Source organism: Lampris incognitus, chromosome 2 (genome assembly GCF_029633865.1).
Source record: "Lampris incognitus isolate fLamInc1 chromosome 2, fLamInc1.hap2, whole genome shotgun sequence".
Classification (NCBI taxonomy): domain Eukaryota; kingdom Metazoa; phylum Chordata; class Actinopteri; order Lampriformes; family Lampridae; genus Lampris; species Lampris incognitus.
Genome location: NC_079212.1, coordinates 20,142,072 through 20,286,250, shown reverse-complemented (window position 1 = coordinate 20,286,250; position 144,179 = coordinate 20,142,072). Strand labels below are relative to the sequence as shown.

The window sequence follows — 144,179 nt, the reverse complement described above, 5'->3', positions numbered from 1 at the left end:
AGAAGGGCCAGGCTACAGTGAAACTGAGTGTGTCTGCGGTACCTGGTCATTCCTCCATGCCTCCCAGTGAAAGCAGTATTGGCATCTTGGCTGCAGCTGTCAAAAGGTGGGTGGAAGATCCACTGTGAGGGAAAAATATTGCACCTCAGTCTTTTGGAGGTTCCTTAGCGGTGTTCATTTTCCCTCTGCTTGGGTTTCATGACTTTTTTCTCTCAGTATTCATGTCTTCTAGTGTTGGGCGGTATAACGGCAATAATTTTAACCTGACATAAGATTCCTTTGCCACATCTATCTAACAAACTAAAGGCTAACTTTTCATCTATTTGGTATTTGATAATTGTTGGCGTCCGGGTAACGTAGCAGTCTATTCCGTTGCCTACCAACACAGGGATCGCCGGTTCGAATCCCCGTGTTGCCTCCGGCTTTATTGGGTGTCCCTACAGACACAATTGGCTGTGTCTGCAGTTGGGAAGCCGGATGTGGGTATGTATCCTGGTCACTGCACTAGAACTTCCTCTGGTCAGTTGGGGCGCCTGTCCCACGCGCTACGTCCCCCTGGTGAAACTCCTGTCAGCTGAAAAGAAGCGGCTGGCGACTCCACATGTATCGGAGGAGGCATGTGGTAGTCTGTAGCCCTCCCCGGCTCGGCAGAGGGGCTGGAGCAAAGAGTGGGACGACTTGGAAGAGTTTGGTAGTTGGCCGAGTACAATTGGGAAGAAAAAGGGGGGAAAATCCGAAAAGAAAAGAAATTATAATTGTTTCGTTTTCTATGAAAATTTCGGTCTGTTCATCTTAGAAAAGGAACAACAAGTCAAGATGGTAAGCGCTGGGTCACTGTGTAGCTGATTAGAACTGAAAAAAGATGCTACCGCTGCAGTTTGGCAGCATTTTGATTTTTCAACCAAATGAACAGGGAGAGGCAGCAAATTTGGATGAAGTGATCTGCAAGATTTGCTTCAAGAGCGTCACCACCGGAGGTGGAAACACTTCAAATGTTGTGTTCCTATCTAAAAAGTAACCACATCCACAAGTTGCTGCACGGATGAACCCGTCGTCGACCTTAAAGCTCCTCGCTGCCACCGGCTAACCCTTACGTCTTCCCCCCTCCATGAACTGCCACTCAGTCTGCCCTGTAAACCAGTAAAATCCAACATTTTGCCATCTCTTGGCATTTTCCCCAGATTAGAGGAGAGCCCCATGCCCAGACTTTTTGGTTATGGTCCTGAACGTGGAACCTTTGAGCATCTGGCTCACAAGGTAAGTCACTGTTAGCTTGCTACGAGTGTGTTATTTTTCAGCGGCAGTGTACCTGGTCAAACCACTCACTACGGTGTTTTGTCTGACTCAATAGTTCAGTCTTCCGCTGAAATTCATCATGTCCAACTTGTGGCTGTTTTCCCCACTCCTTGGCAGGTAATTTTGGTCCCTCAGTGAATTCTGCATGTTTCTCCTAGTGAACAGGGCAATAATATTATTTTGTGTCACAGAATAATGGAAAGACGACAAGTTACCAATCCTTTCGTAAGGACGACTACAGCTGTCACCATGTTCAATGCAGGAGTTAAGGTACAACTCACAGTTTTGCAAAGGAGGGATTATTTAGGCGGGGGATTATAATGTAACTGGCCATATTCACATCGTCTTTCTCCTCCCAGGTGAACATCATCCCCTCCCTTGCTGAAGCTTATGTAAATCTACGAATTCATTCAGCACAGTCATTGCAAGAGGTAGGTGTCAATGACTTCTGCCGTCTCTTCAGAAAACTGGGAAACCTTTCCTCCATGAAGATGATGAGTTGACCTGGATGTGGATTGTCTCATTGTGAAGGTTTTGGACCTGATCCAGTCTACTGTCGGAGACCAGCGAGTGAAGATAGAGCTAGTCGATGGATTTGACCCTCTGCCCATCAGTTCCTATGATGAAACCTCATTTGGGTTCCAGCTCATCAAGAAAACTGTGTTGGATATGTTCCCGCAAGTTACAGTTGCCCCAGGTAAGCAACTTAAACAGACTTGATCACGTACCATTTTGATTTTGCTTTGTTTGTAAATGAAAGTATGCCTGATGTGTTGTGTGATATGAACGTTTTAACATGCAGGTATTTGTATTGGGAATACAGACAGCCGTCACTTCAAAGAGCTGACCAATGATACCTATCGCTTTGCTCCCACCTGGTTTAAACCAGGTGATGCTCAGAGGTAAGAATCTCTACCAGCATGTCGTGACAATGAATTTGATCCTTGCCATTCTATTTCATGCTTCTTTTATATTTTCTACACTCTATATTTTATGAAGGTTTACATTTCTATTTTATTTTTGTATTCTGTCTGTTTTCTCCTTTTATTATTACCTTTATAATCTGTGCATTTTCACTTAATAGAAAATGCATCACATTGCATTTTAATGTATGAAATGTTCTACATAATGGGGTTTGATTGATTGATTAAAATTCAGTCACTACACGGGTCTGAAAAGGTATGGAAGTTACCAGAAAAAGGTGATTAGAGAGAAAAAAAAGGTTTTCCAAATTTGAACTTAAATCAGTTTTTTTTCCAATTATAAGCTTTATCAATATTTTCATAGTGTAAATGTCACTCCCTCCAGGAAATATACAACACCACGGTTCTTCTGTTACTGATGGATTTATTCATCTTACTTGTACTTCAACATCACCATCATCAAATCCACCGTCGAACTGTTAAAATACATGACGATGCACAGAACAAGCAACTTCATATCGCACACAAACTGCAGAAACCCAACTATAAATATGCGCTACAAAACTTAAAACACACAAATAAACATACCTCGCTGGCTGCACACAACCAAGAGGGAATGAGTCCACCTGAACAAAAACAAAATCTTCAGATGGGCAATGCAATGTCACTTTTGTGACTCAAACTTTTAGGCGGAGTGTAAAAACTTCTCCCGCTTCACGTTTCTTTTTGGAGGAAATTGCAACAACTAAATGTGTCCCCGTACAACATAGAATGTAAATGTACTTCCTGTGTAGTTTTAATAAAAAGCAAATCAATATTTATGAAAATAAACTACATAAACAATATATGCAAACAAAACATATCAAATGATGACATAAATAATATTTGTGGCAGTTAAAGTAAATATATATGAATAGTCGGCATACATGGCCATAGACATCAACTTTAATGCGCATTGGAGTTGGTGAAGTACAGCTTAAGTGCATTAAATTTACCTCAAAACTGAAGCAGTTTATTTGCTCATAAGACAAATTGTCTGAAAAGTTTCTTCATGTTTGGTGAGAGAAAAATGTACATGATCCTTAATATAGTTCTCTTATGTTTTCCCAGTCACAATAATAAACCAGTATTGACAAAAAGTATTGAACATTGTCGATACCGGCTTATTAGCGCACCTAAATCAGAGGGACCCATCTTTAATTTTTATGCTTGATTCTACGCTTATATCACTCTGTCCCAACATCAGTCCAGCAGTTATAGTTTTTCACCTTTGGATGGTCGAAAGCTCACAAAAGTTTGTTTAGTTGCTATCTAAGATTGAAGTTGGCCAAGGATCCCAACGCACTGGCAAACTAGATGTGAGGCAGCCTCCAACGTTTGTTAGATCACAAGGCGGTGGTGGGGTACAGGAGTCTTGTGACTAGTTGTGTGAGCCAGTTGACCCATTCCCAGTTTTGTTTCCTGCTCAGGGATATCCCTCATTTTAACAATGCTAATTTTCAACACCAGTAAGACGGTGGTAAAATATGGGAATGATATAATATCCATCCATCCATCCATTATCCAAGCCACTTATCCTAATAAGGGTTGCGGGATGCTGCAGCCTATCCCAGCAGTCATTGAGCAGCAGACAGGGAAACACCCTGGATAGGTCGCCAGTCCATCACGAGGCAGACATAATCACACCTAAGGATAATTTAGTATGGCCGATTCACCTGACCTACATGTCTTTGGACTGTGGGAGGAAACCGGAGCACCCAGAGGAAACCCACGCAGACACGGGGAGAACATGCAAACTCCACACAGAGGACAACCCAGGACGACCCCCAAGGTTGGACGACCCCGGGGTTTGAACCCAGGACCTTCTTGCTGCTAACCACTATGCCACCTATGTATATATATATATATAGCATCTCTAACATCTTAAACAGATAAAAAAATTAAAAAGCATAAACAATTTGCATATAATTGCAGCACACAATTCAAAATTAATTTCTAATTAGAAAAATACTAACATTTATTTTGTATTAATGGAGGAGTAAATGTAAATGGCAATTCAGTCCATTTAATTTTGTGTTTTAGTCAACCGTTGGAAAATGCTCAAAGAAAGCAACAACCCTCTATCAGAAAAAACAGCAGAGTACAGCAAATTTAAGCATTGCAACAAAATGTGCACAGAGTCAAAGAGGAACACAAGCCAGGTAGATAATAATAAAACTAGCTATAAAAAGCATGCAATAGTGCTATAGCACTAACCAATGGTTTGAGAACTGAACACATCACACAGTAGATAGACCTTAACACAGTAAGCCATCGTGTGCGTCCACAGGCGTACCTTTCTTGTGCTGCTCCTGTATCCACTGCACTTGTGAGGAGTCGGTCTTTCCGTCTGAGAAGAAGTCAGGCTGGTGATGGTAATGACTGAGAGGGATCTCCATGCTGCAAAATTCACTTTTGAAAACAGGCGGAGCACCTGCGTAGGCATAGGCGTAGTGCTGGCTGGGCGGCCAAGCCTGCTCCATACAAGATGGATAGTGAATGGCCTGGGGGTTGCAGTGTCCCAGGCCCGGCCTGTCAACCGGGTACATACAGTATTCCCCACCACCTGGCACCGTGTAACTTCCACAGTGAGGCATCTCGTATATGTCTGACATACAGTAGTTAATTATGATCTACTGCGGAGCACCAACATAAAAGTAATTCAGTCAGGTCAGCAGCAAAAATGGCAGTAATAGTAAATAGGCTAGAGATCGATTCTAACCTAATAATCAGGCAGTCAATAAATGGCATGACAAACAATTGACGTCTCGATACAAAAGTAAAAAAAAAAGAAAAGACATGTATATAATGATAATGATATAATATATAGGATATAATGTGTCGGTCCCTTTCTTTTTCTTAGGTTCCACGGCATCAATGAAAGGATTTCTAAAAAGAACTATGAAGAGCTCGTGTTGTTTTACTTCAACCTTTTTCAAAATTGTGACATTAAGCAGCTTCCCAGTCCTCACAGCTCTGTCCATGAGCTCTGAGGGAAACCTGGTTGTCGTGACTAACTGAATCCTGAACTAGCTGCCTGGTTTTCACCACAGGACTCGTCCTGACTCGCCCATCGGTCAGTTACCCTCGAAACGAAATGCTCGCAATTTTGCATGTTAAATGCAAGAGATAGTGTGTTTCTGATTTGATGTTATTTTAAGATAACCAACTCAGCTTTTCAGTCTTGCGTGATTCAGATATGATGTTTGCACTGCTGTGGAAAAAATTTGATGACAAAACTTCACTGGAACACTGGAACTATATTTTTTATGCCGATGATAAGAGATTAAACTAAAATTTTGTTTATGATGAATGTGATACTTGAAAATTATGATCGGCGAAAGTGAGAAAAAAATTGTATTTTTTGAACGCCAGATACTCTCCTGGAAGAAAGCTATGCACTGTGCCATTTCTCTTTTTAAGTACATTAATTTCAGAAATAACCCACTTGCAGATGTTTTTCATGAACTGAAGACTTTTACTATTTGTGGTTGTATAGTTTACATCCATAAATATTTTGGTTGTCAGAAGATAATGCGATTAAACTGCTTTGAGTGACAACTGCTATGATGGAAAAGTTAAGATGACTTGAATGACATAATGACTAAAATGGACCATATTTTTGGCTCGCTCTAGTAATACCAGTTTCACAAAGTAGTCCCACTTGATTTTAGTATGGTATGCATTACATTCTTCAACATTGTAAAAAAAAAATCAAAAAAAAATCACAATACCAAATGTGAAATGACTGCTTTCATTTTCTTCAGTGTAATAGGTGAAAAGGAAATTTAAAGATTTATATTTTCCTCCCAAAAGGTTTTTGCCTTCTTACTGTGAGATAATTCAAACAGCGGACTATAAGTATTTGTCGTGACAATCAGTAAAATGGTTTCTGTTTCGTGATGTGTCTCTTTCTTAAGCAAGAAAAATGCCTTAAGCACAAAGGAATTGTATGATGCACTGGATTTTATTCAAAGGTGATACATTACAAATAAGGCTAAATGGTAACACTTTCTAAAATGATAAGATTATTTTACACAGTGGTGATGTGAGGAAATGTGCAAGATCGTGGTTGCTGTTTTAGGCCCAGTCACAGCATTTACAACTATCTCGGAAGACTAAACCCGCTGGGCAGTTTTGGATGACGGTAATGTCCAAGGCACAGTTGTAAAAGGACGTCGGGGCATCAGACTTGGCATAAACGCCGCTAGCTTTCTCTGCACAGAAGTTCTCGTCAGGTGTCCCGGAAGTGGTCTCAGTTGTGGTTTTGCTATTCCTGGAATCTGTCACGGGCTTTTGACTAATCGTAGGTGGATTGGAAGGAAGATCTGGAGGAATGATCAATGTGAGTATTCCATACATTGGAAGGTGGATATTTATATGTAAGCATGATAATAAAAGAAGTGTTTTTTTTACCTAGCAATATCTATATGTAATATAAAATGTATAAAGAAATATAAAATAAAAAATATGTTATAATATAAAAAATGTAATAGACACTGCTATAATCTAGTATGATTTTTTTTTTTGGATTTTTTTTTTTTTGGATTTTGATATACTTTATTAATCCCCTTGGGGAAAGTACACTCTGCATTTAACCTATCCTAGCTGCGTAGCTAGGAGCAGTGAGCAGCCGCCGTGCAGCACCTGGGGACCAACTCCAGTTTGTCATGCCATGCCTCAGTCAGGGGCACAGACAGGAGGATAAACCCTAACATGCATGTCTTTTTGATGGTGGGGGAAACGGGACACCTGGAGAAAACCCACCGCAGAGACAGGGAGAACATGCAAACTCCCCACAGAGGATGACCTGGGATGATCACCAAGGTTGGCCAACCCCGGGGTTTGAACCCAGGACCTTCTTGCTGTGAGGCAACAGTGCTAACCACTAGGCTATCATACCGCCCATTTATTATTCTTTACCTGAATTTAGAAGAGATCGGAGGTGGTTGATGAGAGAGTAGTTTCCCTGTCCACAGAACTGTCCGGCAAAGTCATCCAGAGAAAAGAGAAGGGTTGAAATGTCACGTTTGTCAGCGCTTCTGTGAATCATGTAAAGCAGAATGCATTGGGAATTGTTTGTGCAAACCACGTGTTGCTGAAATTAATTTATGCTCAACAATTAAATGCTTAATTCAGTAGTCTGCATGTCTGTTATTGTCACCTCATAGTAGGACCAGAAGCCAGCCTCCAAGGTGAAGGGGCCTGCAGCAGCACCACCGCTCACGGTTTCTCCGATGCCACTGGATTCAGAGGAGAGGTGAAACGTTCGTCCATAGGTAGCCAAGCCCACATTGAGCTTTTCCACAGGGGCCCCCTGTGACTGCCAATACTTCATGACAAAGTCCTGAGATGGGGGTAAGAGATGGGGATGGGATGACAGGGTTTGGACAGGAGTTTGAGTGAGGCATATTTTTGCAACGACAGAAAGACATTCATGCAGGTTGGTGCTGAGCAATACACCAATATATTGCTGATAATGTGACATGAGACCAAATATTGGCTGGGATTTTGACTGTAATATCATGATATAACTTAAATGTTGTCATTCCCTACAACATTCTGAAGTTATTCGACCGTTTTAGCTGAGTGAAATAAAAAATGAATGTCTCTACCTACTTGCTCATCATATCCACATTACTAATGATCATTTATAACATTTTCTCATGTGTAAACGTCTTATGAAAGCACCAATAGTCAACCCCAAAATGTTATCACATAGTCGATATCATAGTATTCTGTCCAAAATATTGTGATATTTGATTTTGTCAGTATCACCCAGCCCTGCCATAAAAGTCATCACCTAAATACCATGTTATCGATATTGAGGTATTCAATTAAAAATACTGTTATATTTGATTTTGTCAATATTGCTGATCCTTTGAAAAAAGGGGACCGGAGGGTTCGCCCCAATTATCGGGACATCACACTGCTCAGCCTCCCTGGGAAAGTCTACTCTAGGATGCTGGAAAGGAGGCTCCGACCGACTGTCAAACCTTGGGTCCAGGAGGAACAATGCGGATTCCGTTCTGGCTGTGGAACAACGGACCAATTCTTTACCCTTGCGGAAGTGCTGAGGGGGGCATGGGAGTTTGACCAGCCTGTCGACATGTCTTTTGTGGACTTGGAGAAGGCTTACGACTGTGTACTCCGGGGCACTCTGTGGGGGGTACTGCGGGAGTATGGGGTACCGGGGCAGTTGCTATAAGCCATCTGGTCCTCGTATAACCAAAGTGAGAGCTGTGTCTGCATTCTCAGCACAAGGTCAAACACGTTTTCGGTGGGTGTCGGACTCCAGCAAGGTTGTCCCTTGTCTCCAATTCTGTTTGTGATATTCATGGAGGGTATCTCAAGGCTAGGGTTGGGCATCGTTTGGATTTTAACGATTCCAATTCCGATTCTGCTTTTCGATTCCGGTTCTTTGAGAGGCGGGGTCAAAACAGGTCACGTGCTTCGTTCACAAAAGAAAAATTATCTTAAAAAAACTATATACAAGCCATTCTGTTTTAAGAATGGAATGTGAATGTCTCATTCTTACATTCACATTTAGAACAACAGTCTTCATACATGAAGATAAAGAATTAAAGACACAGGCACACCCTGGTCTGGACTACCAGGTATTGAACTCCTTAAATTAGAAACAGTTCTTGTTTAGAAAAATGAGCATATCTGCCTTCTTGGGCTGTATACACAAGCATTCAGCACAGAAAAAAACATTTCAATATTTGCATACAGTTTACAGCAATTCACTCATGTATAAGTTGTTTGCTGTCTCACTTGCAAATAAGACAAACGTTATTAATTTTCACTCACCCAATTGTGACGAGGTGCTGCTTGCTGTTTGCTCAGAGTCGGCTGAAGGGGACGCCGAGGCTGGACATGGAGACCGGCGCAACGTGTCAAACACGGTACACTGGTTAATTTGTACACCTAGTAGGCGAAGGTGTTCGGCCATATTTGTTGTGCATCCTCCCTTGCACAAAATAATTTTGCCACAGGCATTGCACTGTGCCAACCCTTAATTTTTCAAGGCAAAATGAAGCCACACTTTCAACCGCCACTTGCTCTGGTCAATGATGGCGCACATTTAACTTGCGGAGGTGGAAACTATGGAAGCTGTATGCCGCCGCCACAGAAACTGAACTAACTTTAGCGCGAGTGAAATTTATCGAACTTTGAATTTCTTAACAATTCTTTTGGAATCGGAATTCTGGAGCCGATGTCCAATCCTACTCAAGGCGCAGCCAAGGTAAGGAGTGTGTCTGTTTTGGCAACCTCCGAATTGCATCTCTGCTCTTTGCAGATGATGTAGTTTTGTTGGCTTCATCAGAATGCGACCTCCAGTACGCACTGGGGTGGTTTGCAGCTGAGTGTGAAATGGCTGGAATGAGAGTCAGCATCTCCAAGTCAGCCATGGTTCTCTACTGGAAAAAGGTGGATTGCTCCCTCAAGTGTATTGGGGTCTTGTTTACAAGTGAGGGTAGGATGGAGCAGGCGATTGAAAGGTGGATTGGTGCAGCGTCAGCAGTAATGCAGATGTTGTACCGGACCGCTGTGGTGAAGAGGGAGCTAAGTCAGAAGGCAAAGCTCTCAATTTACCAGTCAATCTTTGTTCCAACCCTCAACTATGGTCATGAGCTTTGGGTAGTGACCGAAAGGGTGAGATCACGAATACAAGCGGCTAAAATGAGTTTCCTGCGTAGGGTGTCTGGGCTCAAGCTTAGAGATAGGGTGAGGAGCTCGGACATCCGGAGGGAGCTCGGAGTAGAGCCGCTGCTCCTTCGCGTCGAAAGGAGCCAGTTGAGGTGGTTCGGGCATCTGATAAGGGTGCCTCCTGGGCACCTTCCTTTGGAGGTTTTCCAGGCATGCCCAACCGGAAGGAGACCCCGGGGTAGACCCAGAACTCATTGGAAGGACTGCATGTCCAATCTGGCCTGGGAATGTCTTGGGATCCTCCAGGAGGAGCTGGAGGACGTTGCTGTGAAGAGGGACCTCTGGAGTGCCCTACTTAGCTTGCTGCCACCGCGACCCAACCCCGGAGAAGCGGCTGATGATGAGATGAGATGCCCATTCTTACACGGATAAAATGTGATTCCCAGTACTCGCAGTATTGAGGTAAGCCTGGTTTCCAGTCTCATGGGATCCCTTGAATAGAGGGCTGTGATGACCTGTGATCTTCTCCCAGGAGCCATGGAGGTCATAGATCATGACATTAATGAAATCCAGGTACCTGATAAAACAAAATAGACATTGAGTTCAACAACACTTAAGAGTTACTCAAGAGTTCAGAATGCCATGGAGAGTAAAATGTTTGCATACTTTGCAATTTCTGCTATTTCGTAGCCAGCATCGATAATTTCTTTTCCAGCAGCCACAGCGGCAGTGAGCATTAATCTGGGACGGGCGGTTGCTTTCCCTTCAGCCTCATAGGCCTCTAGGAGTTCCTGTAGAAGAACTGGGCTGTCTTAATGTTGTTCATTAACTATATACATAACATTAAAGGGCCATGCTGGTGTTTTTGTATATCTTAGGCCATTTACAACTAATTGCAAATGCACTGGCGTAAATATAGGTGGTGCAGCCGGTGCAGTGGCACCAGGACCCATCGCTAGGGGGGGCCCCGTCAATATTTCTGCATGCATTGTGCTAGTCCAATGTTACGTGTCTGTTTTGAGCATGTGATGATAGCTTGTTTAGCGCGCGCAATATCATTTACCTACCTAAGTAACGTTAGAAAAATAAAATCAAGCAAGCAAGCATGAGTTACACACATAGAAGTGGATGTAAAAAGAGTAAGGAGAGCAAGGAAAAAAAGGAAAGCTGCAATGTGTGCTGCGTGCGTGCCAAACCATGCAATCTACCAGGTTTTGAGTGTGATGTGTGCTCCCCTGTTACAGTGGAATGACAAGGCTATTGGCTATATTACAGCCTAGTTGCTTTGTTGACTTGTTTCATTGCCTTGTCGACTGATTTGATTTAGAGACCGTCTGTTTAGGTTTCCCAACTCTGTCCGTGGTGCGTCCGCTCTCCGTGGTTCTGAATTGTAGCCAATCTTTGACGTACCGACCTTTACAATAACTAATCTGTGTAAACTTCGTCTGTTATTTTGATATTTCTATTTTATTTGTTATATTTTATGCTGTGAAGCACTTTGTGATTGTATATCTGTGAAAGGTGCTATACAAATAAATTACTAAAATTACTTACTAAACCCACCTATGGTGGTGGTGGTGTGTGTATGTGAGCGAGTGAGAGACAGACGGGGGGTGGGGGGGTGGTCTACGAGGGTTGCTTGCACCAGGGCCCATAATAAATATGTTACGCCAGTGTGCAAATGCTTTACATTTTTGTCAACCATTTTCCAAAGTGTGCTATAATTTCTTGGATTTTTGAATGTTTCTGCCACTTTCCCAACAGCAATTGGTTTCCATTCATTTCAGTACGTCATGAGAATTCACTTGAGACTTGGTTGTGATAGCTGATCCATCAGAGAACATTCTGCTGCCGTTATTTGTTTAAGTTAAATTAGGTTTTGTCAAAGCTATGTTATTATGGGTTAATACAATTGGAAGTGTGGATTGATTTGAGAAGTTGCCACGTTTGCAGACACCCACACAACAGAATGTATGTCTCCGTCAGAAAATAGTCCCTGGAAAAAAGATTATTTTTGGAAAATAATATAGAAAAATAAAATAAAATGCAAATGTCAATGGCTTCTTCATGACAACAGAAATGTTAACTGGGGAAGCAGAGAATTTTAAGGCAGATTATTACCTACGTGAAAGAAAATAGGGAAATTGGGTTAATTCAAAAATCTAAAGAAACCATGATATGCTTTGGAAAATGTAGTGATGCAAAGTATACGCAATTTGTAGTAAACAGGGTAAAACATGCAAAAACACAAGTATGGCCCCGTATTGATTTTGATGGCAACCTTCCTGGGTCTGACCTTGCATAGCAGTGTGAATCTTTGTTTATCTTCGGGGGGGCTTCCTCGTGCGCCAGGATATTCCCAGTCCAGGTCTAAACCATCAAAACCATGAGTTCTCAGCAGAGTAATAGAAGACTGGATGAACTTCTTTCTATTTTCTGGCGATGACAGTTGCTGTAAATCTGGTGGAAATTCGGAACAAAAACATAATTTTCTCAAGTGTCAAAATGTGCATATGGATGTTTGACGTATGTTGCGTATAAAATATCTCACTTTTCTGTGCCGAAGGACCATCCACCCACTGCCAATAATGTTTTCAGATCAGGATTCCTATGGTAGCAAACAGTTACAGTAAGTATCTTCCATAACAAATCCCATGAAAAAAAAAATCTTCCAGAATAATGTTAGGAGGCAGGACTGGCCTATCTTTGAGTCCATTGAAGGATTTGTAGAGTGTCTCGTCATCCCATTCCAGGGTTATCAGCTCATTGGCATTATTAATGGAGGAAAAAGCGTAGAATAGGTGGGTGCACAGGTTAGGATCAATATTAGATGGCATAAATTTCCCACTTCCGGCTCTGTACTGGGACCAGTTAGTGTAGTAACACCCCAGCCTGAGGGAGGATACTTTGAATGTGTGGATGGGGGGGGACAAGAACATGTTAATATGCCAATAACTTAACTAGTTTACGTATGATAATTGCTGTTACAAGATAATGCAATTAAAAAAAAACCCTATTTACTTTAATTCAGTCAGGCTTTATTTTGTTGATCACAGTCATTTGTTGATTGTGAAATATTGATACAATTTGTGTACTTACCCAAGCTGCCCAGGGTAAAGCACAACCCTTCAAAAATCACATATTTCAACAGTAAGTTTAAATGCTTAAAAATTAAATTCAGAAAATGGAATACGCTAACTTGAGAGGTTCCTTACCTGCAATTAGAATTAGCTTGCTCATTTCAACAAGGAAGAGTTGATGAAATTTCAAACATAGAGAAAAAGAGGCATGTACTTTTCTCATGACAAAATACACAAACTAGGACAAATCATTAACCAGGAAAAAGTCACATGATTCAGAGTCTCTGTCATGAATTTTGATCCAAGTAACAGATAAATGTTTAAAGAGTAGTGAAATAACACACATCACAGTACAGTGGTACAATGTGGTTCAATGAACTTAACAGTTCAGGTTATTTACAAGCTGATAAATGCGATATTTCTAGAAGAGGGAGGAAAGTGCACAGGTGGACTATATCTTATGTAGAAGGTGTGATTTGAAAGGAATTGGAGACTGCAAAGTGGTGACAGGGGAGAACGTAGCTAGGCAGCATCTGATGGTGGTCTGTAGGATGACTTTTGAGACCAAGAAGAGGAAGTGAGTGAAGGCAGAGCCAAGGATCAAATGGAAGTTGAAGAAGGAAGTCTGTTGTGTGGAGTTCAGGGAGGAGTTAAGACAGGCACTGGGTGGTAGTGAAGAGTTATCAGATGGCTGGGCAACCACTGCAGAAATAGTGAGGGAGACAGCTAGGAAGGTACTTGGTGTGTCATCAGGACAGAGGAAGGAAGACAAGGAGACTTGGTGGTGGAATGAGGAAGTACAGCAAAGTATACAGAGGAGGAGGTTGGCAAAGAAGAACTGGGATAGTCAGAGAGATGAAGAAAATAGGCAGGGGTACAAGGAGACGCAGCATAAAGTGAAGAGAGGTGGCAAAGGCAAAGCAAAAGGCGTATGGTGAGTTGTATGAGAGGTTAGACACTAAGTAAGGAGAAAAGGACTTGTACCAATTGGCTAGACAGAGGGACCAAGCTGGCAAAGATGTGCAGTAAGTCAGGGCGATCAAGGATAGAGATGGAAATGTGCTGACAATCGAGGAGAGTGTGCTGAGAAGGTGGAAGGAGTACTTTGAGGGGCTTATGAATGAAGAAAATGAGAGAGAGAGAGAGAGAGAGAGAGAGAGAGAGAAGGTTGGGTGATGTAGGGATAGTGAATCAGGAAGTGTGATGGATTAGCAAGGAGGAAGTGAGGGCAGCTGTGAAGAGGATGAAGAGTGGAAAGGCAGTTGGTCCAGATGACATATCTGTGGAGGCATGGGGGTGTTTAGGAGAGATGGCAGTGGGGTTTTTAACTAGATTGTTTAACACAATCTTGGAAAGTGAGAGGATGCCTGAGAAGTGGAGAAGAAGCATACTGGTACCGATTTTCAAGAACAAGGGCGATGTGCAGAACTGTAACAACTACAGAGGTATAAAGTTGATGAACCACAGCATGAAGATTTGGGAAAGAGTAATAGAAGCTAGGTTAAGAGGAGAGGTGACGATCAGCGAGCAGCAGTATGGTTTCATGCCACGAAAGAACACTACAGATGCGATGTTTGCTTTGAGAATGTTGATGGAGAAGTATAGAGAAGGCCAGAAGGAGTTACATTATGTCTTTGTGGATTTGGAGAAAGCATATGACAGGGTGTCAAGAGAGGAGGTGTGGTATTGTATGAGGAAGTCAGGAGTTGCAGAGAAGTATGTAGGAGTGTTGTAGGATATGTATGAAGGCAGTGTGACAGTGGTGAGGTGTGCAGTTGAAATGACAGATGGGTTCAAGGTGGAGGTGGGATTACATCAAGGATTGGCTCTGAGCCCTTTCTTGTTTGCAATGGTGATGGAAGGTTGACGGACGAGACCAGGCAGGAGTCTCCATTGACTATGATGTTTGCGGATGACATTGTGATCTGTAGTGAGAGTAGGGTGCAGGTTGAGGAGAGCCTGGAGAGGTGGAGGTATGCACTGGAGAGAAGAGGAATGAAAGTCAATAGGCACAAGATGAAATACATATGCATGAATGAGAGGGATGACAGTGGAATGGTGAGGATGCAAGAAGTAGAGGTGATGAAGGCATATGAGTTTAAATACTTGGGGTCAACTGTCCAAAGTAACGGGGAGTGAGAAGAGAGGTGAAGAAGAGAGTGCAGGCAGGGTGGAGTGGGTGGAGAAGAGTGTCGGGTGCTTTGCGACAGAAGGGTACCAGCAAGAGTTAAAGGGAAGGTTTACAAGATGGTTGTGAGACCAGCTGTGTTATATGGTTTGGAGACAGTGGCATTGACGAAAAGACAGGAGGTGGAGCTGGAGGTGATTTCATTGGGAGTGACAAAGAAGGACAGGATTAGGAATGAGTATATTAGAGGGACAGCTCAGGTTGGACGGTTTGGAGACAAGGCATGAGAAGCAAGATTGAGATGGTTTGGACATGTGTGGAGTATATTGGGAGAAGGATGATGAATATGGAGCTGCCAGGGAAGAGGAAAAGAGGAAGGCCAAAGAGGAGGTTTATGGATGTGGTGAGAGAGGACATGCAGATGGCTGGTGTGACAGAGGAAGATGCAGAGGACAGGAAGAGATGGAATCGGATGATCCACTGTGGCGATCCCTAACGGGAGCAGCCGAAAGTAGTATTGGTAGTAGATAAAAGAGATATTTTACTCCTTTTTTTGTAGTTAGGTAATTTCCTATCTTCAATAGGATGTAAAGGACTCTGTTGTGACACAGTCTGTGAGTGGTGCTTATAATCATTTAGGACATGTGCCACAACACCTCACAATACTTCTTTATGTTAACTGGGATTATTTTTCTAATCCGCAGATCATCTTCTGTTGTCTTCTACCTGTTGATTTACACATTTTCTCCCGAACCACATTCAGGGTTTGTTTTTGTTTTTTTTGTGGTTTTTTTTGAGTAAACTAAAAAGAATCCAAATATTGTGTTGGTTGGACAAGTTGTAGGACACAGATATCCCGTTTTGAATCATTTCATCACTCGAGTGATGAAATGTAAATAATTGCGATGGAGGTTTACTTCGGTTTTGTCGGTTTTAATGAATCACCGTCTGATTGGTTGCCCAGTAGGCAGGAGATACACGAGGACAGATCCCAACCAGTCCTACCAGCCATCACAGCTGAAGCTACTGGGTTCAAATGAGATACTTTAATATATACTTTAAGATACTTTATGCTTTAAGATACGTTGATAAATACTTTAAGCAAAATCATCATCGTGTAGTACTAGTTGTACTAATCAAACACCGTCAGTGCAAAAGAATGAAAACACCACTGACGGTTTCTGGAAGAAAAAAAAGCGCTATATATATAGCGCTTTTTCCCCGAAACCATCAATGGTGTTATAAGTGCTCAACTAATGAGGAGCGGAATATCAACACAGATACAGGATGCAGGTACTTAATAAATAAATACACACACACTATATGGACAAAAGAATTGGGACACCTGGCCATTACACCTACAGGAGCTTTTATGACATCCCATTCTAAATCCATAGGCATTAATATGGAGTTGGTCGCCCCTTTGCAGCTATAACAGCTGCCACTCTTCTGGGAAGGCTTTCCGCAAGATTTTGGAGTGTGTCTGTGGGAATTTTTTGCCCACTCATCCAGAAGAGCATTTGTGAGGTCAGGCACTGATGTTGGATGAGAAGACCTGGCTCACAATCTCCATTCTTGTTCATCTCAAAGGTGTTCAATGGGGTTGAGGTCAGGGCTCTGTGCGGGCCAGTCAAGTTCTTCCACACCAAACTCACCTAACCATGTCGTAATGGGCATTGCTATTATTTTACCTGTCAGTTCAGGACATACGTGATTCCGTAGTTCCGTCCTCTTGTTTTTTTCTAGACTGCCATGCTGATTGTGTGTGTACATGTGTTTTTTTTTTTTTGGTAATTTTTACAGTCATACTGTGGAAAGATAATACCACTAATACTCTTCTTGAAAAACATTTCAAATTCCTTTATGTCCCTACTGGTACTTTCAGCCATTGAAAATCATGTATGCCTACCTCCAATGGAGAAAAATGTAGCATAACAACCAGTGTATGTAAAATAATCAAAAGAACTCAATTTTTCTTTTCCATTGTACTTTAAACATACCATATATGCTATAATACAAAGGCATCGTCATAGAACAGCTTCTTGCCCTTTTTCGCTTCTCAACTGTATTCAGCTCTGAAATAACTTAGACAGGCATAACAGTTAAGGGTTTAGCAAATGAGTTGAATATCATATCCTAATTATACAAGAAACCACGTAAAAACATTTTTTTTAAATGTTCCCCCCTGTTACGGCCACGGGTGTGTCCGTACAGTTTTGTGTTGCCTCTTGTATCACTCTGACTCTACATTCAGGTATCCGCCAGGTGCTCCTCATCACCTAATCAACCGGTCAACGAATCATCCAATTTTCATCAGCTGTGTAGTCTCCCATTTAAACCCCCACATGTCTTCAGTTCACCGGCCAGCTAGTGTAGTTTGTGTTTTGTAGCTACTTTGTGTTTGTAATGTCTGGCCCGCTTTTGGTTAAGTTTGCATTTTGACTATTTTGAGTTATGTTCAGTTGTTTAGCTCTTTTGGGCAAGGGGATCAAGGTAAGATGCCCATGGGCAAACACCCCATCACGTAGCTTACCTCTGTTAGACACACTAGGTTAGCAGCAGTTGCCACTTTTTGTCTTTAGCTTTGGTGCTTTTCAGCACTGTCAAGGGTGGGTTACTTTTGTTAATAGTATATTGTTTTGACAACCGTTCGATTCCCTTGTCCTGTCATTGTGTTAAATATATTTATTATATTTATACGTTTATGTCTCACTGTGTTGCACCCTCACCTCACTGTTACTCAGTACACTAATAGTTGCACCCCCTCCAGAGCGAGGGTCGTAACACCCCCCTTCTTCTCCCCAATTGTAGATGGCCAACTCAACCCCACTCCGAGCCATCCCGGTCGCTGCTCCACCCCCTCTGCCTATCCAGGGAGGGCTGCAGACTACCACATACCTCCTCCGATACATGTGGAGTTGCCAGCCGCTTCTTTTCACCTAACAGTGAGGAGTTTCACCAGGGGGACGTAGCGTGTGGGAGGATCACGCTGTCCCCCCTCCCCTCCGAACCGGTGCCCCGACCGACCAGAGGAGGTGCTAGTGCAGTGACCAGGACACATACCTACATCCGGCTTCCCACCTGCAGACACGGCCAATTGTGTCTGTAGGGACGCCCGACAAAGCCGGAGGTAACACGGGGATTCGAACCGGCGATCCCCGTGTTGGTAGGCAACGAAATAGACCAGGACGCCACCCGGACGCCCTGGCAAAAACAATTCACACATCACTTTCCACAAATAGTCATTACATTCTCCCACACTTGTCTGAATACTTTAAAATGGCATGTTTCTCGTTGGTTTGCTGTTAGAAGACTAGACTAATACTTTATGTCTATCTCTGCGCAGATGAAGTGGATTATTAAACCGTTATAAAGAATCGTACTGACTACCGAACTTCTGCTGGAGGGAAAAAATGCAGCCTTCGTTTATTCGGTCGTTTTGGGAGAAGAAGAAAATGAACAGCGTCTCTGACGTAATCAATCCGCGCATGCAAGCGCAACACCGCCCACTTGTGGACAAAGTCGTAAACAAAATAATAGTACACAGTAACACATAGTCATACAAATACACTGGTGTCTTATCTCAACACTCCCACTTATGAATCATGAGCTTACTGTATACCTTTTCATATTCATAGAACAAAATAAAAAAAAACACTTGGTATAACCCAGGTTATAATTGTAATGATCTGTGCCCTCTGGCTATGTTAACTTATAACATTAATAAAGCAAGGACGACTTCTCTCGTGCTGGGTGTTTATTCACCGACCGGATTCCGACTGACGTTACGTTCATCACCTGACTTTGTTGTGGCGCTACGGAAAGCCGTAAGGGACATTAGCAAATCAAATATTACTAGCAAATATTACATCTCCCTTTTTCTGAAAAGTGCTGCTTTCTCTGCAGAGATACAGAGCACGTTGAGCACGTTTATAAGCGAATACAATCTTAATAAGAAAGAATATGAAAGTGGAACTTATATAACTGGACTGCAACAAAGTAGTGTAAAACATTTCCTTCACTGTCTAAATGTGACACCGTAATAACATTTCATCTTTTTTTTCATTTCATTACTGGTAACTGCAAACAGCAGGTAGGTACACAAGGTAAGTGAACGCTGTAAATATTTCTTTTCAAAACATAGCAGGTATAGTACAGGTTGGTGTAAAATTCTCTTTTTTTAACATTCATAAGTCAAGGATTTGTCTTGGTTTGATCGTGCGACCTGACCTCGTGGTGTAACCAGGCTGTGTGTCTGGTTGTCGCTGATTGTTCGTGTCTGGAGGTTCAGCATGCTCTTGCTGATGGGCTTGTGTGTTGTTGTTAGCGCTGGTAACAGTCTGCTGTGAAGTGTGTGTGTGTGTAGTGTGAGTGTTCACTCTGCTTTGTCGCAGGTGTTGACGGTTGCGTCGGTAGATCTGACCTTCTTTGGTTTGGATGTGTTAGCTCCTGTCTGTGTTCGCTGGTCTTTCCACAGTTGCAGGTCTCCAGGATCCATCCTCCTGCCGGAAGCGGATTGGTGTGCCTGCGGGCAGGTGGGGCAGAGGTTTGGATGTTCGGTCGTAGTACGACTGCTGGCGCTGTTGACATACCTCTCTCCTTTTGTGAACATCCTCCTGACTGGCGATCTGTGGCTGCAGGTGTTTTGCTGTTGATGGGAGAATGGACCGCAGCCTCCGACTCATCAGTAGCTGTGCCGGTGATTTCAGGTTGTCCACTGGTGTGTTGCGATACTCCAGTAAGCTCATGTAGGGGTCTTTGTTCTCAGCTTTGGCTTTGTCCAGGATGCGTTTGGCCGTCTGGACAGTCTTCTCGGAGAGGCCGTTGCTCTGTGGGTAGTGGGGGCTTGTGGTGGTGTGTGAGAAACCCCATGTCTGTGAGAAGTTGCGGAACTCACCAGAGCTGTAGCACGGACCGTTGTCGCTGATGATAGTCTCGGGGATTCCGTGTCGAGCCATTGCTGCTTTCAGCTTCATGATGACGGCAGATGAGGTGCAGCTGTAAAGTCTCTCTAGCTCGAAGAATCTGGAGTAGTAGTCCACAGTGACTATGAAGTCCTGTGAGTTCCATGTGAATAGGTCTGTGCCTATCACTTGCCACGGCCGCTCGGGTATGGCGTGTGACATCATTGGTTCCTTTGTATTTGCGCTGCGCCGTTCTTGGCATATGCTGCAGTCTGCTACCGCATCCTCGATCTGTTTCCCCATGCCAGGCCAGAACAGTAAGTCTTTTGCTCGGCATTTGCTTTTTTCCACGCCAAGGTGGCTGGCATGGATGCGCTGTATCATGTCCTTGCGAAGCTTTTGGGGGACAATGATTCTCTCACCTTTGCACCAGGATACCGTCCATTTCTGAGATTTCTGCTCTGTGGTTCCAGTATTCCTGGATGCTGGGCGGGCACTTTTTCTTTGTGCCTGGCCAGCCAGTGAGTGTGGCTCGTCTGAGTGCGGTGGGCTGTGGATCTTGCGCTGTTTCCTGCTTGATTTCTGTGAGTCTTGTGTCGCTCACAGGGATGTTGCTGAGGACTGTGTGCACTTGGGCCTCCATCCCTTCCTGTAGGTCACTGTCGTGGTGTTCTATTGACTTGCGTGACAGTGTGTCGGCCACCGGTATGTCCTTACCGGGGCGGTGGATGATTTGGATGTCGTATTTTTGGAGCGCCAGGATCATCCGTTGCAGCCGGGGTGGTGCTGCTGCCAGTGGCTTTTTTAGTATTGCCTCCAGAGGCTTGTGGTCTGACTCCACAATCACTTTTCGTCCGTACATGTACTCGTGGAACCTCTTGCAGCCGAAGACCACAGCGTAGAGCTCCTTCTCTATCTGTGCGTAGTTTTCTTCAGTGCTGTTGAGTGACTTGGACGCATAGGCAATTGGTTTGCCATCTTGGAGCATGACAGCCCCAAGGCCACTTTTGGATGCATCCACTTGGAGTCGCAGCTCTTTCTGCGGGTCGAAATATGAGAGTACTGGACCTGGGTGCTGTGTAATGAGATTCTTCATCTCTTGGAACGCCTTGTCATGGACTGCATCCCACACAAACTCACTGTCCTGTTTCAGAAGCTGTCTGAGGGGTGAGTTTATCTGTGAGAGGTGTGGAGCGAATCTGGCGAGGTAGTTGATCATGCCGAGGACTGTCTCCAGCTCTGCTTTGTTCTGTGGGGGTTGCATGTCCTTGATCGCCTTCACCTTGTGTGGGTCTGGTTTGATGCCTTCGTGTGAGAGCGTGTGGCCGAAGTAGCGTACCTCGGACACGCATATGTGACACTTGTCGGGGTTGAGCCTCACCCCTCGCTCCCTTGTGCGCTTCAGCATCGCTCTGAGACGCTGGTCATGTTCCTCTTTAGTCTTGCCGAACACCAGTATGTCGTCCACTATGGCCGTCACACCGTCCAATCCTTCATATGTTTCATCCACGCGTCTCTGGAACTCGTCTTGAGCGGACACGATTCCGAATGGCAGTCTGAGGAAACGATACCTGCCAAACACTGTGTTAAATGTCGTCAACATTGAGGATTCAGTGCTCAGTTTGATGGCCCAATAGCCTGACCGCGCGTCTAACACGCTAAAGTACTCAGCTCCAGCGAGCTTTGTGGTGGCGTCCTCCAGCGTGGGGAGGGGGTAGTGAGGTCGTTGTATCACTTTGTTAAGAGCTCTGGGGTCTAAACACACTCTAAGTTTGCCTGTCTTTGGCTTCTCAACAATGACGAGTGCGTTCACCCATTCTGTGGGTTCTGTTACCTTACAGATTATGCCGCCTTTCTCCATGCTGTCAAGCTCGTCCCTCAGTTTGCTGCGTAGGGCGATGGGGATTCTGCGTGGCGGGCAGACGACCGGCGTTGCATCTGGTGTGACGCGGAAGGTGCACTCGCCTGGGAACTCTCCTATTCCCTGGAAAACATCTGCATACTCATCCATTATGCTCTGTGATGTGACATTGTTTTCCTCGCTCACAGCCATCACTATTTTTACCAAGTTTAGGTCACGGCATGTTTTCATTGCCATGACTGGTGGGGCGTTTGTGTCAATGACGTAAAAGTCCAGCATCATTGCATTGTCTCTGTACTTACATTTGAGTTTGCATGTGCCTTTCACGCTCAGCGCGCCTCCTCCATATTCAGTGAGTCTGTGTATTGCTGGTTTCAGTGTCACATTTTTGAACAGCGCCTGGAACAGGTTGGTGGGAATAGTATTGGCCTGTGCCCCAGTGTCTAGTTTAAACTTTACCTTCTGTGGAGGTGTGCCAATTCCAACCTCTACGTAAGCCTGCTCGTTGCTTTTTCCGTTGTTCTCTATTGAGATGCAGTCTATGTACAGCTCTGTCTGTTCTCCCACAGCGGTGCTCTCCACTGTAATGTTGTCGAAGTACAGTTCTTCCTGCTCTCTGTCAGTGGTGTACTCTTCTGGGTTCTCTCCGCGGTAGTACTTTGTCTGTCCCTGGGAGCTAGACTTGCATACTTTAGCAAAATGATTGAGCTTCTTGCATTTAATGCATTGTTTACCCTTAGCTGGGCAAGTGGCTTTAGCTCCGTGTAGCCCTCCACAATAGCTACACGCCCTAGCGGCGGTGCTAACGTTAGCCTCCCTTTGTCTGAAGTTAGCGTTAACTGCTTTGGGTGCGTTCGGTTTGTAAGTCTTTCTGCCTATTGCGTGCACCGTTTCATGTGTGCTGCCCTGGCCCATAAACTTTAGCTGTTGCTTTGCTAGCTCGTGTGAGCGGGCTACATCTATGGCTTTTTCTAGCGTTAGCTCAGCTCCCTGGCTAAGTAGTTTTTCTCTCACTCTGGGTGAGTTGGTGGCAAACACGATGCGGTCCCTGACCATCTCGTCGGCATTTGGGTAGCCACAGTCTTTGACTAGGAGCTTTAGCTCAGTTACAAATTGTTCGAAGGATTCACTCTCTCCCTGCATCTTTTCATGAAATTTATATCTGGCATAAATCGGGTTTGCTTTGGGGGTGATGTGCTCAGTGTACTTATCGTAGTACGTTTCTAGCTTCTTGGCTTGTTCTCCGCTGAGTGTCCAAGTGTTGTGCACATCGCGCCCTTTTTCCCCTATCCAGAGCAGGAGGTAGCTGCATTTCTCCTCTTCGTTCTTCCCGCGCAGGGGGGCCCTTGAACATTAGCTCCGTTGTTTGTCGAAATCGTCTCCATGCTTCAGGTAAGTTCGCCGATTCCCAGTTCATCCGTGGAGCTGGAACGCCGTACGAATCCATATTGGGTTTTTAAACTCCGCTACTCTGACACCATGTAATGATCTGTGCCCTCTGGCTATGTTAACTTATAACATTAATAAAGCAAGGACGACTTCTCTCGTGCTGGGTGTTTATTCACCGACCGGATTCCGACTGACGTTGTTACGTACATCATGTGACTTTGTTGTGGCGCTACGGAAAGCCGTAAGGGACATTAGCAAATCAAATATTACTAGCAAATATTACAATAATGATCGTTTTCCCTTCCTTTGACTCCTTGGAGTACACACAATGGCCTGATTGGTTTTGTGTAAAACCATCACCTGTCAAACACTCGTGTAACAGTAAGTTCCAATTGCAGCCAGACTGCTTGAGGCCGTAGATTGACTTCTCTAGTTTACACACTAGTTTTTCTCCCTTAATATAACCCTCAGGTTGTTCCATGTATATGTCATAGTCTATGGGGGCATGAAGATAAGCCGTCTTTACATCCAGCTGGTGTAAAATCAAGTCATATTGAGCCGCCTTCTGTAGAAGCACTCGAACACTTGTTAGGTTGGCTGTCGGCGAAAATATCTCCCCATAATCCACCCCAGCTCTCTGGCTATATCCCTTTGCTACAAATCTAGCCTTGTACTTGTCGTGTCCGTCTATATCTGTCTTTATCGCATACACCCACCTTCCTCCCACTGTTTTCTTGCCCTCTGGCAATTTCGTAAGGGTGAATGTTTTGTTGTCTCTTAGAGACTCCATTGCCCTGGACCACTTTTCTGATTCTGGCGATTCCATGGCCTCTTTAAAGGTCAGAGGGACACCGCACACTGCCCTGTATGCATAATCTATAGTAGTGATTGAGCTGTCATCACTGTCGCCCTGACTACAGTCAATCAGGTATCTCAGAGGGTTGCGTTCCCTTTGGGGGTACCTCCCACTGGCTGAGGCTTGTGACATCACCCTTGGGTGCTCCTCGTCATCATCCTCGGGTGCTGACTGTGTACCGTCAGTCTGTACATTTTTCTGTACTCTAGGCTGAGTTGCAGCTGTCTCAACAGACTTTCTCTCTCTTACCCAGTCTTCTGGGTGCAGACCTGGTGTCTGAGTCTAATTTTCACTAGTTGCCTTGTGTACAAACTTAACTAGTCTGTGTTTCTGTACTTTCTCTTGGTCAGGGTAGTAGACTAGGTAGGCCGGGCTGTTCTTGTCGTGTCCTACAAAACGCCCCCACTCACATCTAGAATCTAACTTTCCCTTGTCCTACTGGTAAGCATAGCATTCTGTCCCAAACGTTTGCATTCTAGCCATGTTGCACTTTTTTCCTGTCATTGCCGTGTATGGCGAAGTGCCTGTGTGCTTGTTGAAGCATCTGTTTCTGGTGTGGGCTGCCTCCTGTACAGCATAATGCCAGAGGCTCTTTGGTAGACCACTATCTATTAGCATACACCTTGTCATCTCGAATATTGTGCGTCCTTCTCTCTCTGCAACGCCATTTTGATGGGGAGAGTATGGGCAGGACGTCTCATGTCTTATTTTGTTCCGTCTCAACAGGGTTTGAAACTCCTTGCCTGTAAACTCAGTTCCATTATCCGACCTTATGCATTTCACTGTCCCATAGGGAGCTACATCTGCCAGAAATTTCTCGGTCGCTTGCACTGTGTCACTCTTTGTTTTTAAGAAATAAACACACACAGCCCCTGTGCACACATCTGTAAATGATTGCATGTACCTGAAACCATTAATGGACTCGTTTGCCACAGGACCAGCTAAATCAGTGTTTACCAACTCCAGTGGTGTCTTGGCTTTGTCTGTAGATTTCCGTTTCCTGTTTTGGGTAAACTTCCCTTCTATGCATACTGCACACTCTTTGTCAGGTTTACACACTTTACCCTTTATATGCATACCATCAAGTGATCTCCTGTAGCTTTATGATATCGTCATAGTTGCAGTGGCCCATTATCTCATGCCAAGTTTCTATATCATGGCTCACATGGCACTTTTCAACAACACATTCAGTTTGCAAATAGTACATTTTCCCCTGTACAAAAATGTCAAACCTGGTAACATCCGGTGACATCAGGGCATCTCTGCCCTCTTCGAAGAACACACTGGCTCCGTGTGCTGTTGCAGACTTCACAGAGAAGAGCTCTTGGGGGTACGATGGAATATATAGTGCGTTCCGCAGTGTCACTCTACACCGTCGCCCCTCACTGTCGAGCAGACATACCGTAGCATCTCCCCTGCCCTGCACCACACCAAAGGTGCGCTTACCGTCCGCCAGCTCCATGCAGTGTTTCTCTGGCTCGAACGAGCTGTCAAAGCTCTTGAACTTCTTCTTATCATTGACTATGTGGGAAGAAGCCCCACAGTCCACAATCAATCCTGGTTTGAACTGTTGCCGTCGTCCTGGTCTTGCTGAGCTGGTCTCTCCAGCCTGCACTTTGAAGATGTAGTTCTCTTCTTCAGCAATATTCCCCGGTCCCTGACCTCGACCTGCTACGTGACCAACACCGCCGCCGCCACCTTGCTCGCGTGCACACCTGGCTCCATCAGCGCGGTCCTTCTTCTTGCACACTTTGTCCGTGTGACCCTTGATCCGACAGAAGCTGCACCACACACTGCGTGAACAGTCCGATTTCCGATGGCCTTTGTCACCGCATCGCCAGCACACCGTTTGTTCATCATCTCCCTCACAGCGTTTCACTGGCTTTTTCTTAGGCGCTGCGTGGGCCTTCATCACCCTCTCGGACGTCTCGTCCGATGCTGTAGCATTAGCTACATCTTCAGCCGCCTCAAAGTTTCTCAATTTGGCCTTAAATTGTCCCAATGTCAATTCACTGTCGCCATGTGTCACCATTAGAGTGAATGGCTTATATCTCTCGGGTAACCCCCTCACCACCATGGCCATCATTAGTCCCTCACTCGGTGCTTATCCCGCCCCTTTGAGAGCCGTAATGATTTGTTCAGCTCGGATATTGTATTCGGTTATCGTCTGATTATCAGCTTTCTTTAGCCCAGTCAATGTTACATACAGAGTGACAATCCGGGGTCTGCCCTTACCAATGTCATGTTCCCGCAACACCCGTAGACTCTCTCTACCTTTGTTCTTCGTTTCTCTGAAGATCAGTCCCAAGCTTGTGTTGTCCAATAAAGGCGCCAATGCGCAGTAGGCGTCCGCGTTCCGCTCCTCGTCTAGGGCCTGCTCTTACGCTGTCAAAGGTCCCACGGGCTCGGTAAGAATGGTGGTTTTCAGCCCCACACCATGCATGCAACAGAGCATTCGCTCTTCCCACAGTTCATACTCATCGGCCTGTCCGTTGAATGTGGGCCACCTGCTCCTCTTCCGCTCCATCTCCCTAGGTAGCGTTAGTTTAGCTTAGCGTTCCGTTAGCTTCCCGATAGCCTCTCTCGATGCTAACTAGCTTCACACTTGCTAACTTGCTACTCCGTGCTAACCTGCGCGCATCCCGCCATCCGAGGTTATCACACTTCGTGTACTTCTTTTATCAAACTACTAAATAATCCAACGTTATCTGGGCCCATAACCTGTTAGAAGACTAAACTAATACTTTATGTCTATCTGCGCAGATGAAGTGGATTATTAAACCGTTATAAAGAATCGTTCTGACTACCGAACTTCTGCTGGAGGGAAAAAATGCAGCCTTCGTTTATTCGGTCGTTTTGGGAGGAGAAGAAAATGAACAGCGTCTCAGTGACGTAATCAATCCGCGCATGCAAGCGCAACACCGCCCACTTGTGGACAAACAAAGTCGTAAACAAAATAATAGTACACAGTAACACATAGTCATACAAAAACACTGGTGTCATATCTCAACATTTGCAAATGTGTGAATTTAGAAATAAAACACATTTCTATACAGGTAACTTCCCGGTATTTCATCAAGGCCAGTTGCAGCATTGGCATTGTTCACTAAAAACAAGTCCAGCAGGACATCTCTGGAGATGGGTGTTTCCCATGAAGCAATTATAAAAGGTGTTGGCATCATTTTCATTGACATAGAGGCCATTTGGTTTCCCCTCACAGAAGTTACTGCTGGGGATGGTGGTGGTGGTGGTGGTACTGCGGGTGGTGGCTGCGGCAGTGGTGGTAGTGGTTGGATTCGGGCCGCTGGTTATGTTCACTGGCAGATGGGTGGGTACGGGAGGGAGAGGTGGCAAATCTTGGAAAAGAAAATGTATTGAGGTGAATGGCATTGCAAGAGGATGCCTAGTCTATACATACATGGGTATTTTTGAAAAGTTTTTTTCCTCCTTCGTTATTGAAATAAATCTCGTCCACACAAGCACTGTTAAAAAAAACCGTCCAAATGAAAACGCAAAAACGCATGCTACTTAACACAATAAATGTGCTATCAAAGTCATGCCAAACCAACAGGCGGCGATATAACCTTAACCCTAAAGCCATGTTGACCAATCACAAGCCTGGAAAAAAAAGCCAACAAGCCAAAAACTGTTCTCCCCGTCCACACGTCAACACTGAAAACAGTTTCTGAAAATCTTCACACTGGAAGGGGTTTTCCAGGAGGTCCATTTTCAGTGATCTAATATGCAGTTTGCGTGTGGACGAAAGGCCAAAATGCAAAGAAAAAGCTACGTTTCCCAAAATACCCATGTACGTGTGGAATAGGCTTTAGTTTATCAATCAAATAATGTAGTGAATTGGGGGGAGAGGCAGTCCGGTAACCGCAGCAGCCGGACGCGAACCCGGGTCTCCCGCACCACGGGCGACTATGATAAACCAGTCGACTAAAGGGTCCGAGCCGTTAGCCAAGGGCTAGCCATGCCCAATCTTGACATTAGCTGTGTGAAATGTCTGTTTACAGCAGAACAGCTCAAGTTTAGAGTAGGTAGCTTTCAGCTAGCCACTAATTAAGAACCGGATTTTCAGAGAAAAACAGAAATGACCTTTTTTTTTGGACATCGCTGTAACGTCTTCACTATATGGACACACGTATCAAAATGTTCGCCGACTTCTTATGACACTCGAGGTGTAAAAATCCAAGCTGTGCGATGTATAGTTTTTGAGATATGGGCATTTGTTCAGAGCGTGTGTCTCCATAGAAAATGTATTGGCAGAGAAATTTTCAAAAATTAACTGTAAGACCATTTGAAATGTAACTCATGTTGCTATGGTGACACATGCGGGGGGTTCCTCATTGCTGAGTCATGCTGTAGTCCACACGTACACGGATATTTTTGAAAAGTTTTTTTCCTCCGTTGTAAATGTTTTTTTCAAAAAAATCTCCGTCCAAACAAAAACGCTAAAACATTCTACCCGGCACAATGAATGTGCTGTTGAGAGCATGCCAAACCAGCAGGCGGCGATATAACCCTAACCCCAAAGCCATGTTGGCCAATCAGAAGCCTGAAAAAAAACCCCAAAAGTTGGACCTTGTCTTCAAGTTACTTGATCACAAACAAACCTCGAGATGTTTGTTTCAAACTTCTCCATCGATGCTATCCAGCAAAACATTAGTTGCAAAAAATGAAAAATGACGTTGATGTTAATTGCGCTTTCTGTGGTCTTGTTAGTGAAATGACCATACACTTGTTTTGGAACTGTGCTGTGACTTTTTGGAAAGATTTTGCTCAGTATATTCGTTGCAACATTTCTGTCCAATTTTCATTACTCTACAAGGATGAGCTGTTTGTTCTCTATGATCTATGCAGTTCAGAACAAAAAAAATATTATTTTATAAATCGTTTCATTATTTTAGCAAAATTTCCCCATTCACAAAAATAAATTTTCTAACAGAAAAACTTTTTTTATAAATGAAGTGCAACAATACATATAAACTATTCAGCACTCTACAAACCCCAAAGCCTTAAAAACTCTTGATGTGTGTAAACTATACAGTTGTCTGAACTGATTAACCTCTCTTTATTTATTTATGTTTTGTTCTTTTTAATATCTTTTTCTTTTCTTTTATATTTTATTTACCTCATAACTACTGGCATATATGTCTGTATATATTGGTGTTGATTGATTGATGTTGATTAATCTTACAATTTATTAATAAAATTTGTTATATATATATATATATATATATATATATATATATATATATATATATATATATATATATATATATATAAAGCCAACAAGCAAAAAACTCTGTTTTCCCTGTCTAAACATCAACACTGAAAATGTAGTTTCAAAAGGTCAATTTTCAGTGAATTTTAGTGAACTAAAATGCAGTTTGCGTGTGGATGAAAAGGCCAAAATGCATAGAAAAAGCTACGTTTTCAAATATACCTGTGTACGTGTGGACTATTTTTGATAATCACTGGTATTTTTAGATACTCGCTGCAGTCTGATCCCTGTTCGCGGACTGTATCACTGGGTTTTCAGAATCAGAACCGGAATACTTTATGCAACCCCAGGGGGAAATTGGGTTTTGACTGGTTGTAGATGGATTGGGAAGAAAATCTGAGTACTCTAAATTGCGGTGAAAAGAGAATAGTTATGCATGAAAATAGACAAAAGACTGCTGTTTTACCTATCAATATCTATACAAAAGATACTGCTATAGTTCAGTATAATAACCTTTTTGTTTTTAATGTCTTCTGTTTTTTTACCTGAATTTAGAAGAGAGTGAAGGTGGCTGATAAGTGGGTAGTTTCCCTGTCCGCAAAATTGTCCAGCAAAGTCATCCAGGTCCAGAGCCCATATGAAGGCTCCTCCAAATTTGTTATCATTTAGATACCGTACCTATGGAAAAACAATATCACAATACACGTATGCTTGTTTCAGAAAAAAAAATACCATAGGCAGTTTCAAAAATATGGTTTCAAAGAAGACTAGAATAACGACCCTGCTGTCAGCGGGAAATACAAAAGCTCGTCGTGTTTTTTTTTCTATTGAGCTCACATCCACTTTAATAGTTTGCGTTGTTCTAATTACAAAATAGTTTATAGCCTCTATTTCCACTTCAGTTGTTTCATCCTTTTCCATTTTTGCTTACTCCAAGTTAAGTTGTAGTTAATTTGGTTAGGTTATTATGTTAGTCAATAAGAAAACTGGAGGGTCTTGAGGGAGGAAGGGAGTAAAAAGTCTTTTCATGCCATCTGATTTCTGTCTCAAGCTTCATCGGTATAATGTAAGGACTCAAAATATGACAGATAAATCCCTGTCTTTGTGAAAATAGATATTTTCACTCTATTTACTGAAATATCGATGCTGCGTGGTTTTATTTATCCCAGTAAGTGACAGTTTAAATCAGTACATTTTTTTGTGAATTCTCTCTTCTTCTTTTTTTTTTGTCAAAATTAGAGGTTATGGTGCATGATGCTGGTCCCTTAGTTACTGAATGTAAAGTCTGGCTTTTATAAAAAAAACTTTTTAGTCTCTTTTTACCTTGATTTCAAAGCTCTGCTTGTTGTCAAATCCAACCCATGCATTTCCTTTTGTGGCGTAGGGAACCATTTGGTCATCAATCCAGTTGAGACTGGCTCCTTGGAGGAAAGTGCAAATCTGTTGGCAGAACACGACACTTAAACACAGCCAACATGATGGTGAAGATGTATAAGTATCTTCTTTCTTCTCATTTTATTAAAAGGTTCAGTTCATGGTGACAGATGAATAAATTTGAATGAAGTTGAACTTTGACTGCTGTGGTTAGAACGGCATCGATGTTGCTCCATTTTTTATTTATTGTTTTTGGGAGGGGATGTTTGAATATGTGAAAAAAGTCTGTTTTGGCGGAGGTTTAGACCTCTCTGTCATAGCGGCTATAAGTAAAGTCCTCAAATGATAGTCCTTGTCTCTATATCTGTATCAAAGTCTCATCAGATGTCATGCACGGCTGAATGTAGTATGTGTAATTATGTCTAACTGTATGGGATTTTAAACGCTGATACAAAGGTCAATTACCAAAGAATTAAAATAAAGACATTCAATTTTTGTTGAATGCTTTGGACTGGAATTAAAAGGTCATGAAGCAAAAGTTAGCTGCTAAGCTAACTGAATATTCACTGGGCTTGCTACTGATTCAGTGTGTTACAACTTTGTGTCCAGCATATGAATTTAGTAGGTGATTAAATTTTAGCCAAACTACGTGTTTATTATACGTGTTTATTATAGAGTTTTAACACCCCCCTCCAGCCAATCAGAAACCAGTATTCTCAGTGACCATGGTTTAAATGTATACGTATAAAGGTGAAATTGTATTTTGATGTACATGATTTCCTGAAGTAGGACAGTCTGTCTGTCTGACTGACTGACTGACCGACTGAGTAACCTTCTGACTGATCACTGACCTCATAATGGGACCAAAACCCAGCTTCGCGGGTATAGGGGCCAGCGGAGGCACTTCCACTGGTGGGGGCTCCTACACCATTCACTGCTGAAGATATTTGAAATGTGCGCCCATAGGTGGCGAAACCAAGCATGAGTTTTTCAACAGGAGCGCCTTGATCTCTCCAGTACCTCATCGCAAAGTCCTGTGTGGAGAATAAGAGGTATTTATATGGATGAAACAGTTATACCACTGGAGAATGATTGATATTAAAGTATTTCACTCACCACATTATAGTAGATATTCTCTTCTGTGTCTGCAGAACCAATGTACAGGGGGCTGTTGTGGCCAGTAAACGGGTCCCACGCCCCATGGAAGTCATAGGTCATGATGTTCAAGAAGTCCAGGTACCTGTCATACAGATACATTAAGACACATACAGATTGATGGCCCAAGTGAGAGACAATAATGTTGTAATTTCTGGAATGACACCATCACACAAACTCACTTTGACACTTCAGCAATCTGATAGCCGTTTTCAATGTTTGCCTTCCCAGCAGCCACTGCGGCTGTGATGAGTAGCCTTGGTTTTCTGGTGTCAGCAGCTTCCTTTTCAAATGCGGCAATTATCCCCTACCATAAGAAGGAAGTAGTTTAAAGATGATAATATATGGATTATCAGAGTCAAAGAAAAATTGAGCTCAACGAGGATGCTGTGCGGGCACAATAACAGATTCCTTAGTAGCAGGGCTGGGCGATACTGACAAAATCAAATATCACAATATTTTGGACAAAAATTTGGACCAGATATTGATAATGTGATGACATTTTGGGGTTGAGTGTTGGTGCTTTCATAAGATATTTACACACAAGAAAATGTTGAGACATGATCTTTAGTAATGTGGATATGATGAACAAGCAGGTAGAGACATTCTTTGTTCATTTCACTCAGCTAAAACAGTTGAATAAACTCAGAAAATTATTTCACTTTGCTGTAATGCAACCTTTTATCACAATATTACCATAACCAAAATCCCAGATGTTATCGAGTCTCATATCACGATATCAATATACTATATCAATATAGTATTGCCCAGCTCTACTTTGTATAATACCGATTATAGTGAGAAGTTTGATTTCAATTTTTTAAATTATCTTGTTGTTTTATTATATGCTTCATATTTCGCTGTATTGCCCTGTCATTTATACTTTTGCACATTTCTACTGATTGTCTGATGATATCTGTTTTAGCTGTTGTTAGTTTATTGCAGTGCACATTGAATGGAGGGTCTATCTATATCACTTTCATACATGAAGGGTGCTATACAATCAAAGTCAAAAAGTGAAAAAGTGGTTTCCATCTGACCTTGCAGAGCAGAGTGAATCTCTCCTTGTCCTCTGGAGGACTTCCCCGTGCTCCTGGATACTCCCAGTCCAAGTCCAGCCCATCAAAACCATGTATCCTCAGGAAGCTGATAGCGGACTGGATGAATTTCTGGCGGTTGGCCGAGGATGAAACCATTATGGTGAATCTATAGAAGTATACAGGGGAAAAGCAACAAAAACCATGCTATACATATTTCTTTGATATTTACAAGATAGTTCATGTCATCAAAAAAATATATAAATATTTATATGGCTTGGTGTTGACGAGACTTTGTGAACTTACTGTGCAGATCCAAAATTCCACCCACCAACAGCCAACAGGGTTTTCAGTTCTGGGTTTCTGTAAAGGACACATACAAAAACACCGTCCTAAATAAACCATTTCTGACCCCGTTCACACTAGTGCTAACTGCAGTTCTCACACCACGTTTTCATGTTTAATGCGGCCAATTTGTTCACACACCAGTCTGGTTATTAACGGGAGTGATGACTGGCAGTAAAAAGTCCTGCTGGAAACAGGTCGCAGCAACTTAAGGGTGACTGCTGTTTCTATGCAAATGTGTTTGACTGTGTGTATATGGACAGGAACAGGAGTAGACAGCTGGGAGTTGATGTGCGATAATGAGCTGCACAATGTTCTCTGAACGTTTCTGTGAGTGAATTGTTTTTCTGTTGTCAGAGAAGTCATGAAAACAAATGCCTTCTCTGGCTTCTCGCAGCAGAAATGCACAAAACTTGAAGAGCCGCCTCCATATTTGTTGACACGAGATCACATTTACACCCGCACAATATTTGAAATTGTAAATTCATGTTCAGAGCAAATATTGTGGCATTAAAAACTTACTGACAGCTGTCGGTTTTCTAAATAATGTGTGTTATACAGACATGGAGCACGTGGGACTCCCGCTAATAATTTAAGTTGTAAAGTCCAAAGATGCAAATGTGAACGGGGCCAGTGTGATGTGACATCAATTGTAGCATAATAATTTACATGGCAACTAATTTCCATGTCTGATATGTGGGACTTTTACAGGTAATGTAAACCATGTGCAACTCACTTAGTCTTGAGTCCATTAAAAGCCTTGTAGAGAACATCATCATTCCATTCATAGGAGGTCAGTTCATTAGCATAGTTGATAATGGAGAAGGCATATATTAGGTGTGTACAGAGGAAGGGGTCCACGTTGGCAGGCAGGTATTTGCCAGGCCCGGGTCTGTACTGGGACCAGTTGGTGAAGTAGCACACCAGTTTGGTAGATGACACTTTTGGACAAAGGAGAAATGGTAAGCAACAAAAAGCATCTCTTCTGAAAAATGATGTGAAGGGTACATAAAATGACAATTGTGAAATACTTTTTGAATGAAAGTAGGAGAATATATACATACCCATTTGAAGACCTAGCACAATGCACAGTCCTGGAAACAGACATTCCCTTTAAATAGATGTATACATGATTTGAGCAAGACAGTTACTGGTGATAACAGCAGGGATGCAACCTACCAGCCAGGATGGTTGAACCAGACATGATGTTTGCGTGCTGATGGCGTGCTCCTTTAGTGGCCTGCAATAATGGCAAGCATGTCAGTCATATTCTTTTAAAGTTTGACAGCAGTAGGTAATAGACAAATTGATCCATCTGTGCAGCCATATAGGCCGTAATTACAGTATACTAAAACAACTAGTTATGCTATCATAAGTTATAAGTTCAACACCTTAATGTCTCCAATTTGAAAAAAAAAACAAAACTATCTTTGACTAGACACTGCTATAAGGTGTTCATTACTCGTTGTAAATGAGACTTACCTAAGTGAGGGAGTGAATCTGCCTTGTGTGATCTCAGCCATTTATATGCATAGATGTGATGACAGAGACAAAGGTTGTGTTCCAACAAAGTGCAATTAAACTGCAGGGCATGACATTGTTAGCTAACCTGCAATAAACTGTTGAGCGGAACTGGAACAGTGGCTGCTTTACCTTTATTGTTAGATGAGACTTGATTGGAGGCACATGAGGTTATCTACTATAAACGGCGCCTCTGTTTGGTGAGTTATCTAAAAAAAACAAAAACAAATAAGCATTGTCTTTCCAAACAGGTAACAGAGCTTTGAATGAGACATGAGCTAATCAAATGGGCCTTTACCATCTCTGGCTAGATAACAATAACATATTACCTGGGCAGCGGGGGCAGCATGGCTCAGGAGGTAGAGCGGGTCGTTTAACAATCGGAAAGTTGCTGGTTCGATTCCCGGCTCCTCCCGAGAGCGTGCTGAAGTGCCCTTGAGCTAAACACTGAACCCCTAACTGGTCTTGATGAACAGGTTGGTGCCTTGCGTGGCAGCCTTCACCATCAGTGTATGAATGTGTGTGTGAATGGGTGAACGTGAGGCATACACTGTAAAGTACTTTGAATGGTAGGCAGACTATTAAAACGCTGTATAAATGCAGTCCATTTACCTCCAAAGTTTTCTATCATGTTTGAGACCATCTCTCACTTTGTCATTGGCTCATCTTCTTACAAAACTTTGAATTGTTTAGTGCTGTGAGTTACGTCAGACTTAAAGATGTTAGCATCCCTTTGTTATCGAGTTAAAATTGTGAGGGCTCAATTATATAAGTCCAAGGCTAATGCATCGGAGGCTTGATAAAACATAACAGGTTTTGAGATAAGATATTCGTCTCCATTAAGCCATATGATCCCTGGATGTGATTAAAGTATTTTATTGAGACAAGCCCTTCTCAGCTATAGGTTAAACAGTATTTGCAAACTATTTTCAGCATTTGTTTTACTTTGCTTAGGGTCCCACAAGGCTGACGGGGGCTTGCCATGTAAAACAATATGATGAGTATGAGGAAGCGGGTAACATGGTTGAGAGTTGTTTTATTCTGCTTCACAGTAATTGACAGCTTACCTGACAGTGTCACCCCCCCTTTTCTCCCCTATTTTCCTTGGCCAATTACCCCACTCTTCCGAGGCATCCCGGTTGCTGCTCCACCCTCTCTGCTGATCCAGGGAGGGCTGCAGACTACCACATGCCTCCTCCAATACATGTGGAGTCACCAGCCGATTCTTTTCACCTGATTTATCAGCGGAGACTACCACATGCCTCCTCCGATACATGTGGAGGAGACTACCACATGCCTCCAACATGTATCGGAGGAGGCATGTGGTAGTCTCCTCCGATACATGTTGGAGGAGACTGATACGCCGCTTATTTTCTTTCACATACTTTCGTCGATCATTTAAGGACTTTTCTATGAAGTCTGGAGACTACCACATGCCTCCAACACGTATCGGAGGAGACTACCACATGCTTCCTCCGATACATGTGGAGTCACCAGCTGCTTCTTTTAACCTGACAGCGAGGAGTTTTGCCAGGGGGATGTAGCACGTGGGAGGATCACACTATTCCCCCCAGTTCCCCCTCCCCCCTGAACAGGCGCCCCGACCAACCAGAGGAGGCGCTAGTGCAGCGACCAGGACACATACCCACATCCGGCTTCCCACCCGCAGACACGGCCAATTATGTCTGTAGGGGCACCCGACCAAGCCGGAGGTAGCACGGGGATTCGAACCGGCTAGGCAACGGAATAGACCGCTATGCTACCTGGACGCCCGACCTAAAATTATTTTGTCGACTCTTCTCGTGGTATACACAGATTTATTTAGCCTATAAGCATCCCTTTGGCAGGTATGTATATATGTAAATATGCAACATGGAAACAGGAGCTGATATGCTTCAGTGTATAGTGAAGCGTGCACAAGACTGCTACGCCACCTGGACGCCTACCCGACAGTGTTTGATTTGACTGCACGCTGAACACTCCTAACGGATGGTACTCGACAGTTTAAAGCCAGCACCTTTTACATTTTTTTGCACATATGATTAGACTGGGGTTTGCTTAAACTGTAAGGCGAAGCCGCTTGCACATGTTGCATGGTAGGACATTTCACCAACATTACCAGAAAAGGCTTATTAATAAATGTATGGTCTTACATTAAATGTATGTTAAGCCAGATATTAAGGCGATGTGAAGTCTCGGAAAACGTTTTCAATAAAAGAATTAAACAGACTGCCAACACGCTGCAAATCAAAGCTCCTTTGAAAATCTCTTTATTAAGTTTAGGACACAACTGTGGTAATACAACGATAATGTTCTGAGTCCAGTCAACTAAAGACACAGAAAAGCTGTTACGCAAGTATTAATTATTTTAATGTAGCCTTGTTCTGTGTGAGTGGGAGAAACAATAAGGCCATTCATGAAGAAATAACAGCCTAATTTTATGGTTGGTTTATGGCCGCTTGCCCTTTGATGACGGGCTGGTTTGGCCTATTGACCTCAATCAAAAGCAAGGCTCCAAAATGCAAGCCAACAAAATATTCAACTTACAGCACAGGTGACTCATGAAGTCGCCTGGATGATTTATCATCCTTCAGCTATCAGCAAGAACATTTTGATACTCCCACATTGAACTTTAATCAGCGGTGGATAAAAATGAGAGTCAAGGAAAAAGTAATCAGGGTTAATTTATGAACTAAGGGACTCTCAGCATACCAAGTGATGGAACTGCATTCGATCATTCCACTGAATGATGGAAAGTCAGTGAACAATCTGTCTCGTATCCAATGATTTTCTCACTTTGAATTTGCTGGTACTGTATTTAGCATCGCAGTCTGGCTGAATATTAATTATTTCCCACGATCGATTCGCTTAAAGAAATTCCATCGAACTCAAAATGATGCTATGCAGTTCTTAAATAAAATGATTAAGATCGTACAAAAACCACATACACCTTGTTACTAAAATAATAAGAAAAAGAAGGAAAGACCAAAAGAGAGAAAGAAAGAAAAAGAAATCTAGAAGGTGATCTACTATGTAGTCAGGCTAGCCCTCCGTTACAGTTGCAATTGCATTTATCAACATGATAAACGTATCCACTTCTCTTTCTTTTGATGGGCAGTCACTTTCTCTCCATTAGTGGGATAATTGAAAATGTACACACTTGAATGTAACATATCCAAACATATTCACTCACACGCACGCACGCACGCACGCACACACACACACACACACACACACACACACAGTGCAACTACATGCAGGGAGGATCATTATAAAATGTGAAGCTTCTTTTTCTTTATGTGGGTAAGAGTCTTATCTCCTGTGGTATTGTCCCAACTGTCCCTATATACTCTGGTTAAAATGCTTGTGTGTTGCATTGTCAATGCAAGACGCAAGAAGATAAATGGTTGAGGCAACTTCTGGGTCCAGTGTTCTCTCTTGCAAGCACAGCAAAGCTAGACTACAACCACTGCCGTTCCTCCAGGTTCTCCATGAAAGGCAGGAGTTGAAGCAGAGTAAAGATGGAGGGGTGACTCCTAGTGGACCAGTTTTGTGCTCACACCGGTAGACAGTTAAGCCAGGGAGTAGATGGCATTCATGGGAGAATGGAGCTCCAGGGTCCCGCCGAAGTCCATCTCCTCCCTGAGGTCCCTCCTGCTCCCTGTGTACTGACCGATGAACGAGCCATCCTCGTTGAACGGGATCTCGCCTCCTTCGCCGTAGTCCACCAGACTGTCGTCGCTGTCCGTTCGCTTCATTATCGCCTCCACCGATGTCTGGCCTCTCTGTAGACCCCTCTCTTCCTCCCTACAAAAAAAAAAAAAAAAAAAAAACAGTAGGTGAAATTAGAAGCCGTGGTTCACTGCAGTTACCCAATGTTACAGATACAAGATGCAAGTTTACGACCTAACTATAACTATCAGATTTACCTGGTTTGTTCAAATTATTATTAATTTGTACTAGTTTAAATTTGCTGGCGGTACACTGGAAATAGACATACCGTCTGGGGTAGGGAAGTGTGGCGACACGTGCTATCCTGAAACATTGAGAGGGTTTTTTATTAAAAACAATAGTTTTCAAATAGTTTTGGTAATGGTTCACTTATCACACACTTACAACATATTAATACAATCGGTAGTGAATTGATCATGTCAGTTACATGCACTAAAATGAATGCATACTGTATGTATGTAGCAATGCACAATTACATGGTTTAAGCATTGTCAATTGTGTCAATATTGAGCTTTTTCATACCTTTCAAGAGACCTTGAGTGGCCCATTGTGAAAAAAGATAGGGGCGAAAGTTTGCAGGAGGAAAGTAGATTTAGACAGAAAAGGTAGGGTAGATAGAAAAAAAATTTTCAAAAGAAAATGGGATTATTTTCAATGAGTTATGAAAAGAGACATTATTGCTGGCAGCATTATAACTATTAAATTCCTCTGATATCTGTGCAGTACATTTGTGACAATTATCAGATTTTGAAACTATCAGTTTGCTGTACAAATGATAATGCACAGCTATAGAGCAACTTGATGTAAAAATATACCTTTTGTCATGATATTGTAGCGCTACAGCATTGTTAGAAATGTAATGACTTATTCAGTGTTGAGTGTTATTAACATATCATGCTACAAATACTGGTTTGGGACTTAAGAAACCCTCAAATCAGAAGTGATCAAACTATCTTTGCAAAATACAGACTGATGACCTTAGATGTGAATAAATCTAAAAAAAAAAAATTTGTTGCAGCAGTGATACCATGTGTCATAGTTTTCCCATTCTATGCTCATTTCCAATCATTTCCCTATTGTAAAGCATACCGATAGTCAAATGATCCCTCCTGGTCCTTGTCATCCACAGGCTCTAGGGAAATATCTTTTTTTTCCCGGACTGGAAAATGAAACAGGGCTTCGTTGTTAGCTACATGAACTTCCACAACATTAGATTAGGTATGTTTTTGTTTTTACACTAAAACGTTATCTGAGGAAAGAGTAATTAATCGCTGCGGTATCACCTGGGTATTTCCCCCCGCGGCTCCTCTTGATAAAGCAGACGATGAGCAGGATGAGTATGATGAGAGCCACAGCGCACATTATTCCAATGAACCAGCCCTGCGTGGAGATGTCCACCTGATCCCGAGCATAAGCTGTAGAAAGCAGTTAAAGATACACAGGTTTACACGAGTTTACACGAGTTTACACACACACACACACACACACACACACACACACACACACACACACACACACACACACACACACACACACACACACATTTGTTGATACTAGTTGTGAGGGCTCCCCATTGACTACATTCATTTCCTAGCGCCTAACCCAAAACTTAATGGAAAATCTCACTGATCGTTTTGTAATTGTGCAGTCATTACAGATGAGTAACGTGTTTGATTTGACTCAATAAAATCCTCGCTATGTATTATCTTCTTCTTTCAGCTTGTTCCCTGTTTCCCAGGGGTCGCCACAGCGGATTTGATAGTTTCCATCAGTACCCTGTGGATGGCGGCCTTATCAATCCACATAATGATTTGGCAAAATTAAAGTGTAGATTAGAAACCCTGCTAGGCAGTAGGTTTTCCATCCACCAACTGAAAGGCATGGTACATCACTCGGTGAACCAACACAAAAAAAAATCTGTTTCAATGCAGACCCAGAGTTTTATAGAAACAACGACAGGCAGAGGAAAATAGAGTCTGCATAAACTGCCAAAGTTCCCTTTAACCATCAGAACTACATCCTTAACCTGAACCCTTACCCACACTTTAACCTAATCCCAGTTCTAATCTTAAAATTTAACCCAAATTTTAATCAAAAAACAGACCCTTGAAGAACTGAGGACCGGCCAAAATGTCCTTTGCAAACAGCTACAGTCTAAAACTCAAAATTGGTTCTCAAAAAGATAGACGCACGCGTGCGCGCACACACACACGGACGCACGCACATTAAGATATGTCGGTACATGGACCAATGAGTAGACTACCTTCAGTGGTATAATGTGGGGACTCCTCGGTGTGCCATTCCCCTATCCCTACTCGAGTTCGTGCAGCCAGGGAGAATCTGTATCGAGTGTAGCGGTCGTATCGGCGGACGGAGAAACTGGTCACATTTGAAGGGAATTCCTCAGTTCGCATTTCCTCTCCTCTGGTGGCATTCACTGGGGTGGAAAAGAAAACATTGGTGAACTAGGAGAGCTCTCAACACCACTCAGCTGAACTGCAAGATTAAGTACCGTGCCCTAAGTGTTATGTTAGCCTTTTGAAAAAGCTGTCTGGACTTTTGAGTACATGTTCAGGTGAACTATTGCCATGCAATTGGGATGTGTGTGCACTTCAGTGTTCTTTGAGAAATACTGCCCAATGGATTTAAGGAGAATTAGTCTAACTTGGAATGGACACTTTTCTAATTATCCAATGAGGAAAAGTAGAGTTGTACATTTCACTTTCTTTAACTGTCTAATCCAATGGTTTTCATTCTAGTCCTCAGGTACCACCAGGACTGCTGGTTCTTAACTCTGCCAGGTGGTTTATTGCATTTACCTGTTCCAGTTATTCCAGCCAGAGGTGCTTTAACCTGAACAAAAGGTACAACAACCCAAAAACCACCACTAGGGGCACTTGAAGCGCAGCAAGTGTCAAATGAATGGGGATCAAAGAATACATTTCACAAACCATCGGAATTTTAAGGAATTATTTTTCTATTTTTGCTCATTTCTATAAAGACTGTGTCCATACTAGATAGAAACGTATCAAATAAAACTACAATATGACTTAGGTTTATAGAAAATTGGGCTTTATTCTCTTATTCTATGGGTGGTGTCATTACATCACTCACATATATGTGTTGAAACGTTGGTTTTGATAGCGTCTGGTTCAACTCACACTGCCAATCAGCGCTGTTAAACCTAACGGCAATGGTAGCTGGCCTCTAAAAAAAATGTACAAGGTTGAGACTGGAATGGCCTTATTGATTCATGGAGACATGTCTCAGCCCTAGGAAAGAAGTGATAACCATCTGTTTCAGCCACCAATCAGAGAGGCTTTGCACCTGTAACAACATGTGAATGTAATGAACGACATTAAAATCAGCAGAAAATCAGCAGTACAGGTAGTACCTGAGGACCTGATTGAGAACCACTGACTAATCTATCGGGGCAGAGAGGTCTATGGAGGTACCTTGTTGTGTTCCCCAAGACAAATTTGCTCACCTGTTTGGTACTTCAGAGAATAACCAGTAATAATTCCACTGGGTTCAGCTGGCAAATCCCAGTCAACATAAATGGTATCCAGATGTCGCTGTTGGATTCTGAAGGATCTCGGAGCAGATGGTACTATACACAGATTCACAGTGGGAGACAGCATCAAACATATGAGAATATAGGAATAAACATTTGTTGGCATGTTTCACTAGTCTTTTTAAATCTTTTTTTTTATTTGCTTGCAAACACTGATTAGGAAAAACTCTGATGGCCATTCTTACCTCCTTCAGGGGTCGAGAACTCTATGGTATTACTAGGCGGTCCTTCATATCGATTATTAGTGACCACTATGTACAGCTTATAGTTGCTATAAGGGAAGAGCTCACTGAGAACCCCTAAGGGCTCTGGTCCATTGATTTTGAAAGCTTTAGATTTCATTGCCCTGCTGACACCCATCCATCTCAGCTGGCTACTGTCCCTCCAGTAATACACCTGGGAGAGGGAGAGAGGCCACATCCAGGCAATAGGACACATTTATTTCCTTATGATAGCAATGTCATACCCAACAGCATTCAATTTTCACTTTGTGTTATTTTCTTTATGAGCAGACCTTTAGACAATAAATGACCTTTCGTTACAATATTTCATTTCAACCATTGTCAGACATTTGGGGTTGTAGTGATGATACATCTGCTTGGATAGGCTCCAGCATCCCCGTGACCCTGAGAGCAGGATAAGCGGCTTGGACAATGGATGGATGTCTGCTTTACTGACGTGGCAGTGTAAATCTACTTTGTATTTTGATTATTTTTATTCATCGCCTCTTGAGGCGCATTTACACTAAATGCACTCGACATGACTATAATATGATTACTATGTATCAAATGTACTACTACTGCTACTTCTTAAGGCTGTACTATGATATAATTACTGTGTACTACTAGTACTACTTCCTCATATAATGCTGCTATGATATGATCACTATGTAGTAAATGTATATCCACTTCTAATTCATCTAGTACTATTTTAAGATTACTATGTAACAAATGCACTGCTCCTACTATTCATAGTTAATATATAGTAAATGTACCACTACTACTTCATCTAGTACTACAATCCATCCATCCATCCATCCATTATCCAAACCACGTATCCTGCTCAGGATAACCTGCGGGGATGCTGGAGCCTATCCCAGCAGTCACTGGGCAGCAAGCGGGGAGACATCCTGGACAGGCCGCCAGGCCATCACAGTAGTACTACAATGATATGATTAATATGTTGTGCTCTATGATGCCAGTTGGTAACACTCAAATTTATCAGCTAATTGCTGACTCTCTTGTAAGTCGCTTTGGATACAAGCGCCTGCCAAATGAGTAAATGTAAATGTTAAAGTAAATGGAAACCTAAGTCCATAACCCTTCTTTAGAAATGAGTGGACTCACCTTATACTCTTTCAGTTCCCCCATGATGGAGCTACGAGACACTGGGTCCCAATGTAGAGTCACCTGAGTGCTTTCTATGTCAGACACTCTCAGGTTTAAGGGAGCAGTTAGAGGACCTGGAAGAATACAGAGATGACAACGTATTTTCTCTTTATTCTGTGTTATTACTGAATATCATGACCACGACGGGTGTGGAGTGGGACAAAGTGTCCCAAACAAGGGGGAAAATACCAGAAAATAATGATGAAGGGACCACTTTGTATGCAAATAAAAAATAATCCAAAAAAAACAACGAAACATTATTACTTGAAGCTAACAGTCATGAAACAATAAGAAAATATGTACAGTGGCTATGGCTAAAAATATGTGTGTAGACTACTATGTAAGATCGTGTATATGCCCTGTGTAGTTACAGACAGATTGACAGACAGGTATTGCAGTATTCATAGGGGGTAACATTTGATACGTACGATCTTCCCCAGAATACCCAATGACAACAGAAGACTCTGGGCCCATCCCGAAATCATTGACAGCCTGGACTTTGATTTCATACGGAGTGAAGGTGTCTGCGTCGTAGATGTAGTATCTCAGCCACTTTGTGGTGGCATTTTTCCACTCCTCCCTTGAGTCTCTCCTCCTCCACCACACCAGATATTTTAGATGAGGCCCGTTCCACTCTCTGTATGTAAGTGGCTGCCGGCAAGATCATATGGGATAGCAACACATGCCGATGAAAGCGATTTTGACATATGACGAATGTTCAAGTCTTGCCAATAAAGTGGGTTTAGTTAGATAAAATATTTATCACCTCCCAGCTGATCTCCATGTTATTCCTCCATGTGCCAACACCTTTTATGTTCTTTGGAATGGCATCTGGAGCTGTGCAGGAAAACAACTGCATCATCTTTTAAGTGTTAACATGACTATTAGTTTGTCAGAGAATACATCCATCCATCTGTTATTTATACGCACTTAATCAAATTCACGGCCACATGGAGCTGGAGTCTATCCCAGCATGCATTGAGCAGAGGACAGGGAGACACCCAGGAAAGGTCACCAATCCATCACGGGACCCACACACACACAGTCACACACATACCATTCACACCTAAGAACAATTTAGAGACTCCAATTGACCTAACATGCACGTGTTTGGACTGTGGTAGGGAAACCATGCAAACATAGGGAGAACATTCAAGCTCCACATAAATGAGCTGGAGTTGAACCCTGGACACTCCTTCCATGGGGTGTCACCACTGACCACAAGGTCACTGTGCTGCCTCAAAGAATACAATGTAATAATATAAAGCAAACAGGTGTCTTTTCATGAGCAGTAAACCTACGTGCGCCACTAGTCTGGAAGCGCATGGACGGGCGACTAGGACGACTCAGTCCAATGGCATTGACAGCGATGACACGGAACTCATAGTAGCTGAAGGGTGACAGCTGCAGAATAACAGAGTTGAGGTTCCCAGGGTAGGTGGACAGGTTCCTCCACTTGCCCGGCAACCAGTCATCTTCATCATACTGCACCAGGTACTCTGTAGGACAGGCACATGAGAGCAAATTACAGTATGGATTATCTATGACTCCCTACCATCTGCCTCTGAGGCTCGGGAGTATCCAGGTTTTCATCTCACCCAAGGAAATTAGTGATTAGTGATATCATCTTTTTTGGTTTTTAGTTTGCACACAAATTTGCACACTGTTGGGTATTAATGGCATAGAGTTGAGAATATCTGATTTATTCTGGGTTTATATTGGCCTCACATTGTTGTATGTGAGGGGATCTCTTGAGTGCACATAGAGATTTTCTGCATGTACATAAACTTAATTTAGAGAAGTGTATTGTCATGCAAATAATAATTAATTTTATGCAAACAAAAATGAATTTTGATCGATTTCCCTCATACATCCAGAAATGCAGCACAAATATAAACCCAGAATTTAAGAAAGCTTAACTGTCAAAAAAATTGTAGGAAAACTTTCTCTTCATAATACTATAATTACTTCTACCACAAATACTATAATTTATTATTACTATTACTACTATTACTGCTGCTACTATTAGAATACACTATTTGTACCACCATTACTACTACTACTATAATACTTTAGGGTTTATGGGTGTTTAGGTTTGATACCTGAGATGGGACTATGGTGACTGTCTCCAGGAACCCAGGTGAGTCTTACGCTGCGCTCGGATGGATCTGATAGCTCCAAGTCAGTGGGAGGGTTGGGGCGGTCTGCGTTGAAAAATGGGTGTCAAGTCAAAAACTGTGACAGATGTTCAGACACATATGGCTTTGGTTCAAACCGTTCCATACCCATCACCATGAGACGAGCGGAGGCAGACATCTGACCCATTTCAGTCTTGATGATGCAGGTGTAATTGCCCTCATCGCCTGTGTTTACAGTGGTGATGACCAGGTTGGATTCATCCAGCGAGGTTCTGAGGATGGCATTCAGAAGGAGGCTGAATTCAGGTCAGTAGCAAACCATGACTCTTAAACCTTGGCCCTCGGACCACCCTTCCCGCTTCAGGAAAAAAAAAGCAAACTACTAGCCTGGCTTACTGTGTCCTCTCCTATAGTACTGCAAACATTATCTATGACAATTCCAGCTCTGAAACAAAAGTTAAGATGCTAGTCCAGCCTAGGCAATGCAATGAGCAAACAGCATGGAGAGAGTGAGAGTTATCATTTAAAAAAAAAAAATTGCCTATTTCTAAACGAAATGCAAATCCTCCTTACAAATAATCACATCATCATACAAGCTGTGTGTGCACTTCAGCGGAATATGGTGACAACGGGCTGGGGTGCAAAACGCATGACAGCCACACCCTCCTACCACACAAAACCAACAAAATTTAATGTAAGCCTACACATCATGACAGTGCACACACAGTCAAGCAGCCATTAGTGACAGACACTTCAGAACCGTGGACAGTGAGCAGCGATGGGAACCCACTACCACAAACAAGCAATATTGTTAATAAATAATACTGCAGCTGCCCGAACCATCTGAACTGGCTCCTTTCGATGTGAAGGAGCAGCAGCTCTACTCCAAGCTCCCTCCAGATGTCCGAGCTCCTCACCCTATCTCTAAGGCTGAGCCCAGACACCCTATGGAGGAAACTCATTTCAGCTGCTTGTAACCGCGACCTTCTTCACCACAACGGTCCGGTACAATGTCCGCATTACAGCTGATGCTGCACCAATCCGCCTGTCAATCTCTCGCTCCATCCTACCCTCACTCGTGAACAAGACCCCGAGATACTTGAACTCCTTCACTTGAGGCAACAACTCATCCCCAATCCGGAGGGAGCAATCCACCATTTTCCGGTAGAGAACCATGGCCTCAGACTTGGAGGTGCTGACTCTCATCCCGGCCATTTCACACTCGGCTGCAAACTGCCCCAGTGTGTGCCGGAGGTCACGTTCTGATAAAGCCAATGAAACCACATCATCTGCGAAGAGCAGAGATGTAATTCTGAGGTTCCCAAAACAGACACACTCCTCACCTTGGCTGCGCCTTGAGATCCTGTCCATGAATATCATGAATATCACAAACAGAATCGGAGACAAGGGACAACCTTGGCGGAGTCCGACACCCACCGAAAACATGTTTGACTTTGTGCCAAGAATGCGGACACAGCTCTCACTTTGGTTGTACAAGGACCGGATGGCTTGTAGCAACTGCCCCGGTACCCCATACTCCCGCAGTACCCCCAACGGAGTGCCCCAGGGTACACGGTCGTAAGCCTTCTCCAAGTCCACAAAACACATGTAGACTGGCTGGTCAAACTCCCATGCCCGACTCAGCACTTCATTGGGCGGCAGGCGAGGAGACACCCTGGACAGGCCGCCAGGCCATCACAGGGCTGACTGTCAAAGGGGTTTGTAACAAATATGATTGTTATTCCTAGTTTGTGGTTCCAGGGAGCAATAGAGTGTGACACAGACCCCGAGCGACGCTGGCTAGAGATGAAAGTAACTGAACTGTATGACTTAAGGATTTCTGTTAATAAAGTGATAAGTAAGCAAGTAAAGCCGTCCATTCTGTAGGGTTAAGTAAAGAGTGGAACAGAATGAAACATGGTGGCAGCGGTGTCAACCGTTTTATTTGCCATTTGATGTGGACGAGGTTAGCAGTGCAGCGAGCTAGCTAATTAGCTTTGAGGAGTCAACTGGCTAACCACCCAAGGCAACAGGGGGAACGGGAAAAAAAACAGCTGATGTCGCGATAGAAGGACTGAAACCCCCAGCAATGCTCCAACAACTTAGCAAAGGCATGGAAGAGTTGGAAGGAGGAGTTTACTTTGTGCATGGACCCCGATGCAGAGGAAAGTACAAGAGTCAAGCTATTCTACTATCTCATTCATAGGAGAGAGCATGGAAGAGAGCTGTTGAACACTCTGGCAGGTGACAGGACGTCAGCGAGGAGAACAGTGAGCTCAATGGTGGCGCTGTTTGGCAGACACTGTAATCCAAAGGTAAACGAGGCTGTTGAGAGATACAGGTTTTTTTTTTTATGAGAAACCAAGGATTAACAGAAAACATTAACAAATACACCACAGACTTGAGAATGCTAGCCAGTAGTTGTAATTTTGGAGACATTAAAGACTCGCTAATAAGAACCCGGATTGTGTGTGGCGCAAATAGCTCTGCAATGAGGGAAATATTACGCAGGGAAGAGAATCTGACACTTGAAAAATGTCTGGAAATATGTAGAGCTACAGCGCTGTCAAGAGAGAACAGCAAAACACTACAAGGACAGATAGTAGAGGAAATGCATGCCCTGAAACAGACAGCCATGAAAAGCAAAGAAAACGAGATCTGCTGTAAGTTTTGTGGTAAAACACATGAGAGAAGCAAAAACAAATGCCCAGCTTTTGGAAAAAAGTGTAAGAAGTGTGGGAAAGAAAATCACTTTGCTTTACAAGGCAAATCAAGAGCAGAGAACAGCAAGAAATATAAGCCAGTGCATGTTGTCTCAGAGCACGACAGTGACATATATGAGGACACTATGACCATAACAGAGGAGACTTTAAACCAAGTAGAACGGAGTCACAACAAAGGTCAGCAACTCTATGCAGGAATGATGATAGGCAAGGAGCTAGTTAACTTCCAGATAGACTGTGGTGCTACCTGCAGTGTGATTCCAGTACATCTCCTAAACCCAGACACACAGCTGGAGCACACAGAGAAAGTGCTTGTGATTTATAATAAAAACAGGCTTAGTCCACTGGGTAAATGTAAGATCAAGGTCAGAAACCCCAGAAACAATAAACTGTACAGACTGGAGTTTCAAGTGGTGGACCAGAAAGGCAGAATTCCTTTACTGGGCAGGAAGGCCAGGGAAGCCATGAAGTTAATAAAGGTACAGTACGAAAATATCCTGGCCATTGACAGCATAGTGAAAAAAGAATCGAGTCATGTAACATGTGAGGAGAGATGTGACAGACATGACGATGGAGAAAATCAAAACAGAGTTCAAAGATGTGTTCACTGGGGATGGCTGTTTAGAGGGGGAATATCATTAGAGTCCCAAATATGGGTTTGGGACTCTTGCAAAGACTGAGAATAGTGTAAGGTTTGGTTGAAAAGAATAAAAAAGGAAAAAGAAAAGAAGGAAAAAGATGTGGAAGTGGAATGTTTATACAGTTTAAAATGTTTGGTTATGTCAACTGTCCAAAGTAACGAGGAGTGCAGGAGAGAGGTGAAGAAGAGAGTGCAGGCAGGATGGAGTGGCTGGAGAAGAGTGTCAGGAGAGATTTGTGACAGAAGGGTACCAGCAAGAGTTAAAGGGAAGGTTTACTAGATGGTTGTGAGACCAGCTATGTTATATGGTTTGGAGACAGTGGCACTGACGAAAAGACAGGAGGTGGAGCTGGAGGTGGCAGAATTGAAGATGCTAAGACTTTCATTGGGAGTGACGAAGAAGGACAGGATTAGGCACAAGTATATTAGAGGGACTGCTCAAGTTGGATGGCTTAGAGACAAAGCAAGAGAGGCAAGATTGAGATGGTTTGGACATGTGTGGAGGGGAGATGCTGAGTATATTGGGAGAAGGATGCTGAATATGGAGCTGCCAGGGAAGAGGAAAAGAGGAAGGCCAAAGAGGAGGTTTATAGATGTGGTGAGGGAGGACATGCAGATGGCTGGTGTGACAGAGGAAGATGCAGAAGACAGGAAGAGATGGAAACGGATGATCCGCTGTGGCGATCCCTAACGGGAGCAGCCGAAAGTAGTAGTGGTAGTAGGAAATGCTTGGTTATGGATATTTGAATAGATACTGTTGTTAATAATTATTATAAGAATACAGAGTATAATGTTAGAGTATAAATGTAGTTCTTTACGAGTGCTATGTTGATTTATTTATTCACTGATGTGTTGATAACATGATTTTTTTGTTTATTGATAATATGGACCACTTAGAGTAAATGATGTGTTGACTAAGGGACTTTACTTCAAAGAAAAAAAGAAAAGATGTAACAAGTGAAATTGTTATTCCTAGTTTGTGGTTCTGGGGAGCAATTACAGTGTGACACAGATCCCGAGTGATGCTGGCAAGAGATGAAAGTAACTGAACTGTATGACTTAAGGATTTCTGTAAATAAAGTGATAAGTTAGCAAGTAAAGCTTTACCGTCCATTCTATAAGGTTAAGTAAAGAACGGAACAGAATGAAACAGGGTTAACTAGTGGAATAGTTGTGATAAGGAATTAAGAATGTGTAGTTCACTTTGCAAATTAAAAAATGTTTAAACATAAAGTGGTAAACAATATAAAACTGAGATGACACGTTGGAATGTTTGTTCTTAGGGAAAGGGTTGCCTTTTAGAATATTTTATGTAAAACCTAGGTATAATAAGCTAAAAGCTTCAGTCTACACCTTGTCAGTCATTATTTTTTGTGTTCCCTGTAATATAGTGCTTTATTGCTATTTATTTCTATATGCATTCATTTTGGAAATTGTTGTTGAAAATGTTTGTTTTAACAAGGACCAAAATAAATTACTACTACTACTACTAAAGTTAGTGATAAAGCCCACCAATTTAGAGGGAAAATAAGATTGGTAAATTTTACTGTCATTTGAAATTATTCTCTCACAACTATTGCTCAGACTTCTGTAAAATCATAGTTGGACCACCAATCACAGAGCTGAAGCACAGCATTTTCTTCCTAGCAACTGTAGAAATAGCAAAATTTTGATAGGGGGACAAAGGGGCTTCTTTAATTTAACCCTTCACATTCAAACACAAACAGAATAGGCAGGTCTGAAGGGTTTATTTACTCAGAAACATTTTGTTTAGCTGTTGATTGTCAAATTATGAATTCATAAAATAAAATTAGAACTGATGACTTTTAAAAAATATATTAAGATAGATGTAGGGAAAAAAACTTTAATAAATTGCAGTACAAGCCTCTTTCATGCATCACGCAATCATCAGCTGCCAATGTGGTTAAAAAACAAAGAAAAAACACACAGCCAATAGATACTACATTGCCCCGCATCATGCCCCTAGTTACGGTGCACAGCAACCAATGAGAGGATAAAAAATATTTGAAAAATAACATCAGAAACATTACAACCAATGGGGTCTGTCGTTACGATGCACAGCAACCAATGGGAGGTTAGAGAGCATTTTAAAAATAACATACAAACATTTAAAAAGACATTTTAAAAATAACACACAAGTTTGACAGCCGATTATTGCTAATGGCATGAAACAGACTTGTACTGTCTCATAAAGAATTTACTTGACTCACTGGATTATTTTGCTCCTTATTTGTTGAGTGCTTTCCCTACCGTTGAATGTTTCTTTTACCAAAGTTTTATATATACTATATGATCAAGTGAGTCAAGTAAATTCTTTATGAGACAGTACAAGCCTGTTTCGTGCCATAAGCAATCATCAGCTGTCAATAAAGCTACTCGAGGAAAGGACATACCATTTACTGCCTCGTCATTCACATCACTTGCAACTTTGTTAAAAGAAACACTCAACGGTAGACAGCTTTGACTTTTTACTTCTTTTTTTTTGGTAGACAGCTTTGAAGGATTGACAGCTGATGATTGCTTATGGCATGAAACAGGCTTGTACTGTCTCATAAAGAATTAACTTGACTCACTGGATTATATATATATATATTAAGATAGATGTAGGAAAAAACTTTAATTCATAGCAGAACAAGCCTGTTTTGTGTACCACACACTCATCAGCTGCCGAGGGCCAAGAGGGCCCTGACGGTTCCCCTCGGATCTCGGATTCAGATTTCCTTCGGTTTTGTGTCAAATTTCAGAATGATCGAACTGCTGATGGGATGTAAGATGTAAGACCAATGCAGTGCCATTTGAAGATAATTTGAAAAATAAAAAGCAAAACGCTTACCTCCAATTAAACGAGACTGCTTTTTTGTTTTTCAACCAGGTAGTTGTGGCAGGTGTACTGACATCGGTTTTTGCACTACATTCAAAGCGAACATCGGTCCCGCGAATAACTTTCATGTTCTGTGGTCTTTTGGAAATCACAGTGGGCTCTGGGAAACACCACAGGATAATACAGTCAAACTGTGTTTTTTATGTCCAATTTTTCTCCTGTTGAATAAATTGCTTGAGGCGCATGAATAAAAGGTCTCACCTTTTACTTCTATTCGGACTTGACTCTCATCTCGTCCTGCGATGTTGCTGACGACACACAGGTAAGTTCCCTGGTCATCTACACGAATGCGCTTGATCTCCAGTGTCCCATTACTGTGAATCTTAAAACGACCCCCTTCCAGATTCCCTTGTCCATATTTAGACCTGTATGAACAGACACAGTCAGTCGTAGGCACACACACACACACACACACACACACACACACACACACACACACACACACACACACACAGAGATGACAATAACACACAGGCAAACAAACAGAAATCACCACTGCTGTGTAACAACATTGTCTAAAGGGAAGTAACAAATAACAACCATGTCCTCACCATCTCAAATCAGGCACTGGAGAACCAAAGTAGCGGCAGTCAATGAACGTAGGACTTCCCTCCACCACCTTCATCATCTCGTGTCTGGGCCCCAGTATGCGCGGAGTTGCATCTGCAAATACAGAAAAACAAGATTTCATTGTGCAAAGAGGGATGACATTGGAACTTACTGCATTCATGCATTGACTGCATGCACAGTAGTGTTATGCATTGACTGCATGGACGTGTTATACAATGATGATCGGCGGTTTACTTTGCAGTGTGGCTAAAGATGACAATGTGTTAACAAACTTACGTAACACGTTGACAAAAGCATTGGCTAATAGGTAGCCATACTGATTCGAGGCATTGCATTGGTAGACAGCAGTATTTTCGAGGTTCACGCCACGGAAGATCAGCGTGTCGCCCGACACCTGTCTGCTGGGGTGTGGGGTGGCCTCTGGAGGAGGGACATGCAAAATACTGCAGCAATTACTATAGAACCAGCTGGATAAATCAAGGATTTGACGCTCCATCTTGACGTTATTCATAATTATTTGCAAGTCTTGTTAAGATGCACAACAAAATGCGCAAATTTATCAAGATTTTTTTTTCTTGTTTTAAGTCTCATGATGCTTATTTCATGATATCGCTGGTAAACCTTTCTAAGCTCACTGGTAGATGAGATTTAATAGGGCTTGTTTCAAGATGCTTACTCTAAATAAGAAAGCTTATCTTAAACCAAGCATCTTCCTGTTAAGCAAAAAACAAATCTTTTCCTGTTTGGTGAAAAATCTTGCAATATCTTGAAAACAGCATTATGAGCCCTAAAACCAGATAAAATGCACGTATAAGCTTGTTGTTTCTTTGCAGTGTAGATCCTCACTTTCAATTGGCTCTCCATTGATGAACCAGCGGATAGTGGGCCGAGGGGCCCCATCAGACTGACAAACTAAGCGCCCATTTTCCTCAGGGGCCAAGACCAAATCGGTGGGCCTCTCCAACCAAAATGGGGCCGCTGGGAAATAACAAACCCAGGTCAATTGTGTCAACATAATTTTTTTTAAATTTTGTTTGTTTTTGGAAAGAAAAGAGAATGCGTATCTGGAAACGTGTCTCACCTTTGACTCCTACTGTAATTGTGTGCTCGATGTACCCGACCTTATTGGTAGCAGTGCAGACGTATTCCCCCGTGTCATCAAAAGAGGCTTTGGGGATTTGAATCATCTTGTTGAAATTCTTCACTTTCATGTATGACTTCACCGCCAGTTTCTCTCCATCTTTGGTCCAAGAAATGTGAGGAGTTGGCCTTCATCGTATTAACAAGGAAAGTTTTCATTAGCAGGGCATTCATAGAGATTTAAATGAAGGTCTTGTAACATTGCCCGTGATAATAGGTGCAGTCATACAATGATGGAAGAGGGACTTGACTCACACTCCTGCCGCGATGCATTCGATGAGCAGCTCCTCCCCCTGCAGGACCAGGATGGAGCTTGATGACCCGGTGGGAGACAGCCAGGTGGGAGCGGCCTCAGCCACTGTACGGGCTTTCAGAAAACACACCAGGAGACACAACTTAGACATGCTTTGTGGCGGTCAATAGGAATTCAATGATACCATTACTGCTATCAGGCTGATACTAGGCTAAGATGGAGTATCAGTATCAGAGATTTTATCCAAGAGTAAAGTCTGATACTAGCAGTCACAAGTAATGTCATAAACACAGCATAATGGCTTCATTTACTGCATTTTTTTTTTGCTCATGGAAATCTGTATTTCTGTGATATTGGAGAAAAAATTATTCTTTCTGAATTATTTTGCCTATTGACCCCAAACAAATGCTCCAAGTCCACACTGATTGGTAAAACAAATGGATTGGATCGGTACTCAGCATTGGCCAATACATAAAGATTTGTACTTGAATCGGTATCGGTAGTTAAACCAGCTTAATCCAACTATAAAATTTATATTGATGAATAAATAAGGGTGAGGGTTGACAAGCAGGGGAGAAAATCAAAAAAAAGAAAAAAAAGTAAATTTTTAAAGTATACTTAAGTATACAAAGTAAAGTAACTTGGAGGAACGAAAAATGTACTTTTAAGTATATCTTTATGTTCCTCATTGGGATTAAATTGGGATTTTAATTCATAAAAGTATGCTTGCAATGCTTGTATACATGTGGGACTGACTGTGTTGTTTTAGTTGACTTACACAAATACAAAAAAAAAGTACTCAAAAAAGTATTCAACAAGCCTAAAAGGACAAATAATGTTTGAGTTTGCAATTCTCAAGTGTACCTTTTGCAAGCACGACAAAATAAAATAAAAGTACACTGTACACCTCTGCAACTCAACTGATAAGGTTGGAGGGAAACGATGAAGATTAGATTGTGTCATTCTGAAATGACACCTAATCTTCAATAAAACATTAAAAAGCACAGAGTAACGGAATAAATGAGTGAAACAATTGTGTTACTATGCACCCTCATGTTCTGTTCACCAATTAGACATGATGCACTGATTGCTGGTCAGACTGACCCAGGCCACTATTGGATTTTACAGCAATACACTTGTAAAATGTACATAAATACATACATCTTATCTTCATCTCAGTCATTTATAATATTAACAATATTTGTGGTTAATAGTTTTCATTTAATAGGTAGTTTTGACCTGAACAGAAGGGTTAATTACTAAAAGGTCAGTGAGTATCGACTTGTAATAAGATGGCCATTTGTCACATATAATATACAAGTACTTTATTAGTATTGTGATAAATATTGCACATTGATATTGCAATATTGCATCAGGTGTGTGCAGTGTCAACGGTAAAAACGTGCATCTTAAGTGAACATGGTAATTCAGCAAAGATTATACTCACTTGTAAGCACCTTAACGACCACAGGCATCTTCTGCTGGATGATGTTCTTGTGTGGGAAGCGGGCGTTGCAGCAGTAGTCAGTGGCCGAGTCATTGATCAGGACATTAGAGAAGTACAGATCTCCATTCACTCCCATGGATACCCTGCGGTCCTGCCGCACGGGCTGCATGGTGGGAAAAGCAGTCTGAATGGGCCAGCTGAAAGGTCGCGCATATGAACCTGAAATCAAATATAGTTCATGTACAGTATCATGACACAAAAACCAGCTTTCTCTCAATTGTTGAAAACCAGCCAGGTCATGAAGGGACAGATGTTCAGATATAAAGCCAACCATTTAGGTTTATTGTATCATTTTAAGAAATTGGGCATGATCTGTATCATCCTGTATGTATGGTTTTCTTCAGTTGAATATCAGAATAGAAGAAGACAGAGGATACTTTTAATGTCATTGTACATACATACAGTGAAATTCATTCTCTGCATTTAAACCATCCCCAAGGCTCAGCGTTTTCGGTTTTTATTTTGCAAAGCCATCCAGCATGCCGAATTTCGCCAAAAGAGGACACTGTTACATAACCTCACACGAACAGGAACAAATTTTGGATCCGTGGAAACATAAAATCCGGGTGAAAATCAGTTTAACCCGATTTGCCCCTTTTAAAAAATCTGGCTATTTTTTGGTGAAAATCGATAAAAACCGAAAACACTAAACCTTGCCCATCCTCTATAGACACACTAGGAGCAGTGGCAGCCACCATGCAGCACCTGGGGACCAACTCCAGTTCCTCTTTCTATTGCCTTGCTTAGGGGCACAGACAGGAGTATTTGTATCAAAGTATGTCTTTGATGGTGGGAGGAAACCCATGCAGACATGGGGAGAACATGCATACTCCACACAGAAACGACCTGGGACTCGAACCCAGGACCTTCTTGCTGTGAGGCAACAGTGCTAACCACTGGGCCACTGTGCCGCCCTGTCAGAAAGACGTAAAAAGGAAATTATTGGATTGACTCTTACAGCTGGACATCCAGTAAGTTTCAGGTTTAGGGGGTCCAGGTGGGGGGTCACAGGACAGGACCAGGGGCTGGCCAGCACTTATTACAATAGGCTCCAGAATCTCTCTCGGCCATAGTGGAGCTCCTAATGGAAACACATGGGAGGGCGTTACTTTGTAAAACAGCAAATGTAATTTGTGTCATTAGTTCTACCTAAATCTATACGATGAAATACCTAATGTGTTTGACTAAAATGTATACGGTTGGCTTAAGGCCGGGTTATCATTACTGTACAGTGACCTCCTGACGTATCTGGACGGCTATCGATTGACTGATGGGTTATCCTCGTACTCTTCTTTATTAGTTTGTCTCCAAACAGACTCTGACATTAAAACGTATCATCAGTTATAACTCGAGAGTATCTTCCATTGCACTGGATGGAACTTCAACCTTCTTCCATTTCAAAGGATTATGGTTTAAAAGAGATCTACTGAGCCAAATGGAGTCCCAGCTGAACCCTCATACAAAACATTAAAATGGGAAAAGGCTGGGCAAAAAACTTGTTTCACATCACACCTGCTAATCTACTATAAACTATGCATTGCAGATTTTCAAGACCTAGCGCATTTAAGATTTGTGACTACAAGTGAAAAATCATTGATAAATACTGTCTGGTATAACACTACTACAGTCTAGTAGTTAGAATAATAACCATAATATTAGCAAATCCAGCTGGAAACACAAAATCGCTGTGTTTTTGCAGAGACACGGTGATAAACAGAGGAAAGCATCAATGTGTCACCGGCCATACGCTTATTGAAGTCACTGTGCATTTCCTGTCAGTGGTTGCTAGGTACTAATATCTAATTGTAAACCCCCCCGCCACTTTTTTTTCTTCCCAATTGTATCCTGCCAATTACCCCACTCTTCCGAGTCGTCCCGGTCACTGCTCCACCCCCTCTGCCGATCCGGTGCCTCCTCTGATACATATGGAGCCGCTGGCCGCTTCTTTTCACCTGACAGTGAGGAGTTTCACCAGGGGGAAGTAGCATGTGGGAGGATCATGCTATTGCCCCCAGCCCCCCCGAACAGGCACCCCAACCGACCAGAGGAGGCGCTATTGCAGCGACCAGGACACATACCCAAATCCAGCTTCCCACCTGCAGACATGGCCAATTGTGAATTGTGTCTGTAGGGACGCCCCACCAAGCTGGAGGTAACACTGGGATTCAAACCAGTAATCCCCATGTTGGCGGGCAATGGAATAGACCACAATGCTACCCGGACACCCTTAGTTGTAAATTTTGACAATCATCATAAAACGCTCACTGGATAGTCGCAGTCTGATCTTGTTGGAGTACGCAGAGCCATATTCATTGGAGGCGATGCACTGATACTCGGCCTCATATTGTTCTGGATTGTTCCAGGCATAGATGTCCAACGTCCCTGAGCGTCTGCGCATCGATGTCTGAGGGTCACGTGCCACATTGAAGTACTTCCCATTGCGTCTCCATGAGAAACTTGTTCATTGAGCAAAGTGTGATGCAAGACAGAAAATAATAATTAAAAAAAAACATTGAAAAAGTTTGTAAAGTATAAAGAACATTAACAAATCTGTTTTCTGGGTGATGTCAGCGCTTACATTGGATGAGGGTTTCCTTTGGCTTCACATTCTATGACCATAGTGTCTTTTGGGTCCATGATGTGATCCTTCACAGACTGCTTTATTATGGTAGGGGGCTGTCTGACTACAGAGGAGGAAATTATTCACCTTAGTACATCAGCAACCTAGTATGCACGGTAAGACAACATAATATTTGTTTGAATTACAAGCATGAAATCCTCACATGCAGGGGTTTCGACTCACTTTCTAGCGGTATGTCCAAAGTCCATGCACTCTGCCATAATAGTGCCAGTAGAGTTGCTTTGACTGGCATCCCCATTTTACAGAATGTAAAATCCGGCAATGGTTTTGCTGTCAGTACTCCTATTCACAAAAACTGTGGGAGTTAGAATAAAACAACAACCACAGCAACATGCAAGTCTATTGGACGTTCCTGTTTATGCAATCTCCATCCTAAAACATGAAAAATGTAATGTATTTGAAGCAATCATCATCCCTCCCGCTTGGATCACAGCATCATATTCTCTGAATGTGATGACTGTTTCTTTGTTGTTGTTTTTTTTACACTACAAAATGGAAAAAGAGCTGCATGAAGTCTATTTTCTAAGTAAGGAAAATAATTCTTATATGTGGCATGTCGTCAATAAATGGGACAGAACACAGAAAGGCATGTTCTTTACTCTCCTGGATTCCGCCAATAAAATTTAGTGTTCACTTTTGTCTCGACTGTCCACATTGGTTGTAAAAACAGAACAAAATGGAGTCAAGAGACAGAATAACTGCCGTTGGTGAGCAGTAAATCAACGAATCCATCAGTTTATTTCTGTCTAAAGTGATTCTAGTGCCACTTTTATTTCTGAATATAGCATCAAATTATCACAATAAATGATTGACAACCCATAATCTGAACAGTTCCTTGCACATGATGGACATCTCACAGTTCCCTGAGGTTCAGATCTTGGCACTAACCTACCTTTATGTCATGTGAGGTCAAATCAGGGATCCCTCCTCCCCATCGCCATGGCTTCCCAAATGCATTGATAATCCCGCCGAATTACTCCCGGAAATTATCCTTGCACGCTCTGTATACCTATTAATTCCCCGGTTCTTCAAATAACAGGGCAATGAGGAGCCCCAGAAGAGTGAATAGGCTTCAGTAATAGAGTTTCTGTCCGTCAGCAACCACTTACACCCTGCCCACCCGTCTCATGCATTATTAATGAGCACCATACACCACCTACAGATCGCCCACTACACTGTCTTTGTAGAGCTCCCATGAAATTCATCTCAACAAGCACAATCATAAAGTTTGTTGGCAGAGAGGTTTATATATATATATATATATATATATATATATAGTGGGTTTTTTTCCAGAAACCGTCAATGGTGTTGATGAAAGTGCTCAACAAATGAGGGGCAGAATATTATTATTATATATATTATATATAAGCAGAGATAACTTGTGATTTCTGAGAATGTAAAACGTGAGAACTGAAACACTTACATTAAATGCAATGAGACAGAATATTGGAAAATCTTGACAGACAAATGTTGGATGTTACCAATATAAATGCAGCCTGTTTAATTCTATAAGTTTATTTTTTTTCAAAGTTGAATAATGTATGCTGCAGCTTACGCCATGTGATTCCATGCGATTTCTCAGCATGCAAAAATACTTGCTGATTGGAAGCACAAAAGTCCATATTCTGCACAATTTGCATTCCTGTAGTTTATGATGACATCAAAATGTGGGCTTTATTGTTGGCTGGGGGAGAACAGGGCATGAAAGCAATATTTGTTTCTCTCATACGAATTGTACATCTGGTAAAAACCTCTGTCATAAGACTTCAGTGCAACAGCCATGACACAGCGATGGACTCTTATTAAAGAACAATCAGATGCTTTTTCAATTACGGTGTAATATTAAACTTGTTAACCCTCCTCCACACACATTCAGTTGTTCAAACCAAATGATACCTTATTGACATCTGTGCGAAACAGAGATTTGACTTCATTCAGACGCACATCCTCGAGGGAGGCAAGGTCATTGCCATTCAAATGAAAGGAGCCTGGGAAAAGAAAAGAAAAGGAAAACTTCTTTCCTAGAGGCGCAGGAGGAGCCGTCAGAGTTAGACAAAAGCCACCTCAATGCTGTCCATCTACTGTAGGTGTTGAGGCATCCAACACAAGATCCCGTATACAGAAAGGCATTGACGGGACAACACAAAAGCTTTGGAAGTGGCAAACACTCCTATTGACTTGATGTTATCAAGTATGAATGTCATCAAAATGACACGTGGGCCTCAAACTGCTTTCAAGGGTTATCGGATCGTTCATCTGAATGGGGATCCTCTCGTTTATTCAGCACTTTGAGTGATGTAAGCTGTCCAAGAGTCCGTCAGCACGGTGTCGTAGAGGCGTGCTGACTGGTTCTTCACCCTTTGACCCCCACAACCACCACTATACGTGTGACTGAAACACAACTCGCAATTGCCTCACGACAGAAAACAAAAGAAGAGTATGTATGTATGTATGTATGTATGTATGTATGTATGTATGTATGTATTGTAATGTATGTATGTATGTATGTATGTATGTATGTATGTATGTATGTATGTATGTATGTATGTATGTAATGTAATGCAATGTAATGCAATGTATGCATGTATGTATGTATGTGTGAATGTATGTATGCATGTATGCATGTATTTCCTCTTCTGGTGTGGGAAGACAGCGGCGCGAATTAACATTTGCAGCGGCCTCACCCAGTACCAGTGTGGGAAGATGGCAGCTTGAATTCACTTTTGCGGCGGCCTCACTCAGTATCGTCCATGCAGTGTCTTTGTCCATGTCTATGTCTAAGTTTTACCTTCATTTGATGGCTGGGAGAGCTGGCGCTGGATTGGTTGGGAGAACTTGGTCTGCTGTGTCCTGTGGGCTCAAGGACTACAGCCCTGCCTGGAGCTGTGCCCGAAAGGGTAACACTGAGGGCGGTCTGACAGGACGCAGACACAGGGGCAGGCTAAGCTAACTGCTAGCCCATACAGACAGTTCCGATAACACCGAGGACGGTCTGGCGGTGGCCTTGCCTGACGTCGACTGTGGTGTTTTTGGTGTTGTCGTTTGGAGTGCGGGGAGGTGTGTTGAAGGTGTCTGGCTGGGAGAGCTGGAGTTGGATCAGCTGAGGGAGTCTGGTCTGCTTCGTCCGGTGGATCTAAGGACCACGGCCTTGACCAGAGCTGCGCCTGAAGAGGAAACATCGTGGGGGGTCTGAAAGGACGTGGAAGTGGGCCAGGCTAAGCTAACTGCTAGCCCACGCAGACCGGCAGTTCCAACAGTCATCTTGGCTGGTGTTCGTTCCCTTGGACAGTGATTTTTTGTGTTTAGTTTGGACATATGTGTTAGTTTGGATATATGTGTTCTTGTAGTTCTTGTAGTTTTTGGATACGTGTTCTGTCTTTGTGTTGCACTGCTGGGGGCTGGGGGAAACAATATTTCCCCCAGTTCCTATTATAATGATATTTCCAGTTCCAGTTCCAATTCCCAGTTCAGAAATAAAGTGTTCCTGATTCCTGATGTGTATGTGTGTATTGTATGTATGAGTCCCTCTGGCCTCTCAAGGTTGGCCATTTTCTCGGCCCGTACATTCAGTTGAAGCAGGCCTGGCAGGGACCAGTGATCGGTGCCATGCACCAGATTGCACACTGGAGTGGCATAGAAAGGCGGACAGAGCTGGCTCAGTGACGACAAGAGGGTCTCTATGCTTGTGGGTCTCCTCCGGCACGTGTGGCCGGCCACGCAGGACTCAGACAAGAGCAGATGGCGTGCCGGGCCATCTCATGTACGGGATGGCCTGTGCAGCAGGCTCAGAGACCACCTGTATCGCTCAGACTCTAACGTCAGACTCTAACCCGAGGGATGGGGGGGGGGGGTACCACAAATCCCTATTCTGTACACAAAGAGGTGCTGATGTCATGCAGTGACCAGCCACTGCGTAAAGTAAATTCTAATACCTTGAGTACATTTTAATAAACCAAGAGGCTAAGAAGTTGCCTAATTAACTACTTGACAACATTTTTAAGTTAATCCAACATTTAATTAAAAAAAATTTTTTTTTGAGTGCAGGGAGAATTTCATATGCTTATTTGAAGCCGGCTGATGTGGTGTACTCTGGAGCAGGTTTCCTCAAAGGTTACTTCAGTAGGCATAGATGCACAGGGGATCAAACCAGGCCCTCTGGCTAGGCTAATGTCACCAGTAACTACTACTAAGATATCCCACCACCATTTAAATATGACCAGCAGCACTGGCATCGCTATTGTGAATGACAATAACTGCCTCAAATGCATTTGGTATAAAATAGGTATCTGGTGCTCTATAATATTTACCTTTGATTTCCCCAAATCTTGCTGAAACAAATATATCTCATACGATATTACTGCCACACATGTGCCACAAGACCGCATGCAGTAAACGCATACCATCAGTCTTTATGGCAATCATAGAAACTAGACAATATACAGCAGTATTTGCTACTGTACAAAACTGCTGATTCAATTGAAGACCCAACCCCTTGACGAAGTATGACATCATTATAACCTCGACTTCCAGTGATGCCTCCCATCTTGGATAACAGCTGTTGGTATCAAAACACTCCTTTGCATAGTAAAACGCTCTCTATGTCATCTGTCATTCAAAACTTGCTCTGCTTGCATCACAAGCTGCTCTCATTCCACATGAATAGCCAATCTGTTGTTACAACAATGTTACAATGTGGCAAACTAGGAATGAACTAATGATTTCTTTGTAGGTCCTACCTTTGTGGCGCCGGTATTTTCCTCGGCCCCCTGGCCACGTTTTTCCACTCCTGGTGTGGGTACAGTTCCGCCTCTCACATCCTTTCAAAGTGGGGCTCCTCTCATCATCTTCTCTCAGGGTAGACGTACCCCGGCCTCATTATCAGCGTCTGTATTTTACTGTGATGTCTGATGCTCCGTTAAAGAGGAGCAGGTGAGGGAAAAGTGACAGTGAAGGGGCAACAGAGGCCCGTGTGGATCCATCATGACAGCTGGCCCCGGGCTCCGGTCACACGACTGGCAAACAGCCAGCGCGCCTATCATAAGAAATCCTTTGTGCAATCCACAACATCAATATAACGTCATCTCCATTGTGATAGGAGGGGGAGTTGGAAATAGATTTGATATGTCACCCATCATCTGATTCTCTTAACTTAATCAAATTGCAACCATCTACGGTATGACTTGAGATTGAATAATGACTTTTTTTTTTCTTTTTGAAATCTGTCCTGTTATTTTTCAATGGAGTGAAACGTTAGGTGGGGGTTGGCTACTGCCATTGTGTCTTCCCTCTGGCTGGCACAAACACACGCTTTCTCTCACACAAGGACTCTCTCTGTCTCAAACAAAGTCAGTCTATTGTGGATTGGGCGAGTTGGCCTACAGCTTCCAGCAAGGGGGGGGGGGGGGGGCTGATTTTTAACCCTGGACATTCAAGTGATTCTCAGTTCACACTACATGACATACTGTACTACTTCTTGACCAGTAAGCTCTTACATTATTACCCGTACTCTCTGACCAGGTCACAAAGACATGTTGATAACTATTTCATTGTTAAGTAAGCTAAAGAAACCATGATGCATCAGGGTTGACACCGGGAAAAAAAAACGCACAAGAAAAACATAGATTTGATAACTGACACCAGTTTATTCAATATATAGTCACAAAAATACAATGCTAAAACAATAGGTGCAAATTTTTTTTTTCAGTGCAAGATTTCAGACAATGTGCAAAAGATTAAACGTATTCAAATGTAGGTCACTAATTCAGAATCACATTTCAAGAAAGTGTCTACTCAAGTTCAGACAATAAGTTAATAAATACATTACATAAAACATAGTCAGCAGGATTTACATTTTTGAGTCAATGAAATGGGAATTTTTATTTTTGAAACCAAAATCTGAGAGGCTGGAATTAGCGTTTTATTTGTGATATCACAGCTTTTTCATACAGTACTTATAAAATTAAACTTGCTCTTTGAAGTTAACATGCCTTTGTGTGCATATTTACTTTATGTCCATGTCAATCTCAAGCAACTGAGACTTTTGCATGAAAATAGGGTTTGGGTCACAACAAACTTTAATATAAGTGCTGAACAGAACCCCGATTTGTCTCTATAAGTGTGTGAGAATGTGTGTGCATGCATGCATGTGTGTGTGTGACAGATATAAATTTTTTTTTGCATGTTTGTAAGTGTGCAAGCCTGTGTGTGTGTGTGTGTGCATGCACACACCTTCATGTGCATTTTTTTTATATACACACACGCATACCTGTTCACACCCATCTCTGCTTCAGCTCCCAGGCCCTTTCCCTGATCCAGTCCTCAGTTTGATTGACAGCTGAACGTTCCGCCCCCAGGACCATACACAGCCTGGCCAGCTTAAGCCGGTTCCTCTCCAGGTAGATCTGGGTGTCTTCCTGCAGCTTATCCAGGGCACCTCGCCGGCTCTCATCCAGGGACACCTCAGCGCTCAGCATGGGGTTGAAGCGGAAGTAGATGTCCGGGGCCAGCAGGTCATCCAGCAGAGTGTGGACCCCCTCGGTGTCTGTGGCACTGCTAATCAAGTTGCTAATTTTTGCTCTCAAGCTGGTGGATGTGATGGGACCCCTTTTAGCACTGTCGTAGCGGCCAGTGCCAAGAGACAAAACGCACTGGAAAGGCTGGTTGGGCCACAACAGTCGGCTCTCGTGGACAGCCAAGGCACAGGGGTTGTTGAGGATAATCCCTCCGTCCTACAAAGACACAGAAAAATACCATTAACTAAAGCAACGCATTTTGAGTTGTCCTTCAATGTGTTTGATGATCCTGATTTGCTTGTTGAAAGGATAGTAAATCACCCATTCTTGAGACTCGGGACAAAACATGTCCTACAGAGAAAACTGTTATTTTTGCTAAAAATCAAGGCCTTTTTAGCATGGCAGTCTATTCCATTGCCTACCAACATGGAGATAGCCAGCTCGAATCCTCGTGTTACTTCTGGCTTGGTCTGGCATCCCTACAGACACAATTGACTGTGTCTGTGGGTGGGAAGCCGGATATGGGTATGTGTCTTGGTCGCTGCATTAGTGCCTCCTCTGGTCAGTCGGGGCGCCTGTTCGGCGAGGAGGGGGAACTGGGGGGAATAGCATGATCCTCCCATGTGTTACGTCCCCCTGGTGAAACTCCTCACTGTCAGGTGAAGAGAAGTGGCTGGCGACTCCACATGTATCGGAGGAGGCATGTAGTAGTCTGCAGCCCTCCCCGGATCGGCAGAGGGGGTGGAGCAGAGACCGGGAAGGCTAAGAAGAGTGGGGAAATTGGCCAAGTACAAGTGGGGGGGGGGGGCGGATCAAGACCTTTATAATGATAAATTACATAAGAAGTTACATGTAGAAAGCACTGTGTATGCCCATAACATTTTTTAAATGTTTATTTGAACATATCTTCGGTCGTCTATCGAAACGATGATGACTGTGATGCAGTTTAAGCTCAGCAAGCACACCTGTGGGCCATCAGGCCCACATCAGAGCGGCAATACCATCCACATTTGTCACAGACGAATGTTGTTTGAGTTGGTCTGTTATGTCTTGCATGGTGGGCCTTATCACAGGATTCTTGTCTCTTTTGTTCAATAGCTGTTCTCGATTGCCTTACTGTGGAGTGCCATCTCTGTCTGTCCAGGGCCACTGTCTCCCAGCTGGAGTCATCTATGCTGTAGATCTTAATGTGGCACTTGAGCACATCTTTGTGTAGCTTATGTAACCACAGTAGCTTCTGGCCTCCCGCCTTCCTTTTTCCCTGGCACAGCTCTCTGTAGAAAACCTTTTGGTAGGTGGTTGTCTGGCATTCTTCTCACATGGCCGGCCCATCTGAACTGGGAGGCTGTTATTAGGGCTTCAACACTGACAGTACCAGCACGTCTCAATACTTTCACGTCGGGCATCTTGTCTTCCCATCTGATTCTCAGCAGCTTTTGCAGATGACGAAGTTGTATGCTGGTGAGCTTCTTGATGAGCTTGTGATACAGGGTCTCATGCATTTAGTAGAGTATAGTAGAGACAAGAGAACAGCTGTGTTGTAGACCTTGATCTTAGTTGCCAGCCTGACATCGTGGTGGGACCAAAGTCATTTGTGGAGGGCATCAAAGGCTTTTGTGGCCACTTGGATTCTTCTGTCCACTTCTAAGTCAGAGGAGTTTGTACTTGTCACAGCACTGCCCAGATAGGTAAAGCACTCAGTGGTCTTCAGAGTTGCTCCATTAACCAAAATACTTGGCTGACCTTCTTCGGGATTTTTCTGAAGCTCTGTTTTGGAGACATTGATCTTCAGTCCAAAGAGGGTAGCCACTGAAGAGAAGCGGTCAACTATTTCTTGCATTTCTCCAGGACCATTGGCAACCAGAGCTGAGTCATCTGCATAGAGAAGCTCTCGAACACAAGAGTTCTCTTGTTTTGGTAGATGCATCGAGTTTCGCAAGATTGTAGAGGTTTCCATCTGTTCAGGTCCTGATGTGCAAGCCACCTCTCAAGTTGGCTGACTTTGTTTCTAGGACTGCAGTGAGATATAACGTCAATAGGGTCGGTGCAACACACATCCCTGCTTCACTCCATGCTTGATGTTGAAAGCATAGCTGACGTCTCCTCCAATTGATACTTTCCCTGTCATATCATCATGGAAAAGTCTGATGATACTGATCAGTTTCTGGGGGCAGCCATAAGTCTCTAGCACTTTCCACAGTGTCTCTCTATCAACAGTGTCAAACACTTTTGAAAAGTCCACAAAAACATTGTAAAGTGGCTGGTGCTGTTCGGTTGCTTTCTCTTGGAGTTGTCTTAGGGTGAAGATCATGTCTGTGATGGATCTACCAGATCTGAAACCACATTGGCTTTCAGGCAACATTTCTTCTGAAAGGATCTTTATCTGGTTCAGTATGCTCTTAGCATGGACCTTTCCAGCAGTCGACAGAAGTGAGATCCCACGGTGGTTTACACAATCGCTTTGTTCACCCTTCTTCTTGTAGATGGTCACAATCAAAGCATCTTTGAAGTCTTGAGGAAGGCATTGGTTCTGCCAGCAGGCATTATAGAGCTTTAGCAGCTCTGACTTAAGTATTGAGCCACCATACTTCAGGATGTGTAATGGGATGCCATCTTGTCCTGGTGCCTTTATACTTCTGGTGTCTTTAAGTCCTTTCTTTACTTAGCCATTGTGATCAGCTCACAGAGGTCTTCTCTTATCAGTCTTCTTGTAAGCCACTTGTAAGCATGCATTTGGATCTGCTGATCCTTCTTGATTCAAGAGGGTGCAGAAGTGCTCTTTCCATCTTTCTGTGATTTCTATCAGGCCAGTACACAGCTTACCTCCATCTGCCATTTTTACTGGTGCTATTGTATTGCTTCTTGGGCCATAGATGGCTCTCAGTGCAGAGGAGAGTCCATGCAAATCATTTTGATCTGCTAAGGCCTGCAGCTCTTCTGCTTTCTTGCTCCACCAGTTGTCCTTCATCACCCTAATCTCCTTCTGAACTTTGGCTTTAATTGCCTTGAAGGCCGATTGACTCTTCTCAGAGTTCTCTTTCAGGTGGGCATTGTAAAGCATTTGCTTTTCCTGTACCAGTTCTTGGAATACTTCATCTTGATCCTGGAACCAGTCAGGCGATTTTTTTTTAGATGACCAAGCACATAATTTGTTTTGTAACTTTTCCTCAACAAGAAATCAATATTTCAAATTGCCCAAAAAAGGGTTAAAACATCTTAAAATGTGTAAGTATGAGGATAACTTAGAAGACATTAATAACTAATATAATAAACAGTGCATATGGTGATGTTGTAACAGAATTTTCAGCAAAAATCTGCTTATTACAAACGTGTCCTAAATTTCTGTCAAAACCATCAGATTTTTACATTATCATGAACAAATCAGGAATTACCCAAGGTACCTATATTCTTGAGGACCCTTTGATCACATACTGCTCTTGCTGACCACAACTGTATCACACATGGTCTGGTAAGTTTTCAACTTTTTGAAAATGTTAAGGAACAATATTGATATTGCTGAGGTCACAGCTTTTATATAGTAAAATGTGTTAAGAATTTTGGAATATATGCAGGTGTTTAAGTTAGGGTTTAGAGGTAGCTAGCAACTGAGGAAAAACAAAATGGTTCCATTGCAGACTAAATTAAAAAAAAATTTTTTTTTTGATTTCTGCTCTGCATTTAACCCATCCTAGCTGTGTAGCTAGGAGCAGTGGGCAGCCACTCGTGCAATGCCTGGAGACCAACTCCAGTTCGTCTTGCCATGCTTTAGTCAGGGGCACAGAAAGGAGTATAAACCCTAACATGCATGTCTTTTTGATGGTGGGGGAAACCGGAGCACCCGAAGAAAACCCACCACAGACACGGGGAGAACATGCAAACTCCACACAGAGGATGACCTGGGATGACCCCAAGGTTGGACAACACCGGGGTTCGAACCCAGGACCTTCTTGCTGTGAGGTAACAATGCTAACCACTGGGCCACCATGCCATTTTTGAGATGTAAAATAAATTTTGTCAACAATTTCAGACAGCAACACTGCTAGATTTTGGGACTGATGGTGTGGACGTATCATCTGACGGCGATGATAACTGTTCCCATAACATATTTCATATAAGGTCTCTCATGATCTAACTTACATACGCTCACACACACACGCACGCACCCCCCCCTCCCCACACACACACATACACACACACCAAAAGGATAGTTTGATTTAACTGTTTTGTATTCTCTCTCTATTGTGATCTAGCGTACACAAACACACACATACGACAGGACTATTTGCTATTATGTCTCCACCATGATTGCGCCCACAGACAGACAGAAAGACTGAGAATTTATGAATACAGTTTTCCAATATACCTTTTCTTATCATAATAACATTATAATAATCTGTAGGTTAGGTAAGCATGGCTAGACAGAAACTGTCACTGACGAAGCAGAGGAAAAGGGACAGGGAGTACTAAAAAGTGAGAGGAGAGAAAGTGTACAGTGCCAGAGATGAAAAGAGAGATGCTAGAGAAGGAAAAGCAAAGGCGGAAACAAAGGATTCAAGATGGGAGGATAAGAACCATAGAAGATATGAGTGAAAGGGAAAAGGAGTGTCAGAGAAGAACTTGGATACATTTTTTTTTAAAAAAATCACAGAAAACAGAGTGAGAGAGAGAGAGCAGTATAACACAACAGGCTGACACACCCGCTGATAATCCACTAGACCAGAGTGTAGAAGAGCCACACAGCAGTAGACGGTATCTTGCAAGTCAAAGGCAAAGGAGATAAACTAGGAGAAGACATTCTACAGAAATCAAAGCTTTGAAAAAGAAACTAAGGAGGGTAAAACATGCGCGGAACAAACTGCAAAAGCAAGTATGGCGAAGAAAGCCAGTGCACAATAAAACTCAGATTCTCCACAGAGAGCAAGAAAATAATGCAAGGAAGTTAGCTTAAAAATCCTTTGATCAAAAGAACCCTTCTCTTCCACAATGACCTCATCAGAGCGCTTCAGAGGAACCAACAAACTCGGCCCAAGAGTGCGACACTTCAGAAGTCCAGTGGTCAACCACTGAGAATAATTTTCTGTGTTTATCAATGTTGTTTTATATGCTTAATGCTAAAAAACTTTGGTCATAAAGAACTTTTGAAACTGGGATGTTCAGAATAGTGTGGAATAGTAACACAATAAATAACACATTTAATATCTGAGTAACTGTGCACCAATGTTAGATACTTTAGGACATTTGACATTTATTAGACTTAAATCAAAATGTTTTTTGTTGGATGTGATGGTGTTGACATGGACGATGTTATGAGTGGAATAAATTTAATTTTCTGAAAAAGTTCCAGAATACAAAAAAAAAAACTTGTTTCTTTGCATTAGGGGCGATGGTGACTCAGGAGGTAAAGCAAGTTGTCTGGTAACTGCAGGGCTGCCAGTTTGATCCTTGACCCCTGCTTGCAAAAATGTTGAGGTGTCCTTGAACAGGACACCTAACCCCTCACTGCTCCTGATGAGCTGGTTGTTACCTTTCATGTCTGACACCGCCGTCGATGTATGAGTGTGTGTGTGTTTGGATGAATGTGATGCATTCAGTGACTGTAAAGCACTTTGAGTGGCTATTGCAGCCAGAAAAAGCACTTTCTAAATGATCAATCAATCAATCGATTTACCATATACCATGATTTGATTGCCAAAGCTTATGTCACCAGCATATACTTTTCAAATTTAGTAAGTACTAAAATACAAAAAAAAATTTAACATGGGAAGGATGTCCAGGTGGCGTGGCAGTCTATTCCGTTGCCTACCAACATGGGGATCGGTGGTTCAAATCCCTGTGTTACCTCCGGCTTTGTCGGGCATCCCTACTGACAAATTGGCCGTGTCTGCAGGTGGGAAGCTGGATGTAGGTATGTTTCCTGGTCGCTGCACTAGCGCACTAGCGCCTCATCTGGTCGGTCGGGGCGGCTGTTCAGGGGGGAGTGGGAACTGGGGGGAATCGTGTGATCCTCCCATGTGCTACATCCCCCTGGTGAGACTCCTCACACTGTCAGGTGAAAAGAAGCTGCTGGCGACTCGACATGTATTGGAGGAGGCATGTGGTCGTTTGCAGCCCTCCCTGGCTTGGCAGAGGGGGTGGGGCAGTGACCGGGACGGCTCGGAAGAGTGGGGTAATTGGACAGGTATAATGAACAATTGGGGAGAAAAATGGGGGAGAAAAAAAAAACTGAACACATTTTGTCTCAAGTCTCAACTTGAATGGGTGAAATGTAAAATAGATACGTACATGCTAGATTGGTAACTTGAAGGAAAGCTAAGGAAAGTTTCTGCCATGTTTGACCATTTATGAGAAAGTTGTGAATGTTTTTATATTGCTGTTATGATGCCCCTATGAGGCTGCTCTGTTCCTTGCTGTGTGTTGTCACAAAGGCCCAATGCTGAGAAAACTCCAGCGGTGTCACTATTAAATACAGAAGAGGCAAAACTCATAAACTGAGATTAACGTCCACAGACAAGATAGCAGCAAGTGATAAGCAGGACAGCGAGTATGAAACAAGGAAGTCCTTAAGCACAGGAAAATGGTGTTAAAAATGATTGTTTTGATAGCCTGCAATCCCGTTACTTTAAGCTTTCCTATGTGTGCTGAGCCTACGTGACATCACAGCAAATACACAAGCAGTCTGACGCGTTTCCCTGAGCGGTTAAAATAATTTTAATATCAGCACCCATGAAATGATCAATTCTGCTTAAAAACTGACTTTTAGAGACAAATATCTTGGATGTATGTGCTCTATATTTTTAATAACATAATAACTTTTTTTCATAATATCCGCGTTTTGTGTTTTTTACCAGGGGTTTGTCTCTCCTTTGAATAAAGAAGCAGGTGAGTCAACGCCGAAACATTTACATTCTCATGGACAATCCCAGTTTTAGAACAGAGGTTGGTTATTTTCCTACCTGGTGGATGTCGCTCTGTAGGGGGAACTCCTGGAAATACCCCGGGGCAGCCGACGATGCTCGTACCGCCTGCCACATCTGGTATCCGGAGCCTCCTGCATAGCGGCTCAGAGACCCTGGAGTGTGGTTGTAGTTGCGGAAGACGAAGGCCTTCGGACTGTTTCCCCAATTTACTACTGCGCTGACTGCCGACACCTAACCAGGTATCAAAATGACATCTGTTATCTTTAGAAAATTTGAAAAGTAATCATAATCAGTTAAAGAGAGAACAGAACCGGAGCAGCCGTTCGAAAATTAAAGCATTTGTGGACCACTCAGAAATTAAGGTAAAACTCAACAGCCTATCAGCTCCTTTTATGCCCTCTGTATAAACAACCCACGGGGGTAATTTGACTTGTTTCATGGTAGCATTTTTACTTCATCAACAGAAGCAAGTATTCAATTGAAAATAACATCAAGTTTTGGGAGCCAAATGTAGCGCAATTTAATAATTTATATCCATATAATCCAGCAACCAATGAATGAACATTAAATACTATTTGCAAATTTATTGAAAATGGACTGCCACACCCGTATCCTACAGTAGGCATGTTTCACATCGGAATTATGAGTTCCATTTCCTGTGTGTTACAGTGGCATAAACTACTACTACTAATACTACTACTTTCGGCTGCTCCCAGTAGGGGTCGCCACAGCGGATCATCCGTTTCCATTTATTCCTGTCTTCTGCATCTTCCTCTGTCACACCAACCACCTGCATGTCCTCTCTCACCACATCCATAAACCTCCTCTTTGGCCTTCCTCTTTTCCTCTTCCCTGGCAGCTCCATATTCAGCATCCTTCTCCCAATATACCCAGCATCTCTCCTCCACATATGTTCAAGCCATCCCAATCTTGCCTCTCTTGCTTTGTCTCCAAACTGTACAACCTGAGCTGTCCCTCTAATATACTTGTTCCTAATCCTGTCCTTCTTCGTCACTCCCAATGAAAGTCTTAGCATCTTCAACTCTGCCACCTCCAGCTTTGCCTCCTGTCTTTTCGTCAGTGCCACTGTCTCCAAACCATATAACATAACTGGTCTTACAACCATCTAGTAAACCTTTCCTTTAACTCTACCCAGTACCCTTCTGTTGCAAATCACTCCTGACACTCTTCTCCACCCACTCCACCTTGCCTGCACTCTCTTCTTCACCTCTCTTCTGCACTCCCTATTACTTTGGACAGTTGACCCCAAGTATTTACGTAAACTCATATGCCATACATATGCACACTGATACAGTGGCATAAGCTCGTTCCTATTTAATTTTGAATTATATTGTTGAAGAAAAATGATCTGCTCTGGAGGTGGATTGGAAAAAGATAGATGTGTTTTATGGACATTTTGGACCGCGAGAGAGAAGGGCTGCACTCAAGTGTGAAAGCTGTTCTCTAAATAAACGAAGTACAACTAGTTTTGTGCAAATGTATTAATGAATATATTTGTATGTTAATGCATATGGGTTTCTAGAAGTGACACATTTTAATAACACAATTACCAGTTTAATAGTGTGTGTGTGTGTGTGTGTGTGTGTGTGTGTGTGTGTGTGTGTGTGTGTGTGTGTGTGTGTGTGTGTGTGTGTGTGTGTGTGTTTGAGTACTGTGAAGAGAGTATGTGCAGAAGGGAGGAGTTTCTGATAAGGGAGATACGCGCTAGGCAGTTGGAAGTTTTCTCACAATATTATTCTAAAAGTGATTTTCATCTGATAAGCAATTTTGGATTGAATGCATTTGCAACTTCTTTTTTGAAATCACAGAAAAAAAAAACCCTCTGTGGGGCCGACTTGCAAAACCTGTACATACCCCACTAGTGGGCCACACTTTGGGAAATGCTGGACTACAGCTTTTTTTTTTTTTTTTGGATATCTCCCCCCCTTTTTCTCCCCTATTGTATCCTGCCAATAACCCTACTCTTCTGAGCCGTCCTGATCTCTGCTCCACCCCTCTACCAATCTGGGAGGGCTGCAGACTACCACATGCTTCCTCCAATACACGTGAAGTCGCCAGCAGCTTCTTTTCACCTGACAGTGAGGAGTTTCACCATGGGGACGTAGCGCGTGGAAGGATCACGCTATTCCTCCCAGTCCCCCCCCCCCAAACAGGCACCCCAACCGACCAGAGGTTATCAGAGCATGCGCAGTGAAACACACACACACTATTTATTATTATTACTGCTTTTTGTTCCATTTTGTTGTTATTTAATTACTATTGTTGCTGCAGTGTTGAGGAGCCGAAACACAATCATTTTACTTTCTTGTACTTTTATAATGAGACGTAGCAAATAAAGAATCCTGAATCCAGTGCAGCAACCAGGACACATACCCACATCCGGCTTCCCACCCGCAGACACAGCCAATTGTGTCTGTAGGGACGCCCAACCAAGCCGGAGGTAATACGGGGATTTCAACCGGCGATCCCAGTGTTGGTAGGCAACAGAATAGACTGCCACGCCACCCGGACGCCCCTCGGACTGCAGTTTAATGGCTGGAATCTACATCGCTGCTGTCTACAGCTTGACCAGAGAAGGACCCTCTGCTTCCTTAACTCGATAACATTACATTGCTGCAATGAGGCTGGCTCTGCTTTTGATTTAAAAATCAACAGTTCACAGTGAATGTTGACAATGTCCTTACCTTGGGACTTATCTCATCTCTGGCTGTTCTGATCAGTATCTGCTCACCCATCTTATCTCTGAATATATATATATAAAAAAAGATGAAATTACTGTAAAAGTATATAATCAAACTGCATTACAGTAATCTGCCAAATATACTTTAACACATGTACATTATGGCAAACTGTGTTATGAATACCTCAGTATCCTCTCCCAGGTTTCTGTGTTGTAATAGGAGTGACTCCAGCCCATCTTCACGGTACCGACCAGGCGGTTCTGGCGGAACACGTCCGAGCCGAAACGGCGGTACATGTCAGCACACTCCTCGAGAGAGAAACGGGACAGGCCCAGCATGTAGGCTAGGACAGCGCCTGATAGAAACACATGTATATATAGAGAGGAAAGAAATAGCGCCACCAGGAGATATTTAAAGTTTAGATGGCAAAGTTAATGAAGATAATACACTGAAACACCAGCGGTTCCATGGATAAGTCTCTCAGTCCTGCTCTTGTTCCCTTACCGGTACTCACTCCACAGATGTAGTCAAACAGCTGGTGAATCTTTTTGCCTGTTTCAGCTTCCAACAGCTTCAACACCTGCAGAGGAACCACACCCCTGAAAAAAAAATAGATATAATAGTTGGCCAATTTTTTCTTGTTGCCTGTAAAATTGAGAGCATACACACCGCTCATAGGAAGAGTAAATATCAATGGTACCACTTTAAAAAGGGTGTTATAAGTGGTTACCTCTTCTATGGGTTTTCTACCTTGTTGCGGTGAAGAGGCTTGCATGTCCCCATGACTCCAAGAGCAATGCCGTCAGAAGTATTAACTTTTGGCAGGGTCACCCATGGCGGCAAGGTTGAGAATGAGAGTCCAGACTAAGAACGATCCAGCCTACAAGACCTCAACGGTGGACCAGGTGGACAAAGTTACTTCAAACTCAACAGCTGTGAAGGTGGATGGAGGCTGTAAGAGATCCATCACCTCCAACTCTCTTGGTTTCCTTGCCATTGGAATCAGTTGGTTGATTTGTACAATCAAAAATCCTCTGAAAATCACATGAGGAGGGGGACCTTTTCAGCCTTGAATAGCAATCTGCCTAAGAGAGGGAAACTTTGACATAAAACTTACGACCACCCTGGACCATAGTGGATGACCCTTGAGTGTAAAGAGTGGGGCCAGTTCTGCACACACTGCACTCCACCTTAAAGCGCTATTGCAAATACATGAAGGCATACATCCACACATTATACCAACCATTTTAAGTCCTGTAGCAATGGGAAAGGGGCAAAAATGGCAGGTGGAGGATGTCACTGGAAGCCGCAGTCCCAATCCTCAGAAGTATGGGTCATCTGATGTTAACCTGGAGGTGACAGCATTATCCAGCAGCACCCTGACTGACCAAGCAGCCTTCTTTAGGGATAGCACTGCTTGCTCCACATGGAGAGAGGGCTAGGAAAGGTGACCTAACCAAAGCTCGTCTCCTCACCTGCAAGTTAATTTCCTCTGTTCCATCATTGGTATCTATTGGAGCAGTTTTGTCACCAATGTCGAGGTCCTTGTTCAAGCGGAGGTCAATAACATCGAGGCCGTGCTGTTGAAGACCCAACTACGTTGGGCAGGACATGGGTCCAGAATGGAAGACCATCACTTGTCTGAGATTGTTCTGGATGCCTGCTACATCGACCCCCATCACGGGTGTACTCTGGCTTCTGACTGCGAGGACTGGAGATGCACCATCCACCAGGCTGTCTCCTCCTTCAAAGAGATTTGCAGAGCCAGACTGCAAGACAAAAGGAGCAGGCGGAAACAGCACAGCAGCAAGGCCTCCACCACCTCTGACCAGACCTTCATCTGTGGCCGCTCTGGTTGGACCTGCCGGTGCCGCGTCAGACTTGTCAGCCACCAGCAAGTCTGCAGCAGACATGGACAATTGCCTTCCTAGATCTTCATTCGCGAAACCAGGCCAAAAGATAAGTGGTTGCTATTATGACTTTATTAATGGTTAATATCCCATCTATCGACACATTAGAAAGCAGAATTAAAATGTTATAATGCATTTATAAAAACACTTTGGTTTGCCATGTTGGGAGCCCACATGGGGGAAGAGTCTCTTAAGACACTCTCTCAGAAACTATGTGATTTGACAAAAATAGCAAACCACTAACCGCTACTTAAACTTAACCTTAAATTTAACCACTACCTAACCTTGACCCTAAACTTAACCAATGTAATTGCTACTGTGTTAAAAATTACTTTTGTGTATACATTGCTCAACATTTTCAAATCACATAAGGCTTTTTTTTGTCGCCCACTGAGAATGTGAATCAGCGGGCCTTGCTGGTCACATGGTTTCCAAGAGAATGTTTATAGCGACTCATTGATAAAAAGGGCTCCAAACCAAAATGTATTTTTATTAATGTGCTACATTACATCTTATACTGAGTCATACATCACTGATAATAGGTTCTAATCCATAAATAAGCTATTAACCATAATAAAGAAATTAGAAACCACTTATAAACCCTTTATGAAATATATGTTATTGTAAAGTGGTACCAGATTGATAACTGCATTCATGTTCATGTGTCATTGTCTCCCAATTCAAGTTACCTTGTACCACCACCATCAATTGAGAGCACTCTTATTCCACGACCTTTGACTGGATCCACATAGCCAATCAGAGCCAAAGTTTCTCTGATGGCTCTCTGAAGTTCATGGTCATCTTTATATCTGCGCCGTTGCTTCACCAGTTTAACTGCAATTTTCTCCTGGAAGTAAGGAGATGATAGTTTACAGGATCAGAACTACTGTAACACATACACTTGGATCAGGTCACTGTTGAGATGAGACTTGGATGGTCTATGTTCAAACCAACCTGCCACATTATTGCTCTGCATGATGGGTAGCGGATAAGGTGTTCGTTCAGTTCCTCCATGCGAGCAGTCAGAGCATCTGGAGACAAGGCCGCTCCCATACTGCCAATCAACCCATGGGTCATTTCCTCTGCCTGCCTCCGACTCAAGACAACCTGTGAACATAAAGAAAGAAAGCTGAGACAGATGCCTTATTTTTTAGTTGACCAACAATTCAACAAGTAGTTAAACTGGAAAACATTCTTCATGAGAGAATCAGAGGTTCAGAGGTAGAACAAAAGGCATGGTTTTTCCAACACACATACAAAGGGGTATCAGGAGGTCAACCAATTCACTTGAGAGGTAGATCAGTAAAGGTCCCCAGTCCTTAGTGAACTTGTTATCATTCCCTTTTAATCTGATTATCATAATTTTAACTCAAGACATGAACTGCATTTTAATTTGAAGGTTGAATTTTGGTGAAACAAAAATTGAATTACATTACATCACTTACAATGTTATTTTCATTATATCCTATGCAACTCACCCCTCTGTTTAACGTAGTCTCTACTGGTGTTGAGGTAGGTCTGGATCGCTTGCTCTGGGTCCTGGAATGCAGTTTTAGATAACCACCCAGCAGGTTAGGGATGGCACTTGTGGGGTGCATGAGACAGTCCATGAGAGATATTGACCTTCGTTTCTGAGTGGTGGTGGATCCAGCATCCATCCCATTCACATGATTTATATCCTCTTCTTCCTCTAAGACACCCTCACCCTTGAAATATCGGTTGATGTGATTGGCCATCTGGGAGTAGCTCTCCCCAAAATGCATTGTGTGGCTGCTGGTGTGGAAGAGGCCTTGGGGATTAGGGATGAGCTGTTCTTTCTGTTTCAGCTGTGGAGGCACACTTTGAGATTTGGGGGTAGATTGTGCAGGGAACTCATCCTGGTAAGTGCCTCTGTTTTCTGCAGCAAGCTGCTCTTTCTGACAGCGATCTCGATCCACGTCATCTGCGATACTAGCACCAAAGTATCTGTTAATGTGTCTCGCAAAGTAGCGGTAACCTTCCTCCCAGTTACTGACAGTTTCATCACGTCCAGCTGTTGCACACTGAGCTTGGCCAGCACGCATTTTTATTTCTTCTAAGACCGACCTCTCTTTTAATCTTTGACCGTGGTGTCTTGCTGCTTTTCTTCTCTGCCTCCTGGTTGACCCTCTGTTGTCAGACAAACGCAGAGTCTCCGGCATGGCTTTGGCGGGGCCTCGGGAGAAAACTGTGTTGATGTGATTAGCAACATAATTGTAGCTTTCTCCAAATCGTGTCGCCAGAGAGCTGATGTGAAATAATTGCAGCCCAGAGTGTGTTTGGATTGAAGCATCCGTTTTCGACCGTACCTCTGCTGCATGCGTTTCTTGACATTTTACCGTTTGCGGTCTGTCCTTGTCCTCCGGTTCTTTTCTCTCAATGGTTGCCCTTTGACCTTGACCTCTTCTCTGTGACCTGCCGAGATATCCCTGAGGTGTGACAGTGAGACCGGCATTCCCGGCCACAGGGACGAGAGATTCGTCCTTTCCCTTAACATAGACATTGATGTGTCTGGACAGTCGATGAAATGACTGAACTAGACGCACTCCCAGTGAACCCTGTTGAAAATCCATCTGAGGGCCCCGCAGAACCCCAACAGGACCATCAGCTTTGCAAACATCCCTGTTGGAGGATGAGTACAATCGGGCGGCCCAGAGACATTTCCCTTCTCTGGTGGTGCAGCTAGATGCGTAACTTTTATTACTGTGGTTTAGCCTCGTATATTTGAAGATGGCTCTCCGTGTAACAGTGGGAGGTTGGTGGGCAGACAGCAGGGAGAAGCTAATGAGATCCAGAGAAATGGGTGTCTTGGACAGGTGCGGGAAGTTTCTGAGAATGCCTATGAGGTGTCTGAGTTTACAATACAACCTTAATGTATTTCCACCCAAGGGATGTGCACACAGCTTGCTGCTGAGGTATCGTCCCATGTTTTTGACTTTGCCGATGCAATCAGCAAAAATCAAGGTCGGCCAAAGGAGGACTGACTGATTTGGGCCGCCGTAGAAGCACAGTCATCTGATACCTTATATAAACAAGAAGATGCATTGTTGATTATATTCACCTCATGATTTGAAACTGAGCTTTGAAACAAAATGATACAGACTTAAAGTGGACTAGGTTTAACCTGTTTATGTGGAAGGGAAGGTTTCAACACAATTCTCCTTTCCTTAAATGACTATGTGGGGTATAGGTTAAAAAAAACAACCCATGATCCCCCTGGGAGCTTCACCGGTGTAGTATATCAATATCTACAGCACGTGACGGAGAGAGGCCCCCTGTCACTTCTGGAAACAGCTCTGTGAAGCAACATGGACGCTTTGCATTACAGAGGGGGGAGCTGTTCACATTGTGTACAAATATGACGTGCCAAAACATCAATGCACTGTCTTGACCTAGTATGCCTCCCCCCAAAAAAATAAGTGTAACATGGAGCCTTTGTGCACATAAACCAGTCTCCATGCCTTGTACAAATAACTCTCTCTAAAAGACAATAACATTCTGCACTTCAGAGCGAGCTGTCACTGCGGTGTGACAGAATGAAACGGTGTCATCTGTTCCCATTACGCTTCATATCCTGACATGCATAAAAATCCTAACTACATGTGTATACATACACACAGAATGGGTTATCTAAAGCCTTTCTGGAGGGAAAGGCAAGCGGTTCAGGAGTGCCATGATTTCAACATTTACCTCAGTTGTTTTTCATCTAACTGGGGCAAGGTCATAAGGTGGTAAAGCAGCTTATGCCCTCTCTAATCTTAAAGAACGGTGACTGTTGGAGGTGTACGCTGAAAAGTTACCAGAAATCAGTCCCAATTCCTCTTCATTCTTGGCGAGTGCTCGGTCTTCACAATCGATCCATCCGTCTTTCACAACTCCGGAGTCATTTGATGTCCAATTTCTGACTATGCAAATACTGTCAGACGTAGTTTCTCCTCTGTTTTGATATTCAACTCCATTCGGTGTTTATGAGGCACTGTAATCCAATTGGCTGAGCTGAGCTGAGGGGCAGACACAGCTGCCCTCATACCAACCAATAGCCTGTAAGACTGCAGAAAACTTAAGGCCATATGCTGTCACTAGTGACACTGAACACAGGACGTTAGGCAAAAGTCTAAAATTAGGGGGAAGGGGGGTAACTTGAGGGGGGTCGCAGTGAACCGAGGTCAGAACATTTCTTTCGTCATAGTACAGTTAAACTTCTCTCCAATAAAGCTGTGGGACGGTCAGGTGTTGAACTGCTCCACAGGTAAAACACTCTCAGAAACAGTGCACGCTTCACTAAGTGCAATACACCTCCTCAGCAGTCAACCAAAACAACCGCGTGTCAAAGTTTGGCAAAGTACCTCAATGCATCTCAGTCATTCAGAGCTGGTGACGTGGCCGAGTCTACTATGCAAAATTGGCAAACCAAACTGAGATGGCATGTGTTCTACCGTCTCCTACCACTCCGTTTTGTAAACAGCGTTGTAGATCACATGCACCCTTGACGTTAGTCATGTGTATGCCAATCCCATTATCTGTTGACCTGGACTGTGTTGTTGGTGAAACATGTTCAAGACAAGAATGACTCATGGCAGATCTGTTTCTGTCTGCAGAGCTTAGTAAAATAACACTTACAGTGCGTGATTTCAATTCAGAATATTTTGTAACTTCCCTTATTTGTCTTTAGTTTTTATCAAAATGCATTTCCATGAACTAGTCATTTGAGGTGATATTTTTTAGCATAATACATAAAACACATCATTTAATCAATACACCATTTATTTTCGGGGGACAAACGCTGCCTCCCAACTCAGCCAAGGAATAATAACTTAAAACTTTACATTCACGTCAGGCAGCTGAACCGTTTGTGTCACGTTACAGTGACATCTAGTGGCAGCTTCACATTTATAGTGTATACAACTGTCCATCCATGACAATTGTTTATCAGTGTTAGGATTCTGTTTTCCCAAAGGGTACACCCAAGGCTTTCATCAAATCTTAACTGCATGAATCAGCTTTTTTTTTCCTCTGTTGCACTTGTGTTCTTTAGCCCTGTATTTTATCACTGTGTTTTCCAAACAAATGAACCAAATCAAGCACAGTCAGAATTATAGTGTCATAGGAAAGGATATTTTGCTTCACTAAGATATGGCTCAACAAAACACACAGTAGATGCTTATAATTCATTGAATCAAGTGTATAATACAGAGCACAGGATCAACTGCAAAATCCATAAGGGATTTATTTAGTGCTCTATCCTCTTCAAAGAGGAGGTTTATGGATATGGTGAGGGAGGGCATACTGGTGGCTGGCATGATAGAGGAAGATGCAAAGGACAGGAAGAGATGGAAACAGATGATCCACTGTGGCGACCCCTAACAGGAGCAGCCAAAAGTAGGAGTAGCAGTAGCTTTTAGATATATCCTTAATTTCCTTTCTGATCAGGAGTCATTGTGATTTCTTTTCACAACGCCCTGCAACACACTCATCCCCACTTCCAGTCCACTTCAGTCGGTTCCTAGCGAAGATGTCGTAGGCCTTGACCATGAATGGCCTCAGAGGTGGCCACATCATAAAGCAACCCATCCAGCCAAGGCCCACTGCACTGTACATGACTGCAAACGCTGGCACTCCACAGTGAATCTGCACAGCAGGTCAGGACAGAAGCAAGAGACTTCATTAAAGCTATTTAATTGGACTGAATTAACAAACTTTCCCTTTGACACTAATTCAGAATTTGTAGAGTAGACAAAAAGAGATGTTTCAAATCAAGAGTTTTGTTTATAGTTAGAAAAGCCGAATGGAAATTTCAGGGGAAATTCTGATGAATTTTTCTGCAATAAATCCAGATGCAAACATATTGAACAATCAAGTAGTTAATTGTCAACCATCATAGTCATCTACAGATGCATGCCAGTTCACACTGTGCATACATTCACACTGCTGATATTTTTCCCTTGTCTGCCTGTTTGTCTACATTTTTGTGATATATTGGATATTGTTGGCAAATGGTAATTATTTGGTGCTCGATTTCTAGAATTGGTTTTTGTCGAGTGAAGTAGTGGTAAAAATCCATGTAATGCTGTCCCGTATTAAAAATTCTCAGTTTGCAACCATTAAATCTACCTTAGCCCAGGGTCTTTCGCCAATGTAATCTTGTCATACTTGTTATTATGGAATATTCCACTCTTCATATTTGTAAAGTTGATGCATCTACAATTTACCTCATCTTTCTCATCAATGACATGCATTGCCTCCATGGCCATCTCGTAGCTCACTCCTCCGTATTCATCTCCATTATAATCTGGAAGGGAGATGTCAATGAATTCAACTTTTCCTGGCCGGTTTTGCTGCAGATAGCTGAGGAATCGGATCTCTGTCACACAAATAGGGCAAAGGCCATCATACAGCACCTGAAACAGAAAAAAAAATGGATCAAAACACGTCTACCTTCATTCTTGGGTACTGACAGACAACCACACCAATTATTCCATCTGTATTTGAGTAAAATAATTGATGGAGCAATCTTTTTTCCTCTGGTTGATAGAGGTGTTGTGCCAAATTTTGTATCCCTTGTAGAATATGGATCTTGGTGACATGTTTTAATATGAAAAGTGTTTTCACTGGGAACAGATATTCTCAGTTCAGTGCAATGAATAACATGAAGTTAGATCGGTCTATTATAAAAATGTGTTTTGCATAACATCTTAAAGCCTCAATATGTGATTTATTTGACCGGATGAAATCAGGGTATATTCACATACACAATTGAAGAGTTTAAGTAACAGACTGAAATGAAGCATTTTGTGTCTTTTTTTTCCCAACTGGTTGTAATTGAAATATCGGTCTCATTTACTCCAACCACAACCTTTACTGATGTAATCAAACCCTTGACAGCATCAGAAAACATCAGAAACTCAGATTTAGAGGTTGTTTTGTGTTAGTCCTTGTATGAAGACACCTATCAATAAATTTGAATGTTGTCAGGTATTTTGGGAGCAGCGACTCTTTCGTTTACATTTGAATTAAGGATTGGATCTTTAAACAGACATGATGGTAATAGTTCACTGTACATTTTTGCAGAAGAATAAAAGCCTTTATTTTGCTTCTCATGTTTACATAAGTTTACTTTCGCCATGTGCATATTCTACAGGGGACAAAATATGGCACAACAGAGGACTTGGGTGATTGGGGAAACAGTCAACTATACACAGTACAACAGCTTGAGAGAAAATGTTCAATGTATTAATTAGAAATAAAATAGTCTAATTAATCTAGTAAACTTTTCTCTATTCCTCCGACATCAGTAGCCTTCACTTATACCTTGCAATGTAAATGGACTGTATAATTTACCTACCCTGACACGTCCAGTTTCTGTGGAAAACAGCCGAAGTCTCCGGTTGAAAATGGATGGTGCCATTCTTATTACTGAGCCTGAATTTGCGCGTATGGACAACGCTTTGGCCACCGATGAAATGGATAACGCTCCAACTTTGTTCAGCATCTCGAAATCAACTCGGAAATAAAGGCTTCACCACACACACACACACACACACACACACACACACACACACACACACACACACACACACACACACACACACACACACACACACACCAGGCTCCGACACGGCGTTAGATCATTATTAGTGAACAAATGTCAATGTTACCAGTGTTACTACAACAGCAGTGTTACACAACCAGTTTGGTAACACAAAAATTATGAACGCTTACAAAACCAAGTAACTAAAACACTTTTTTCTGGCTAAACGTAGATTGGGAGTGACTTTCCTGTTTTGTTCGCTAACACTGAGAGAATTTCACTGAACGAAAAACATAGGCTTTGAATATATTTAACAATCATTAGACAACCAGCCACACAAACGCCAATTACTTTTAAAATCTTCTGCTTCTTAGTCTTCTTCGTATTCTGCGGCTTCTCCTTCTGGTGTTTATTGGTGGTTGGCAAACAACGAATAGGTGCACTACCGCCACCAGCTGGTATGGAGTGTGGATCAGACTGTATTATTTACACTAACCCCCCCCCCCAAAAAACCCTTCAAATCTTCTTAATTAAATTGGTTACTCTAAGAAACTGGAACAATATTTTATAACACTCAGTTGTATTCTTCTGTAGAATATCTACTAAATCAAATTGTACTTCCATTTTCTTGAGATTGAGTCATATGCCTTCTTTCTGCCTCACATTTCTGACAATATATCATAACATGCTCTATTGTTTCTTCTTGCCCACAGTAGTCACATCTGCCTGTATTGTGTTTGCCCATTTTAAAAGGTTTACTGTGTAGCCCAGTGTCCAACTCTGACTCTTGAAATTGTCTCATGACATCTCTCCTGTTCCTTCCTGCATACCTCATTCCCCCCACTTTCCTTTAAACTCTGTAAAACCAGTCATTTCCTCTCTTCCTCCCATTGCGTTTGCCACCTTTAATTCAATCTGTGCTTAATAATGCTTTTTATTTCTGTCTTGCTTAAAGTAACTACCAAATCAATGTGATTATGTTTAGTTGGCTTCTTTGCAACCTTATCTGCTATTTCATTTCCCTCAATGCCAATGTGTGCCGGTACCCATAAAAATTATACTGTAAGACCCATCATTTGAATTCTACATAATGTTTATTGTACCTCTATTAAAATATCTGGTCTGCTGTCTGAATAATTGTATTGTAAACTGGCTAGCGATGAACTTGAGTCTGAACAAATAGTTGCTCTCAATGGTCTTGTTTCCTCTATCAACTGCACGGGTAACAATATTGCAAGCATTTCTGCTGTGTATACTGATATTTCCTCATTGATCATTTTCCCTACTTTAATATGAAATTCTGGAACAATAAATGCTACCCCTACTTTATTTACTGAACTCTTTGATGCATCCATATAAATTTGGATGTAACTGTTGTAATTATTAATATAAGCTTGTATGGTATGTGAATCATAATTAAACTATTTATTATTCTTTTCTAATAATGTGATACCTACTGTGGCATCTGGAAGTATCCAAGGTGGTATTGCTGGCAAAGACACTGTTGGACTGTTTAATTGATCTACTTCAAGTTCTGTTGCTTTCTGTGTCCATCCAAAGCTTTTTGTTTCCCTCCCCTCCTTTTCCCAACAAGGGATTAAAGTGCCTAGTGTTGGATGATCCTGAATATGGCCCTGTAAATTAACCCAGTAGTTCAAGGATAGCTGTATTCTTCTCATTTCTAGTGGCATGTCTCCCATTTCCAACTGTAATACTGCTGTTGGGGTTGTTTTAAACGCTCCTGTGCATAATCTCAAAGCCTGATACTGTATCTTACCTATTTTTGTTTTAGAGAAGTGTTTGCTGCTGACCCATACACCACACAACCATAATCTAATACTGACCAAATTAAACCACTGTAAGTGGCCTTCAAAGCAGTTCTATCTGCCCCCTTTCATTTCAAACTAAACACCTCATTACATTTAGTACCTTCTTACATTTGTCCACTACTTTCTGAATATGTATAAGCCATGTAATTCATCGAACCATATCCCTAAAAACTTAAGTGTTTCACTCTTTTCAATTCTTGATTATATAGTTTTAGTTTTATTTCATTATCAATTATTTTCCTTGTAAAGAACATAGTCTTTGTCTTATCAACTGAACATTTTAAACCCAATTTATATGATAATTCTTCTACTTTCATAATAGCTTCCTGCAGTTTCTTTATAATGAATTCCACATTTCTTCCCCTCTTCCAAATTGTCCCATCATCCGCAAAAACAAAAGGCCCATCTCATTCTCCATTCCTATAAATACATAATTTACCATTATGGAAAATAATAAAGGGCTTACTATACTTCCTTGAGGTATTCCATTTTCAAAAAAAAAATTGCTGAATGTCTTTCCTATTCTAACTTGTATTGATCTTCCTTGCAAAAAGTCCTTAATCCATCTATATATTCTACCTTTGATACCTAATTTATTTGTACAAAGTCTGATTAATAATCCTTCTCCCCACATAATATCGTATGCCTTCTCTGTATCAAAAAAGACAGCCACCACACTTGGTGTTTATCTGAGCTGCTCTAATTTAATGTTCTAAACATACAGCTGGATTCATGGTATTTCTTCCTCTCCTGAAGCCGCTCCGGTATTTAGATATATAACCATTATTTTCCATATAATATACTAACCTTTCATTTATAAATTTCTCCATTATTTTGCACATGTTGGATGTTAAAGCAATTGGTCTATAATTCTCTGAGTTTGTACAGTCCTTTCCTGGTTTACATATTGGAATTACAACAGCCTCCTTCCGGCTTTGCGGCAATTTCCCACCCTCTCAAACTTAATTATATAATTCCAATAAAATATCCTTTGATGGTTCACTAAGATGGTTTATCATTAAATAACAGATCTGATCTTTTCCTGGTGCTGACATCTTGGTTTTCTTGAGGGAGCGGTCTAGTTCCGTCTTTGTAAATGGCTTGTTTGATAGGTCATTGGAGTCTTCTTCTTGCTGTAATAGTGCTTCATTCTCTGCTATTGTATTTTCCCTACCTCTTTTCCTGTGCCTGTTCTGTGCCTGTTCTGATATTAATTCTTGTACCACTTCCGTCATTTAGGCACACTAGGTTTTTATTCTCCATTAACTCTTCAATCACCATTCTATTGTCATCATTACCATTACCCCATAACGTGCCATGGGCATTAAAATCACCACAACATATCACTTTCCCTGCAAATGTACAGTGAACTCATCCATTAATTCTATCGAAAGCTTCTTGCATGGATTGTAAAAGTTAACAACTTTAACATTTCCCTCTCTTGTCCAAACTTCAATTATCAAATATTCCAACTCTGTTCCTTTCCCCAAAACTCTATATTGCATCCCTTACTTCAAAAATATAACACACCTTACTCCATTGCCCTCCCCCCCATCTCTGTGGAAACTATCATATCCTTTGAAAACAAATTTTAATTCTGGTTTAAGGCAGGTTTCCTGAACACATATGATTTCTGGTTTCTTTTTAAGATCTTTAATAAATCCTTCAAACTCTTGGCCATTTGATATCAAACGTCTTGCATTCCATTGCAAAATAATCAGACTGTCCTATCACCTGGTCCTCCCGGCTTTCCATCTGCTTCAAGTCTTTTATTAATATGCTCCCAGGATACATCGTTTATACCCAAAAACTGCTCAGCTCCTTTCACAATTATTTTAATTTTCTCTGTTTTGTGTTTAACTTGATTGGAACACTTCATAACATAGGCAATGAACAGAATCAGTTTATCCACTGTCAGTGCTGTGTTAGTTTTCTCTGTTTGACCGACTTCTGATCTCAAAGGTTGATTAACTCTTTCATCCCTTCTCCTTTGTGCTTGTACCCTCTTCACTGCTTCTGCAAAGCTTATCTTGTTAATAACTTTCACTTGCTCAATTTCCACAGCCCTCTTTCTGACTTCACAACCACCATATGTTACCCTGTGTTGTCCACCACAATTACAACACTTTGCCTGCACATTATCTTTGCAATCTTCAACTCTGTGCTCACCTCCACATTTAGGACACCTCTGTTTTTCTTTGCAAACGGCTGCTATATGCCCATATCTCTGGCATTTGTAACAGCGAAGAGGAGGATGGGTCCGCCTGGAGGGCCGCAGTGTCTGCAGGTGTGTGTTGCAACCGTGCAGCACACCACCTGATTTAACTAATTAGCTCACCTCCTGGATCAAGGAGGGAAAGGAACTAGTTTAATCAGGTGGTGTAGTGCATGATTGCAACAAATACCTGCAGACACTGCGGCCCTCGAGGCCTGGAGTTTGACACCCTTTAGGGCCTAACTGGGAAAGCTCATATACCTGATTTGAACTTTTTCAGTGATTAGACTCCTGAAACTCCAGAAGCACAGACAAGCTATCAACTCTTTCGCCATTAACTGTTTTCAGCAATCTCTTTATTCTGGTCACCTCGCCCCCACAAATACTCCGTTTGAGTCTTCCCAAATCTTCACCCACAGGAATACCTGTTATCAATCCCTGTGTCACTCTACTTTCACCGAGAATCCTTCTTTCACTTATCATTTTATTAAAAATACATTCAATATCCAAGGCTTTGTTTTTCTGTTCTTCAGTATTATATATTATTAACAGGTTTCCATCTCAAAATCTTAGCCATTTCCACCTCTCCTAGCTCCTTTTTTTAATTCTCTGGACAATGCTATTGGACTAAGGTGAACATGCTCAATATCCTTTCTGAATTTAAGAGTTATTTTAAAATTTTCCCTCACAACCTTTTGCTGAACAACTCTCCTGTCTTCATCTGAACTGCTCTCTTTCAAGCTTCTTTTACTATTCTGACTTATATCTCACCTGTTTCTCCTATTTCCTTGTCCTCTCCTACTAGAAACTTGCGACCAAGTTGACCATTTCAATTTTATATGGAGGAATCGAACACACTATATCAAAAAAGCTATCACTGTCAAAGGTCAAAGATCTTTCTGAAGGTGGATCAAAGGCTATAGACTTTGAATGTATGAATGGTACTTTAAAACAGAATTAGCTGAAACAATGTGTTAAATCCCCTGGCAGTATCTGGCACATATTCCCCCAAACTATATTTGATAAGATGGGTGGTATAGAATTTGTTTTAAAATGTGATTTCAGTGTAACCAAATTACCTCTTATACTTTTTAAATATCATCAACAAGTTTTAATTTTTTGGAAATTATTTTATAACCACAACTTCACACCTCATAACACATAATTGTGGAACAACAGATACATACTTCACAAAGGAAAATCTTTGTTTTATAGGAACTGGATGGATAGAAATAGTTGGTGTGTAATGGACTTATTAGACATAAATGGGAATGTACTAGCTTACAATGATTTTTGTTATAAACTTAATTTTGATTGCAATCTCAACGAATTTAAATCTCTTATCAATGCCATACCCAAAATTTTTTTTATCTTAGCAAAAAATATAGCAGTGTATTCTCAGTCCCCATCCCATCTCCCAACACCTTTTCTAAACGGAATTCATTTTCTTGATGCAAGGTGTTCAAACATATTCACTGGGTCTATTCTAACAAACGATTTATACCCTGCTCAGTCTTATAGAAATGATATTTTTAAAATTTTTGACCAACCAACAGCATCCAAATTGAGAACCAAATTCTTCAAATACCCAGTTCCACCAAAAACAAAAGAAATTCACTACAAACTAATGAATGACTTCTATCGTTCCAGTTAATTTTTTAGATTAAGATTTGGATTTGACCTGCTGATCAATGTTTTACTTATTTTAGCCAAATATTTTATTCATAAGCCTAAATTTATTAAGACTCCACCCATCTTCATGTGCTACTATAATGAAACTCAACTCTATATTAAGTCCCTGAAATGAATTACATAAAAATGTGCCAAAGATCCCTATGGATTACCAGAAAATGACCTGACCAACGTAATATCTTAAAAACTAACAATTGTTTAGTCAACCCTTATTTACAATTTTAGTTATTTTACATTTTATTCAGTTTAATTGATTTATGGTTATTTTGTGTTTTCTTCCGCTTAATTGATTTATTTTATACCGTTTTTGTATGGTTTGTGTACATGTTTTACATCTCTTGTGGTATCTGCTCATTGTTTTCTAGAAGACGAAAAGTTTTCACTTGTAAATGTTGTAAATTCTATTGTTGCCTTATTGTTGTTGTAAGTTTATCGTTTGAATAACAAAACAAAACAAAACAAAACTTGAGACCAGCCATCAAACTTCATGTCATCATCCTCTTTATCTACCTGAGTCGCCATCCTGAGCCAGTCACAAACCAGTGTCGCGGGACTGGGTTTAGATGTTCTTATATTAAGTAGTTGGAGGCTGGGAATTATGGTGCGACAACACAGTCTCTGGCGTTAATTAGCCGGGCTAGGCTACGGGTTTAGCAACCCACCTTGCACTGCTCCTGCAGTCTGCAGACGATGACGGACGCTGGCTAGCCTGGCTGGGATGGTCTCACTCTGCAGACACTCGCACTGTCACTGGCTGCACACTCTGATCTCTCTCTGGGGGCTGGTAATCACTCTTACTGGTTCTATTATGGTCGTCGCTGGTTAGTCACTGTCTAGCGTCAGCTCAGTCGAGGTGTAGGAGTCAGGAATGTTACGTCTGATCGCTAACACGTTATGCTAAGCTAACACTGTGTGACAGTCTGTAAACCACTATAACAACTAACCCACGCTGTGCTGTGCAATGGATAACAATAGGCAGCACGCACGCATTCCTAAGTCTCTTCTCATTGGCTAACAGGGTCTCGCGTTACTTTAGTCAGACTGTCTGTCTGTCACTATATGTCAGGGAGCTGTCCCGCAACACTACCCCCCCCTTTAGATTGTTGAGTCCCTTCAACATAAAGATAAAATAACTCTGGGAACTAGAGTCGGAATTACACCCGGGACAAAACACCCGGCACACAACTAGGCCCGGAACTAAGGGCGTCAAAATAAACTGGTTGGGTGGTCACTATTAAAGTAGGACTCCTGTGACTAGCCTAGTAACCCCCTAAGTCAACTAGTCACGTCCGTCAAGATCAGTCTCGAACAGAGTCCCGGAGCCAGGCAGGCGGCCGGACTGGTCTGCCCCGTCTAGTGGTGGGGAGGGGCAGGGGCTCAGCAACGTCTGCTTCGGCTCCCTCTGGGTCAGGGGCGGAAGACTGCCCGCCTGGAACACGGGCTGCGGCCTCTCGGCGTCGAGTAGTGGTCGGCTCCCCTGGAGAACTGCTGGCAGCCAAGGGCGGAGACAAGGAGGGAGACACCTGGGCGCTCGTGGGGCTTTCATGGGGCTTTCGTGGGGCTTTCGTGGGGCTTTCATGGGGCTTTCGTGGGGCTTCCGTGGGGGGGCCCGATGTGTCATCTTCCTCATCGGGGAACACGTCTTCCAGACGTAGGTCGAGGTCGTCATCGCTCTCGAACCCCTGATCCTCCGCCAGTCCACCGATATCCTCCTGTCGCTCAATCTCTTTGTCGTCCGCTGCCTCTGTTTCCGGATCCTCGAGGTCTTCTCCTGGTGTACTCGGCAGGTTCTCTCCTGACGCCGGAATCTGCAGCAGTGCGTGCCGCCTCCGCTGAATCCAGATGGGTACTTCCTCGGCGAGGTAGGGCAACAGTCGGTCATGGTGGAGGACTCTCTCCTTCCTGCCCTCTTGGACACGGTACAGGACGTTTCCCATCTTCTCTGTTATGAGTGCCGGGCCTCTCCACCGTGGCTTCAACTTTGGCGATTGGCCCTTCTTTCGCGCGTCGTCCCTGACATACACCAGATCTCCGGGGTGGAATGTGCGTTGACGGGCCCGCAGATCGTGGTCTTTCTTGCTCCGGAGTTGAGATGTACGGAGACGCTCACGTGCCAGTTCGTGGATGTCTAGCATGTTGGCTTCCAGGTCAGCAACATATTCGGCTGGGGGACTACGATGGGCGTTGGCCTCCTGCACCCGTAGAGTGAGTCCTTGGGGCTGGTGGACTTCACGGCCAAGCATCATCCGGTTCGGCGTATACCCTGTAAGGGCATGGGGTGAGCTGCGGTATGCGCTGGCGAGGAGGTGGAGGTTCTTGTCCCACTCACGCTGGTTTTTCTCTACGTAGCAGCGGATCATTTGGAGAAGCGTCCGATTAAACCTCTCAACTTGGCCATTCGACGCAGGATGGTAAGGAGTCGTTCTGGTTTTGGCTATTTGGAGAAGCTCACAGAGGTCACGGAAAAGGCTGCTTTCAAAGTTGCGTCCCTGATCTGTGTGGATTTCTAGGGGCGACCCGAACCGGGAGATGAACTCCTGTAGAAGCTTCGTCGCAGTCACTTCCGCGGTTTGTTCAGGGATAGCTGCGACCTCCACCCACCGGGTGAACTGGTCCACCATGACAAGGACGTACTTGTTCCCGGATGCCGAGATAGGGAACGGCCCGACGACATCTATGTGGACCCTGTCCATGGGAGCACCGGCCTGGAACAGTTGCATCTGAGCTCTGCCGACCCTCCCGGAAGACTTGCAGGCTTGGCACTGTGGGCACCGGCGGACAAATTGTTGGACGCTGTCCGCCAGTCCCACCCAGAAGAACTCCCGCTTGACTCGGTGGCACGTCTTTTCTCTTCCCAGGTGGCCTGACTGCGGAGGGCAGTGGCAAGAACGCAGGACTTCTTGTTGGAGGGCTGCTGGAACTATCAGGCGGTAGACAGGGACTTGGCCGGTTCCCTCATCCCAGCGGTAATAGAGAACGTCTCCACGGCGTTCCACATGGTCCCAGCACAACCAGAACTTGCGCACGGCCGGACCCTCCAGGGCTACTTCATCTTGAGACGGTAGCTGGCCTCCATACTGGTAACAGGAGCCTCTAGGGGTGGCGCCCGGACTCGGTGATTGGTAACGCCGCTGCCCATTAGTGCTGCTCGCCGGCCGCTCTAGAGTTCTGCCCCGTTCCTCCTTCTTCTGTTCGGCTGTGTCGGATGTCAGCTGCGGGGGGGACGGTTTCCAGGAACGCCGCATTTCCTGCAGCAGCGCCGCTACCTCGGCTTTCAACTCCTTGATGTCAGCATTTAGGTCGGACTGCGTCGCGCCGGTGGCCGTCGATGTCGGGTTTGGCGCTCCCCCTTTACGCTCATCATCCCATGACACTCGGCGAATCCGCCCCTTAGCTTCGCTCTCCCTTCCAAGCGTTGCTCGATAGTCGTATTCTCGGGCTTCTACCTTCTTGAGGGCGTCTGCCAGGGTCTTAGGTTCGGAGCCCAGGACTTCGTAGGCGATGTTTTGGTTGCGCAGGCCTCGCAGGAACGCCTCGGCCGCGAACTCCTCCTGCAGTCCGACGTCGACCCCTGGATAGGCTAGCGTAACCAGCTTCCGTACTTCCTCTCCAAATTCAGACAGGCTAGTCTCCTTCCCCTGCCGAACCTCGCTCAGTTTACGGCGGGCAGTACTTTCGGGTATTTCTCGTCCGAAACGGCGCCGTAGCTGCTCCACCAGCTTGTCGTAGTCCTCGCGGATAGGAGTCGGTTGCGCCATAACGAATGACATAGCGCCTTCTCGCAGTCGCAGGTAGAGCATGTCCAGGCAGACTTCCTTGCTCCAATTCCGCTTCCGGGCCATCCTCTCAAACGGGCCAATAAAGGAGTCCCAGTCGCCCTTCCCATCGTAGGTAGCTAGCAGCTTCACTTCACTTTCGTGTCCTACTTCTCTCCTGTAGCTACTACTCCGGTCCCGACCGTTCCCTACCACTGGACTATTTGTTATGACGGATGGCGGCCCTCCGGTACCACCAGTAGGCGGCGCCGCGTCACCCCGGCTGGGCGTGCTCAGGAAATGGTGACTCCCTTCCGGAAATGCGTTCCGGGCTCTGGCGCTCCTACCACCCCGCTCCGCTGGAGTACTGGTGACAAGGGGTTTGGGATGGTGACTTCTGTTGCGGCCATCCGCTACTGGGCCGACATTCTCCATTCCCGGGGGCAAAGCATATTCACGGGGTCTCACATCCGGTCCGTCTGGACGGGGGACCAGTGGAGTAGTTAACTCCATGTCCTGCACCTCCAATGTTGTAATGCTATGACTGGCTCCATGGCCACTATCAAAGCCCTCCTGATAGCCATTGAATGGCTGCGGGGAACTAGGGAGCGGGTGGAGTCCCGTGCTCAATTGCTGCACAGCGGGAGGTTGGGGATGTGGCACAACTCGCCCGACAAGTACCCCTTTAAGCATGCACTTCACCTCCTCCATTGATTGTTCCTGCTTTTCTTGGTTAAGGAGGGACCGCTCAAACATTTGGGCTAGACGACACATCTGCTTTTCCATTTCGCTTTCCACAGCGCTATCCTCTCCCCCCCCTACAGCACCGTGCTCCACGTGTTCGATCTCCTCAGTAGGTTCCAACATCATCTAGATCACATGCAACGATGGCCTTGATAAAGTGCTACTGCACGTAATTAGCCGGTTGCTAGTTAGCAAGGACGCTAACGTAAATAGCAATAGCACCGCTATTCTGTATGGAGACAGAATGCCATCCAATTTGACCACTTCTGAACACCACTTGTCGCGGGACTGGGTTTAGATGTTCTTATATTAAGTAGTTGGAGGCTGGGAATTATGGTGCGACAACACAGTCTCTGGCGTTAATTAGCCGGGCTAGGCTACGGGTTTAGCAACCCACCTTGCACTGCTCCTGCAGTCTGCAGACGATGACGGACGCTGGCTAGCCTGGCTGGGATGGTCTCACTCTGCAGACACTCGCACTGTCACTGGCTGCACACTCTGATCTCTCTCTGGGGGCTGGTAATCACTCTTACTGGTTCTATTATGGTCGTCGCTGGTTAGTCACTGTCTAGCGTCAGCTCAGTCGAGGTGTAGGAGTCAGGAATGTTACGTCTGATCGCTAACACGTTATGCTAAGCTAACACTGTGTGACAGTCTGTAAACCACTATAACAACTAACCCACGCTGTGCTGTGCAATGGATAACAATAGGCAGCACGCACGCATTCCTAAGTCTCTTCTCATTGGCTAACAGGGTCTCGCGTTACTTTAGTCAGACTGTCTGTCTGTCACTATATGTCAGGGAGCTGTCCCGCAACACCAGTTTATGCCAACCGCCAAGTCCAAAGTCCAGAAAACATCGTGACTTCTCCTTCCGGACTCTCTCCCGTTATCGTACTTCTGCGAAACGAGTTCGAAAAAACTGCCGGCGTCTCCCCGGGATTTTCCCCGACCGCTCAAAAATTATTGTTCTGCCCGCCACTTCTCCTTCTTCGTTGTATTCTTCTTCCTCTTCTTCTGCGTTTTCTTCTTCTTCCTCCTTTTCAGACGTCGTTTGGCCAAAGCGAAATGGGGCATTACCGCTATCAGCTGGTAGGAAGCAGTGTGGCTCGGGATTTTTGACCCCCCTGAACTTCAAGTCAAGTCAGTTTTATTTGTATAGCCCTATATCACCAATTACAAATTTGCCTCAGGGGGCTTTACAGCAGTACCACATCCTGTCCTTAGACCCTCACATTGGGTAAGGAACAAATTCCTAAAAACCCCTTTAACAGAGAGAAAAACTTCCAAGAAAATAATACTGTTATGAATTCAGATTATGTCAATCAACTTTGTCCTTAGATTATACGGAATTGAAAAGGAAAAGCATCTAATATATCTCCCGCACATCTTCAATCACAGTTTAATCTTCTCCCACTGAGGCTCGAAATTAAATCTCGTCTTCCAAAACTGTGTCGAAGTGGATCGTGAAATGATATATTGTTCGCACCTGATTGTAAAATTCACTTTCCATTCCTGTTTTTTACCTGTTTAGGCCTGCGTGCCCAGATCTGTCTAGTAGTGATTGTTTCTTCTCTTTTGTTTCCTCCTGTAAGTCTCATGTGACCAACTCCTCTTTGCATTTTATACAACCAGAGTTCTTTCTTCATCCCACTGTTTTTGTCATCTTTTCTGCATTTAATCTTTACTCAAACACTACCTCAGATAGATAGATAGATAGATAGATAGATAGATAGATAGATAGATAGATAGATAGATAGATAGATAGATAGATAGATAGATAGATAGATAGATAGATAGATAGATAGATAGATAGATAGATAGATAGATAAAGCCTCCCAGACTAAGTGCATTAGAAGGTGTAGTGTCGTGTTGCTAAATTAACTGTAGGACACCTTCAGAAATGACAATCCTCACTCAGTGGGTTTATATTAAATCTTATCTAACCCCACACTTAAACCCTCCCCGTTATCCTTGCAAGTGACTCATCAAATCCTTATTGTGTTATGGCCTACATCCTGGAGTGTGGAAGATCTGAAATCCCTGGTATTTATTACTTTTGGCAACATCACTCACCACATCTTTTTTTTTCTTCATGTCCTATGTTTTGGCAGTTCTTCGCTTCTGTTTGATAGAGCAGTTGGGAGACATGAATCACAGGCTTGAGAGAGCAGGGATGACATTTATCAACATTTCTGTTTAAGAATTCAAGATACCGAGATCAGGTTTGAGGCTAAATGGGAGCTGCTTTACTTCATTTACAATTTGTCTAACTTAATCTGGACATTCATTGCCGGGTCACACCCATAAACACTCTACCCTGCATGCGTCGTCATGCTCACTATCTTCTTATAAAGTTATGTCATTATTATAGATACATATAAAGAGAGAGAGAGAGAGAGAGAGAGAGAGAGAGAGAGAGAGAGAGAGAGAGAGAGAGAGAGAGAGAGAGAGAGAGAGAGAGAGAGAGAGAGAAAATGGGACTGACAGAAGGAATGAATGATAGAAAGATATGAAGCCACCTTGACTAACCATATTAGATTATGTAGTGTCTATCAATCAATCAATCAATCAATCAATCAATCTATCTATCTATCTATCTATCTATCTATCTATCTATCTATCTATCTATCTATCTATCTATCTATCTATCTATCTATCTATCTATCTATCTATCTATCTATCTATCTATCTATCTATCTATCTATCTATCTATCTATCTATCTATCTATCTATCTATCTATCTATCTATCTATCTATCTATCTATCTGTCTAACTTTGAGTGAATATGTTTTTGTACTTTTACACACTCTCTCTTCTCTCTCTCTCTCTCTCTCTCTCTCTCTCTCTCTCTCTCTCTCTCTCTCTCTCTCTCTCTCTCTCTCACACACACACACACACACACACACACACACACATACATATCAAGGCATATCACTCATCCTTGAAGACGGGGAGAATTGCTGTTATTGACAGACAGACATTAATTATTGTGTGGGCAAGGCTTTGACTTTCCTCTGCATAGTTCAACCTCATGACACCACAGTTGAAAACCAAGGTTGATCCTTCTTTTTTTTCTTTTCTGAGTAGTGTTTTGTGGTGATCAATAGTGAAACACACTGTGCACACGTGATGAGTTCAAAGGCCTTGAGATTGAAACGGGGCTTTTCTAACAAAGAAAGCTACGGCATGTTAGAGCGGCGTGGTTCAGATCGCTGGCTTTACCCTTTCAAGGACTGTGCAGAGGTAAGCTTTTGGGATATTTATGATAAATTCAATGAGCGTTCGCCACTATGTATTCATCACCACCGCTATTGTCTTTAAAAGCTGTTGATGCTTCTGGTTATAGTGGATAATGTTTCCTTTTACATTGTTTTTCACAGACCAGCTGGTGAAACTAACATGCCCCCTGCAGCATCCACCAACTTGGGCTACATCCCACCAGATGGAGGCTGGGGTTGGGCCATAGTCCTCGGTTCTTTCATCTCCATAGGCTTCTCCTATGCCTTCCCCAAGTCCCTAACCATCTACTTTAAGGAGATTCAGGAGTATTTTTCCGTTACCTACAGTGAAATCGCCTGGGTGTCTTCTATTATGCTTGCTGCTATGTATGCAGGAGGTCAGTGGCCAATATATATAGTATGCACAAAACACTGGTGGATTATTCAGCTCATGTCCATATTTTTATAAAATCAGCACATCTGCAAATGAAAAACAGCCCTGCAACAGTTTAATGGAGTCAGCGGACTCTGATATCCTGTTATTGAATATAATATCTCTAAATTTGAGCAACTTAGATGAAATCTGGATGCTGTGCTGAAGTTAAAAGGAAGATAATAGATGCCCTTTCTCTCTCTGGACAGGACCTGTGAGCAGTATACTTGTCAACCGCTATGGCAGCAGACCGGTGGTCATGGTCGGTGGGCTTATGGTTGGGGCCGCCATGGTAACCGCTTCTTTTGGCAATACTATCATACATTTGTATCTTTGTGTTGGAGTCATTGGAGGTAAATGATATTTTGATTTGTTTTTAGAATAAATGCCTCGTCTTATTTTTAATTTTTTTTATTTTTGTTATCTGTCAACATGCCAGCAAAACCATTCATTAAAGCTCTTCAGAAATTTCATTTCCCCCGACTAAGCACACACATCATGACTGAATATTCTGCAAGTAAGTTCGAATCTGCTGTGATTGATTTTCAGGTACACTAGCCACTGCTCTATTTGCATTGGACAGATAAGCAACCGCTACTCTGTGTTTACTGGCTGGGGCTGGAAAAGGGTTGATTTATACAAGATTAAGGGTTATATCATCCAGCTCAGAGTTGTTATGCTTAGTTTTTGTTCTTCCTTTTTTTTAAGTGCCAGTGAATTTGGAGTCCTCTGTGTGCTTTTAGTATCAAAATTCTGATTTATATTGCAGCGAACTAACAACTGCACTGACAGTTGTCTTGGCCTTTACATTTAATTAAATTGTCAGATCAAGTGCAGCAAAAATAAAAGGATGTGTGAACAACTTATTTATAAGGCCCTTTGTCTTATAATGTGTAAATGTTTGTTCATCAATCACTTTCGAATAAGGATAGTGTGCTATTGAATTGTAAAAAGTTATTTAAATATTTATGAAAGATATACTTTTAGTACTGCTTGCAAATCCAAAAGAGGAAAACCCCTCTGTGATTCCTTGTCAGATAAACTCTTTGTTTATGATGAAGAGATGAGCAAAATCTTTCTTAAAGATTCATTTGATATTTCACAATGCTTGGGGGTAATGTGAGCATTGACCAACGTCCTCAATGTGTTTTTCAAATCTGTCTTGAATATGTATGCAGAGGATATTAGTCTCGTGTAAATTAAGCAGCTGACTTGCCTTTTCACACTGGACATAAAGGACTTCAACATAGTCAGATTGTGCTCAAAGCATTTTTTACTCATTCAGTCACAAAATTAGCATAGCTGATCAATCACCACTGGTTAAAATGAAGTATAAAAGTCGTTTGATGATCTTTTTTTTGTGTACTTGCTAATGTCATAGTGTCAGCTCTGTTAGCCTGTGTCCCGCTATACTACAGTAGTTTAAAGCAAAATTGTTCCTCTGTTGATTGCCCATTAGCATCACCGTGAAACCTGATTTTTGCTTGACAGAATTTGAAGACTAAATCATATATATCTGATAAAATGTTTCAAGGTATCTTGTGGAGCAAGCAAGGAGACTCCCTTATTCAATGTCCTTTAGTATCTTAAGTAAACCTCTTTCTTCGTCATGTGAATTTAAGGATGAGATGGGCCTCATTCATCAATTGTCCGTACGTACAAATTTGGTCTTACACACCCATGGAATTTTTTTTAACCCTTAAAATTGTCTGACAGTGAGTCCTGATGATTCAATCAATCAATGAATCAGTCAATCAAGTTGCATTTTATATAGTGCTTTTCTAGCTGCAACAGCCTCTCAAAGTGCATTACAATGCGGTTTTGCTTTAGCACACACAGGGGTTTAGTTTTGTTAGTCATTATTCATCACTACTTCCAAACATGTTAGCGAAGTTATACTCATTTGTGTAGGCTACATCAACATTGGACAAATGTTTTTTTTTTGTGTGGATTTTCCCCCCCTTTTTCTCTCCAATGGTATCCAGCCAATTACCCCACTCTTCCGAGCTGGCCCAGTCGCTGCTCCAACCCCCCACCCCCCACCCCATCGATCCGGGGAGGGCTGCAGACTACCACATACATACATACCTCCTCCGATATATGTGGAAGACTATATTTGTACGTACGAACGATTGATAAATGAGGCCCATCTCATCCTTACATTCACATAGCAAAGAAAGAGGTTTACTTAAGATACTAAAGGACATTGAATAAGGGAGTCTCCTTGCTTGCTCCACAAGATGCATTGAAACATTATTTTTTTTGTATTTTACGTAACTGTCTTCAAGTCAATTTTGTCCGCATCCTTAACCTACCTGACTGGTAGATGAACAAATATAATGTCTAGTGAGAAATGCATATGACAGAGAGTTTACATTGTGTTGATACAATTGATTTGCTCACAGTGAGACATGCATAATGAAGTAATGATAATGATATTAATAATGGTGACAATAATGAAGCTCAATATTACTTCCAACAGGTTTTGGCCTTGCTTTCAATCTACAACCTTCCCTAACAGTCATAGGTACCTACTTCCAAGTCAAAAGGCCGATGGCAAACGGGATCGCCATGGCAGGCAGTCCAGTTTTCCTTTCTACTTTGGCTCCACTGAATCAGTTTCTGTTTGACTCTTTTGGGTGGAGGGGGAGCTTCCTCATCCTGGGAGGTGTTGTTCTGCACTGCTGCGTTGCTGGCGCTCTGATGAGACCGGTTAACAAGAAAGTCAAACCCAAACCGACAACTGAACCGCAGGCCCCAAAGTCATACAGAGCAGCTGCTTCTGAAGAAGTCACCAACACCCAGTCAGCAGGCCTTCTGAATGAAAAAGCAGACATCCAGCGTACCAAACATGGTTGTTGTGACAAGTTGATAGATCTCTCACTTTTCAAACACAGAGGCTTCCTCATCTACCTTGCTGGTAACATAGTCATGTTTTTTGGCTTCTTCGCCCCAGTGGTGTTCCTGGCGCCATATGCCAGACATCAAGGTATTGATGAATACTCGGCGGCATTCCTGCTCTCTATCTTTGCCTTGGTGGACATGGTCATCAGACCAATAACAGGCCTTGTAGCCAACACCAAGCTGATTAGGCCCAGGATCCAGTACTTTTTCAGCCTGTCGGTTGCATACAATGGTGTATGTTCCATTTTATGCCCGCTGCTACCAGGATATTATGGTCTGGTGGTTTATGCCATCCTCTTTGGTCTGGCATTTGGCATGGTGTCCGCCCTGCTCTTTGAAGTTCTCATGGATCTAGTTGGAGTTCACCGATTCTCCAGTGCAGTTGGACTGGTCACCATTATCGAGTGTGGTCCTGTGCTTCTTGGTCCGCCAATATCTGGTGAGCAAATTCACATCTTCACTGAGATACAGATTAAGTTATTATTTGTAAAACATAACTTGACTGGGAATGTGTGAATACCTAAAATTCTCACTTTGCATTTAAACAAGGTGTGTGCAGGGAGTAATCCAATTTCTCTCTCTCTCTCTCTCTTTCCAAGGTGTACTGGTCGATATTTTCCAGGACTACAAATACATGTACTATACATGTGGTGTGATGATGCTGGTGCCTGGTATTTTCCTCTTCATTGCTAATTACTACAATTACAAGAAACTGGACGAGGAGGAAAGAGAGAGACAGAGTTCGGTGATGGAGATGAGGACTCCATCTCCCTCTGTAATGGAAGAGGGAGAGGTGGAACGAGTCAAAGTAAAGGAGGATGATAATGTAGTAACAGACACAGATGGATGAACTGGCTGACTCGTTTTCATTTTCAAGAACATATGGGGGACACGATGTCTATCTGCCCGGGCCCGCAGTGTGAGTGCTGTTACAATGGCCATGGTTGATTACAAAATGACTCGCTACTTTGGACTTGTTTAGATACATTTTATGGCACATATCGGTGTATAAGCATTTGTTATTTTTATTGGATCTTACATAAGCAGTATTTGTTACACATCGTGGCACTTGTCGATGGCGTTGTGTTCATAAATTGTCCAAAATTGTCCTTGTGTCATTCAGTGGAAGTTTTAGAGTTACCGCGGTAATTTTTTGAAAATGGGTGAATATGGGTCAATTATTTCTGTTTAGAGTGGTCGTCGTGCGGCAAAGTGCACAGGAAGTGTGCAGAGTGCAAATTACCTCTTTACCACTAGGTGGCACTGAACACCATCATGATATCAACTCACAACCCTCACCTACAGCGATTCAATGAAACCACGGGCGACTTTATTCAAGTAATTTGGTCTGTGTTCCTTGCTGCGTCACAGCGCATTAAACCTTGTCAAGATCAAATTTTCTGGTCTGTGTTTTCTGCCACACCACACAATTTATGTCTGGTAGCAAATTGCTGTGATCGGTAATTACACAAAACGCAACGAAGAGTCCTGGTCTGGTTTCTATAACAGGTCAAATGACTGTATGGGAGCCTCGTCTCAGATAAGACCTCTTCTGCAATAGTTTGTAATTACAGGCTCTGCTGCCGAGCCTTGAGGAACTTCAAAATAAGATACACTCAACAGCCATTAAAAAGGGGGATCAATGATCTTATTAGAGATAGACCCACAAATAGTCCGGCCTCGTTGTGTCCCTGTAAGGCAGACATTATCCTCGCTATTCCAGATGGCAAGAAAATTCTTCATCTGTGGGAATCAATGTGTTTATTATAACCTTTGGAGAGCACTGCCTGAAAATCAGATAAACAACAGGGCGGTCCAAGGCAAACTAGCTCTTCTCTTGCAGCATTTCTTGACAGAATCCCATTTCTTGCAGACTTGACTTAATTTCTTAATGGCTGCCCTAGCTTAGAATGCAAGTATCACTATGATTATTTGCATTTATGGACGAGGAAAATTTAAGCAAGGACCGAGTTAACGTTCATATCCGGATAGCATTTACAGGGAAGATAAATGTTCTGTATCACCCCCCCCCACACTTTTGCTGAAGAGCCTGAACATAATCACTTGGCTTAGCTGTGACTCATGTCACTACATCTGAATTTAATTGAGACTCAGTTTAGATAAGGGATTCTGCAAGGAGAAAAACAGTGTGAACCATGAGAGAGCTATTCATGTTTTCACACTACAGTATGGAAAGGAACGAGAAGAAATTATATCAGCATGTACACTACCGTTCAAAAGTTTGGGATCACCCAAACAATTTCGTGCTTTCCATGAAAAGTCACACTTATTCACCACCATATGTTGTGAAATGAATAGAAAATAGAGTCAAGACATTGACAAGGTTAGAAATAATGATTTGTATTTGGAATAAGATTTTTTTTACATCAAACTTTGCTTTCGTCAAAGAATCCTCCATTTGCAGCAATTACAGCATTGCAGACCTTTGGCATTCTAGCTGTTAATTTGTTGAGGTAATCTGGAGAAATTGCACCCCACGCTTCCAGAAGCAGCTCCCACAAGTTGGATTGGTTGGATGGGCACTTCTTTGAGCAGATTGAGTTTCTGGAGCATCACATTTGTGGAGTCAATTAAACACTCAAAATGGCCAGAAAAAGAGAACTTTCATCTGAAACTCGACAGTCTATTCTTGTTCTTAGAAATGAAGGCTATTCCATGCGAGAAATTGCTAAGAAATTGAAGATTTCCTACACCGGTGTGTACTACTCCCTTCAGAGGACAGCACAATCAGGCTCTAACAGGTACTATTTAATGAAGATGCCAGTTGGGGACCTGTGAGGCGTCTGTTTCTCAAACTAGAGACTCTAATGTACTTATCTTCTTGCTCAGTTGTGCAACGCGGCCTCCCACTTCTTTTTCTACTCTGGTTAGAGCCTGTTTGTGCTGTCCTCTGAAGGGAGTAGTACACACCGGTGTAGGAAATCTTCAATTTCTTAGCAATTTCTCGCATGGAATAGCCTTCATTTCTAAGAACAAGAATAGACTGTCGAGTTTCAGATGAAAGTTCTCTTTTTCTGGCCATTTTGAGCGTTTAATTGACCCCACAAATGTGATGCTCCAGAAACTCAATCTGCTCAAAGAAGTGCCCATCCAACCAATCCAACTTGTGGGAGCTGCTTCTGGAAGCGTGGGGTGCAATTTCTCCAGATTACCTCAACAAATTAACAGCTAGAATGCCAAAGGTCTGCAATGCTGTAATTGCTGCAAATGGAGGATTCTTTGACGAAAGCAAAGTTTGATGTAAAAAAAATCTTATTTCAAATACAAATCATTATTTCTAACCTTGTCAATGTCTTGACTCTATTTTCTATTCATTTCACAACATATGGTGGTGAATAAGTGTGACTTTTCATGGAAAACACAAAATTGTTTGGGTGATCCCAAACTTTTGAACGGTAGTGTATATGTGATAGTCTATTACCCTATCACAGAAAGTTGAATCAGTTCATCTGGACACAGCGTTTATTGAGTCCAAGATGAGCTGATTCAACTTCCTGTGATTTTCTTACCTGGATTATTGAGCATGCATAAAGACACTATTAACATATGCTACACACAGATCAACATGGAAGGACACCTACAGCATTTAAAGTACATATCTGACCATAACTAATGAGTTGTGAGCCTGGACAGTGCAGTGAAAAAACACAAGAATTATTATGCATCTGAAACGCTGGCTTCGTTTCTGAACTCCACCATTTGGAGACACAGTTGGTTAACTTGACTGTGGACCCATTAATTCAGAGCTGTGGAACGTAATAGCTATCAGTTTAAGGAATCACATCCTGACTTCTGTTTTAATTGCATGGCTGGGGTGTCTGAAAAGTAAGCAGTGATACTGTCTCTTTAATCCAACATGTTTGTTCATAATCTCTGCTAATCTTCTTTACCCACAGCGGCAGAACTAATCTGTCTTCACAATGTTTACACTCTGAGGGAGGGCCACATCATGTGAGCGCCCGGGATTTAAGAGTTTATTTTACCGCCCTGCGGAGGAAGCTGTTGACTCTGACACACCGCTGGTCTATATCCTAAACACAGACAAGCAAAACATCTAACATGCATACGAGTGATACACTATATGTTTATCCATCAGGATGGGGATGTTGAGCTATACCAGCAGACAGAACAGCAACTATGTCAATCTATCCAAGGAGCTTTTACAGCAGTTTTCCCAAACCTTTTTTTTTTCCTCCCAAATTGAATTTTGCTAATTACCCCACTCCTCTGAGCTGTACTGGTCGCTGCTTCACCCCCTCTGCCGATCTGGGGAGGGCTGCAGACTACCACATGCCTCCTCCGATACACGTGGAGTCGCCAGCCGCTTCTTTACACCTGACATTGAGGAGTTTCGCCAGGGGGACGTAGTGCATGGGAGGATCACACTATAGCTCCCCCTCCCCCCCCCGAACAGGCCGACCAGAGGAGGCACTAGTGCAGTGACCAGGACACATACCCATATCCATCGCCCCACCCGCAGACATGGCCAATGTGTCTGCAGGGACGCCCAACCAAGCCGGAGGTAACATGGGGATTTAAACCAGCAATCCCCGTGTTGGTAGGCAACAGAATAGACCACTAAGCAACCTGGACGCCCCCTTTACCAAACTTTTTAATGCCATGACACACCTGTTTGGCTACTTACTGATCCTGGACCCGTCGAATATTTTGGGCAATAAAATAAGAAAAAAAATCCTCATCACCTGTCAAAATGGAAGCTAATTAACAATCATCTCTATGTCAGAATCAGAATCAGCATTATTGGCCAAGTATGTCTATGTACACGAGGAATTTCATTCTGGTACACAGCAGCTTCTAGCACTTGCAGACATCACTCACACACACACAAAAAAGAAAACAAAAAAACAAAAAGAAAGAAGAAATAAATGGAACAACAACAGGACATTGGAGACAAGCATGTATGCACAACAGGTGTGTCACTACTATACAGAGTGTTGCTATGGTTGAGTAATCAACAACCTATGCCCAATATTATACCGTATTGCTTATATACTATATTGCCCATACACTATACCATATACCATACCACAGCTCCACAAGCCATCATGCTGATATACAATGCTATATACTCCCACTATATTACACTATATTATCTTATGTACCAGCATAAACAACTGCTCCTGTGGCAGACCATATTTCCTCAATTGCCACAGAAAGAATATCCTCTGTTGGGCCTTTTTGAGGTCTGAGTTGATGTTGGTCCCCCACTTCAAGTCTTTGGAAATGGTAGTTCCCTGAAACCTGAAGATCTCCACGTTTGACACACAGCTGTTGGATATTGTGAGGGGGAGCAGCGCTGAGGGGTGTCTCCTAAAGTCCACTGTCATCTTCACAGTCTTGACCATGTTCATCTCCAAGTTGTTCTGACTGCACCAGAGCACCAGCCACTCAACCTCCCGCCAATATGCATATGCAGACTCGCTGCCATTTTGGATGAGTCCGATGACCGTAGAGTCATCTGCAAACTTCAGCAGTTTAACAGCTGGGTGCTTGGAGGTGCAGTCATTGGTGTAGCACAGTGGTGGCTAACCATGTGCCATGGACAGCCATGTGTACGCAGGTTTTCATTCCAACCCGACTCCACATCAGGTGATTTCACTGATACAATCTCCCTCTTTGGTCGAAAGGGTTGCTAATCAGTGAAATCACCTGTTGTGGAGTCCAGCTGGAATGAAAACCTTCATATACATGGCTCTCCATGGCACATGGTTAGCCACCCCTGGTGTAGAGGGAGAAGAACAGTGGGGAGAGCACACATCCCCGGGGAGCACTAGTGCTGACTGTCCATATACCAGAAGTGATTGCCCTCAGCCTCACCTGCTGTGTCCTGCCTGTGAGGAAGCTGTTGATCCACTTACAGATGGTGGGGGATACAGTGAGCTGGGAGAGGTTGGAGTAGAGTATTTCTGGAATGATGGTGTTGAATGCCGAGCTGAAGTCCACAAACAGGATCCTTGCATATGTCACTGGGCAGTCAAGGGGTTGCAGGATGTACACTCCCATGTTGACTGCATCATCCACTGACCTGTTTGTCTGGTAGGCAAACTGCAGGGGGTCCAGCAGGTGTCCTTTAAAGTTCTTCAAGTGGGCTAACACCCGTCATTCGAAAGACTTCATGACCACAGACATAACAGCAACAGGCCTGTAGTCATTCAGTCCTATGATGGAGGGTTTCTTGGGGACCGGGATGATGGTGGAGCATTTGAAGCAGCAGGGGACTTCACACAGCTTCAGGGATCTGCTGAAGATCTGAGTGAAGATTGGAGCCAGGTGGTCAGCACAGGCTTTAAGACAGGATGGGGAGACACCGTCTGGACCCGGTGCTTTCCTGGTCTTCTGTCTCTGGAAAAGCCGGCTCACATCCTCTACCTATATCCTGAGTGAGTATCGGGGGGGGGGGTATAGGGAGATTGCCGGAGATATAATGGGGGCTATTGTCGTTGGGCTGGGGTGAGTGAGGGGCATGAATTTTTCCTTCTCAAACTTGCAGTATAAGACGTTCAGGTCGTCAGCCAGGTCTTTGTTTGCCTCAGCATGGGAGGATGGTCTTCTGTACTTTTTGATGTCTTGCAGGTCCCTCCACACTGACGCAGGGTCATTGGTTAAAAACCATTTTTTCAGTCTTTCTGTGTAGCTTCTTTAGCCACTCTGATCTCCATTGTCAGTGAATTTCTGGCCTGCTTGTACAGGGCTCTATCTCCACTACTGTAGACATCCTGCTTGGCCTGTCGGAGTTGTCTTAGTTTGGCTGTGAACCATGGTTTGTTATTGTTCTATTTGCAAAAGGTCTTGGTAGGCACACACATCTTCTCAAAAGCTGATGTAAGATGTCGCATTGTCAGTTAGTTTGTCCAGGTTGCCAGTTGCAGCTTCAAATATGCTCTTATTGCTGCAGTCACAACAGTCTTGCAGTTCCTGTTTTGCTTCGCTGGTCCAGCACTGTACTGAGGCTGCCATCCACGGTGCCATCTTGATTATGTTGTTACAAATAAACATTACTGTCAACAGAAATTAATAAATTCTCTATATTGTTCATCAATGCAATAGTCCCATTTTCAGTATCCAATTATGGTATTCTAATGATCAAATGAGACAGCCAATGCATCTCACCATTAAGCATTACGTTAGTGATATTTTGGAATACAATTATTGCAAATCATTGCATTGTTTAAATTGACTCATATGTACTTTTGAGGCAATGCAGTTGCATGCAGTGTTTTCTCTGTCTCCAAAAAAATGAGTTTATTGTAACATCCTGTCATCTACCTGGCCCCCTGCTGTGGCCCACAAGATGGCTGTGAGCCATAGGTTGCAAAAAATACAGTTTTACAGAATCACACCATCTAGATATTTCCCGTGGTCTGTCTTGGTTCAACATTGCCTCTGCTTTGTTAATCAAAAGTGGCATCAGGACATTCACCCTCTTTTAAAGCACAAAATAATAGCTGATATTTACATAGATACCATTGATGGATTCATTGTCACCGGAGCCATTGGTCAGACATTCAGATATACACTCTGAATAAACCTGACCAAGTGTGTAGAGAAGGAATATCGGAAAGAAGCTCAGCCTTGGAAAATCCCTAAAGGGGAAACCACGTTGATTGTCAACATGGAAGTGAACATGGTCCAAAACACACATACGACCTGGTGAAATAGGTGCTGTATATTTTCAAGGGGGAGATGTCAGGAAACATAAACCACGCATATGCTTAAGGTCCAATTTGCTGTTTTGTAGTACAAGGCTTTACAAAATAATTAATAGTAACCGAATTGTTAATTCAGAATACGTTTCAAAATTTATGCTGGGCTAGTAAACAGTGGTCCGTTGTAAATGTCTTTTACCAGACAAAGACTAATGAAAAATTATAGTATAGGATGTAGAGGACAAGGCGAGACGAGGTGCTAGGCAACTGTGGTAGCTCGCTGCCAACAAGAGGCATCTGGCTTTCTTGTGGAATGCAAATTTGACCAAATAAAACTATTATGAAGAGGCCCATTTTTTGAACAGAGACAAAAGAGGAACTCAAAATCCCAAACTGCTCAATTATAACTTACACTTGTAGGAGAAATTGAGAAGCAAAGCTAGAGGACATAATGAGATTATGTTACCCATAATTAACAAACTGTGAAAAACATCTCCCTAAACTGAGAACATTGTGGTTTTTGTTCGCCATTAATTCTACAAATGTGTGCATTATCATTCAAAGACACATTTACCAACTTTCCAGAGCTGACAATGCAACACCCCTGACCAAAACTCTTAATCTGCCACTCAGAAGTACTTTTAGCCTTTGTGAGAACAAATGCAAATCTTTGAAATACTGGTCGTGGAGTCTCTCTGCAGCCTATTAGAACAAATGTTTCTCTTTATCTGGAATATGCAGACGGACACTAAGAGCTGGTGCCTCTGGGGAGTGTAGTGCTGTTGTGTGCATATAATGAGAAGAAACTGGGAATTGTCACATGGATTAAGATCTAGCTTTTCCACACATCACAGTTAGAGATTTATATATTTAATTATACTATTAATTGTATATTCAATAGATAGATAGATAGATAGCTAGACGGATGGAGGGACAGATGGATGGATGGACAGATGATAGATAGAGATAGATAGATAGATAGATAGATAGATAGATAGATAGATAGATAGATAGATAGATAGATAGATAGATAGATAGATAGATAGATAGATAGATAGATAGATAGATAGATAGATAGATAGATAGATAGATAGATAGATAGATAGATAGATAGATAGATAGATAGATAGATAGATAGATGGACGGACGGACGGACAGATGGAAGGACAGACGATAGATAGATAGATAGATAGATAGATAGATAGATAGATAGATAGATAGATAGATAGATAGATAGATAGATAGATAGATAGATAGATAGATAGATAGATAGATAGATAGATAGATGGATGGATGGACGGATGGACGGATGGACCGACAGATGGGTGGTCAGACGATAGACAGACAGATATATAGATAGATAGTGCAGACACAGGCTCAGATTGCTGTAAAATGTGGCATGATGATTGTAAGGAAGTAAGTGGGGTGTCTTATCAATCTATCAGAACGGGACAAGAGCCGACCAATTCGACGTGAGAGATAACATTGTAAGATTTCATTTAATTTCTCCATCTTAATTTGGGGAATAATATTGAATCTGAGACAGCCCCCCCCCCCCATGCAAGCGCCCGAGACAGCGTTTCCAGCTTTGTGTCCTAGGGGACACACACCCAAGCAGACACTGAAGGCATGACAGAGAGATTGGGCGCAGAAAAGAAGGCGAGAAGATCAGAAATAATTATAAGAGCAACTGATGTGTATCAGCTCGTTCTTGCCCTAAAATGAAAAGCGGGGTGAAACATGATAGCGCAAATCAAGTGCGAGGCTACACCATACACACCCGTCTCGATATTAATATCTGTGGGTTGTGGTAATACTGAGATTCTGTCTCCAAGTCCTGAGACGCACACGTCCCCAGCCAGCGCACAGAGTCATTAAGTGCATTAAGTGCGCTGAGATGAGAGATGAACGGTGGAAATTCAGCATAGGTGACAATAAAATGGTGATGTCAGTTAACAAACCAGCGTCTGCAAAAGGAAAAAAAAAAGAAGTAGAAGAAGAAGAAAAGGGAGGGCATTGCGGACGAGCTGGGTCGTGATAAGAGAAAGAAAGCGAAATATCATTTCATCGTCGCCTTGTCGTGCGCAGACAGGAGAAAGCTTTGAAATGCATTTCATTATGAGATGTGGGTGAGCGATACAGTAGCAGAGCTGAATCAATGCCCTGGGACCGGGAGGCCCTTTGTGTCTCAAGGGCAGGCCCCCATCCACAGCCTCAGACAGGGTGTGATGAGGCCGTCGACCTGGCAAAGGTGTACGATTCAGCTTCAGTTGCGCTCGTAACACACAAACCATGCGGGGGGAAGTCAATAATACAGTCTTCATTATCTCTGAACGTTTACCCTATGGGCTTCCTGTGTGTTTGTGCAACAGTCTGTGTCACCATGATTTTTTTTTTCATGTACCTTTGGAAGCAATTGCGGAGTCGCTGTGGATAAACAGACGGCTGGAGGAAAAGTGTGCTTCAGAAGCTCAGCTTGAGACAATAACAGATGTCTCGTAACAGAAAATAACTTCCAAGGACTGCCGAGATGGAGCCCTCGTGGAAATATAAAACCATAGGCTATCTGTGCAACATTGCTGTGATTTAATTTCTCAAATGGAATTCATTTAGCCATTATCCAGGTTAATCTTGAGATCACAATACCAGAGCACTCACATGCTGGGACGGAAGCAGTGCACTCGGCTGCACAAAGGAAAGCAATGAACACATTTTTAAAAATAGTAATTTGCTAAAAGCGACTCAGTCAGAACTAAAGGATGTTTTTATAAGGAAGAAATGAGTAACAGGAAACAACCCCAAAACAGAGTAAGATTCTTTATTGTCCTACTAGGAATTTTTTACAGCCCCTACATCAAAATACAAGTTCATCATATCAGAATACAAGTTTACCTTCACTTATGCAGTACTTCCATATAAACATATATATCCTGGTGCTGAAATATATGAGCAGCTGGATAGCTCAGTATGTAAGAATGCCGACTTTCCTGCCGTAGATCAGGGGTTCAAACCTCAGTTGGAACGAGTCTCCAGTAAGAGTCTGTGGCTTAGATTCCTAAAGCTATACAAGCCATCTACCTCAGATATCAGTTAGAGTAAAATGAACAGAGTCATGCCAGCTCGGACGTCACCCGGGTTAACAAGATCCATGTCAGGTATTGGGGAACCAGGGCAACCTGATGAGAAATGGATCAAGACATTCATGGACAAGGCCGAGAACCTGGAGCTGATGGAATGCCACTATAACAGCAGACCCCTGGAGAGGGGCTATGTGAAGCGAATGTGGGAACTGTGGACCAGTAGTAGACCTACTTCCACACTGACTCAGAAGCAGCTAGTGGCTCAATGCTCAAACATCAATAGAAGGAAGCTACTGTCACGACTTGAGATGGAGAGGCTCCAACAGGATGACTATACAGTTCAGCACCCTGAATGGCCACACAGGCAGGAGATACATGACAACAGACCCCAACCAGCTGACACAATCCTACTAGCCATGACAGCTGAAGTTACTGAGGTTCAAATGAGAAACATGGCCAGACTTAAAACAGCCAAACCCCAGGCACGCCTTCCATGACTCAGTGACAAAGTCACAAAGCCTGCTTGCGGATGTGAACACAGCCTTACACAATATCTTTGACTGCCACCATAACAGAGACCAACAAGCTTGCATATGCCACTGCAATCGTAATCCTGGAGATGCTTGGGTACAGGATTAAGAGCACAGGTCACCGACAGTACCCTCCATGGAAGAGAAGGCTGGAAGCCAAGATCAAAGCAGTACATGGAGATGTTAGCCAGTTAACAGAGGTCAAGTTCAATCAATCAATCAAGTTGCATGTTATATAGCGCTTTTCTAGCTGTAACAGCCACTCAAAGCGCTTTACAATTAATTAATTAATTGACAGAGAGAATTTGAAAGCTGTTCTTATATCATTTGGATGTGTAACGATCACGAATAACTAGACTCGCTAGCCCAGGGGTGGGCAATCTTCTCCAGAAAGGGCCAGAATGGGTGCAGGTTTTTGTTCCAACCAAACAGTTACACACCTGTGTCTCCCAGTCAAGTTCCTCACCAAAGACTCTGCTGGTTGATTAGTGGGATCAGGTGTGTACAACAAAACCTTCACCCACACTGGCCGTTTCTGGTTCAGACTGCCCACCCCTGCATTTGCCTTTGGCTAATGACTATTGCAAACTGTTCTCTTCTCTAAAATGTCTTTTCTCTCTCTCTGAATGATGTCTTCTCCTTTCTCTTTCTCTGTGTTTGAATGGTGTCATGTGAGTCTCTCTTGCATGCATGTGCAGTCAGTTCTCCTCCTAGGTCTCCATGGTGAAGGTGGCCGCCATTTGGATGCTGCCTGCCCTTCCACTACTCACCTAAGTTTTTCTTAGTACATGATGATGCTGGTCACGTGGCTTGGGTCCTGGACTGCTCCGTTGGCATGTGGACACTGCTTGGCATCCTGTGCATCATGTTCTTCATAAATTTTATGTCCATTATAATTCTGTTATCCTCTTTCAATGTTGTATTATGTAAATTGCGTGAACACAACATCCATTGCACGCTGTCCGTCTTGGGAGAGAGATCCCTCTTCTGTTGCTCTCCCTGAGGTTTCTTCCTATTTTTTCTCCCTGTTAAAGGGTTTTTTTAGGGAGTTTTTCCTTATCTGATGAGAGGGTCCAAGGACAGGATGTTGCATTGCTGTTAAGCCCACTGAGGCAAATTTGTAATTTGTGATATTGGGCTATAGAAATAAAATTGATTTGATTTGATTTAATTTGATTTAATGAGTCGGACCCTTTAGTCGACTGGTTAACGTAGTTGCCCATGGTGAGGGAGACTCGGGTTCACGTCCCGGCTGCGGCGGTTCCCAGCTGCCCCTTGAGTTTGCTACAGGTGCATTATGGGTAATATACTTGGGTAAAATGAAATCTGCGCTGTATCATCACAAAATGTTTTTGGCTTTCTTTGTATTTGTGATGAAAGACGGCAAAGACAAAAACCAACACAAAGGTCAAAGGTTATGGTTAGGATTTAAACCGTGGTGTTGCAGATATATGACAGAGACATTTCTCTGTCTGTCTGTCTGTGTAGCATGGTGTGATATCACCATGTTGGTGTTGTTCCTACTACAACATAATTAATGTTGCTCCACAAGCCTTTATGACAAGGGTGCAGAATGGTGTGATGAAAGACAGGCCCTAGTTGAAGAAGTACAGCAAGCTGTCCATAAGTGAGGCCCTGGAAACTGCCAAGGCTCACAGCTCTGGCCACCAGGCTGAAGAGATACACTAGAGAAGTAAAAGCCAAAAGACTGAATGGCCTTCAAAGAACCATCTAAAGTGTACGCCCAGCTGTAGAGTAACAAGGGAACAACCTCAAACATCTCTCCAGAGCAGAGACTGAGTGATACTGGCAGGAGTTATCAGAAAAGGAGGCATCATACCACTCCAGTGGTAGGGGGACCTAAAAGTAGATCACAGCAATATCCCAGAACAAGAACCAGTTATTCACAGTGACTGACTTCCAATGGCGAGGCTCAAGCATGAAGAGGCCCTGATACCGGCACCAGGCCCTGACATTATTCACACCTACTGGCTGAAGAAGCTAACAGCACTCCACGAACACCTGGTGTAACGGGGGCAGTCCTATGCTGTTCTATGCTGGTCAGCCTGCTGCATGCCCGTCACTCTCATCATTAGCTCTGCGTTGTGTTCTAGTTGGGTGGGGTCCCAGGTGTTGTGGGGGGCCCTCAATCTCTCATCATCATCATCATCATCATCATGATCAAGGAAGGAGCGGGGACACACAGGACTCTATTTGGCACACCTTGCCATTTATTTTGGTTTCAAACCCTTCGACAACCGTCCAGTCCTCCAGCGGGAGCGGTGTTTCTTACGGACGTGGGGGTTGAAGTTCAACCACTGCCCGGACTCCACTCGTGTGCGTTAGAAGTAGAAACCGTCCACAGGACTCCGATGTAAGAAAGGATAAACAAGTATTTTATCCCACAGCTTGCAGTATTTTCTTACAGGGATACTCAAGGTTACGTTCTCCTCAACCAGCAAAACTGTCCCACGGTAAGAAACACGTGTGGCTCGGCTCGATTGCTGCTTGAGACTCCTCCCACAAAACAAAAATGGCCTCTCCCGCGTTCCCTCTTCCGTGTACCCACAAGACCTCTCTCTTAAAGCGACAGTACAGGTACATGACGGTCGTTATAAAACATACATTAAAGTAAATAATGACATAAAATAAAATGTAGTAAACACAAATAACAGCACACAGACAGGATTTGGTGATATTTCATACTCAACCAAAATAAAATAAAAACATTAATTTTAACCTGGTTAGACTGGCAATACACATGAACCAGCTGCTAACATCGGGGTCTCAACACAGGGAAGAACAATACTGATCATGAAGGATTCCCACGAGGGTACAACAGCTTCAAACTACCGGCCGATTACCTGCCTCTCCACAACATGGAAGATCCTGCCAGGCATCATAGCAGCTAAGCTGAAAGGGCACACGAGTCAATACATGAGCGAAACTCAGAAGGGAATTAGGAACAACACCAGAGAGTCAAAGCATCAGCTACTGGTTGATAGAGCAGTCACCCAAGAAGATGCACACCACCAAAAAACAGTGAGAGGGATGTATATATATATATATAACCGTCAATGGTGTTGATGAAAGTGCTCAACAAATGAGCAGCGGAATAGTAATATATATATACGTATATATATACATACATATATACACTACCGTTCAAAAGTTTGGGATCACATTGAAATGTCCATATTTTTGAAGGAAAAGCACTGTACTGTTCAATGAAGATAACTTTAAACTAGTCTTAACTTTAAAGAAATACACTCTATACATTGCTAATGTGGTAAATGACTATTCTAGCTGCAAATGTCTGGTTTTTGGTGCAATATCTACATAGGTGTATAGAGGCCCATTTCAAGCAACTATCACTCCAGTGTTCTAATGGTACAATGTGTTTGCTCATTGGCTCAGAAGGCTAATTGATGATTAGAAAACCCTTGTGCAATCATGTTCACACATCTGAAAACAGTTTAGCTCGTTACAGAAGCTACAAAACTGACCTTCCTTTGAGCAGATTGAGTTTCTGGAGCATCACATTTGTGGGGTCAATTAAACGCTCAAAATGGCCAGAAAAAGAGAACTTTCATCTGAAACTCGACAGTCTATTCTTGTTCTTAGAAATGAAGGCTATTCCATGCGAGAAATTGCTAAGAAATTGAAGATTTCCTACACCGGTGTGTACTACTCCCTTCAGAGGACAGCACAAACAGGCTCTAACCAGAGTAGAAAAAGAAGTGGGAGGCCGCGTTGCACAACTGAGCAAGAAGATAAGTACATTAGAGTCTCTAGTTTGAGAAACAGACGCCTCACAGGTCCCCAACTGGCATCTTCATTAAATAGTACCCGCAAAACACCAGTGTCAACATCTACAGTGAAGAGGCGGCTGCGGGATTCTGGGCTTCAGGGCAGAGTGGCAAAGAAAAAGCCATATCTGAGACTGACCAATAAAAGAAAAAGATTAAGATGGGCAAAAGAACCCAGACATTGGACAGAGGAAGACTGGAAAAAAGTGTTGTGGACGGATGAATCCAAGTTTGAGGTGTTTGGATCACAAAGAAGAACGTTTGTGAGACGCAGATAAAATGAAAAGATGCTGGAAGAATGCCTGATGCCATCTTTTAAGCATGGTGGAGGTAATGTGATGGTCTGGGGTTGCTTTGGTGCTGGTAAAGTGGGGGATTTGTACAGGGTAAAAGGGATTCTGAATAAGGAAGGCTATCACTCCATTTTGCAACGCCATGCCATACCCAGTGGACAGCGCTTGATTGGAGCCAATTTCATCCTACAACAGGACAATGACCCTAAACACACCTCCAAATTGTGCAAGAACTATTTAGAGCAGAAGCAGGCAGCTGGTATTCTATCGGTAATGGAGTGGCCAGCGCAGTCACCAGATCTGAACCCCATTGAGCTGTTGTGGGAGCAGCTTGACCGTATGGTACGCAAGAAGTGCCCATCCAACCAATCCAACTTGTGGGAGCTGCTTCTGGAAGCGTGGGGTGCAATTTCTCCAGATTACCTCAACAAATTAACAGCTAGAATGCCAAAGGTCTGCAATGCTGTAATTGCTGCAAATGGAGGATTCTTTGACGAAAGCAAAGTTTGATGTAAAAAAAATCTTATTTCAAATAGAAATCATTATTTCTAACCTTGTCAATGTCTTGACTCTATTTTCTATTCATTTCACAACATATGGTGGTGAATAAGTGTGACTTTTCATGGAAAACACAAAATTGTTTGGGTGATCCCAAACTTTTGAACGGTAGTGTATATCAGTGTTTTATATTTATTGTGTCGTGTTTGAGTCAGTCTAACAGAGATGTTGACAGAAAAATTACATCTGAATTTAACTACATAATTTAAATCAAAGCGTTAAAATATTGTCAGTCACACAACATAAACAATGTCTACTCATTTTGTCTTTGTTTTAATGTATTGTATTTAATGTTTCAATGTAACTAATTTGTACAGTATGTTTTTTTGTACAGTATGCATGTTTTTTTGTTTTTTGTTTTGTGTTTTGTTTTTTGCGTTTGCTGTGTTTACATTACTTGCTCAGGGACTACAGTTGAACATTAGCCATGCTGGCTAAACTGACAAATTTACAGAAATGTTTCTTGATGTGCACTGTCCCCGTAAAACTAAACTCTGTAAACTAAACTAAACTAAACTAAACTAAACTAAACTGTCATACCTCGTTATTTAAACCTATCGCCTCTATAGACATACAATAATTGAAAATGTCTAACTTCTACACAGAAGTCATAAGCTGCAACCATGGCCGGATTAACCCACCATGGGACCCCAGGGCACGCACGTCCATTGCCCCCCCTTCTCCGCCCCATCAGATAGGCTATGTAAACAATACTAAACATTGTTCAAATGTAAAACTAATGCAAATACCCAACATGGTAGTCGATGCTATGCCAATCTGCATGGGATTCGGATGGTAACTACAAAGTACAACACATTTTTGAATCACAAAACAAAGAGACATGAGAATAGCAGCTCACAGCATCGCAAACATATTTGCGAAACCTTCTTCCCATTTACAATGGCTTACCAACAGGAATTTCATAGCAAATAATTTCGTGAAATATGAGCATATTTTAATAAAACTAAATTTAATTATTTTTCAGTATGGGCATTCTAGCTAGCACATTTGTTTAACTATACACAATGAAAAAAATGAAGCTTGGGTCCCTGCATCAGTAGAAACTGTAGCTTGGGGCCCCTGCATCAATACAGACTAGCTTGGGCCCTGCATTGTGATGCAGGGTTGGAACAAATGTCCCTTGTAGAGTATGACTGGGGATCCCTACTATACGCGAACACAATACCCCTGAGCCTTTGGGGCCCTTCGTGGTCTGGGGCCCCGGGGCACTCGCCCGGCATGCCTAGTCCATAATCCAGCCTTGCCTGCAACCATAAAGGACTCATTGGACTCAGGCATAACTGAAGCTTTGAGAGCAGGAAAACACACCCTGAAACAAGTGATAACAATAATGGGGATAAACTTTAATTAAACAACACTTAGGGCATCTGGGTGGCGTGGCGGTCTGTTCCGTTGCCTCCCAACACGGCTGTTCGAATCCCCGTGTTACCTTCAGCTTGGTCGGGCGTTCCTACAGACATAATCGGCCATGTCTGTGGGTGGGAAGCCGGAAGTGGGTATGTGTCCTGGTCGCTGCACTAGTGCCTCCTCTGGTCGGTCGGGGCGCCTGTTCGGGAGAAAGGGGAACTGGGGGGAATAGCGTGATACTCCCACCCGCTATGTCCCCCTGGCGACATTCCTCACTGTCAGGTGAAAAGAAGCGACTGGCGACTCCACATGTATCGGAGGAGGCATTTGGTAGTCTGCAGCCCTCCCCGGATCAGCAGAGGGGCCGGAGCAGCGACTGGGACGGCTCGGAAGAGTGGGGTAACTGGGAAGTACAACTGGGAAGAAAAAGGGGGCAATAAAAAAAAAGGAAATTACACACACGAACATATAAACACAATCAGACATTTCTGTCCTGCATGTGAACCAGGGTGCACATTGTGTCCAACTGTAGACAACCCCAACACCCTCTGCTTAAAAATAACCTTCCTATCCAGCCACAATACCGCCCATCACTCCACTCATATGCACCCACACAGACATGCACTTAGGTAGGTATTCACCCTTTACACACACACACACACACACACACACACACACACACACACACACACACACACACACACACACACACACACACACACACACACACACACACACACATTCCTGTAATTTCTGTCTCACAACTATCTTGTCTTCAAATCATCCATCCATCCATTATCCAAACCGTTTATCCTTACTCAGGGTTGCGGGGATGCTGGAGCCTATCCCAGCAGTCTTCAAGTCAGTGAAATAAAAAAAAAAGAAGCCTTTTAATGTGTTTTTACATATGAACTGTATTATATCAATACAGTTTCCCTGATTGATTGACTGATTGATTGATTGAGCGATTTTTTATGTCATCATTGTTTAAACGAGAGTTCAGAGCCACAATCTTTCCATTGGGTTAACTATATAAAAGCATAACATCCACCTGTGATTTTCACCGCTTTCATCACCGATCATCTTTTCTCTCGTTTTGCATCCCCACTTAGGGAGATCCAAGGAAAATTGAATCTGATGCAGTTTTTTTTCACACTTCTGAGAGCAGTGCTTCCCTTACTGTTTGTTGATCATTTGTCTTAAAACACTCGCTAAATTATCTTTGGCACACTTGACTTTATCTTAATACCATCAATATCGTCAATTTTATCTCTATGTGCTTCGTGTCTGCTCAGTTGGGTCCTCAGCTTGGATGTCTTAACAACTGCTTTCAACAGTCATTTCCATATTGGCGTCGCTGTTTTAGTCCCCTTCCACATCTGCGGGAAGTTTTTTAGTGCATCCAAGGATTCATTAAGGATTACAGGGTGTCTGACCGACCGCACAGTCTGCAAATATATTAGTGTGTGTGTGTGTGTGTGTGTGTGTGTGTGGGTGGGTGTGATGACAAGAATTCAATATGGCCTAGTTTGGAGGGATTTTTTTTTCTCTGAAATAAATCTACAATCTTTATATATATATATACACCTTTTTTTCGGAAACTGTCAATGGTGTTGATAAAAGTGCTCAACAAATGAAGAGCAGAATATCAAAGGGAAAAAAATCATTTAATACATAGCAGTACAAGCTTGTTTCGTGCGTCATGCACTCATATCTATATATATCTATATCTATATCTATATACACTACCGTTCAAAAGTTTGGGATCACCCAAACAATTTTGTGTTTTCCATGAAAAGTCACACTTATTCACCACCATATGTTGTGAAATGAATAGAAAATAGAGTCAAGACATTGACAAGGTTAGAAATAATGATTTGTATTTGAAATAAGATTTTTTTTACATCAAACTTTGCTTTCGTCAAAGAATCCTCCATTTGCAGCAATTACAGCATTGCAGACCTTTGGCATTCTAGCTGTTAATTTGTTGAGGTAATCTGGAGAAATTGCACCCCACGCTTCCAGAAGCAGCTCCCACAAGTTGGATTGGTTGGATGGGCACTTCTTTGAGCAGATTGAGTTTCTGGAGCATCACATTTGTGGGGTCAATTAAACGCTCAAAATGGCCAGAAAAAGAGAACTTTCATCTGAAACTTGACAGTCTATTCTTGTTCTTAGAAATGAAGGCTATTCCATGCGAGAAATTGCTAAGAAATTGAAGATTTCCTACACCGGTGTGTACTACTCCCTTCAGAGGACAGCACAAACAGGCTCTAACCAGAGTAGAAAAAGAAGTGGGAGGCCGCGTTGCACAACTGAGCAAGAAGATAAGTACATTAGAGTCTCTAGTTTGAGAAACAGATGCCTCACAGGTCCCCAACTGGCATCTTCATTAAATAGTACCTGTTAGAGCCTGTTTGTGCTGTCCTCTGAAGGGAGTAGTACACACCGGTGTAGGAAATCTTCAATTTCTTAGCAATTTCTCGCATGGAATAGCCTTCATTTCTAAGAACAAGAATAGACTGTCGAGTTTCAGATGAAAGTTCTCTTTTTCTGGCCATTTTGAGCGTTTAATTGACCCCACAAATGTGATGCTCCAGAAACTCAATCTGCTCAAAGAAGTGCCCATCCAACCAATCCAACTTGTGGGAGCTGCTTCTGGAAGCGTGGGGTGCAATTTCTCCAGATTACCTCAACAAATTAACAGCTAGAATGCCAAAGGTCTGCAATGCTGTAATTGCTGCAAGTGGAGGGTTCTTTGACGAAAGCAAAGTTTGATGTAAAAAAAATCTTATTTCAAATACAAATCATTATTTCTAACCTTGTCAATGTCTTGACTCTATTTTCTATTCATTTCACAACATATGGTGGTGAATAAGTGTGACTTTTCATGGAAAACACGAAATTGTTTGGGTGATCCCAAACTTTTGAACGGTAGTGTGTATATATATATATATATATACAGAGAATCCGGAAAGCATTCACACCCCTTCACTTTCCCCACATTTTGTTATGTTAAAGCCTTATTCCAAAAAGGATTACATTCATTTTTTTTCTCATCAATCTACACACAATACCCCATAATGACAAAGTGAAAAAGGTTTTGTAGAAATTTTTGCAAATTTATTAAAAATAAAAAACTGAATGTACATAAGTATTCACATCCTTTACTCAGTACTTGGTTGAGGCACCCTTGGCAGCGATTACAGCCTCAAGTCTTCTTGGGTATGAAGCTACAAGCTTGGCACACCTATATTTGGGGTATTTCTCCCATTCTTCTCTGCAGATCCTCTCGAGCTCTGTAAGGTTAGATGGGGAGCATCGCTGCACAGCTATTTTCAGGTCTTTCCAGAGATGTTCAATGGGGTTCAAGTCTGGGCTCTGGCTGGGCCACTCAAGGACATTCACAGACTTGTCCCAATGCCACTCCTTCGTTATCTTGGCTGTGTGCTTAGGGTCGTTGTCATGTTGAAAGGTAAACCTTCGCCCCAGTCTGAGGTCCTGAGCGCTCTAAAGCAGGTTTTCATCAAGGATCTCTCTGTACTTTGCTCCATTCATCTTTCCCTCGATCCTGACTAGTCTCCCAGTTCCTGCCACTGAAGAACATCCCCACAGCATGATACTGCCACCACCATGCTTCACTGTAGGGATGGTACTAGCAAGGTGATGAGAGGTGCCTGGTTTCCTCCAGACGTGACGTTTGGCATTCAGGCCAAAGAGTTCAATCTTGGTTTCATCAGACCAGAGAATCTTGTTTCTCATGGTCTGAGAGTCCTTTAGGTGCTTTCTGGCAAACTCCAAGCGGGCTGTCATGTGCCTTTTACTGAGCAGAGGCTTCCGTCTGGCCCCTCTACCATAAATGCCTGATTGGTGGAGTGCTGCAGAGATGGTTGTCCTTCTGGAAGGTTCTCCCATCTCCACAGAGGAACACTGGAGCTCTGTCAGAGTGACCATCGGGTTCTTGGTCACCTCCCTGACCAAGGCCCTTCTCCCCCAATTGCTCAGTTCGGCTGGGCGGCCAGCTCTAGGAAGAGTCCTGGTGGATCCAAACTTCTTCCATTTACAAATGGTGGAGACCACTGTGCTCTTCGGAACCTTCAAAGCTGTAGAAATGTTTTTGTACCCTTCCCTAGATCTGTGCCTCGATACAATCCTGTCTCGGAGGTCCAAAGACAATTCCTTTGACTTCATGGTTTGGTTTCTGCTCCGACATTCACTGTCAAAAGTGGGACCTTACATAGACAGTTGTGTGTCTTTCCAAATCATGTCCAATCCATTGAATTTACTACAGGTGGACTCCAATCAAGATGTAGAAACATCTCAAGGATGATCAGTGGAAACAGGATGAACCTGAGCTCAATTTTGAGTGTCATAGCAAAGGGTGTGAATACTTATCTACATGCAATATTTCTGTTTTTTATTTTTAATAAATTAGCAAAAATTTCTACAAAACCTTTTTCACTATGTCATTATGGGGTATTGTGTATAGATTGACGAAAAAAAGGAATTTAATCCATTTTGGAATAAGGTTGTAACATAACAAAATGTGGGGAAAGTGAAGGGGTGTGAATACTTTCCGGATGCACTGTATATTTATATCTATGTGTATATATATATATATATATATATTTATATCTATGTATATATATATATATATATATATATATATATATATATATATATATATATATATAGCAGCTGATGAGTGCGAGACGTACGAAACAGGCCTGTACTGCTATACATTAAAATCTTTTTTCCTGTATCCATGTTGATATATATATATATATATATATAAAAATATAACTATAATATATATATAGTTCCTGTCTACCAGAAAAGAAAAATTAGTCCCAGATCAATCCTTTATTGTCCGCTACATTTGTATAACAAGCGTTTTGCTGCAATGCCATATGCTATATGTGTGTAGGCATCGCTCAAGCTAGAATGAGGACCTGAAATTATTATTTCTATTTAATTTCCCCCCTTTTTCTCCCCAATTGTATCCGGCCAATTTTTCCCACCCTTCCAAGTAGTCCTGATCGCTGCTCCGTCCCCTCAGCTGATCCGGAGAGGGCTGCAGACTACCACATGCCTCCTCCGATAAATGTGGAGTCGCCAGCTGCTTCTATTCACCTGACAGCGAGGAGTTTCACCTACGGGACGTAGCACGTGGGAGGATCATGCTATTCCCCCCAGTCCCCCCCCCCGAACAGGCGCCCCAACCAACCAGAGGAGGCGCTAGTGCAGCAACCAGGACACATGCCCACATCCGGCTCCCCACCCGCAGACACGGCCAATTGCGTCTGTAGGGACGCCCGACCAAGCCGGAGGTAGCACGGGGATTCGAACTGGGTAGGCAACTGAATAGACCACTATGCTACCTGGACGCCCGACCTAAACTTATTTTGTCGACTCTTCTCATAGTATACACAGATTTATTTAGCCTATAAGCATCCCTTTGGCAGGTATGTATATATGTAAATATGCAACATGGAAACAGGAGTTGATATGCTTCAGTAGTATAGTGAAGCGTGCACAACCACACGAGGGACCTGACGCAACAAACCGGCTCCAATCTCAGAGCTCACTCGGTGTCATGGCTCCCAAACTTTGGTTCATTCCAACAAAGCATCCATGACATTTCCTCCATCACATCTTCCAGTCTTCATCTGAAGACTTATCCCTTCTCTCCATCTCATGTGAGCCTCGTTAGTGTTTATTTGTCAGCTTCTGATTGTTGCCGCTTTTGTTTCACCATGCTGACCTCTCCATTGGTAGACGGCCCCGAGCTTGGGAAAGTAGCTATACGAATAAAACTATCATTATTTATTATAATTGCTATTATTATATGACAGAAGTTGTCTTCCTGAAAGGCCCATCAACTTTAATGAATTTCAATGTATTCGCAAGGTGAGTAGAGGATTGGCTCTGCCTCAAAAAACAAAAAAACAAAAAACAAAAACAAAACAGGTTTAAACAGCCAAACTATTTTATTTATATAATCCTTTCTACAAACAAGTTTATGACTGAGCACTTCTCAGCAAGCAACAAAACGGTAGAATTCAAATTTAAAAAAAAAAGAAAACAAACAAATCACTGTTTTGAAATATTACACTATGCCTCATATCTTGTCTTGTGTGTGTGTGCGTGCATGCATGCCTGTGCATGCATACTTGTGTGTGTGTGTGTGTGTGTGTGTATACATTCATATCCATGGGTGAATATAAAGGACTACCGGGGCAAGTCCACAAGTCTGATGGATGGATGGCGCAGGTCAGCTCATAGCTGGTAGGCAGAAGCTATAGTTAACTAAATAAATAATACAGGACCTAAATACTCAGAATCCCACAATTGGACAGGGATTTATTTATTTGTAGTTTGGGCCACAATCTTTTCATAAGCCTTGCTGACTGCCGACTTTGTTTTTGTTTTTTGAAATCACAAATGACTTGTGGTGCTGGTGATGCAATAGCTTATATAACACAAAAAGAATGAACAAAACATAAACAGGAGAAGAAAATTAACCTTATCAGTGCACGGTGAAGAGTATGATTGCATGTACAGGCGATACTGTACATACAAAAGTACCCGGCTTCTAAAAGCAGCCCTCTCAGCTGTCTAAATAGGATGATTGCTGCTGGTCTGAAGGGTCCTCCAGAGAGAGGAGCTCGGCTGAAGAGAGAGAAAAGAGAGAAGAGAGAGGGAAGAGGACACATATGGGAGCTGCATTTCTGATTGACTTGTTTGGTCCCGTGTGCTGTGAGTCTACCATTTGTGATTTGTCCATGCATGTGGATTTCACCAAGAATAAAAATCTGTATCAATCAATCGCTCAACTAATCAACTGATCAATCATTGAGTTAGATTGTATTGCTATATCTCATTTCATACATGAACATGCATTGAAATGCAGTTTTTCATTTTACTGACTTGAAAAGTATAAAAAATTAACTACAAGGGCCGTGGATAAATATTCACCCACGGTGTGTGTATGAATATGCCGTATGTGAGCAGGCGCGCGGGAAGATGTTTCAAGTAGGGGGGGGGCTGCCCAACTCAAAAGAAAAGTATTGTTGCGAGCAGAATGACTGGAGAGGCAGAGATCTCTTTTTAATCGTAACTACCGCGCCCCATACACTGCATGATACCCGGGCGTTCTTTTATTCACACTGGCCAGACCGGACCAGAATTGACTACGCACCGAGTCCCCCCCCCCCCCAAATGTCCCAACTAACGGCATCAGTCCCGGTCACGGTCCTATAGTCAGTTAGTCAGTAAACGGTCTTCACCATAAGTGCATAAGTGAAACAACTTAGTGCAAATGCATAAATGAATATTTATTCATTACAATGAATATTACAATGCTTATTACATTACAATAAATGTGCACTGTTTATTGTGGAGGGGCTGGCATTCTGGGTCCTCTGCATGGAGCTGTGGTGGTGGCAGCTCTGCAACAGGAAGGATCTGGCGGCGATTCCGCCTTTTTTTTCTCTCCAATTCCCCCCCCCCCCCAATTGTATCTGGCCAATCACCGACCGACCGGGCACCCTGACCGACCAGAGGAGGCGCTAGTGCAGCGACCAGGAGGACAAATACCCACATCCGACTTCCCACCAGCAGACACAGCCAACTGTGTCTGTAGGGATGCCCGACCAAGCCGGAGGTAACACGAGGATTCAACCCGGCGATCCCGTGTTGGTAGGCAACGGAATAGACCGCGACGCTATTCGCACGTCCACGGCGATTCCTCCTGTATGTCTTCCCGTTTGACTGGATGAAGTAAGAGCATAGCTCCTTGCTCTTCTCCTTTACAGTCCCAAGCTGGTCATATCCTTTGGGGGTCTGCATGCGAACCACTTGTCCCTCTGCTAAAGGCAGTAGTGGGTGTCTCGACTTGTCATAGTGGCACTTTAGAGTGACAACATTCACAGACATGCCACTTTAGAGTGAGCCTTTTATTGAGGACCTGGGCGTTTTTCGGGCTGGTTCCAGCAGTTTTGTACCAGAATGGCTGCACGTGTTTGCCGCGACATCAGACATTCAGCAGGGGAGCCTAATGATGGATCATGGGAAATGTTTCTGAGGTTCAGGAGATTGAGGAAGACGTCAGTTCTATCTCTGTGAGATTTCTCCATCAGCTTCTTGGCATTGCGGACAGCTTGCTCCACAAGCCTGTTAGACTGTGAGTACTCGGGGCTGCTGCTGGTATAGACGAAATCCCATTGTTTGGCAAAGTCCTTAAAATGTTGACTGGTGTATTGTCTAGCATTGTCAGAGAAGAGGGTATGCTGTGTGCCATGGACTGAAAAGTGTCTTTTCAATTTGGAAGTCACGGCTGATGATGTCAGGTCACTGAGGGCGAAAAACACAAAAACGACAGCTAGAAGCTCTTTTTCTATTTGAGCGTACCGTGTCTTTGTATCTGTTGAGGGTACATGATGCAAATGCTACTGGCCTGCCATTTTGCATGTGCATACATGCAGCTCCAAATCCATAGCATGATGTGTCACAGGCGAGTGTGACTGGCTCCTTGACGTCGTAGTACGCCAACACTGGTGGGCTGGATAAGCATGACTTGAGGCGGTCGAATGCCTGCTGATGCTGCTGGAGCCAGCACCATGTAGCGTCCTTGTGGGTCAGTTTTCTCAGTGGTGCTGCGATGTCACTGAAGTTTGGGACGTATTTGGCAAGGTAATTAACCATTCCAAGGAAACGCTGTAGTAAAGTGACATCCGTGGGGACTGGCATGTTTGTGATTGCTGCAGTTTTAGAGGGGTCAGCTTTTAGGCCCTCGCTCACGAAGATGTGGCCTACATAGCCTACTAGGTGCAGGCGAAACTTGCAATTGTCTGGATTTAGCCTGAGGTTGACCTCTCTCACTCGTTTGAGCACTTTTTTCAGGTTGGCATCGTGTTCAGCTACTCCAAGGCCTCTGATGATGATGTCATTGACGATGTCTGAGCATGGCCTGTGACAGCTGTTCCATGAAGCACTGAAACACCTCGCTTGCGGAGTTAATGCCGAAAGGCATCCATAGAAATCTGTAGCACTCGAATGGAGTGCTGAATGTCATCAGCATTAAGGATTTCTTGTGAAGATGTATCTACCAGAAGGAGTTCTTGGCATTCAGGTCAGAAAAAACTGTTGCCCCTGACATCTGTGCTGCCACTTTCTCAACGCTGCGCATGGGGTGATGAGGCCTTTTGAACACTTTGTTAAGGTCTTTTGGAATGATGCACAGTCTGACTTCTTGCTTGTCCTTCTTGTGTGTTGCTACCATGGAGGAGACCCAATCTGTGGGCTCAGTGACTGGTGTTATGGCACCTATGCCTTGCATGCGATCAAGTTCCTCTTTGACTCTTGTTTGCATTGTGACAAGGATGCGGTAGGTTGGCCGGACTACAGGCTATATGCTGGGATCCACCGTCATGGAGTATGTGACTGGGAGTTCTCCAAGCTCAACACTGAACAGGTCTTTGTACTGTGTGAGAATTTGTGTGCTGAAGTCTGTGTTGCTTTCCATGGTGATTTGGTGGACGTTGGGACTCACTTTGACAATTCCCATGTCCACCCATGCTCAAAATCCTTGCAGTGGCAGTACCTCTCTGTCCACTATGAAGAAAGGCAATAAGTGGCGCTGCTCCTTTAAACAGCATGACAGTGTAACTATGCCACTGGTCTCGATTCTGGTGCCCCCATACGCAACAAGGTTTGTAGCTGTCTTCTGCTTTACAAGCTGCTTGCCATTAGTCACTCACCTGAAAGTCTCTTGTGACATCACATTGCATTTTGCTCCTGTGTCAACTTTCATTTCAGTGGACTTGCCATTTATGTATATTGTGAGAAACCCCTCGTTCTTCTCATTGGCTTGAGGACTGACACAGTCAACGCAATTGTCAACTTCAACACCATTCACATAGAATGTGTCATCTTCGCATGTTGTGGGATGATCCACTGCCACTTCATGCACAGACTGTCTGAACATCTTTCTGTTTGGATTGCTTTGGCTCCTCTGTTTAGACTTGCAGCAGCTTTTGTAGTGGTTCAGTTTTTTGCAATTATGACATTGTTGTCCATAGGCTGGAAACTTTTCCCATTTAGCTGCGTGACTACCCCCACCGTTAGTGCACTTTGTTATAATAATAATAATAATAATAATAATAACACATTTTATTTGTGGGTGCCTTTCAGAGCACTCAAGGACACCTTACAGAACACAGTTAGAAAAACAAGCAGCACTGTATCTACAGCATAAAATCAAAACAAAGCAGGGTAGACAATAAAAAGTTAATACAACAGATAAGTATAAAATCATCACCTGCAGAAAACTCAATGAAGTGTGGGCCAGACTGAATATGCCAGTTTGAAAAGGTACGTTTTGAGATGGGATTTGAAGGTTGAAAGAGAGTCAATATCGCAAATGTCTTGTGGGAGACAGTTCCATAGGCAGGGGGCAGAATGACTGAAGGCTCTAGACCCCATGTCAGTCAAGCGGGCCAATGGTGTAGTGAGTTGGAGAGCAGAAGAGGATTTGAGAGTGTGGGAGGGCGTGTGGATATGAAGGAGTTCAGAAAGATATAAAGGGGCTAGGTTATTAAGGGCCTTAAAAGTGAGAAGCAGGATCTTGAGGTCAATACGGTATTTAACAGGGAGCCAATGGAGTTGCTGAAGAACAGGGGTGATATGATCTACAGAAGGAGTTCTGGCACTGATATGGGCAGCTGAATTCTGGATCAATTGAAGTTTATTAAGACACTCGAGGGGAAGACCAAAGAGGATAGAACTGCAGTAGTCAATATGGAATGTAACCAGGGTGTGAATGAGTATGGTGGTGCTGTTAGGTGTAAGTGATGGGCAAAGACGATTAATATTGCATAGGTGGAAGTATGCAGACCGAGTAACATTGTTGATGTGAACTTCAAAAGATTATGTGCTGTCCAAGATGACACCCAGACTCTTAACCTGAGGTGGCGGAGGAAGTATAGAATTGTCAATAGTTAAGAGAAAAACTATCAGGTTTAGCCTAAACAGATTTGGTACCTACTAAGAGGACCTCGGTTTTATCACTATTAAGTTTGAGGAAGTGGTATGACAACCAGGATTTAATTTCTAGTAAACAGCCAGAAAGGGAAGTGGGTGGAAGACTGGAGGTAGGCTTGGTGGATAGATAAAGCCGGGTGTCATCCACGTAGCAGTGAAATTGAATGCCAAATTTCCTGAAAATGTGGCCAAGAGGTAACAGGTAAAAAATAAATAGGAGGGGTCCCAATACAGAGCTCCGGGGAATACCAGTAGTAACAAGAAAGGACTGTGATCTCAAAGTTTAAGTCAGACAAACTAAGCGCAGCCAGAGAGATATGCTCTAAACCAGTCAAGGGCGGTGCCAGTTATTCCAATGGAAGCTAATCTCTCTAGGAGGATGTTATGTGAGATGGTCTAAGGATGTGTGGGGCTTTGACTGGTGCTTTTTTTTTTAAACTGGCCTCACCGCATCAACAATGGTGGTTTGTGTGGCTAACGTTTTGCTGCTTTTTTCTTTCATCTCGTGAATACGACAGATTGAGATAGCTTTGGCAAGTGTTGACTCGCTATCTCTCAACAGAGATATTCTTAGAGTGACTGGTGATGCCACACACGATACGGTCACAGATAAGCTCGTCATTCAAATCTCCAAACTAGCAATTCTTAGTTTTAATCTTCAAGTTACTGATGAAGGATTTTATACTCTCACCATGATTTCTCGAATGAAACCTGTGTCTTTCCGTTGCTTTGGGGATTGCATATTTCTCCAAACTTCCTCTTCAAGCAGTCCGGATCCTCTCTGGACTCCGCTGGGGTGATTACCGCTCCGTTGTCTCCGGGTGTGCGTACTTCAGCTGCACATACAAACGGGCGCTCCCGTTCAATGACTTCCGGTCCAGCGACGTTAAGGAGAAAGTAAGCCCTTGTCTTTGCAGGCTTGTGGGAGTGTGCAGCGCCAATAAAAAATATCGTACTTCCGTTCAAAAATTCGCCAGTTCTCGGCGACACTTTCATTAAAAATAACAGGGTCGGGTCTGCGAAATCCATCCGCCATTATGCCCAGCAACTACCGTATCTCTGGCTAGGTAGCACAGGCTAGACTGTTAGCACTAACATTAGCAACGGGTTGTGATGGAAAAAAAAACATTACTCACTGGCGAGAAGTCCGTACAGCATTCTGACACCATGTGGAAATTTGTTCACTTGGGTGTGAGCCAATGAACTGTTGGTTTATTAAAAACAAAAATAACCAGGTGACACGAGGCCGATAGCGTTAGATACCGAGTTATTTGTATGCCAGATCATAGTAGATCCCAGACCACACCGATTGGTCCACAGATACGGTGGCGCATAGTTAACAAATAGGACAATCATTTAGCCAAATGATCTACACCCCAAAACAGCAACACAAGAATAACCGCAACATGGACACCACATCATTTTCAAACAATTTTAAATCTAACATTAACAGTCCCATCAGCCATTGCGCTCCCCCAGCATAGAACCGCTGAAAGTCAGAGCGACCGCCTCCCCCGGTCGCTACAGTATGACGTCATTGCTTTATTTGTAGGGCGCGTGTGTAGCAGATTTGGAATTGAGTTGTTTCTCAATTAATTATTAAAAAATTTACATTCCACGTAGCCTTAGAACACTGTTTAGAATAAAGGTATGGTTTTTTTTGCATTTGTACGTTAGGAAAAGTTAGACATACTGTTGGGTCTAAGATGTTACACAGCGACATGCCACTGCTGGGGGTGGGCTGCATCCACCACTACCCCCCCCTTCCCGCGCTAATGTATGTAAGTGTCTGCTTGTTGCTTGTTCACAAACACAACAGTTTCCAGTATCTTTGATAAAGATAAACAGATGTAACAAAAAAACATGTTCTCTTCCAAGCCAGTTATAACAACGCTCGCAGCCGAGTGAGTTTTCTAATTGAAAAATATAGCAGTCAAAGGACGTCATCTGTTGTTGCAAGAATGGGCTTATCCTTATTAGTGTAACCGGTTTCTTTCTTGCCCGGTGCGGGATTCGATACGTGGTGTACTGCACCACAAGGCGACATCACTAACCGCTCGGCTAAAGAGTCTGACCCGTTAGCTAGGGGCTAACGTGTCTTATTACTAGTTTACAGTCGTCACCCTCCCCGGAAGCGCGCCCTCGCGCTTTGTTATTCCCGCGCTCCGAAGAGACTTCTGAGAATCTGCACACTTCCGGATCCCACCGCTGCCACCAATGTAACCGAGGGTTTGTAGATGTCGCCTATACTGTATAAAACTATAAAATAACAAATACGGAGGTTCCACTTTCACACGAGGACCACTTTATTTGGATTCTTCCCCCAACAGAACTCCACAGCAACAACACTGCGTACAGCACTTCCGCTCTCTCTTCAGCCTTCAAAATAAGAGCTCAAGGCATATACTCTGGCAACAGCTTATAACAGGAACTTACAATCACTAACAGGCAAGTCCAGAAAAATAGGATACATAAGCCTTGAAAAATTACTAATCTAATTAGGTCTCCATATAATTGTCCAGCATGTAACTCATAGCAACCATTTATCACGTAACAGGTGGACGGTTCCCATAATTAAGAAATTGCTCAGGCATAATTTCACATGTAAAGCACTGCGGCCAGAGCACAGGTTTTTCCCTCTTTCTTCACTTTTTTTTTTGGTTAAGCGGTTCACTATTGTTGCCATTTTCTCCGCCCGAGTGCATCTCCATCCACGAGAATCAGAAACTGTATCCGCATTAACGGTTACTCTTGCTGTGTAGACTTAACGTGCACACAGTGTCGCAAACAGTCCGTGTCATCTATAGACTCCATGTCCACTCCTGTCTGCCGAAGTCTTTGTCTCATGAATGAATACATGAAACCACACATCATACACATGGCTATACTGGTTCAACTCTGAATGCCCACATGCGCGCGCGCACACAATAAAAATCATCACCCTGTAAAAAGTGCTTACTGTGAGTCCTTACAAACATTTTTCTACGAGAAAACGAAAAAACTATCTTTACAAGGGGTCAAGGTAGTTTTTATTATACTTGGGGCCTATCGACATAACTTTAGTAAAATAATTGAAAGCTCTCGTTCAGGCCTATTGTACGGTACAGTAGAGAGGAGGGGGAAAAGGGGGGTGGGGGCTCTAAACTTCTGTATATTGTTTTCTTCTCATATTTTATGGCAACAGCACACAATAGATGATGGGAGCGCAGGCTTATCAATAATGCATAAGATAGCAAGAGAAATGACAGCCACTCTGCTGGTAGGTTCTTTCCAGAAGCAAACCATAAATTTGCAGAGCAATAATAATGATTCTTCACAGGGAAATAAAGGCCACCCTCTGCTCCCCATAGTCATAAACCTGACTCACTCTTCCATTGGTTGGAAGAAAAATGCTTCCTCTCCAACCACACAGGAGTCGTACACAGGAGGTACTTCAGCCAGCCAACTTGATATGCAATCATCTCTCTTTACAGAAGAAAAAAAAATACAATTTCAGGTTTTATATTAGCCATTCTCCCATTATGCTTGTGGAGGTGAGGAGAAAAGCTGAACACACTGGCGTTGCAATGAAATACATTCAAACAGGTCAGGGGAAAAAGGAAACGTTTCTCCAAATCCTTTTAGATCGCCCGTAATCAAATCCTATTGCCAAGTGCATGGCCGTCAGATGTACGGGCGCATTATTATTATTATTATTATTATTATTTCTTTCATGTTTCCTGTTCCTGTAGAGCCGGGTCCAAACTATGGACTTGAGGCACCAAAGGGCGGTTGTCACTTGATTGACAGTACTCGTCATAATATGTGGGCTGTTCCGAGTAAGGTGATCTTCTGGACTGCATGGATGTTGATGTTTCCTGGGATACAGTTGGTGAACTTTCCCATTCCCTTCTTCATGAGTCCTAGAGCTCCGATGACCACTGGTGTTGTTTCGGTCTTCATTCCCCACATCCTGTTGGTTTCAATCTCCAGGTCTTTGTACTTGGTCAGCTTCTCTGTGACTTTCACTGAGGCGTTTTTTTCGGATGGTATTGCCATGTCGATGAGCATGCACCTCGTTTCCTTCCTGTCCTTGGTAATGATGCCGGGCTTGTTGGCTTTTATCTCTCTGTCAGTGTGGCTGGGCGTGTCCCACAGGATGGTGACGTCATTGTTTTCAGTGACCGTTTTTGGCTGACGTTCGTACCACTTCTCAGTCGTCTTGATCTTGTAAGTCCTGCAGATCTTCCAGCGCAGGTATGCTGCTGCCTTGTTGTGCCTGTATATGTACTCGGTATTTGCCAGTTCCGGGCAGCTTGAGACCAGGCACGTTGCCAGGTAGGTGGTTTTCGTGTCTAAACCCCCCCCCCCGAAACCCCACGGCCCGTCTGAAATGGCACCAATAATTATTTAGTTGTAGAGCCGAAGGAACGGAGAAGACCGTAGGTTCACACTTTAGCCGTGTAGGCAACTTTCTTTAATCTACGGTAAATCAGAGAGACAACAAAACCACAGCTCGACTGAACGGAGGTGGCAAGAATACCCAGAAAACTGGCTGAACAACCATAACTTAACCCTGCGTTAACCTGCCAGGGCAACCATGACTTAACCCTTAGTTCCTGGGTTGAATTCTGTCCCTAATACGTGTCCACCACATAGTTATCGTTTTGATTATTTGTCACCGCCCCTCTAGCCTACTCATACACTGCATCTATCGTGACTGACAGGCGTTAAACCTGTCAGTTAATTTGTTTCCAAACATGATGTATCTTATTGGTCTGTTTCGTAAAACAAATAAAATCACACGCTTTTGATTGGCTCAGGGGTCTGACGAGTCAGCTAAGCAACCTGCCACTGGTTATGCTAGCTAAATGGTCGATCTATAGTTTGCTTTTCAAAAGCAATGGAGCCGCCGAAAGCTACCTGTAAATCAGGCAAGAGCAGTAAAGTTAATATTCGCAAAATCAGTGATTTTTTTGTTTCAACGTGTCCCGACTCAAAAAAAAAAAGAACATTACAGATGATCTGGTCACTAACGTTACCGATTTTCCGGAGCAAGTGTTGGCAGACCCACTGCCCTCCTCCTCGGAAACGGAGCCAGAGTTAGCAGACCCGCCGTCCTCTACCTCGGAAACGTTTTCACACGACTTTGTGGATTATATTGGTGGGAAAATATCAGACGAACAGAGAAGAGAAATATACTCACTGGACTGGTCGGCCAATATCGGACAAACATTCCCTACAAAACTAGGAGGTAAACTACGTTTCAACGTCATTGGATTGACCAGTTTAGCTGGCTAGTATACTCAACAAGGTCCGACGGTTGTTTTTGTAAGCACTGTGTTGCGTTTGCAGTCGAGCATGTGGGCAAGGGAGGGCACAGAAAAGCTGGCAAGCTAATTAATGTCCACTTCTCAGACTGGAAACATGCTTTAGAGACGTTCAAAGACCATGCACAAAAGGCATATCACAAGGATGCATGTTTGAAAGCGGACAATTTCCAAATGGTTCTCAACAATAAAATGGATGCAATTTCACTGAGGCTAGATTCAGAGAGAAAAAAGCGAGTCCAAGAAAACAGAGAAAAACTCAAAAGCATCATTGCAACGTTGATTTTTTGCGGTCGCCAAGAACTCGCCCTGAGAGGTGATATTGATTCAGGACCAGTGACATTGAATGAGCCAACTCACAATGACGGAAATTTCAGGGCTTTACTCAGGTTTAGGGCTACATCTGGCGACACAGTACTGTTACAACACTTGAGTAAATGTGCAGCAAACGCTAGCTACTGCAGTCCTGATGTACAAAATGAAATAATCAGCATCATTGGAGATGCGAAAACAAACAAACTGGTGCAGAAAGTAAACTCCGCGCAGTGTTTCGCTGTGTTGGCAGAGGACATGAAAGATGTTTCAGGGCGGGAGCAGCTTTCTGTCTGTGTCAGATACGTGAACCAGCATGACAGCCAATATAGCATCAGAGAGGATTTTTTGTCCTTTATTGATATCGAGAAGTTAACCGGGGAGGCAATCGCCAATTCAATCGAAAGTCCGTTGACAAATGCAGGCGTTGATTTACAGTTTTTACGTGGCCACGGATACGACGGCGCATCTGCCATGAGTGGCCGTTTAAATGGTGCCCAAGCTAAAATCAAAGAGAAGAACAAGCAAGCAGTTTATGTGCACGGTGCCAGCCACAGTTTGAATTTGATCCTAAACAAGTGCTGCACTGTACAAATGGTGCGAAATTGCTTTGGAATTGTCTCGGAAATCTGCACTTTGCAGTCTGCATGCAGTCTGCGACACGAGACGGAGCGTCTTTTACCCGACTGCAAGAAAACGTGACTGACGAAGTTGTGTGAAACGAGATGGGTCGAACGCCACGACGCAATATTTACATTCAACGAGCTTTTAGACCCTGTGCGATCCAGCCTGCAGAAAATCAGTGAAACCTTCACAGGAGACACATCTGTCAAAGCCACTCAGCTCTTTAATTCAATTGACAATGCAGAATTCATGCTGTCCATGAATGTGAGTGAGAAGATGCTTGCAAAAACCTACCACCTGTCCACCTTCCTTCAGAAGGAAAATTGTGACTTGGTGAGTTGCGTTTCAGCTGCTGATGCTGTTATTAAGCAGGTAGATGAGATGAGGGCTAACTCTGAGATAGAGTTCAGGCAGATTTTCAAAAAAGACCTCTTCCCAAGCAGCCAAGTATGGGGTTGAATTTCGACCACGAAGAGGCATGGACTGCAATGAGGATCCATTGAAGGCCTGTGAAAATCACTACCGGCAAAAGCTTTTCATAGTCATGCTTGACTTTTATTCATCACAGATGAAGGAACGCTTCAGCAAACACAGAAATGTGATCTCCAACCTCTGCTCCTTACTGCCATCTAAGGTCAGCATGCTGAACGACAGCTCAGCTCAAGCGCTCTCCAACCTGTATCCTGATGAAGTGTCACCGCATCTGGAAGTTGTAAAGTCAGAAATTGACACCTGGCGGGATAAATGGAAAGATGCAACTTATGTTCCACAAAATGCCATTGAGGCATTAAATGCCTGTAACAGTGAGTTGTTTCCAAGCATCTTCAAGCTTCTCCGCGTTTTGACCACGCTTCCTGTCACCAGTGCCCATGTCGAGAGAAGTTTTTCCCGTCTGGGGAGGATCAAGGACAAAATGCGCAGTACAATGACGGAAAGACGGCTTAATGGACTGACATTGCTCTCGGAGCACAGAGACACTGTGGTGACGCCGGAAGAGGTACTGGACATCTTTTGCAGACAAAAAAGACGATTGGACCTGCTTTTATAAGGTAAGACCCACTTTTATTTATTAATGCATTGATGATTATCTATGGGCCATTAATACGTTGACATTTACCGTACGGTTGGGTATTAGGCTATAGTATACAGTGTGGGAATTTTATTTACCGGTAGCTTTCGACAGTGTTGCCCGACCCCCCCCCCCAAATATGTTTCTGGCTACGGGCCTGATGGGAGACGATGACTGAAGTAAACTGGGAGACATTATATCAAGGAAAATGACTGACTGAACTGAACTGAGAGACATGTGACTGTGGAAGAGCCCACACCCGCTTGCACATTCAAGTTCAATTACAGGTTCAAGTTCATTTATCCACCGCAGTGCAGAGCCCGACCCCCTCAAACCTGCTGGAATAATTAAATATTCTGAGGCTGAACCGACGCGATCGGGCCGAGCCTGACAGGGTTCGGATTGAGAATTACAAACTCAGCTGTTCAGATATTTACATTTTCCCACATGACGAATTTTAAGAATGAGTTTCAACGTTTGCTTTGTATTTTGAGCACAAAATGAAAGAAGGCAAACAACTGGAGCCTGACGCTCCTAATTCACTCGTTTAATTTTCTTCATCAGATTATTTGTCTCTGTCTGGCGCGACATGCATTTTGCTACATCCATGCCATTGTAATAATGTGAGACTGTTTACCCACAATAGACTATTTATTAAATGTAAAATATCAGGTCAGGGAGTCTGAAGGCTTTCAGACAGATCTACATCATCATCACCATCAGAATAATGTTTATGTACACGGCACCTTTTTAAAAACTGGTTGTGCTTCACAACAAAGTGGAATGAAAGTAAAAGAAAAGAAGTGCAGTTGGGTCAGTTGGATGATTGAATTTATTTATTTAAGAGCACGTCAAATTTGTACGACAAATAATTTGACAGTAATAACTTACAGATGTGAAACACGTCATACTAATTGACGGTGCATTAAAATAAGGCTCGAGTGAGCAAGTATGTCTCATTCTGTTAAATGCCTTTTGCCTGGACTCCTCTCTCCTTGTTTCTGTAAGTGTTTACGTGTTTAATTAGGTGTTTATTTACTTGATTGTGATCACTGGCGTAAATATAGGTGGTGTAGCCGGTGCAGTGGAACCAGGGCCCGTCGCTAGGAGGGGCCCGTCAATATTTCTGCATGCATTGTGCTAGTCCAATGTTACGTGTCTGTTTTGAGCATGTGATGATAGCTTGTTTAGCGCGCGCAATATCATTTACCTATCTAGCCTACCTAAGTAACGTTAGAATAATAAAATCAAGCAAGCAAGCATGAGTTACACACACAGAAGTGGATGTAAAAAGAGTAAGGAGAGCAAGGAAAAAAAGAAAAGCTTCAATGTGTGCTGCGTGCGTGCCAAACCATGCAATCTACCAGGTTTTGAGTGTGATGTGTGCTCCCCTGTTACAGTGGAATGACAAGGCTATTGGCTATATTACAGCCTAGTTGCTTTGTTGACTTGTTTCATTGCCTTGTCGACTGATTTGATTTAGAGACCGTCTGTTTAGGTTTCCCAACTCTGTCCGTGGTGCGTCCGCTCTCCGTGGTTCTGAAGTGTAGCCAATCTTTGACGTACCGACCTTTACAATAACTAATCTGTGTAAACTTTGTCTGTTACTTTGATATTTCTATTTTATTTGTTATATTTTATGCTGTGAAGCACTTTGTGATTGTATATCTGTGAATGGTGCTATACAAATAAATTATTAAAATTACTTGCTAAACCCACCTATGGTGGTGGTGGTGTGTGTGTGAGCGAGTGCGAGAGAGACGGGGGGGGGGTCTACGAGGGTTGCCTGCATCAGGGCCCATAATAAATGTGTTACGACAGTAATTGTGATACGTGCCACGGGGAGGGCTCGAGATTAAGTTGGACATGGTTTTAGGCGATTAACACGAGCTTTATTCAATAATGTCTTTCCCTCGCAAGGGCCGATGCGCTGCTCTCTCATGAGCCGCGCCCCCTCTCTCCGCGTGCAGCCGAGGCTAAGCCACACCCCCTACCATAGTGACGTACGTGTTTATTTGCATACAGAGTGGGGAAGTGAGATCCGATCACAAGTATCCGTCGCCAGGTCTCATTTATAAAACAGTGCGTAGGATCCTTACTAAAGGTGTACGTGCACACAAAAGCCGAAAATGGCGTGGGCCAAAAAAAAAAACCCAAAACACTTAAATGTGTGAGAGGCATCGTTATACAACCTGGCTTCAATTCACCACCTCACCATCTGCGTTTACGTACAGGTGCGCACATTCTCCCGTCAAGTTTGTTTTTATAGATCACAAGTTTTGCGTGGGAAGTGGCGGACGCCTCTTTCAGGCACCGTTTTCTGCGTACGCAACGGTTATAAACGAGACCTGCATTTGCCAGGACTTAAGCCCCTACCGTTTTGAGTGTAGCCTCGAATATAATTTTAACTTTAAGCCTATGTGAAGCCCGACATAAAACGTAACGTGTGTGACTGTCCAATAGTCTTCGTAATATAACAGCTTGTCAAAATAAACGCAGGTCTCTAAACTGCCGTGTGTGTGTGTGTGTGTGTGTGTGTGCGCGCGCGCGCGCGTACGCCGCGAATGTGTGGGTGGGTCTTATGGTCAGCGCTGAGTGACGTCATACAAATTAAAGCGCGAAGAGACGAGCAGAGGAGAAACGGCAGAGCGTGCAGGAAAAAAAAAGCGACAACTCAATCTTTTTGGATTTTTCCAAAAGAGAAGGAAGGGTAAGAAGTTAGCCTAACTCTTCAATAATGGTTGAAATTGCCTGTTGACTGATGAAGAGAAAGTCTCTTCATCATAATTGTACAATCATGGTGAACAGAAAGTCCCTTCATCATGATTGTAGGTGCCGTTTAGCTAGCGGGCCATGCTCATCAGATCTCACAGCATACTTTTATTGTCCTTTAGCAGTGTTTTTCTCGTAAATAAATCAAATTTCCATAAAACGAACTAAAACTTTGAAAGGTAAATAAGGTGCCAGAGTGTATAAAAAAAGCATCAAAATAGAGCGTGTTTATAAAAAAAAAGAAATTCCGGGGCGGACCCCCCTACAGAAGTCCGGGCTAAGCCCCGAATGTCCTCAAATCCTGGAAACGCCCCTGGCCACTCGAAACGCACGTGGAGACGCATTCTAATGCCAGGTGTGAACTGACATATTTACAGCTGTCCACTTGTGATCGGCTCATCCAAGACGTATGTCAATGCCAGGTGTAAACAGGCTGTGTGTGAGTGACCACGATTTGCGGCGCATAGCCCACAGCAGCATTTGTGTGGCCGTCGGGGGGGGGGGTTACATTATCTTTAAAATGTAATCCTGGAAAATAATCCCCCGTTTTTAAAAATTGTATCGATAATCAGATTATATCTTTTTTTCTGTAACTGTGTTAGAATACAGTTACATTTTTTGTATCCTGATTACCTAACGCCCGTTACTGTCTTCCGTTACTCACCTATGCTGTGAATAGATTAATATCCTGATTCACACTGCTCTTCAGCCCTGTATTGATAATGAGCGGTAGATTGAGGACTAGCAACATAGTGCCTCATTGGTAAGACTTGGTGCCTTACAGAAAGAGGATCCTGGGTTTGATCGTGGTCTTCCCACATGGAGTTGGCATGTTTTTTTTCTGTTTTGTGTAGATTTCCTCATGGTACTACATTTTCACCATTAGTGCAGTACAGTATGAAAGGTTTGTGTTTGTGGGCCGTGTGATGGACTGGTAGACTGCTGGGATAGAAGCCATCCCCTTATGACCCTTCTTTGGGTTAAAGGATAATTCCCTTTTTTATAACCTGGTTCTGATTTTCATAGTTTTTTTTATCAGTTATGATATAATTTTACTTACCGGCTTTGTTTTGGAGACTTTGGACACAAGACCACTGCTATAGACAGAGCTTCACAACTGAACAGGATCGTTAAACCCGTGCTTTCATCATCAATGACAAAAACAAACAAAAAACAAAAAACAGAACCTTGTGCCTCACTCAGACTGTGTGTATGATGTCCCATTATCTATGGTTTCTCAGTTGCGATGGTCGATAGTTACCCACCATTTAAGTGAATTGCGGATTTATGGTCTGAAAATTCATAAATCTGCACTCCACTCCCTGGTCAGAGGCGCCACACAAAGGCTTTATTGTGTTGGATGGTCCAGTTGGAGAAATCAGAATTCGAGACGCAGCACAAATTGGCTGAGTTCTGACGTCACCACTCTTTCCAATATGGCTGAATGCGGAGAGTCATATGCTAAAAGCCGGGCGGCACGGTGGCCCAGTGGTTAACGCTTTTGCCTCACAGCAAAAAGGTCCTGGGTTCGAACCCCAGGCTGTCCCAGGTCCTTTCTGTGTGGAGTTTGCATGTTCTCCCCATGTCTGCGTCGGTTTCCTCCCACCATCAAAAAGACATGTGTGTTAGGGTTAACGCTCCTGTCTGTGTCCCTGAGCAAGGCAATGGAAAGTAGAACTGGAGTTGGTCACCGGGTGCTGCAGCTGCCCACTGCTCCTATACAATAGGATGGGTTAAATGCAGAGAACAGTTTTTTTTGTAACAATATAACTTATTGTAATAATACAATGACAAAATAAAGTGGCTCTCTTCTTCTAATTTCATACAATAAAGCTGAAAATGAACCAGGAGTAGAAATGTAAAAGTGCTATAGCATTGAATTTCCTGTGGAAGCCACACATACAGCAGACACTTGCTTCCATCTGTGCTCACTTCCATCTTTTCTTCAATCTTCCAACCCTAAAGCATGCGTATACAAAATACTACTCAGATGGCCAGGTTGTGACATATTCCCGTTTTGGAGAAAAGTACAACCTGATATTATTTGAATTGGCTGCTCTTTCCTGTAAGTTGAACCCTGAAGTAGCTCAGCAAAGTGAGTAACCATAAATAATGTCAGACATTTGGGTACTATCTTTTAACTTGCACTATTGTTTTCACTTTTAAATACATGATTTAGATAACAGGGTTGAATTGGACTTGTTGAAACATGGCTGACGCTCCTGTTCAATTGCCCGAAAGGATGCTGTTGTAAAACTGTGTGGTCCTGTGTCCAAAATCTCCAAAATGAAGCCGATTAGTAAAACGAAATCATAACTGATGTGCACGATGACAAAAACAAAGAAAATAAGACAAGGTTGTAAAAAACGCAATTATCTAGAGGATGAATGAATGAATGGATGAGGGCTTATAAGAGGTACATTTATATTCAGCTGAGGCAAAAGTACAGGAAAATGTACTCCTCCACGATCTGCTGCAGTATGTGCCTGCCAGTGATGTGGGGATGATAGATAAACATGACCGGTTGATTGTGTATATTTCATGCGGATGGCAAGTCTAAACATTTGAAGAGCATGTGTGCTTTCATCTCAGGAGACGGACACGTGTATCAGTGAAAGGCTGAAAAGTTCAATTACACACAAGCAACCACAATATTTTGGGGACGTCATGTGAGATGATGGAGCTGAATGGGGCAAGTGTGTGAAGAGAGCCAACCCAACAAAGAGGAAATAACGAACATGATTGATTACACGAGGATTGGAAAAAGAAAATGTCTTCAGTTGTAAATGTCCTCCTTTTGAAAAAAAAAATCCCTCAGCACCAGGAAGAGTTGCAAGCACATCCCTTCCTTTTGCTCTTATCTGGCCCCTTCAGTGGTGCACAGTGGCTATATATATACCTAACTAATGCATTTCTTTCTGACTGACATTTTTCCAAGCAAAAAAAAAAATAATAAAGAAAAAAAATCCCACCTGCATTTGGGTATCGTAGTGGTCTATTTTGTTGCCTACCAACATGGGGATCCCGGTTCGAATCCCCGTGTTGCATCTGGCTTGGTTGGGCATCCCCACAGACACAGTTGGCCGTGTCTGTGGGTGGGAAGCCGGATATGGGTATGTGTCCTATTCACTGCACTAGCGCCGGCTCTGGTCAGTTGGGGCGCCTGTTCAGGAGGGGAGCGGGAACTGGGAGGAACAGCGTGATCCTCCCACGCTCTCCATCTCCTTGGCAAAACTCCTCAGTGTCAGGTGTAAAGAAGTGGCTGGCAACGCCACGTGTATTGGAGGAGGCATGTGGTAGTCTGCAGCCCTCCCCGGATCGGCAGAGGGGGTGCAGCAGCGACCGGGACAGCTCGGAAGAATGGGGTATTTGGCCGGGTACAATTGGGGAGAAAAGGGGGGGATCACCCAAAAAAATCCTACCCTATAAAATTTGGATCCCCCCCTCACTTGGATGCTATGAGTGAGCGCAAAGTTTTTACAGTGGTAAATCTCAGGGGGGAACAGAGGCAGTTACTGGAATGGAGCGGTGAAGCCCGGAGCCAGACGGCAACAACATCTGCCGTCCCTGGAGACTGTCATCAGCAGTTTGGCCTAAAAGAATGGCTACTTACATACGGTTGTCCATGCACCAGCTCCGTTTCCACCCGAGACTGCAATAACACGCGTCTCCTTGTTGATTTGAAAATTGCACGGCCTGCTTGTGTCAACGCTTGATTAAGTTGTGCAAGTTAATCATTGGAGATTCTTTCTGAGGCCTTCCTGTTGAACGTTACGGTAAACACTTTTTTTTTTCTTCCACTTGATTTCTCACCCGGCACACCTCCTTGAGAGCTGAAAGGCGTTCGTTCATGTTCAGGAAGTGAATGAGTTGTTTCGGCTGAGAGAAATATGCCCTGGTCTTATCCACCACCAACACATAATGGAAAAGATTAATATCCTTTAAAGAATCTATTAAATGTTAAGATCAACGGATGTAAAAGGTGAGAAACTCAATTTCCATTAAACATGAGGGGATCAGTAAATTGAAAAAAAAGGGAAAAAACCCCCCCAAAAACATCCAGCTCAAATCTGCAGTTATTTTAAAAGTGGTTTGATCGAGTTCTCCACACAGATGATATTAATATTCTGCTGAATGCTATTCAAAAGCCAGTTCCTCACTATGCCTTCCATAAAGATAATCTCATTTCTTACTTGGCTGAACTTGAGAAGCGGCCCATGCAGATAAAGCGGACACCAACCATTTCTGGCTGACCTTTCCAAAGAGGGACCTGGGCTGCATCAGAAAACAAAAAACACCCAATGAAAATGTAAATGCCTAACTTGAAAGGCATCCCTCTGTTTTCCCTCTGCCCGCTCGCACAGTAATTCACTGGCAGTGATTTATCTCAACCTTAGAGAAAAGATATTTGGATTCGCGTGTCAACAACAGGAAGGTATCTCTGGCCCTTATGATGGAATATGATAGAATCTTCCGGGCGGCTTTATACACAACTTCCTCTCCCTTTTTTTCCGGGCAACAAAACATTCTTGTGAATGGTGTCTGTGATAGTAAATGCCTATGGAGACTCGAGATGTTAATCTCTTGGTAACATCACCCCTCTCTTTATTGTTAAAAAAAAACAAACAAAACAAAAAACAAACTCAACAACAACACTGAATTGTGATGCATGACGTGATGCAGCAGTGTGGTGTGTTCCCTGTGCTTGATAACAACAGTCCTCCGGGGCTTAACGTCACTACAATCAGCATTAAGATCATCTCAAAATGTCATGTGCTTTTTTTGGGGGGGGGGGGCTTTTTTGAGTGTTGTCAAGGCAAAGGAAAGGCATGGCTGAAAGGAGAGAGAGAGAGAGAGAGAGAGAGAGAGAGAGAGAGAGAGAGAGAGAGAGAGAGAGAGAGAGAGAGAGAGAGAGAGAGAGAGAGAGAGAGAGAGAGAGAGAGAGAGAGAGAGAGAGAGAGAGAGAGAGAGAGAGAGAGAGCAGTGTTTCCAGGTCCATGCAGACAAGTTCTCAAACCCTGAACTTCGTGCAAAGCACAATGATTTATTGACATTTTGTCTCTGCCCAGACCTTCACCAGAAAATACCAATGTCTCGCAGCCATACTAATATCTTGTAGCTGTACTGTTCAGAAAAAAAAGAAAAGAAAGAAAAAGACACGCATTACTCTGAGACACGTATTATTGCTGTCCTTCTATATTGTTATATAACACTTTTAAAAAGACAGCTTTATGTTTGGTGAAAGTAGAGACGCATTGCTTTGGATGCGAGAACACCTTGGATAAAAGCCTGTGGGGGAAGTTGCATTGTGTGCCAGTCAAACCTTGCGGTCATGTCTGTACAGAC

At 43.0% G+C, this 144,179-nt stretch overlaps 6 protein-coding genes and 1 pseudogene across 6 annotated transcripts in view; 2 read left to right on the top strand and 5 right to left on the bottom strand.

Annotated features, from left to right (window-relative positions):
- pm20d1.2 (peptidase M20 domain containing 1, tandem duplicate 2) overlaps nt 1-6,147 on the top strand; it is a 19,434-nt gene extending 13,287 nt beyond the window's left edge. Inside the window, exons 6-13 of the mRNA XM_056274232.1 lie at nt 1-106; nt 1,182-1,257; nt 1,352-1,413; nt 1,488-1,566; nt 1,656-1,727; nt 1,828-1,993; nt 2,099-2,198; nt 5,122-6,147. The exon at nt 1-106 is cut by the window's left edge and continues 14 nt beyond it. Of these exons, the coding sequence (XP_056130207.1) occupies nt 1-106; nt 1,182-1,257; nt 1,352-1,413; nt 1,488-1,566; nt 1,656-1,727; nt 1,828-1,993; nt 2,099-2,198; nt 5,122-5,251 (791 nt within the window). The 3' untranslated portion in view covers nt 5,252-6,147. The remainder of the gene's footprint in view (nt 107-1,181; nt 1,258-1,351; nt 1,414-1,487; nt 1,567-1,655; nt 1,728-1,827; nt 1,994-2,098; nt 2,199-5,121) is intronic.
- Nucleotides 6,148-6,965: 818 nt separating this feature from the next.
- On the bottom strand, nt 6,966-13,151 carry LOC130107196 (acidic mammalian chitinase-like; annotated as a pseudogene).
- Nucleotides 13,152-26,952: 13,801 nt separating this feature from the next.
- Nucleotides 26,953-34,603, bottom strand: LOC130106678 (acidic mammalian chitinase-like). The gene is made up of 11 exons (XM_056272883.1): nt 34,450-34,603; nt 34,335-34,364; nt 34,007-34,211; nt 33,232-33,288; nt 32,929-33,094; nt 32,071-32,195; nt 31,850-31,973; nt 31,585-31,767; nt 30,683-30,799; nt 29,905-30,037; nt 26,953-27,485 (listed from the first exon to the last, which is right to left on the bottom strand). Exons 1-11 carry the CDS (start codon nt 34,472-34,474, stop codon nt 27,205-27,207), a joined length of 1,446 nt encoding a protein of 481 aa, XP_056128858.1. The 5' UTR covers nt 34,475-34,603; the 3' UTR covers nt 26,953-27,204.
- A 2,446-nt stretch (nt 34,604-37,049) lies between these two features.
- nfascb (neurofascin homolog (chicken) b) lies at nt 37,050-59,044 on the bottom strand. Its single transcript, XM_056275307.1, has 27 exons — nt 58,892-59,044; nt 58,162-58,281; nt 57,937-58,042; nt 57,624-57,814; nt 56,317-56,439; nt 55,299-55,517; nt 53,854-53,965; nt 53,540-53,727; nt 53,305-53,436; nt 52,735-52,878; nt 52,440-52,551; nt 52,090-52,253; nt 51,841-51,988; nt 45,771-45,895; nt 45,588-45,689; nt 44,787-44,984; nt 44,252-44,322; nt 43,914-44,136; nt 43,444-43,559; nt 42,283-42,493; nt 42,011-42,133; nt 40,787-40,960; nt 39,807-39,938; nt 39,613-39,682; nt 39,046-39,057; nt 38,792-38,827; nt 37,050-38,598 (listed from the first exon to the last, which is right to left on the bottom strand). The coding sequence occupies exons 2-27, from the start codon at nt 58,235-58,237 to the stop codon at nt 38,364-38,366; spliced, it is 3,543 nt and encodes a 1,180-aa protein (XP_056131282.1). The 5' UTR covers nt 58,238-58,281; nt 58,892-59,044; the 3' UTR covers nt 37,050-38,363.
- A 4,577-nt stretch (nt 59,045-63,621) lies between these two features.
- On the bottom strand, nt 63,622-78,220 carry LOC130129112 (calcium-independent phospholipase A2-gamma-like). The gene is made up of 8 exons (XM_056298913.1): nt 77,519-78,220; nt 76,995-77,147; nt 76,730-76,887; nt 74,635-74,729; nt 74,314-74,485; nt 74,134-74,191; nt 71,465-71,659; nt 63,622-64,727 (listed from the first exon to the last, which is right to left on the bottom strand). Exons 1-8 carry the CDS (start codon nt 78,218-78,220, stop codon nt 64,269-64,271), a joined length of 1,992 nt encoding a protein of 663 aa, XP_056154888.1. The 3' UTR covers nt 63,622-64,268.
- Nucleotides 78,221-80,814: 2,594 nt separating this feature from the next.
- On the bottom strand, nt 80,815-83,991 carry LOC130107501 (uncharacterized). The gene is made up of 4 exons (XM_056274131.1): nt 83,938-83,991; nt 83,401-83,572; nt 82,268-82,456; nt 80,815-81,686 (listed from the first exon to the last, which is right to left on the bottom strand). The coding sequence occupies exons 2-4, from the start codon at nt 83,545-83,547 to the stop codon at nt 81,492-81,494; spliced, it is 531 nt and encodes a 176-aa protein (XP_056130106.1). The 5' UTR covers nt 83,548-83,572; nt 83,938-83,991; the 3' UTR covers nt 80,815-81,491.
- A 13,231-nt stretch (nt 83,992-97,222) lies between these two features.
- Nucleotides 97,223-101,658, top strand: LOC130107699 (monocarboxylate transporter 2-like). Its single transcript, XM_056274414.1, has 4 exons — nt 97,223-97,439; nt 97,684-97,827; nt 99,957-100,817; nt 100,978-101,658. Exons 1-4 carry the CDS (start codon nt 97,223-97,225, stop codon nt 101,226-101,228), a joined length of 1,473 nt encoding a protein of 490 aa, XP_056130389.1. The 3' UTR covers nt 101,229-101,658.
- The last annotated feature ends 42,521 nt before the right edge of the window (nt 101,659-144,179 follow it).

Coding starts and splice junctions, on each gene's coding strand:
- LOC130129112 (XM_056298913.1), bottom strand. CDS start 78,220: ATGCCGGAGACTCTGCGTTTGTCTGACAACAGAGGGTCAACCAGGAGG. Junction 77,148..77,518: donor AGACTACGTTAAACAGAGGG/GTGAGTTGCATA, acceptor TTATGTTCACAG/GTTGTCTTGAGTCGGAGGCA. Junction 76,888..76,994: donor GCAGAGCAATAATGTGGCAG/GTTGGTTTGAAC, acceptor CCTTACTTCCAG/GAGAAAATTGCAGTTAAACT.
- LOC130107501 (XM_056274131.1), bottom strand. CDS start 83,547: ATGCTGAACAAAGTTGGAGCGTTATCCATTTCATCGGTGGCCAAAGCG. Junction 82,457..83,400: donor CAGAAACTGGACGTGTCAGG/GTAGGTAAATTA, acceptor TTTCTGTTTCAG/GTGCTGTATGATGGCCTTTG. Junction 81,687..82,267: donor TCATTGATGAGAAAGATGAG/GTAAATTGTAGA, acceptor CCTGCTGTGCAG/ATTCACTGTGGAGTGCCAGC.
- nfascb (XM_056275307.1), bottom strand. CDS start 58,237: ATGGGGATGCCAGTCAAAGCAACTCTACTGGCACTATTATGGCAGAGT. Junction 45,896..51,840: donor GCAGTCTCGTTTAATTGGAG/GTAAGCGTTTTG, acceptor TGCCATCCTCAG/AACCTCGCTGGATGAATCCA. Junction 43,560..43,913: donor TGGGTATTCTGGGGAAGATC/GTACGTATCAAA, acceptor GTATTCTTCCAG/GTCCTCTAACTGCTCCCTTA.
- LOC130107699 (XM_056274414.1), top strand. CDS start 97,223: ATGCCCCCTGCAGCATCCACCAACTTGGGCTACATCCCACCAGATGGA. Junction 97,440..97,683: donor TGCTGCTATGTATGCAGGAG/GTCAGTGGCCAA, acceptor CTCTCTGGACAG/GACCTGTGAGCAGTATACTT. Junction 100,818..100,977: donor TCTTGGTCCGCCAATATCTG/GTGAGCAAATTC, acceptor TCTCTTTCCAAG/GTGTACTGGTCGATATTTTC.
- LOC130106678 (XM_056272883.1), bottom strand. CDS start 34,474: ATGTCTGGTTCAACCATCCTGGCTG. Junction 34,365..34,449: donor TGGTTCAACCATCCTGGCTG/GTAGGTTGCATC, acceptor GTCTGTTTCCAG/GACTGTGCATTGTGCTAGGT. Junction 30,800..31,584: donor GGTTTTGGTCCCATTATGAG/GTCAGTGATCAG, acceptor TTCTGCCAACAG/ATTTGCACTTTCCTCCAAGG.